Genomic DNA, 127,743 nt, shown 5'->3' on the forward strand with positions numbered 1-127,743 from the left:
GTTGGTCTACCCTGCTCTTTAATTTTAATTTTTTCCTCGAAAGGAAGACTGGCAAATGGCTTCGCCAAAATTAAATCAACAATGCTTGGCATCCATGCGCAGCTTTCTTGCTAGCTGACTAGCCCCCTCAAGTTCAAGTTCAGTCACTCAAATAAACGAAATTTCTGGAACTAAGATAGCAAACTTGACAACACTATATTTACACTTTATTTACAATGAAAATATATACAAACTAAAAAAGCTGGTAGAAACCGTATGTAATGAATGAAATCAAAATGTAAGCTGATCTCTTACAATACACCACAGCACTTGCGAATCCGCATGGGACTGAACTGAAATTCACCGCTGCCTGTCTATATTTGAAACGAGCTGTCAATCAAAGAAAATATCCAGCCGCTTTCACCAATCACCAGTCTCCTCGCGGAAACTGCCATGTCCCTCCCACTGTGAGGCTGGGAGTCCGTGGGGCGGGCGTTTTCGCAGTATTTGTCCAATAATCATCTTGCATTTTGATATTGAAAAGCGCATAGCTCCCAAATGCCATTGAAGCCCACTGAGGCTGGGAGTCCGTGGGCGGGCGTTTTCGCAGTATTTGTCCAATAATCGTCTTGCATTTTGAGATTGAAAAGCACATAGCTCCCAAATGCCACTGAAGTGCACTGAGGCTGGGCTGCATCGCGCTGTCACGAGGGGGAAAAACTCACGCACACATTAGGCGAACTGGGGAAAGTTATAAAGGAATGATTTCGCACTGTAGTTGGGTTGAGCACATACATTTCTATGATTCTGGATCTGAAATAGCAATGTTATAAGGTCGGCTATAACATAAGCCTAGCGCAATTCATCCTACATGATGTTCGTCATTTTTAGAGGAGGCTGAACCTCCCTCGTTGTCTTAGAGCAATCGCCCGTGCACAGCTCCCTTCTGACCCTGCGTAAACAGCCGTGTTCAAAACGGCTGATTTGAGTGCCTGTTCCTTTAAATGATAATGAGCTTGCTCTACCCCTCTTCCACCAACCAATCAGGTAGCACTTTCCAAATGAATGTTCATCCGCAAAGGCAATTCTCAAGCTATGAGTGGAGATACTCGGATGAGGGGGTGGGATCATTCTAATGAGCTCCACTTGTGACATAGGAACCACTTGTTGAAGCATGTTTTCTGAAATAGGCAGCCTAGAAGAAACTGATTGGGTGTCTTATTTCAGAGATTGGAGGTTGCTAGGCACATCACATACCCAAATGTAAGTGCACAAGGACTAAAAAAGTGAGTTTTTGTGGCTACTGCGTCATAGAAGCGAAGCAAGGCAGTAGCCACTATGTCATCGTGTTGTAAGAATTAGTGTAACAATAGTGCACTGCGCATACACATAAGCATTACAATCACCAGAATGGCGAATCGTGATCTCGCAATACGAACATTTGATCTCGCGTTATCAAAGGTACACAAGAACAAGTATAAGAATGTAAGAATGAGTGTGACAATAGCGAAACTTCGTAACCAATCAGCGTTTATCCTGATCAAGTTCGATTACCCATTCTACTTCTTGATAAACTTCGGAACCAATCAGAACCAGAAACGAAATAAGAGAAACCTCATTATAACTCCATAGTATTGGAAGATAATTGGCAAATAAAAAGATAAACGAAGTTCACCTCATGGTTCGCCATGGCTACTGATTCGATATCAAGCAAGTGGTGTTTATTTTAAGAAAATGTACCTTTTGATTATCACAGCTTTTGTTTGGTCCTTCTGAAAGGTTAAATGAAAGGTTTTGTAAGGTTTTTTGAGCTTTTTGGCAGATATTTACGCCAGGAATTCCAGCCATTCAACAAAAACTCGAGAAAGCAATGAAGACAATGTTGGAACCTTTTGAGCGAGCTGCTCAGTTTGCAATTACAAAAGTCCCATGTGGGAATAAATCAGCTCCTTCGGGGGAGAACTGAGCCCTTTGGAGGGATTATTTATTTTAGAGTCTTTACACTACACTTGTGAAACAAAAGGTGCTTATTAGTACTAAATAATGCTTCGAAGACAATTCATGAACAAGTGCTTTCTTACTATTTTGAAATAGATCTAGTTCACGGCACTGTATTTTGAACAAAACACGGTAACCAAAATACTACAAGCCCTGATGCTGCTCACAGCTTGGTGATGCTTGCAAGAGATGAGGAGAGTATAATAGATAACATGTATGTATGCTATATTTACTGTATGGACATAGGATCAGAAAACAATTTTATTTATAAGCAGTAGCCACGTGGGCAGCATGGTGGTGTAGTGGTTAGCACTGTCGCCTCACAGCAAGAAGGTCCAGGTTCGAGCCCCGTGGCCGGCGAGGGCCTTTCTGTGTGGAGTTTGCATGTTCTCCTCGTGTCCGTGTGGGTTTCCTCCGGGTGCTCCGGTTTCCCCCACAGTCCAAAGACATGCAGGTTAGGCTAATTGGTGGCTCTAAATTGACCGTAGGTGTGAATGTGAGTATGAATGGTTGTTTGTCTCTGTGTCAGCCCTGTGATGACCTGGCGACTTGTCCAGGGTGTACCCCGCCTCTCGCCCATAGTCAGCTGGGATAGGGTCCAGCTTGCCTGCGACCCTGTAGAACAGGATAAAGCGGCTACAGATAATGAGATGAGATGTCCCCTTTTAAAGGCTTCTTCATCGTGTAATCTCAAGGAGTTTTTCTTGTCAGTGCTGTCTCTGGTTTGCTCATTAAGGATATAACTCTGCAAAATCTGTTGATCACTGGAATAAAAATCTAACTCCTTTGCTGACCAGGCAATGAAAAGTAACAGGAGTGTCCTCTTTGGGTGGTCCGTCTTTTGATGACCTGAGAATGGACTGTTCTGAGCTCCTGTCCTTAATATAATATCAGACAGGCAGAAAAATATCTCAAAGGCACATGGACTTCTAGGATTAAGTGGCGTTTACCTACGTGTCCACAGAATTCCACTCTGTAATATCATTATAATGAGATTGTCATCTCACAATCACTAGACAGACCTCATACATTTTAAAGAGAGCAGATCAGCCCCTCCTTGTGGTGTTCTAACATCAGGGAACATGAGAACATGTGCCACTCCTCCTCGCCCTGCCCTTCCTCATCTCTCTCTCTCTCTCTCTCTCTCTGTTTTATGAATGGATGATCATGTAACCTTTAGAAACTCTGGCTACACCCTGACTACTGCAGGGCTTTTTAGGAAGTCCAAGTCATGTCATCTGATGTCTGAGCCTGTTTACATAACCTGCCTTCAGCTGTTTGGGATTCACAGCGATGAGATGTGCTCCAGAATTACAGTGGTGCTTGAAAGTTTGTGAACCCTTTAGAATTTTCTATATTTCTGCATAAATATGACCTAAAACTTCATCAGATTTTCACACAAGTCCTAAAAGCAGATAAAGAGAACCCAGTTAAACAAATGAGACAAAAATATTATACTTGGTCATTTATTTATTAAGGAAAATGATCCAGTATTACAAATCTGTGAGTGGCAAAAGTATGTGAACCTCTAGGATTTGCAGTTAATTTGAAGGTGAAATTAGAGTCAGGTGTGAGTGGGCACCCTGTTTTATTTAAAGAACAGGGATCTATCAAAGTCTGATCTTCACAACACATGTTTGTGGAAGTGTATCTTGGCACAAACAAAGGAGATTTCTGAGGACCTCAGAAAAAGCGTTGTTGATGCTCATCAGGCTGGAAAAGGTTATAAAACCATCTCTAAAGAGTTTGGACTCCACCAATCCACAGTCAGACAGATTGTGTACAAATGGAGGAAATTCAAGACCATTGTTACTCTCACCAGGAGTGGTCAACCAACAAAGATCACTCCAAGAGCAAGGCATGTAATAGTCAGTGAGGTCACAAAGGAACCCAGAGTAACTTCTAAGCAACTGAAGGCCTCTCTCACATTGGGTTAATGTTTCTGAGTCCACCATCAGGAGAACACTGAACAACAATGGTGTGCATGGCAGGGTTGCAAGGAGAAAGCCACTGATCTCCAAAAAGAACATTGCTGCTCATCTGCAGTTTGCTAAAGATCACATGGACAAGCCAGAAGGCTACTGGAAAAATGTTTCGTGGATGGATGAGACCAAAATAGAACTTTTTGGTTGAAATGAGAAGCGTTATGTTTAGAGAAAGGAAAACACTGCATTCCAGCATAAGAACCTTATCCTATCTGTGAAACATGGTGGTGGTAGTATCATGGTTTGGGCCTGTTTTGCTGCATCTGGGCCAGGACGGCTTGCCATCATTGATGGAACAATGAATTCTGAATTATACCAGCAAATTCTAAAGGAAAATGTCAGGACATCTTTCCATGAACTGAATCTCAAGAGAAGGTGGGTCATGCAGCAAGACAACAACCCTAAGCACACAAGTCGTTCTACCAAAGAATGGTTAAAGAAGAATAAAGTTAATGTTTTAGAATGGCCAAGTCAAAGTCCTGACCTTAATCCAACCAAACTGTTGTGGACGGACCCGAAGCGAGCAGTTCATATGAGGAAACCCACCAACATCCCAGAGTTGAAGCTGTTCTGTACGGAGGAATGGGCTAAAATTCCTCCAAGCCGGTGTGCAGGACTGATCAACAGTTACCGGAAACGTTTAGTTGCAGTTATTGCTGCACAAGGGGGTCACACCAGATACTGAAAGCAAAGGTTCACATACTTTTGCCACTCACAGAGACGTAATATTGGATCATTTTCCTCAATAAATAAATTACCAAGTATAATATTTTTGTCTCATTTGTTTAACTGGGTTCTCTTTATCTACTTTTAGGACTTGTGTGAAAATCTGATGATGTTTTAGGTCATATTTATGCAGAAATATAGAAAATTCTAAAGGGTTCACAAACTTTCAAGCACCACTGTAGCCCCATCGCACCTCTAGATAAGTATCAGTAGTCATCAATGCGCAACATACTGTAAATAGATACAAACAGTTTCCTATCTGTCTATAAAAATGACAACAATAAGAGAGTGCTGCTATATTTAAGTTATTCCACTCAATCTCGTCGTACATGAGCTGATAGTCAACGAGGTGCGTAGCACCTCGTCGGCTATCAGCCATGTAAAACGAGATTGAGTGGAATAACTGTTTTATTCTATCCACATTCACTGGATTTTGAGAAACGGAGCATTTTTATTTTTTGCAAATTCGATACAAAATGTCAGACAAAATAATTTCCACTTAGAATGTAAACAAATCGGCGAAATGACAGTAGCAATTTGTGGAAAATGCGACAATAACAATTCTTGAAAAAAAAAGATATGCCCTTACCATCAAATTCCATATTTTGTTGCTTTTTTATTTTTTGTATTTTTGGGGGGTTTGTTTTCAAGTGGAGTTTTTATTTCGTCCTTGGTTGGTTCAGCAAAATGCATCACCGGTTTCTTCTTCTGTAGGTTTTTTTTTTTTTTTTGTATTTGGCAAACCAACTTAAAGGTGCGTTACTGCCACCGACTGGGCTGGAGTGTGGAACAGGAGCTATTGGGGGGATTTTTTTTATTATCCTTTTATCTATTTCAGTTTCTTTTAAATACTTGATAGAGTGATATATCTGACTTGATTCACGCCGCCATTTTGTTTTTCTCTACTCCTAATGAAGCAGTCATCATCGCTAGCAATGGACAGCTGATGACAATGACTCACTGTATATGAGCTGATATCCTAGTAGTAGAGTAGCCAATTAGAGTGCGCGATTGCTCATATTCAGTGAATGTGGAGAGAATAATAATGTTTATCCTGACATTTTAATGATGTACTATAACTCAAAATGGAATAGAAGTGAATCTGACAATTCTCACAAGCCTGTAGTGATGCATATTATACTGATATCTCTCCTTCTGTCATACTTTCCCACAATCTAAATGACACCATCTCCGTCCAGCATGTTTGCGTCTCTAAATAAAAGCTTCCCATGATTATACACAGCTTCTCTGGCTTTACTCTTGACCTGTTACTGATTAGAGAACGGCGATGTCTTCTAAAGCACAAAGTCTCGCTCAGCCTCTATTATTAAGAATAATCCAACACTCATCTATTCTGTAATGTCTCTTTTGTTGGATGTACAGCTTATCCAGTACTCATAAACAGTACTTAATGTCTTAGCTCATCACAGGCATGGCTGATACCAAGCATAAGAAAAGAAAATGATTCGTTCTCCATTTTGCCTTGAATTATAATATTTTATTTTGCGGTGTCAGTGTATACGTCCTGTAGGCATAGCATAACATAATAATAATAATAATGGTATTAACTATTTCAGATTTTTCTTACTATGTTACGCCAGTCATATTGATACTTCATAAACAATTATTTTATTTTATTTTATTTTATTTTGAAATCTGTTGTATGAAAAAACCTTTGGCACCCGAAACCTTTAGGTTGATCATGGTCTAAATGTTATCATCATTGGTGAATGGGGATTATTCATCATGTTTAATCTAGTCTTAATCCTATATGCTACAACTATGTAACCAAGATTGTTGAAAAACAGCTTTTAAGGAAGGCTTCCTCAAACCAAACCTCTATACGGAGCTACACAACAGCACAGATTACCGTTTACATTTGCTGCTGTAATGTTTTTAGGGTAAACAGATTAGCTGTTAAATGACAACAGCTTCACAACCAACAGTGTTCGGAACCTGCCATTAAATGTCATGATGAACTTGAAATCCAGAGACATGACAAAAGATAGTGGGGAAATTTTAAGCAACAGACTACCACACAAGATTAGCGGGGTTGATTGCCACGATGAACATCAGGTAGCTTAATTTAAAGCAGGTAAGCTCTGTTACAGGCTTGAACTTGCAAGGATGACCATGGTGTCTGAACTGACTACTTGCTCAGCTTGGAACAAATCGATTCAAATCTAAAGAATTCACTGGTGTCCATTGGAGCTTCACTGCTATATTTTTTTTCTCAACTAAAAGTTGAATTACTGTATGATTTTTACTTTAGCTCGTCACTGCTAGTGTGTGATGCTAGAAGAAGAAGAAGAAGCCAAGAAGCCTTTAATTGTCACACATACACTCAAGCACAAACTTAAGCACACAGTGAAATTTAACCTCTGCATTTACAGTGGTGCTTGAAAGTTTGTGAACCCTTTAGAATGTTCTATATTTCTGCATAAATATGACCTAAAACATCATCAGATTTTCACACAAGTCCTAAAAGTAGATAAAGAGAACCCAGTTAAACAAATGAGACAAAAACTATTATACTTGGTCTTTTATTTATTAAGGAAAATGATCCAGTAGTACAAATCTGTGAGTGGCAAAAGTATGTGAACCTCTAAGATTAGCAGTTAATTTGAAGGTGAAATTAGAGTCAGGTGATTTCAATCAATGGGATGACAATCAGGTGTGAGTGGGCACCCTGTTTTATTTAAAGAACAAGGATTTATCAAAGTCCGATCTTCACAACACATGTTTGTGGAAGTGTATCATGGCACGAACAAAGGAGATTTCTGAGAACCTCAGAAAAAGCGTTGTTTATGCTCATCAGGCTGGAAAAGGTTACAAAACCATCTCTAAAGAGTTTGGACTCCACCAATCCACAGTCAGACAGATTGTGTACAAATGGAGGAAATTCAAGACCATTGTTACCCTCCCCAGGAGTGGTCGACCAACAAAGATCACTCCAAGAGCAAAGTGTGTAATAGTTGGCGAGGTCACAAAAGACCCCAGGGTAACTTCTAAGCAACTGAAGGCCTCTCTCACATTGGGCTAATGTTAATGTTCATGAGTCCACCATCAGGAGAACACTGAACAACAGTGGTGTGCATGGCAGGGTTGCAAGGGGAAAGCCACTGCTCTCCAAAAAAACCATTGCTTCTCGTCTGCAGTTTGCTAAAGATCACGTGGACAAGACAAAAGGCTACTGGAAAAATGTTTTGTGGACAGATGAGACCAAAATAGAACTTTTTGGTTGAAATGAGAAGCATTATGTTTGGAGAAAGGAAAACACTGCATTCCAGCATAAGAAACTTATCCTATCTGTGAAACATGGTGGTGGTAGTATCATGGTTTGGGCCTGTTTTGCTGCATCTGGGCCAGGACAGCAGCCATCATTGATGGAACAATGAATTCTGAATTATACCAGTGAATTCTAAAGGAAAATGTCAGGACATCTGTCCAAGAACTGAATCTCAAGACAAGGTGGGTCATGCAGCAAGACAATGACCCTAAGCATATAAGTCATTCTACCAAAGAATGGTTAAAGTAGAGTAAGGTTAATGTTTTGGAATGGCCAAGTCAAAGTCCTGACCTTAATCCAATCAAAATGTTGTGGAAGGACCTGAAGCGAGCAGTTCATATGAGGAAACCCACCAACATCCCAGAGTTGAAGCTGTTCTGTACGGAGGAATGGGCTAAAATTCCTCCAAGCTGGTGTGCAGGACTGATCAACAGTTACCGGAAATGTTTAGTTGCAGTTATTGCTGCACAAGGGGGTCACACCATACATAAAGCAAAGGTTCACATAATTTTGCTGCTCACAGATATGTAATATTGGATCATTTTCCTCAATAAATAAATGACCAAGTATAATATTTTTGTCTCATTTGTTTAATTGGGTTCTCTTTATCTACTTTTAGAACTTGTGTGAAAATCTGATGATATTTTAGGTCCTATTTATGCAGAAATATAGAAAATTCTAAAGGGTTCACAAACTTTCAAGCACCACTGTAACCCATCTGAAGCAGTGAACACATCAGATCAGTGGGCAACTATACTACAGAGCCTGGGGAGCAGTTGGGAGTTAGGTACCTTGCTCAAGATAGGTAGGAACCTATCTTGCTCAAGGGCACTTCAGCCCAATCTCAAGCCATGGCTGCCTCATGTTAACCTAACTGCATGAGGAAACCCACACAGACAGAACGTACAAACTCCACACAGAAAGGTTCCCATCAACCACTAGGCTCAAACTCAGAACCTGCTTGCTATGAGGCAACAGTGCTAACCACTACACCACCATGCCTCTTTTGTCTACACCTGACCATCACACTCGTGTGTTTCTTCCCCACACTGTTCCTAGAAAGCTGGAAGCACACAATTATATGGAATGCCTTTGTTTGTTGTTGCATCATAATGTCCCTTTACTGGAACTAAGAGGCCCAAACCTGTTCCAGCATGACAGTGCCCCTGTGCACAAAGCAAGCTCCATGAAGACATGGTGTGTTAAGGTTGGAGTGGAAGAACTCGAATGACCCACAGAGAGCCCTGACCACAACCCCACTGAACACCTCTGGGATGAACTGGAACACCGACTGCACCCCAGGCCTCCTCACCCAACACCAGTGCCTGATCTCACTAATGCTCTTATAGCTGAATGAATACAAATCCCCAAAGCTACACCTGAAATCTAGTGGAACGCCTTCCCAGAAGAATGGAGATTTTTATAAACGGAGAAAGGGAGACTAAATCTGGAATGGGTTGTTCAAACATTTGGTCAACCAGCATATCATCATTTGTCCCTCTTACCAAGTTCCCACTGTGTTGGTTCTGGTTCTGAGTGACGGGAAACCTTGGTAATTATTCTCTGTTCATAGAACCACAGTTACATATCTAACTAGCCTTTTGTGTTACTCCTGAATGGAAGAGGCAATGTTTAACACCTAGATAATCTATATCACAATGTCATAAGGAACTGACTCAAGGACTGATGAGAAGGGTGTTTGGATATGATTGCTGTACTCATCCTACTGAAAGGAACAGTGTTACCTCGCCCGGGACGGAGTCCACCAGGGGGCGAGGTATCGTTTTTGCTGGGGTTTGTTTGTTTGTTTGTTTGTTTGTTTGTTTGTTTGTTAGCAACATTACGGCTGGACCAATCTTCATGAAACTTTCAGGATAGATGGGCATTGGTCTCAAATAGAACCTCCAACATTTTGAGGGTCATCTGGTCAAGGTCACCAAAAAGGTCAACATCTTTTTTTCCCAATATCTTCCTTCATATTCATCATATTTACCTCAAACCAATTCCAAAATGTTCATCTTTCAATTCTGTTTCCATTGGTACGCTACATGATGGTGTATCTCTCATAGTTTTCTTAGCAGTTGGGGGGTCAAATGTCAGGGGGGTTAATGTCATTGGAAAATATGTGAATTTTAGCATTATAACTTGAAAACGGTTAGAGATAGAGAAATGTTTATCATTATCAACATATAGGAAGTCATATATGGGCTTTCATTTGGCACCATGACCTTTGACCTTGAGTGACCTTGAAAGGTCAAACTCAAGGTCACAGGTTTTCAGAGGCTCATACCTGGGAAACAGTTGAAGATAGAGAGCTACTTAATATTATCGACATATAGGAAGTCATATATGGGAGTTCATTTGGCACCATGACCTCTGACCTTGAAAGATCATATGCAGGGTCACGGATTTTCAGAAGCTCATAACTGAAACGGGTCAAGATAGACAGATACTTAATATTATTGACATATGGAAAGTCATATATGAGCTCTTATTTGGCACCATGACCATGAAAGGTCAAACTCAAGGTCACAGGTTTTGAGAGGCTCATAACTGGGAAACGGTTCAAGATAGAGAGATGCTTAATATTATTGACACATAGGAAGTCATATATGGGCTTTCATTTGGCACATGACCTTTTACCTTGAGTGACCTTGTTTATACCTAACATGAGTTTCATTGTGGGCGGCACGGTGGTGTAGTGGTTAGCGCTGTCGCCTCACAGCAAGAAGGTCCGGGTTTGAGCCCCATGGCCGGCGAGGGCCTTTCTGTGTGGAGTTTGCATGTTCTCCCCGTGTCCGCGTGGGTTTCCTCCGGGTGCTCCGGTTTCCCCCACAGTCCAAAGACATGCAGGTTAGGTTAACTGGTGACTCTAAATTGACCGTAGGTGTGAATGTGAGTGTGAATGGTTGTCTGTGTCTATGTGTCAGCCCTGTGATGACCTGGCGACTTGTCCAGGGTGTACCCCGCCTTTCGCCCGTAGTCAGCTGGGATAGGCTCCAGCTTGCCTGCGACCCTGTAGAACAGGATAAAGCGGCTAGAGATAATGAGATGAGATAAGATGAGATGAGTTTCATTGTGACTGAAGTAAAAAAAAGTTGAAGAAAAAAAGGTCAACAACGTTGTACTGACAAACTACATCAGTCCAACGTATTACTAACTTTTTTTTTCAACTTTTATATACTTCAGTAATACATTGTACTCATGTAGTAATACGTTGTACCATTTTTTCTTCAGCTTTCATGTACTTCAGTAATACGTTGTACTGATGTAATTTACTCCTTTTTCTTCAAGTTGAAGAAAAAAGGATAAACTATGTCACTACAAAGTATTACTACGTTTACTCTTTTTTTTTCTTCAACTTTTATATACTTCAGTAATACATTGTACTGACGTAGTAATACGTTGAACTGACATACTGTATAGGCTTTAATTTGGTATCATCACTTTTAAACTTAGTGACCTTGAAAGAACAGAGACCACACTTGTGAGATTGAATCAGTTGTTATAATACTAAAATAAGTGCTACCGGGCGAGGTTTGTTTTATACCTTGTAGAAGTGCATGGTGACACCCAGGTAGCTTGCAGTACAGATTTACTGGAGGAGCCTGCCTTGAAATACATTACATTACTTTAATGACATTTAGCAGACACACTTGTAACGACTCGATGCGAGTTGTCAACAAATTCTATAACTCGGTTCATGAAATGGGCTTCCAAAATACTTTCAATGTGAATATTTATTGTGTAATGGTGCAAAGTGAGAGAGAGAGAGAGAGAGAGAGAGAGAGTGAGAGAGAGAATAGCCCTTAGGGCAGAGTCTTTAGTCCAAACACTGCGTAAGCAGTATAACCAAAACCGCGCACCACCCGTGCGCTTTCCAAAAAACAAAAACAATCCCGCCAGCAAAAATAGGGGGAAAAAAAAGGAGCGATTTCTCCTCTTCAGATGACAGGGTGAATGACGGGGAAGAACCTTATAGACTTCTTAGGCTCATGCTCGCCCTGAATTTCTCTTAAAGTGAAGGCAGAAGAACATTCAGCGCCTGGTCAGGCTTTCTATGTATTAATTTACATAGACGTTTTAATATGAAATATAAATAAGTGTCTTAGACAATAGATACTATTTTACGCTACTGATTAATAATCAAAACTTTATGTGGCTGATGCTACACTCTTATCCAGAGCAATGTACAACATACCCAGAGAAGCCTGGGGAGCAGTTGGAGGTTAGGTACCTTGCTCAAGGGCACTTCAGCCATTCCTGCTGGTCCAGGGAATCAAATCAGCGACCTTTAGGTCCCAAAGCTGCTTCTCTAATCATTAGGTCATGGCTTCCCCCCATGAGGAAGAGATGCCCATGAGTACTACCCATGAGGAAGATATGCTTCTGGTGGAGTGACATGTCACTGCAGGGACCAGGTGTCTAGCCTGCTTGTAGTCTGAGGTGATGACATCCACCATCCAGCCTGCTTAGACAGGGTTGCTCATGGTGTCTTTCCTCTGTAACAGATAAGCAATTGCATCACATAGTACTGTACCTTTCAGAAAAGCAGCATGGCTGCCACATATACTCCCAATGTAAATGGAGATTTCCCACTCTCTAGAAGTCCCTGGAGAAAGGATTAGGGCCTCTTGAATTCAAGAGCATCTCTTGAAATGTCGACTCACAGTCCTATACTTGTGCTTCCCTCTGAGAGGATTTTGAGGGTACCAAATCATCCCATCTGATTAGGACAACAGATCTGATCAAGAGGGAAGTTGCCAAGGCACTCCATCCACTAATGAGATCAACAGTGGAAACAAGGACCTTGTAGGCCACTTTGGGGTCACAAGCAGGACTCTGTGGCTTGATTGCTGTGCAGCGTTCCAGTTTCTGGGCCAGTGTGTCTTGGTCTAGTTGGCTGTCTTACTCCACTAGGGATAACCATACCCAACAATAAGTATCTGTCATCGGAAAAGAGGTCTACATCTGAGACACCACTTCTGGGTGTTGATACCACTCTCCTGGGTGTATATACTGCCTGGGCAGTGTGTCCACTACACCATTGTACCATCACAGTACAAGAGTTGCTCTCAGTGAGGTGAACCCCACGAGAGCCTACTTGAGTAGCTTCTATAAAAGGCAAAGAGTATCACATTCAATCTTGTGCTGCCCTGTAATTGTATCTGACATTCACAAATTGTCCCAGAATTTTTGAAAAAAAGATGCCTCTATCTTATGATCAAAACAGACGGGGGATCATAATAGAACAAAAGTTTGCTCAGGTACTGTGGGGCAAGACCATTCCAAAATGACTACTATGTATCAATAAAGCTTTTAGTCTAGAGGCAGAGTGAAGGCATGAGTCAGTCGACTATGACACAAGTCCCTACCACGAATCTGCATCTCTGGTTAAAAGTGTGGCTCTTTTTGCTTGAAATGTGTCGCAGCATTTTTTTTTTTTTGTGTAGTCCACTTTTGTATAAAAAATAGATAACTAAAAACATACCAGATGCAGAGTGAGAGTGATACGAATGCATTTTTTTTTTCTACTTAGCATTCTTATTTAAGACTTTAGCAGTGTCTCTAAACAAATCATTTACTATTCACACTTGCTGGAGCAATAGGTCATTTAATGTCACCATTTTTAGAACTGAAGCGGTAACTAGATGCCGTTATACTGTAAACCAAGAATGAAGTCATGGTACTATCTTGCTTTATCACCAGTTATTTATGATCGTTGAGAATAATTGTGAGTAAGGCCTGCCATGAGTGTGCAGAGGGAGTTTCCATTTCTATATTTTCCTCTGATAGCAGTGGGATGAATTTATTAGGGAAAGACCTGGATGACGGTCCTGAGCCAATATAACATTGTAGATGTGTAATGAATAAATAGTAGGAGTAAGGTATTAGGCAGAGACCCGTCCACCCGTAAATTTGACGGGCGATTGCCGATTTCAACGGGCAAGTATACACACAGACGGATACTGAAACGGACGATAATGCCGAAAATTTTCGCACATGAATACTCCCACATGTCATCCGATAAATCCAGTTATGTTCCGCCCACACACGGACTGGCCATCGGGAGTAGCGGGAGTTTTCCCGGTGGGCCGGTGGTTCAGCGTGGGCCGGCGGAGAAAAAAAAAAAAAAAAACAGTTGCGCGCTGGCCTTTAATATGATAAGCAATGTTAACAGTTTCTTTAACAAACTGTTAACATTGCTTATTACAGTTGCGCGCTGGCCTTTAATATGATAAGCAATGTTAACAGTTTGTTAAAGAAACTGTTAACATTGCTTATCATATTAAAGGCCAGCGCGCAACTGTTTTTTTTTTTTTTTTTCTCCGCCGGCCCACACTGAACCACCGGCCCACTGGGAAAACTCCCGCTACTCCCGATGGCCAGTCCGTGTGTGGTTCCGCCATCATTTACAAATCGTAAGAAACACAGTTTAATACGAAAAATACTGAAAACTTGAAATGAAAAATCAGAATATTTCATCGTTTCCGCCATTTTGGCCCGCACTGAATCTTGTAACATGCGGACTGAATAAATCGCGAATTCTGATTGGTCGAAAATTGCCAAACACCCTGCGTTGTAGTTTCCTCTTTCTTGGCGGGAGAACCGCATTTTTTTTTGCTGACTCACTCTTCTGGATCAAGATGAATCCCAACAAACGCCCCAAATTGAATGTGACAAAAACTGATTCGTTTTTCCACAAAAAGACAGAAAAGGTATGTGTGATACATTGATTAACAAGGGGGTTTCATTGGGGTATGGTAAAATAGAATACTGTTGGGTTTTTTTTTTTATTAAATACTGTAACTAGATCAAAAGATTATATACAATTCATTGTTGTTTATTTTCTTTTCACTTTTGTTACCAAATCAGACACCATACATACATCTGATACATTCAGGAGTGAAACTGAAAAAAATACAAAGTAAAAATATGCAATATTTCTGATCAAAAATTACACGCCATTTCACCCTGAAAATGTCCTAGAATGCAGGAAATGAAGTCTAAATTTCAAAAATTTTCTGGGGGGGGCATGCCCCCAGACCCCCCTAGAGGGACTTCGCGCCTGCGGCGCTTATCAGGATTATATAAAATATTATTTTTGACTGGTAAATTTCTTTTTCTGCCTAATACCCTAAGTAGGAGACTCTGCAGCTGTTGTCCTAGTCTCTGTTGATGTATACGGACAGTTTTTGCTTACTAAAGAATCAGATCTGCCGCAAAGCTCAGTTAAGCAAAGGTATTATTTTGTATTGATAACATCAAATGTCATGACACTAATAGCGTGAGTTAAAATAAGGTCTGATTTTTAAACATGCTCATACAAGTTATGAATAATATGGTGTTAATTGGGGTAAGCTATCCAAAATATTCACTCTGATGTGACATCTTGGAAAATGGTTTTCGAGTGATTAAGATGAATACAAAATAACATTGAGCAACAAGCCTTGGCAGCGATCATCAAAATACAAAATGATCAAAACGTGGGCTATAAAAGGAAATCAGCAGTGCGATGAGGTTCAGAGAGACTGAGTGAAGTGAGGTCACTCTAGAAATCCTGGTAATCTTGTTAATGCTAATGAAAATTGCATTTGCATCACTTAATGGGTGATTCTCATGAAGCTGCAGTGAACATGTCCAGGACGCATTTTCCAAAATCAATACTTAATTCACATAAACTCTGATATTTTGTGTAAAGAAAATAGGGAGCACTGTATGGACAAATGTTTTTCATCATCATATAAACTAATTTTTATATCAATTAAACAAAAAATCTATGGAAATTCTCATTACCGTTATGTGTCCGCATCTCTTTTTTTAATGTTTACTTTAAATCATATAAAAATTCCTAATTATATAAAAAATAATACAGTGTAAAGTTATTTTAAAGCATCTGTATTTATGCATAATATTAATATTTTTTGTGTTGAACAAAAAAGGTACTTGATTTTAAACAAAATAACTGTGTCCGCACCAAATGTTTCTCATTACCGTTTCATGATTTCACCCCCCTATAAAAAGTACACCGTGCCTTTAAATTGATCAGCTATCCCATGATGCATCACTTCAGATACAAGATTCAAAATGGAGACAAGGTCAGTTGCTCACTCTTCTCTTACTTTGTGATATTTATGTTAATGTTGGGGCGGCATGGTGGTGTAGTGGTTAGCGCTGTCGCCTCACAGCAAGAAGGTCTGGGTTCGAGCCCCGTGGCCGGCGAGGGCCTTTCTGTGTGGAGTTTGCATGTTCTCCCCGTGTCCGCGTGGGTTTCCTCCGGGTGCTCCGGTTTCCCCCACAGTCCAAAGACATGCAGGTTAGGTTAACTGGTGACTCTAAATTGACCGTAGGTGTGAATGTGAGTGTGAATGGTTGTCTGTGTCTATGTGTCAGCCCTGTGATGACCTGGCGACTTGTCCAGGGTGTACCCCTCCTTTCGCCCGTAGTCAGCTGGGATAGGCTCCAGCTTGCCTGCGACCCTGTAGAACAGGATAAAGCGGCTAGAGATGATGAGATGTTAATGTTGCTAAATCTGTCCTCAGTTACACTGTCTATTATCATTACCGTTATGGTTTAATACTCATTACTTTTAAAAATAAAAAAATATATTATTTTATGATTATTATCACAATATAAGGCTTTAACATGTGGCAAAGTTGTAGGTTGCTAGCATGCTAGCATTTCAGGTTATTTGTGAAATTAGCCAAGAGTATCTCATTACCGTTACTCAATATTCTCATTACCAGGCACTGTGAGGGCAATAAATAAATGTCAAAAAAAAAAAGTAATTGTCATGGACTGTGCTGTTCATTTAATGGGATATTTTGTGGAAATATGAAATAAATTATCAAAAAATGTTTTTAACTCATGATCTAGCTTCATCATTTACTGTAACAGTGATGAGAATTATTCTGGATCATGTAAGCCTCAAATAAGAATAAAATTCTATTAAAATATTTTTCCATTAAAAAAAGATCAACATAGTAAAGTTCACACTCTATTTTAGGCTCTCAACTTGAAAAAATACTGAAATGAGGTGAAAAACTTTGTTAATGTGAAGGTCTTCATGAGAATCACCCTAATAGCGGTGCAGATAACCACAACAATTGCGCATCTTGTCCATCCATCCATTATCCATAAACGTTTATCCTGTGCAGGGTCGCGGGCAAGCTGGAGCCTATCCCAGCTGACTATGGGCGAGAGGCGGGGTACACCCTGGACAAGTCACCAGGTCATCACAGGGCTGATACACAGAGACACACAACCATTCACGGCCCCTGATTAGCCTAACCTGCATATCTTTGAACTGTGGGGGAAAAGAGACCGGAGGAGACCCATACAGACAACATGCAAACTCCACACAGAAAGGTCCCCATCGGCCACTGGGCTCAAACCCAGAACCTTCTTGCTGTGAGGCGAAAGTGCTAACCACTACACCACCATGCCACCCTTGTGCAGTTTGTGATGAATGCAAATAATTTGGTATATTATACCCAAAGGCATTCCAAAAAATTTGGATATTGAGCCATCTTGGAAAAAAAATTATGGCCATCTTGAATTGCGAAATACTGTAGAAGGAAGCTTCTGGGCAATTCTACACAAGTCTACACGACATTATTGCAGTTACAATTTTCATACCAGTCATAGCTATAATACATGACTTGCACGGATTATCCAAATGACAATTCTGAAGACTAGATGAGAAATAAATTTAACTATGCCCTCAATATCATATTATAGACAACGCTGATGAGAAAATTGATCAAAAAACAGTTGTCACTAGTAGGATGACATATTGAAAATTCATCATGGCTCAATATCCAATTTTTTTTGAATGCTTTTGACTAGAAGTGCAACAACCTATATGCTTTTATCACAAAATACACAATTGTTATGGATATTTACTTCAGCTAAGCTCCACCACTATCAGGCTAGTGAAGGGTACAAAGTTCTTGGTAGGCTCTGTTTCATTTACACTGATCTGTCTTGTGCACCAAAGCTGAAAAAGAATCAGCAGATACATTGAATACTCCAAATACCTAATTGATTGTTCTGCATTATGTTTCCTGATTAGTGATTGATCACCCCCTTTATCTGGAGATAGACTTTAGCCATTCTACAGATATAGTTGTTTGCATATGGCAAAGTATAACGACTGTCCTTCAGTGACGTGAAATGATGTCAAACGGGGGGAAAAGGATACACGCATTAAAGCTGAACTGCAGTCAGCTTTTCTGTTTCATCAATGATCCTCAGTAAAATGTTATAAGTGAGAATGCATCTTGACATTTCCACTATGCTCCTGAGGAAGTTGAGTTGAAAGCTTTTGCATACTAGTGGCAGTTTGACCTCACAACTTTGCCTGTATGTTCAGCTTCATAAAGCAGTGCTCCTCTGCACTCCAAAATCCTATCATCTTAGCAAGTGAAAATATCTTGAATGTAGTTAAATTTATCTTGTATTTCATAGTATAAGATTATGGTCAATCAAATATATGATTATTAAACATATTTCAAGGCATTTGGACTTATAAGCTTTATTATACTGGCTTAGTATACTGGTATTTTTACCTCCGTCCATCCGTCTGTATCTCTGTCCGTTTGAAACACTCTTTTTCTCAGCAACCACGAATCATAGCCATTTGGTATTTGGTACCCAACTTCAGCTTGGGGTTCTATACCATGTATACCGTTTTCAGGTCTGTCGTACATCAACTTACTGTTTACCAACTGAATGTATTTACAAAACATATAGGGTGGATTTACAAAATTTTCGTAACCCTTTTCTCAGCAACTACAAATCACAACTGCTTGATATTTGGTACCAAACTTCAGCTTGGGGTTCTATACCATGTATACCATTTTCAGGTCTGTCACACATCAACTTCCTGTTTACTGACCAAATGTATTTGCAAAATGTGTAGCGTGGATTTACAAAATTTTCATAACACTTTTTTTCAGCAACTACAAATCACAACTGCTTGATATTTGGTACCGAGCTTCAGCTTGGGGTTCTATACTGTGTATACCATTTTCAGGTCTGTCGCACATCAACTGCCTGTTTACCGTCTTAATGTATTTATGAAACATATAGCGTGAATTTACAAAATGTTCACAACGTTTTTCTTAGCAACTACAAATCACAACTGCTTGATATTTGGTACTGAGCTTCAGCTTGGGGTTCTATACCATGTATACCATTTTCAGGTCTGTCCCACATCGACTTCCTGTTTACCGACTGAATGTATTTGTGAAACATATAGGGTGGATTTTGACACTATTTCAAGAAGCAAAATGCTATTTCAAAATGACAGTCTACCAGGATGCTATTTGAAATCCCTGGGGAGAACACTGCTCTTTACTTACTTGTTTCAGGGTTAATTATTCGTTGAAGTCAACATTCATAATAAGTGTCCTATTCCTTCGATTGCTTGCATTCTGGTATAAGCAAGAGCGGGGGGAAATGTAAGTGAGCAGTAGCTCACAGTTGATCTTGTATTGTCTTATTCTGTTGGCAGATACTGTAGTTTTGCTTCTTTCTAGAAATAAATGAACAAAAATATCTTATTGTAAAACTATAATAGGAATTATTATACATACAGGATATTTTTCGATGGAATAAAAACGTGTTCTATTCCCTTCTAGTGGGTTTCATTCATTTGGTTTGATAGCATGCAACATTGTTAGCATATCACTTATCCTACGTGTATTACGTCACTCTACCCAGTGGAGAATGAGCGTTGAATATGGTTTACGATATTGCATCACTGTCAAGACAACACGACGTCACACGTTGGAGGTGTAAAACTTCCGCGCTAGCGAGCGACTGCGACAATTTGTAAGCAAACATGGCCGCTAGGTTTGCTTTGTTAAATATGGAAGATTTGGAGAGAATTTTGAAAGAGAAAGACGTTTTGAACACCTGAAAAGAGTGTGTTTGTATAATAATAATAATAATAATAATAATAATATTGGCTTCCCTTTTTTGTGGTATATCAGATATATTCCATTCAGCTAGCATGATATTGAATGAGTCAAAGATGAGTTCAATATCATGCTAGCTTAATGGAATATATCTGATATACCATGAAAAAACCCCAACCAATATTATTTAAATACTAAATAGATTTGAAAGTATATTCAAGATCTTTTCACTTTATATTTTGTGCAGTCTGAGGCTCACTGACATCACTGACACACAGCACAGGATCCATGATCATTTTTCTTATATCTCATCATTTCTCTGATAATTTTTCCAAAACACAGACATTTGTTGTTGTTTTATTCTGTGAATCCACCAGTTTTAATAAGTGCTCTATACCAGCAGCGTGTACTGTTTAGTCAATATAGGTTGAACACGCCAGCTACCATTGATTGTTTACCATCTTACACCACAGGAAAGATGCACAGTGATGAAACCACTCAATTGTGTAAACAAAGAAAAAGGTATAGACTACTCACAAAATCTCAATGAACTCCTCTGTATTTGTGTCTAGTACCTCTCATGACTCAGAACGTTTTGGTTATAGTTCAGTTCAAACTCCTTGACCTCGTTCAATCACAATGGCAGCCTTTTAGTTTTCTCAGAACCTGAATATCCAAAACATTTTGGATCCATGTCATGGAAAGGTTTGCATCATGTATACAATATGTATGCATGTTTCTATAAACACTGAAAGACCTAAGCAATAAGATATGAAGTAAACAATATTATTTAAAGTTGAATTAATTTGGATGGAGCTTGTGATTTCTCAGGTCAGGGTTTCGTTTAAAGATACCAGTTAAGGTAGCTTAGTGGCGAAGGTTTGACTTGTGGTGCCTGGAAAACTGAGTTCAGTTCAGCACCAGGAGACCCTGAGCAAGTTGTGTTTGTGTGTGCTTGTATTATATTCACTTCAGATAAAAGTGTCTATTGAATGAACAAACATAAAAATCATAAATATTTCTTAAGTCTGTTGTAGCAGTTTTCATTATCACTGAGCAGTTACTAACCTCAAACTCAATGCTTCATCTGTTATGTGGAAGATTTGTTCCAGCTGGCAAGTAAGGCCCTGCAAACTACAAGCCCAATTCCAAAAAGTTGGGATGCTGTGTAAAAATTAAATAAAAAGAATATAATGCTTTGTTAAGGTGGCACAGTGGTGTAGTGGTTAGCACTATTGCCTCACAGCAAGAAGGTTCTGGGTTCGAGCCCAGTGGCCAACAGGGGTCTTTTTGTGCAGAGTTTGCATGTTCTTCTCGTGCCTGTGTGGGTTTCCTCCGGGTGCTCTGGTTTCCCCCACAGTCCAAAGATATGCAGGTTAGACTAACTGGTGGCTCTAAATTGAATGTGTGTGAATGGTTGTTTGTCTCTATGTATCAGCCCAGCGATGACCTGGCAGCTTGTCCAGGGTGTACCCCGCCTCTCGCCCATAGTCAGCTGGGATAGGCTCCAGCTTGCCTGCAACCCTACACAGGATAAGTGGCTACAGATAATGGAAATGGATGATTTGCTAATCCTTTTCAACCAATATTCATTTGATTACAATACAAAGATAAGATATTTCATGATGAAAACATAAACTTTTTTTTTTTTTTTTTGTAAGTATACATTTATTCTGAATTTGATGCCTGCAACATGTTCCAAAAAAGTTGGCACAGGGGCAACAAAAGACTGGGAAGGTTGTGCAGTGTTTAGATAGATAGATAGATAGATAGATAGATAGATAGATAGATAGATAGATAGATAGATAGATAGATCTAAAAGTAGTATCCTCTAAATCAAAAGGCTCATTCGTTCACAAGCAAGGATGGAGCGAGGTTCACCACTTTGTGAAAAACTGCTTGGGAAAATAGTCCAACAGTTTAAGAACAACATTTCTCAATGTAGAATTGCAAGGAATTTAGGGATTTCACTATATCACCAAAAGATTCAGAGAATCCAGAGAAATCTCTGTATGTCAGGGGCAAGGCCAAAATCCAACACTGAACACCTGTGACGTTTGATCCCTCAGGCGGCACTGCATTAAAAATCAACATGATTGTATTAAGGATATCACTACATGGGCTCAGGAACACTTTGGAAAACTACTGTCGGTGAACACAGTTAGTTACTGCATCTAAAAATGCAAACCAAAAGCCATCTATCAACAACATCCAGAAACACTGCTGAATTCTCTGGGCCCAAGCTCATGTGAGATGGATTGACGCAAAGTGAGAAAAATGTGCTGAGATCTGACAAGTCCACATTTCAAATTGTTTGGAATCATGGACATTGTTTCCTCCAGACTAAAAAGGAAAAGTACTATCCAGGTTGTTACAAGCAAAAAGTTCAAAAGCCAGCATCTGTGATGGTATGGGGGTGTGTTAGTGCCCATGGCATGGGTAACTAGTGTTGCCACTTGTCCCGGTTTTTCCTGATTGTCCCGGATTTTCATGGTCTATCCCGGAAAAAAAAAAATCCGGGAGACTGAATGTCCCGGTTTTTTGTACATGATGGGCAAAATATGTATTTCAGTTTAATCAATACTAAATTGAAGCATGCCTACGTCCATAAACTTATGCACAGCCTTATTGGCTCTAGAAAAATGACGTAGTAGCATACTCATATGTGGTGGGGCTGGCAGCTCATTCGGAATGGTGAGGTGGAGAGTGTGTTGGGACAAGGACAACGAAAGGATCCGGTGACTAAAATCAGAGAAGTTTTAACGTGAAAATGGGCGGAGAGACCGAAGACGAGGGTGCTACAGGAGGCGATGACAGTGACAGGCCAGTAAAGAAAAAATGTAAAAGGTCGACATGCTTTAACAATGAGTGGTTAAAACAGGAGAAATATGCTATGTGGCTGACCATGGAGGATGCTTGGACTGATAAAAGAAACAGACTCTCTGTTGCAATGGTGAAGGCTGAGCTTCAAGTCAGGCTAAACTTTCAGTTGTCCTGTACTGAGTTCAAGACATTCATTGAAAATCAGCCAGGACTCATAGCAGCAGCAAAGAAAAACACCAAATATAAATGGAAGATTAGGTAAGGTTTTGGTGAATGAAATGAAATCCAAATAGTCTTATCTGCCTACTCCTGTATGTACTGTATGTGCCCAGTTATATCAGTTACATGTCCTCCTATGTATTTGTTTAGCCAAGAGCAGCAAGCAGCAGAGGCACAGGCAAGCACAAGTAAAGCACACACCACACTCTAAGCAATCAGGTAAGCTGTTTGACACTACACCCTACATTGTTACATTCAGGTATTCTTAGATACAATGAAAAATTAGATTATTTATTTTTATTCCACATAAGCAAACAAACAGAACTTATTTATTCCCCTTTTACCTGTGCTCACTACTGCCCCCAGGTGTCCACAACCAAAAACTGTTGGAAATAAACCAAAATAATGAAGACCTGCTATATTATGTAAAGCAATTAACTAAACAAATAACTAGCAAAAGTGTAATTTTTACTAATTAGAGCAATACAATTTCAGTGTAGAAGGGCGATTTTTGTCTTGGGTTAGATGTGCGAAGGGCGCTGTTGCTTACAAGCAAAAAGGTTGATTGGATGGTCGAAATGTCCAGGATTTTTGTCAGACACAGGTGGCAACCCTATGGGTAACTTGCACATCTGTGGAGGCTCCATTAATGCTGAAAGGTACATACAGGTTTTGGAGCAATGTGCTGCCATCCAGACAGCATCTCTTTAAGGGACATCTCTACTTATTCCAGCAAGACAATGCCAAGCTACATTCTGCACATGTTACAACAGTGTGGCTGAGTAGAAAAAGAGTGTGGGTGCTAAACTGGCCTGCCTGCCTCCCACTGAAAGTCAAAATACATCAGAGACCCTGGACTGTTGAGCAACTGAAGCTGTATATCAAGCAAAAATGGGAAAGAATTTCATGTTCAAAACTTCAACAGTTAGTGTCCTCAGTTCCCAAACACTTACTGAGTGTTGTTAAAAGAAAATGTGATGTAACACAGTAGTAAACATGCCCCTGTCCCAAGTTGTTGTTGTTTTTTTGGAACATGTTGCAGACATGAAATTCAGAATGAGTATATATTTACAAAAAATGATAAAGTTGATCAGTTTGAATATTAAATATCTTTGTATTGTATTCATTTGGATATAGGTCAAAAAGGATTTGCATTCTGTTCTATTTATGTTTTATACGGTGTCCCAACTTTTTTGGAATCAAGGTTGTATAACCTGAGCCTGAAATCTGCTTTTATTTTCTGACTACAGGCCACAGACATTTGACGTTTGCACTACAGTGAAATCAGGAAGCCCTAAATAGATTCTTCTGTGATTCTGTAGAGCAACTATAATTTTATGCAACTATCCAGCCATGTGATTTTGATAATCCTTGGATTGGGTAGATCGTGTATCTCAGGAATAGGCTAGCAAGAGCACCATGAATCTATTTTAAGGTTACAGCTCAAGTGTTTCTCAGTCACCATGTATGAGGTAATGATCAAACATTACATGTGTGTAACCTTATTACTTGGCTTCTAGTAATAGCTTCACTATTAGATTGTTACATGTAGGCTAGTATACATACAATGTTTGTGTATTTATAAATGCATACACAAAGTGTTCCTAGTGGAAAACAGGAAAGCTATCTTCAATAAAGTTACGTTGTGAGTCCCTTCCTGTATGCTTATAGATAAGACGTTTCAAAGTACTTTCTTGTTATAACATGGTCATCCTTATGTGTCCAGATCAATAGCTAACTTTAAAAGGTCCGGAGAGATATAAAGTCCACAGTTCCACATAAAGTGCTTTTTCAATGTATATATTGTGCTTCTAAACATGATATTTTTCTGTTTGTAGTCTCTTTAAGTCATAAAATGATTGTAACAGAAGACGAAGAAGAAGCCTTTATTTATAACATGCACACTCAAGCACAGTGAAATTCGTCCTCTTCATTTAATCCATCTGAAGCAGTGAACGCATGCATGTACGTACACACACAAGTGAGCGATGAGCACACACACACATACCCAAAGCAGGGGCAGCTATGCTACAGTGCCCGGGGAGCAGTTGGGAGTTAGGTGCCTTGCTCAAGGGCACCTCAGCCCCAGGCTGCCCATGTTAACCTAACCGCATGTCTTTGAACTGTGGGGGAAACCGGAGCACCCGGAGGAAACCCACGCAGACACAGGGAGAACATGCAAACTCCTTGTAATGAACTAACAAAACATACATATCTCAATGAAGTACATATTTCTTAGACATTTCCAGTAAGGATTTAATATAAGAATTTAGCGGGGTTTCATTATTTATTTATTTATTTATTTTTGCTGGTTTCATTTTTTTTCTATTCAGAAAATACACAAGTGATTTTAATTATTTTTAATTATTTTTTAACATAACCAACTATTCAAATATCAGGCATATTTAAATTAATTTGGAAAATTAATATTTTTGCCTATTTTATTAATCAACTAGACTTAAGTTGATCATATTTATATGCCTATGTGTGTATTTAAGTTATTGAGGTTTGGATTAAACCACATTTAATTCAAGTGAGCAGTTAATCAGATGATTAAGGGACCAATCACTTTGTCTCCACCCTTAGTGACAGAAGAAAAGACTAGAAGGAGACCATCAGTGCTTGCTCCCAAAGAGAGATGCTAAATTTGAAGGTAAAACATCAAGCCGTTGATGAGATATCGTCTCACGTCCTGTTTTCAGTAGTTAAAAATGAAGGCCAATCTTGTCTCTTAAGGTCATGTCGCGAAATATTTGTAAGAATTTTGAGGTCAATACATGAAGGCATAATTGAGATACCCTCTCATTTACTGTTTGGCAACTTGGTGTGTCAGATTCATTTGCCGATTACGGACTAAACATCATACGTATTAAAAATCCAGCAAATTAATTTTGTTTTGTTTTGTTTTTCAGACTGATCTGATGGTGTGATCCAAATTTCATAATGATCAGTCAAAATGTATTGGAGTAGAACCAAAACAAATCTGTTTTTATTCAATTTCAAAATGCATGACTTCCTGTTTGCTAAATTTAGTTACATTCATTTCAATTTTATTTGTATCGCACTTTTAACAATGGACATTGTCATAAATGAGCTCTAGGGCATAATTTTGGGTAGGGACACTAGGGACGTGTCCCTACCAATATTCAGCTGCTACTGTGTAATCACGATCAATAAAACCGATGTCCTAACCTGAGCAATGATTATATGGCACACAAAGGGTTAAATGTATGACACTGCTAATAATCCCCCCTCTAACGTAGATATCATTCTCTGATTAGCTACCTGTTTCTTGCTAACTTACATGGTTGGCTATCCCAGCTGTCACTCCATCTGCTGTAAAAGCAGCACACTTCCCACAGCAGCCGTGACTACCCGCCCATCAACCCCCCGTATCTCACACGTACACACCCGACCTACCCCACGCACCCCCCACTCTCCGTCAGCCTACAAATTGAGCTGGACTTCGATGTCCATGCATGCTTGCCCTACGACTCGCATGCTGACTTGAGTATCATGGATGACGGCCCCCCTCCCAAGAAACGAGACATTCGTTCATTCTTCTTCAAAGTCAAGAATGTAAGTGCAGGGTTTCCATCGAGTTTTAAAAAGTCAACAAAATCCTTTTGATGTATGGAAACCCTTCATAAAAGTATTGCTGCGGCTCCTTAGGCAGGTTTAGCAACGTGACAGGACGCATCAGAGCTAGGCTACTGCATAGCTGCAGAGAAAAGGAATGCTGGAGCAATGTAACTTGGTGTTAGATAATATCCTCGATGAATGAATGTTAAATTTATAGACCTAATGGTTTTACAGAATGTAAGTAGTCAGATGTAGGCTACTGCATGGCCATGCAGATGTGCGACTTGCATTTCAGAATCAACAGCGTGACAGCTGCTGAGTCTGCTGCGTTCACCGTTTTACAGAGACCTCTTTCTACTACTACTAGGCTAGGCTAGATACAACAAATCCATGGTCCTTTACTGCCACCTACAGACGAATATTGGTAACTGCCTTGGATCACTTTTGTGTCCCCACCAATGTAAAAATCAAAGTTACTCCCTTGAATGAGCTTAACAGAAATACGTAAATCCCATATATATATATATATATATATATATATATATATATATATATATATATATATATATATATATATATATATATATATATGTGTGTGTGTACATTTTATAAATTTTTTCCTAATAAGCAAGCCAGAGGTGATGGTGGCAAGGAAAAACTCCCTGAGACAACATGAGGAAACACTGAGACTCAAAATGGGACTCATCCTCATCTGGGTTACACTGGATAGTGTGAATATAAATAATTTCTCTTCTATAACAGTATACTAAAAAGTACAATTATGCAAACAGGAACTTATGAGCTTATGAGCAACTTAGGAGGATGAGAATATCAGAGTCATTTCTGAATTCATTACAGTTTTAACTTAAAGGGGACATATGATACCCCTTTTCCACTAGTTGACACAGTTCCCTGAGGTATTAATGAAATGTCTGTGTCATGCTTTGGTCAGAATACCACAAGGATAAAACACCACAGCTCCCTTCTGACCCTGTGTAAACAGCCTTGTTCAAAATGGCTGATTTGAGTGCCTGTTCCTTTAAATGATAATGAGCCACTGCTCACTCCACCCCCTATTCTGCTAGTCAATCAGGTAGCACTTTCCTCATGAATATTCATTTCCAAAGTCAGTTCTCAAGCCATGAGTGGAGATACTCAGATGATGGAATGGTGTAAGTCTAATGAGCTCCACTTGTGACATAGAAAGAGGAGACAAATATGAACGGCTTGTTGAAGCACATTTTCTGAAATAGGCAGCACAAAAGAAGTTGACTGGGTGTCTTATTTCAGAGTTTGTGGGTTGGTAGACACTCCACACACTGCAGCTGCTCAACACCCTCCCTCGTCAGCCGCCAACCAGGGGTGAGTGCACAGTTTCGGTGGCTAAGGCGGTACTGCCACCCCAGCACCACCAGCAGCATAATGCCACCGGGGAGTGTCTTATTAATAAGGCCATCAGCTTGACTTCTTTCTTCGAACCTTTGGCCATATCCAGCTCAAAGACTTTTCTGCTGCTCTTCGAAGTCCCTTAGAGGTAGCTTTTATGGCACAAGAACCCAGACCAAGTTGGGAAAGGAAAAATGTCATGGAACACCCTAGGAAACCACAACAGCCAACATCAACTGGCCAAACAGAGCACAACCAGCTATTATCTTCACACACTATACACAGTTGTTCAGACCGTGTCTGCTTTCGTTCAGATCCTCTTCCATATTATCTTCCCAAGGAACGGTCAACTCAATCAGGTGTATATGACTTAATGAGTCTGACCACACAATCAGATCTGGATGTTCGTTAGTAATGGCAATGTGTACCGGAAAAACCAGATTCTTACCAAGACCTGCTAGTCCCGAGCACCTTTAAGCAGTCTTGATTGTTTCAAATCTATGTGCACAAGCACTGAAAAAATGAGCTTTTAAGAATATGCCCCCTTTAAAATCTGTTGTAATAAACGGAAGTTATTAACTATTCAGTGACAGAAACTCAAGTGCAAATATTTTCCTAATTTGTCAGTTATAGCGCCCCCTAGGCAAGATTTACCCAAACCTCCTTTTACCCCATTCACACTCGCACTGAAAACAGTTTATTTATTTACTGCTATTATGCTGTAATGGCATTGTGTTGGAATGGAAGCAAAACGATAAAGTCAGAATAGTTAATCTATCCCCTGGCAACCTTAACATTTAATGCTTATCTTTTTTCCACAGCTCCAGTAGGAATTGGAACCATCAGATGAACAAAAACGGTTTGCTACACATGATTTCGGGTCACACTGGAATCTGCTCTGCTTGTTTATGATTTCATTATTTGACTTAGAAAGAAGGAAAACAAAAATAAATTAACAGTGTATGATATTTTTTGTTGGGGCGGCACGGTGGTGTAGTGGTTAGCGCTGTCGCCTCACAGCAAGAAGGTCCTGGGTTCGAGCCCCGGGGCCGGCGAGGGCCTTTCTGTGTGGAGTTTGCATGTTCTCCCCGTGTCCGTGTGGGTTTCCTCCGGGTGCTCTGGTTTCCCCCACAGTCCAAAGACATGCAGGTTAGGTTAACTGGTGACTCTAAATTGACCGTAGGTGTGAATGTGAGTGTGAATGGTTGTCTGTGTCTATGTGTCAGACTTGTGATGACCTGGCGACTTGTCCAGGGTGTACCCCGCCTTTCGCCCGTAGTCAGCTGGGATAGGCTCCAGCTTGCCTGCGACCCTGTAGTAGAAGGATAAAGCGGCTAGAGATAATGAGATGAGATATTTTTGTTTCGTTTGGGTTCTCTTTCTCTACTTTCAGGACTTGTGTGAAAATCTGATGATGATTTCGGTCATATTTATGTAGAAATATAGAAAATTCTGATGTACCCTACACTTTCAGAAACATTAGTGTAGATTGTACAATAGGAGTCCATTTCTGTCCCCTAAGGTACAGTCTACACTAATGTACCCCCTAGGCCTCATTATTGGACCTTAAGGTAACTATGTGTACCTTTTTAGGGCCAAAAACGTAGATATGTGTTCCCAAACAGTGTTTAAAGGGTACAGATAAGTACCTTAGAGGGTCCTGCTCCAGTGACAAACCATTGTACCCCTAAAGGCACAATAATGTACTTTATTTTCTGAGAGTGTAATGTACCGTATGACCTAGGGCTCATTATTGTTCCTCAAGGTAACTATTGCCGCTTTTCCACTACCAACGCGGCTGAGTTGGGCTGAGCCGTGCCGTGCTGTGCTGAGTTGGGCTGAGTCGAGCTGAGTGGGGCTGTTGGAGTTGCATTTCGACTACAACCGCGCTGAACCGTGCTGGCTGGAAGTGGGTGGACACATTGGGTGGAGTTAGCGAAAGTGGGTGGACGTCACGTGATGTCGTTAGGCGGCGCAAACAGTGACATCAGTGATCTTTTAAGCGGTAGTCTCACGACCCGGATAGTAAACAATAAACATGGAGTCGTTAGTGTTGCTGGTCTTGGTGCTGTGGCTTGTTGTCACCGACAACGCCAACAGATACTGGCAAGAGCGTATAGATGAGGCGAGGCGCATAAGGCTTCAGAAATTCTCGTAATTCGTAATTATTCTTCTTCCGGGTTTACGGTGTTTACAGATCCCAGCGTGCTCGCGGGGCGTGTGTGGGCATGTGAGGACACTCCTCCTCACCGATCAGTGCACAGGGGAGTGTCTGCTCACGCCCCTAGCCCCACTCGGCTCGGTTTGGCTCGCTTCAGCCCCACTCCAAAACCGTGCGAGTTTTGGGGGCTGAGCAGGGCTGAAGCGAGCTGAGTCGTGCTGCTCTAAGGTAGTCGAAACGCGAGCCGTGTCGGGCTGAAGTGAGCTGAAGCGAGCTGAAGTGAGCTGAAAAAGGGTAGTGGAAAAGGGCCATATGTGTATCTTTCTAGGGCCAAAAAAAGTACAGTAGAAGAAGAAGAACTTTATTCATCACACGCTTGTGAAATTCCTCTCTGCATTTAACCCATCTGAAGCAGTGAACACACACACATACCCAGAGCAGTGGGCAGCCATGCTAACAGCGCCCGGGGAGCAGTTGGGAGTTAGGGGCCTCGCTCAAGGGCACCTCAGCCCAAGGCCGTCCCATATTAATCTAACTATGCAAAAGTCTTAGGCACCCTATTTTTTTTATACAAACTTTGTTATATATTTCTATTTTACGACTTCCAAATTATCGAGTCAGTTCAAAAACATTTTAGAGTTCCAAATGTTTGTTTTCCAGCACAAAATTAAATGTTACAGAAAAAAAAAGTTTGTATCTGAGCAGCATATTGCATAAGAGAGCACTTTTCAGATTAAAAAAAGAAAACATAATGAAGGCTGCTGGGTTTTGGTGCAAAATTAAGAAGCGAGTATGACAAAGTGTCCAGAAGAACTGTGGCTGGTTCTGTAAGATGCTCAGTAAAACCTACAGCTCATTTCCTTATCAAACTGCACTCACTGTACCTGAGACTACAATTTTTTTTTTTTAAAGCAAAGGGTCGTCTCACACCAAATATTGCCTTTGTTTCATTTATTATGGCTTACTGCCATCCATCCATAACCACTTATCCTGTGCAGGGCTGACATATAGAGACAATCATTCACACTCACTGTCAATTTAGAGCCACCAATTAGCCTAACCTGCATGTCTTTGGACTGTAGGGGAAACTGGAGGAAACCCACACAGACACTGGAAGAACATGCAAATTCCACACAGAAAGGCCCCCATTGACCACTGGGCTCAAACCCAGGACCCTCTTGCTGTGAGGCGACAGTGCTAACCACTATGCCACCCATGGCTTACCGCTGTTTGTATTATTTTTTTAATGTTAAAACATTTCATGTCATTATTTTTAAGCCATTTTTGGTTGACAGTCAAAATTTATTTACATGTGCCTAAGACTTTTGCACAGTACCGTATATGTAATATATAAGCACCTTAGATACTGGATACTGTCTCAATGACAAGCTGCTGTAATCCTAAAGCTACAATAATGGACTTTACTGGATTGAGAGTGCACAGTTGGGTGGCACGGTGGTGTAGTGGTTAGCACTGTTGGCTTGCAGCAAGAAGGTTCTGGGTTCGAGCCCAGCGGCTGACGAAGGCCTTTCTGTGTGGAGTTTGCATGCTCTCCCTATGTCCGCATGGGTGTGCTCTGGTTTCCCCCACAGTCCAAAGACATGCAGGTTAGGTTAATTGGTGGCTCTAAATTGACCATGAATGGTTGTCTGTGTCTTGCCCAAATGAGGATGGGTTCCCTTTTGAGTCTGGTTCCTCTTGAGGTTTCTTCCTCAGGTTCTCGGAGGAAGTTTTTCCTTGCCACCATCGCCACAGGCTTGCTCATTGGGGATAGATTAGAGATAAAATTAGCTCATGTTTTAAGTCGTTCAAATTCTGTAAAGCTGCTTCGCGACAATGTTTATTGTTAAAAGCGCTATACAAATAAACTTGACTTGACTTGTGTCTATGTGTCAGCCCTGCAATGAACTGGCGACTTGTCCTGGGTGTACCCTGCCTGTGGTCGGCTGGGATAGGCCACAGGCAGAATAAGTAGGATAAGCGGCTACAGATGATGGATGGAGTGCACAGTCATTTGAAAGAGACCCGAGCTCGGAGTGTTTCTCCTTGTATCTTTATTCAGGAATGTCTTGCACATCATCTTCTCCAGAGAACTGAACTCATCTCATCTCTCATCTCATTATCTCTAGCCACTTTATCCTGTTCTACAGGGTCGCAGGCAAGCTGGAGCCTATCCCAGCTGACTATGGGTGAAAGGCGGGGTACACCCTGGACAAGTCGCCAGGTCATCACAGGGCTGACACATAGACACAGACAACCATTCACACTCACATTCACACCTACGGCCAATTTAGAGTCACCAGTTAACCTAACCTGCATGTCTTTGGACTGTGGGGGAGCACCCGGACACGGGGAGAACATGCAAACTCCGCACAGAAAGGCCCTCGTCAGCCATGGGGCTCGAAACCGGACCTTCTTGCTGTGAGGCGACAGCGCTAACCACTACACCACCGTGCCACCAGAACTGAAATTTTATGCTTTTACATTTGAAGACACATAGTCAGAGGCGATTCTAGAGTCTGTTGTGGCCCCAAGCAAAAATTTCCAGGGGGCCCTTCTGACCAGTGTTCATCACCAATATCTCATCTCATTATCTGTAGCCGCTTTATCCTGTTCTACAGGGTCGCAGGCAAGCTGGAGCCTATCCCAGCTGACTACGGGTGAAAGGGGGGGTACACCCTGGACAAGTCGCCAGGTCATCACAGGGCTGACACATAGACACAGACAACCATTCACACTCACATTCACACCTACGGTCAATTTAGAGTCACCAGTTAACCTAACCTGCATGTCTTTGGATTGTGGGGGAAACTGGAGCACCTGGACACGGGGAGAACATGCAAACTCCACACAGAAAGGCCCTCGTCGGCCATGGGGCTCGAACCCGGACCTTCTTGCTGTGAGGCGCCAGCGCTAACCACTACACCACCGTGCCACCAGAACTGAAATTTTATGCTTTTACATTTGAAGACACATAGAGGCGATTCTAGAGTCTGTTGTGGCCCCAAGCAAAAATTTCCAGGGGGCCCTTCTGACCAGTGTTCATCACCAATATCTCATCTCATTATCTGTAGCCGCTTTATCCTGTTCTACAGGGTCGCAGGCAAGCTGGAGCCTATCCCAGCTGACTACGGGCGAAAGGCGGGGTACACCCTGGACAAGTCGCCAGGTCATCACAGGGCTGACACACAGACAACCATTCACACTCACATTCACACCTACGCTCAATTTAGAGTCACCAGTTAACCTAACCTGCATGTCTTTGGACTGTGGGGGAAACCGGAGCACCCGGAGGAAACCCACGCGGACACGGGGAGAACATGCAAACTCCGCACAGAAAGGCCCTCGCCGGCCACGGGGCTCGAACCCGGACCTTAATTTTATGCTTTTACATTTGAAAACACATAGTCTGTCCTCTCCTCAGGCTCCCAAAGCCCATGGTACCGTACGACACTATACACTACAGCAATCCAGCACTCCGTGTGCTCATGTGGCATGACGTGATGGCGCACTCTGTAGTGCAGTAGTGCACGAGTGTGCGGATTGGGACGCGTCCTGAGTGAGTGTGCGCTCATGCGCGGAGCTGAGCTGAGGGGTGGGAGTGTCCAGCAGCAGCCCACACACACTCACACACTTAGACACTATATAAACCAGAGGCTCACGAATGAAATCCTGCGAAAAAGAATGGCCACTTTGGACAGCAGAAGGATAAATGGGTGATTTGTCACTTGAAGGACACCGTGCTGTTGGTGATCGAGTCCCTCTGTAGGTGTGTTGGAGGACCTTTTGCTTTTGACACACCGATGCGGGTTGTTCTCTGTCTCCTGCCTTAACACTCGATCCAGAGGACTCGTTTGTGCTCACTGTGCCTTTGGCGACTTTTGGGAGAGCTGGAGAACTCTAAAGCGACGCATACGCACACACAAGCGCGCGGCGTCATGAAGTTCAAACCCAACCAGACGAGAACATACGACGGTGAAGGGTTCAAGCAGCGAGCGGCGTGTCTGTGTTTCAGGAACGAGCGAGAGGACGAGGTACGACTCTCCGTCTCATCTCATCTCATCAATCCAATCTGGTCTGACATTTTCTCCAAAACAAGATCCCTGCACACAGCTCTGAAAACACAGCGAGGTGGTCAAATGCCATGCCATTTCATATCATATACCATACCATACCATACCATACCATGACATCATAGCACATCATATAATATAATATATCAGCCACGCCTACATCTAACCCCATAGATTCTGTTCACACACTGGTGGCATGCAGATGTTCCAGTTCAGTCTGGTTTAGTCTGGAGGTGAATGCAGTCCAGGTTAACAGGTTTTCAAAGTGGATGTTTCTAAAGCTTAACCCTTTTTTGTTTGTTTGTTTGTTTGAAAGCCAGATGAGATTTGTTCACTGCTCACACACCTCCATGTCTGCTCTGTTAAAAGTTCTGCTTTTCTGTATGCTTCAACAACAAACCCACCTTTTTCTCTTGGAGAGCAAAGATGGTACTTACAACAAGGCTGCACAATACATTGCGTGTGAATTATCGTGATATTACCATGATAGGGTGGCACGGTGGTGTAGTGGTTAGCGCTGTCGCTTCACAGCAGGAAGGTCCGGGTTCGAGCCCTGTGGCCGGCGAGGGCCTTTCTGTGCGGAGTTTGCATGTTCTCCCCGTGTCTGCGTGGGTTTCCTCCGGGTGCTCCGGTTTCCCCCACAGTCCAAAGACATGCAGGTTAGGTTAACTGGTGACTCTAAATTGACTGTAGGTGTGAATGTGAGTGTGAATGGTTGTCTGTGTCTATGTGTCAGCGCTGTGATGACCTGGCGACTTGTCCAGGGTGTACCCCGCCTTTCGCCCGTAGTCAGCTGGGATAGGCTCCAGCTTGCCTGCGACCCTGTAGAACAGGATAAAGCAGCTAGCGATAATGAGATGAGATTACCATGATAGGGTGGCACGGTGGTGTAGTGGTTAGCGCTGTCTCCTCACAGCAAGAAGGTCTGGGTTTGAGCCCCATGGCCGGCGAGGGCCTTTCTGTGTGGAGTTTGCATGTTCTCCCCGTGTCCGCGTGGGTTTCCTCCGGGTGCTCCGGTTTCCCCCACAGTCCAAAGACATGCAGGTTAGGTTAACTGGTGACTCTAAATTGACCGTAGGTGTGAATGTGAGTGTGAATGGTTGTCAGTGTCAGCCCTGTGATGACCTGGCGACTTGTCCAGGGTGTACCCCGCCTTTCACCCGTAGTCAGCTCGGATAGGCTCCAGCTTGCCTGTGACCTTGTAGAACAGGATAAAGCGGCTAGAGAGAATGAGATGAGATTACCATGATATTATATTATGATAATGTCAAGTCAAAGTCCCTTCCACACCAGGATCTGGTGTAGTGGTTAGCATGGTCGCCTCACAGCAAGAAGGTTCTGGGTTTGAACCCAGTGGCTGGCAATATGGGACGGCCTTGGACTGGGTGCCCTTGAGCGAGGCACCTAACTCCCACGTTAGCATGGCTGCCCGCTGCTCTGGGTATGTATGTGTGTGTTCATTGCTTCAGATGGGTTAAATGCAGAGAGGAAATTTCACAGGTGTGTGATGAATAAAGTCGTGCTTTCTTCTTTCCCAGGCAGTCTCCTGTCTCAGTACTAACCAGCTCTTTGAGGCGTATGGGTGCATCATCGATCTGTTTCGATCGCCCTTGGCCTCTCACCTATACAGCTAGGGTTACAGTGGGGGGCTAGTCCTCTGGTAACTGTGAGAGTTTAACTCCCCTACTCACATCTATATTGCAGCGTGCCTTGCCAGATGGTAGTAGGTACCATTTTTATTATGGTATCTACCCGACCATGAGTAGAACTCATTATCTCCCAGTCGAGAGGCGGACACGCTAACGGCTAGGCCAACTCGCGGGCGACATTATGATAAATTGAGATCAAATGAAATGGATCGTTTGTGACCATCCTGACCATTCTTTGATTTTCTTGCTGTTTATTTAATAACTTTGTTGTAATAATAATAATAATGAGGGTCAAATATTTCATCATGTTACATCAAATAACCAGGTAAGAATTAAAGGGGTTGAAAGTTAAAATCTTTGCTCAGAACCTTCTGATCCAGTGCCTTAACCTATTAGGAACACCTACACTACCGTTCAAAAGTTTGGGGTCACCCAGACAATTTTGTGTTTTCCATGAAAAGTCACACTTTTATTTCCCACCATAAGTTGTAAAATGAATAGAAAATATAGTCAAGACATTTTTCTGGCCATTTTGAGCATTTAATCGACCCCACAAATGTGATGCTCCAGAAACTCAATCTGCTCAAAGGAAGGTCAGTTTTATAGCTTCTCTAAAGAGCTCAACTGTTTTCAGCTGTGCTAACATGATTGTACAAGGGTTTTCTAATCATCCATTAGCCTTCTGAGGCAATGAGCAAACACATTGTACCATTAGAACACTGGAGTGAGAGTTGCTGGAAATGGGCCTCTATACACCTATGGAGATATTGCACCAAAAACCACACATTTGCAGCTAGAATAGTCATTTACCACATTAGCAATGTATACAGGGAGTGCAGAATTATTAGGCAAGTTGTATTTTTGAGGATTAGTTTTATTATTGAAAAACAACTATGTTCTTGATGAACCCAAAAGACTCATAAATATCAAAGCTGAGTATTTTTGGAAGTTGGAGTAGGGCTTTCTTAGTTTTAGCTATCTTAGGAGGATATCTGTGTGTGCAGGTGACTATAACTGTGCATAATTATTAGGCAACTTAACAAAAAACAAACATATACCCATTTCACTCATTTATTTTCACCAGGGAAACCAATATAACAACTCAACATTCACTAATATACATTGCTGGCATTCAAAAACAAAAAAAAACAAACCAGTGACTAATATAGCCGCCTTTCTTTACAAGGACACTCAAAAGCCTGCCATCCATGGATTTGGTCAGTGTTTTGATCTGTTTGCGATCAACATTGCGTGCAGCAGCAACCACAGCCTCCCAGACACTGTTCAGAGATGTGTACTGTTTCCCCTCCTTGTAGAGCTCACATTTGATGAGGGACCACAGGTTTTCTATGGGGTTCAGATCAGGTGAACAAGGAGGCCACGTCATTAATCTTTCTTCCTTTAGACCCTTTCTGGCCAGCCATGCTGTGGAGTACTTGGATGCGTGTGATGGAGCATTGTCCTGCATGAAAACCATGTTTTTCTTGAAGGATGCTGACTTCTTCCTGTACCACTGCTTGAAGAAGGTGTCTTCCAAAAACTGACAATAGGACTGGGAGTTGAGCTTGACGCCATCCTCAACCCGAAAAGGTCCCACAAGTTCATCTTTGATGATACCAGCCCATACCAGTACCCCACCTCCACCTTGCTGGCGTGTGAGTCGGACTGGAGCTCTCTGCCCTTTGCTGATCCAGCCACGAGCCCATCCATCTGGCCCATCAAGACTCACTCTCATTTCATCTGTCCATAAGACCTTAGAAAAATCAGTCTTGTGATACTTCTTGGCCCAGTCTTGACGTTTCATCTTGTGTGTCTTGTTCAGTGGTGGTCGTTTTTCAGCCTTTGTTACCTTGGCCGTGTCCCTGAGTATTGCACACCTTGTGCTTTTTGACACTCCAGTGATGTTGCAGCTCTGAAATATGGCAAAACTGGTGGCGAGTGGCATCTTGGCAGCTTCACGCTTGACTTTCCTCAGTTCACGGGCAGTTAGTTTGCGCCTTTTTTTTTTCAACGCGCTTCTTGCGACCCTGTTGACTATTTTGAATGAAGCGCTTGATTGTTCGATGGTCACGCTTCAAAAGCTGGGCAATTTTAAGAGTGCTCCATCCCTTTGCAATATATGTCACTATTTTTGACTTTTCTGAGTCCGTCAAATCCCTCTTCTGACCCATTTTGCCAAAGGAAAGGAAGTTGCCTAATAATTTTGCACACCTGATATAGGGTGTTGATGTCATTAGACCACACCCCTTTTCATTACAGAGATGCACATCACCTGGTATGCTTAATTGGTAGGAGGCTTTCAAGCCTATGCAGCTTGGAGTAGGCCAACATGCATAGAGAGGGTAATGTGGTCAACATACTCATTTGCCTAATAATTCTGCACTCCCTGTAGAGTGGATTTCTGATTAGTTTAAAGTGATCTTCATTGAAAAGAACAGTGCTTTTCTTTCAAAAATAAGGACATTTCAAAGTGACCCCAAACTTTTCAACGGTAGTGTATACACCTGCTGTCTTATGCAATTATGTAATCAGCCAATCCCTTGACAGCAGCACAATGCAGAAAATCATGCAGATACAACTCAAGAGCTTCAGTTAATGTTCACTTCAAACGTCAGAATGGGAAAAAATTGTGATCTCAAAGTGTGATTTTCACTGTGGCATGGGTGTTGGTTTGAGCCAGATGGACTGGTTTGAGTATTTCAGAAACTGCTGATCTCCTGAGGTTTTCACACACAACAGTCTCTAGAGTTTACACAGAACGGTGCGAAAAGCAAAAAACACAGAGTGAGTGAGTGACAGTTCTGTGGGTGGAAATGTCTTGTTGATAAGAGAAGTCAGAGGAAAATGGCCAGATTGGTTCAAGCTGCCAGGAAGGGTATAGTAACTCAGAGATGACTTCCAACCACGTGATCAAAATGTGCTACGTCATAAGTGTTCGCCATGATGGTGGAGATACAAAGCAACTAGGATGGCAGCCGCTGAAAACGTGTCTGAAAACGATGCTGAATTTTCTCAGTATTACCATGATTTGAACGGTCAAGCGAAGATTCGATACAAAGAAAAGATAGATATGTGTGATTTTTGACCCATATTATTTAAAAAAAGTCAGACTTTTCTGAAGATAAGACGCTTCTACTGACAATGGAGTACCCAGATATCGGATTCTATCTGGTTTGGCTGCCGAAGAATCAAGTCTGACCTTGGACGAAACATAGTCCATGTTCTGAGTGGGCGTCCAGTCTGGATTGTTTCTATCATATAATTTTGCTGGCGCTCCTAGAAGCGAAATGGTAATACACGTGTTAAAATTAGAACAACGACCAAGTGAACCACGACAAGAGAACACTAATTTTATAGCAGAATTCTAGCAACAGGAAATAAAATTCTTCCATGATATTATTGAGAGCTTTTTAATTTCACCGGAGATAAAATGATTACTGCGAACACGAGCTGTTTTGGTTTTAGCCTCTGTTAGATCAGCCCTGCCGATGTTGTTCATCTGTGCTCGTCTCCTCTCCGTACTAAGCCTCAGAGTTTCCTCGCCCTCTTTTCGAATCACGGACGCAATTCTAAAAAATTGGAACATGCCACGGTCACGAGTACTGTTATGACCACAACCATATACAGCACAAAGATATGGCATAGCTAAAAGAATGCTTAAAGCAGCGGAAAAACAAAGAGTCATGCATGCATGACTATGTTTCGTATGGAATGTCGCTTGACTGCGCATTTGTATATCCACCAACATGGCCGACATCCGGGTTTCTATTTTGCTTTGACGTCACTTGCAAGTCAGGGATAATTACTCTTTACAACTGTGGTGAGCAGAAAAGCATCTCAGCATGCAACAGCAGAAGACCACATTGGGTTCCACTCCTGCAGTCAAGAAAAGGAATCTTAGAATCAAGAACAAGTTCCTATTAAAGTGGCCGTTGAGTGTATGTATGTATGTATAACCTTATATCTGTATCAGTTCTGTTTTGCTTTTGGGAACCAAATCCATACATTAACCACTTTGACATGTTTGGTTCTCTTGCGTTTGGGTATCAGCACCTTTTTCCCGTCCACTAGTCAGGCTGCATGACTGATGAGGAAATCATCAACTGACTCGACTTCCAGTGCGAAACTCTTAAATTATGTCACATGATGATCTGCTGTCATCCTAAGTGAGGCTCTCAGGCCTGAGTGATGTTTCATATTATCTTATGACATTACTGATTGGAAGAACCCATGTGGAAGAAGTGCTGTGGGATCAACAGTGACTCATCAGGACCGGTGTGTGTGTGTGTGTGTGTGTGTGTATGTATCAGTTCAGATCTGGACTCCGGTCATTGCTGAATCACTCTGCTATGCTCGAACATAGAAGACATGGCTCCTTATTGCTCATGAATTCTCAGGTTACTCTTTCTGTTGTGAAGTGATCTGGGGCCAACTCTCTTTTCTCTTGATCATTCTGAGCTTAATTTCAACCCTGACCCAGAATCGTTTATCTGTGTATCTGTAGCTGTAGAACCAGAGAAGGCTAACAGTAGCTGCACTTTGTTTATAAGTGAAAAGAGAAAGCACAAGGGGTGAGGGATCAGTGGCAGCACTTAAACCTTGACGAGTACACAAAGGAGGTAAATAGCCGACTAATTGTATATCGGTTTACATTTACAGGCACTCAAAGCCTTATATATGCTTGTACATCTCAACAGAGTGATGCTTATTACACATCAGCTGAACTGAAAATCAGCTGTTATTATTATTATTTTTTTAGTGATTTATTTCACTACCTACAAGTGGTTTTAAAGCAGTGGGCATGTGCAGTCTTTGACTGCCGTGCAATGGAGTAGTAAGACATCTCCTTCCCTCCACAAGCCAAAGGTGGTGCCTTGACCAAGCACTAGCAACCCCTCGCTCCCTCGGTCAGGGTTACGACTGAAGACTGGACTCAGCAGACTGTGGGGAGCAGACCACCACCTAGTGGTTCAACGAGCAGGAAGGCGGATCCAGCAAAGCATTTGTGGAGCGCGATTAGGGCACAGGGCCACACGTAGAACACTGTTGGCCATCCACTGCATCCCAACCTAGCTCCAGCTGTCTTGATTCTGTCTTGTCCCTGGACCCAGTTAGATCGGGACGAGAGAGTGCACAACTCTCCCTCATTCTAATCCAAGCCACCCGCAAGTCCATCCATCCATCCATCCATTATCTGTAGCCGTTTATCCTATACAGGGTCGCAGGCAAGCTGGAGCCTATCCCAGCTGACTACAGGCGAAAGGCACCAGTTGACAAGTTGCCGGGTCATCGCAGGGCCAACACATAGAGACAAACAACCATTCACACTCTCATTCACACCTATGGTCAATTTAGGCCAAGTTTACATTAGACCGTATCTGTCTCGTTTTCTTCGCGGATGCACTGTCCGTTTACATTAAAACGCCGGGAAACGGGAATCCGCCAGGGTCCACGTATTCAATCCAGATCGTGTCTGGTCCGGTGCTGTGTAAACATTGAGAATACGCTGTGCTGAGCTCTAGCTGGTGTCGTCATTGGACAACGTCACTGTGACATCCACCTTCCTGATTCGCTGCCGTTGGTCATGTGACGCGACTGCTGAAAAACGGCGCGGACTTCCGCCTTGTATCACCTTTCATTAAAGAGTATAAAAGTATGAAAATACTGCAAATACTGATGCAAATACTGCCCATTGTGTAGTTATGATTGTCTTTAGGCTTGCCATCCTTCCACTTGCAAGTGGTAAGTGACACGCATGCCCGATATGCACTGAGATCACACACACAGCGGCTCAGTCCCGAATCACTGCTCGTGCACTTCACTCGCGCGCTCTGTGAGCTGCGCAGGGCCGGAGTGCGCACCCTCCAGAGGGCACTCGCTGTTCAGGGCGGAGTGATTTGGAGCGCAGGATGCCTGCGGAGCCGAGCGTATCCGTGTATTGGCGTTGCTGTGTGCACGCGAATCGTGTATTGGCATTGCTGTGTGCACGCTAATCGTTTTAAAAACGTTAATCTGATGATCCGCTGATACGGTCTAATGTAAACCCCACCTTAGAGCCACCAATTAGCCTAACCTGCATGTCTTTGGACTGCGGGGGGAAACCGGAACACCCAGAGGAAACCCACACAGACACAGGGAGAACATGCAAACTCCACAAAGAAAGGCCCTCGTCAGCCACTGGGCTCGAGCCCAGGACCTTCTTGCTGTGAAGCGACAGTGCTAACCACTACACCACGGTGCTGCCCCACCTGCAAGTCATGACTTCAAATTCAAGTCCTATGGCGATGGGCAAGTGGTGAAGCAGCAGGTGTGGAAACACTGGAAGCTGTAGTCATGAATCTGCACATGGGCAGCTCAGGGCATAGGGTCGCACTCTGCTGGATCGAAGCAGCAGGGGAGTCCCCTAGGTGTCTGAGCAGCCCTGTTTAGGATTTGCTCTACTCACCTCCATGGAGGAAGGGGCTAGAAAAGGTGCCCCAAACATAGCCTGCTTCACCTCACCCTGGCCAGCACACTGCAGCTGGTGGAGAGCCCACTCAGTGGTCAAAATACAACAAATAAGAAAATAAATAAGATAGTGAAGGTACTCAACCTTGACACGTGGAACGTGTGCACTCTACTGGGGACTGGACTTCCCAGCATTAACACTCTTCTGCAGAAAGCCCAAGCCAGATGGACCGGCTATGTTGTCAGAATATCTGTTGAGTGCCCAAACAGTTGTTGTATGAAGAGCTGTGCCAAGGCAAGCACTTATCTGGGGGGTAGAAGAAACGCTTCAAGGACAATCTCAAAGTGTCCCTCAAAACCTTAGAACTCGATCTCAACTCCTGGGAGTTGCTTGCTCAGGATCGTCCAGCATGGCGAGCAAAGCTCCCCGGTGGTGCACGTGTAGCAGAGATGAAATGCATCACTGAGGCCCAGAAGAAACGAGCTCCGCGGAAGGCTCGAACTATCGCCACCCCCCACTACGGCACATACTTGCACGTGCTCGACATATCAGCATACCTTCAAAGCCCGGATTGGCCTCTTCAGTCACCTCTGGACCCACAACCGCCGCCCATCAAATTGAAGTCATGGTCATCTTCAACCCCAAAGGACGAACATCACAAGTGGTTTAGATTCTCCCTGCACATCTGAATATTTTGCATATTGCATATCCATCCATTATCCATAACCGCTTATCCTGTGCAGGGTCGCGGGCAAGCTGGAGCCTATTCCAGCTGACTATGGGCGAGAGGCTGGGTACACCCTGGACAAGTCACCAGATCATCGCAGGATTGACACATAGAGAGAAACAACCATTCACATTCACACCTACGGTCAGTTTAGAGCCACCAATTAGCCTAACCTGCATGTCTTTGGACTGTGGGGGAAACTGGAGCACCCGGAGGAAACCCACACAGAAACTGGGAGAACATGCAAACTTCACACAGAAAGGCCCCTGTCGGCCATTGGGCTTGAACCCAGAACCTTCTTGCTGTGAGGCAACAGTGCTAACCACTACACCATGGTGACACCCCTGAGAGAATCTGTAAAGTAAAAACAAAAAACAAAAACATAGGCAAAGTATGTAGGCATCAGCTTGTCATCAGCTTCTTTACATGGATAAATAAATGTAGAAGGATTTGACTAAAATTGCAGAGTCCAGCATGTTCAGTGAAGGGTCACTTTGTATTCTGAATAGTGTGTGTGTGCTGATATGCAGATGTGCATGAGACAAAGTGGTGGAAAAACAGTCATTTACTGACACAGGGGCTAAAACATGTCGCCATACAAATCCTCCTATAATTAACATTATTGTTGTGGGTTTTTTAAATTTTTATTTATTTATTTAATTTATTTATATTTTTTACAATTCCACTGCTTGATGACTCTTTTTAGAACACAGAATAACTGCACATTATTCCTGTTTTGTAAACACTCATGGAAAAGTGAAGCACGATCTATCTCTCTCTCACACACACACACACACACACACACACACACACACACACACAGAGGCAGAAGTGTTTAGACACTCTCAGGCCTTGGCACGGCTTTCTTTGCTCCATTTACAGTTGGATTACATATACTCCCACTTTTTTCTTTAGCGTTTTCCTTTTATTCGAGCTTAATCACTACTTTTCAGCTGTATGCGTAGTTATCTGCGACTGCTCCACACTGGGAAAAGTCCTGAGGGTGAGGTACGGGGGGTGACGGGGGGCAGCGGAGGGCATCCAGGAATCATAGCAAGCATTTTGTGTGGTTTATTAGATTTTGTTACAGTGGAGGAAATCACAGACCAACATTATTCCAGCCCATGCTTGAAGGAATGCTAAAGTACTGTGAGCGTGAAAGGCATGTAAAAACTGATCCTAAAAATCTTACTGACATTTGCCACACAAAATGCCCTTGTCCTCACACATATATTTGATTCGGCTACGCCTGTAATGCCGCTTTTCCACTACCAACGCGGCTGAGCCGTGCCGTGCTGAGTCGGGCTGAGTCGAGCTGAGTCGAGCCGAGTGGGGCTGTTGGAGTTGCATTTCGACTACAACCGCGCTGAACCGTGCTGGCTGGAAGTGGGTGGACACATTGGGTGGAGTTAGCGAAAGTGGGTGGACGTCAGGTGATGTCGTTTGGCGGCGCAAACAGTGACATCAGTGAGCTTTTAAGCGGTAGTCTCACAACCCGGAGAGTAAACAATAAACATGGAGGACATGGAGTCGTTAGTGTTGCTGGTCTTGGTGCTGTGGCTTGTTGTCACCGACAACGCCAACAGATACTGGCAAGAGCGTATAGATGAGGCGAGGCGCATAAGGCTTCAGAAATTCTCGTAATTCGTAATTCTTCTTCTTCCGGGTTTGCGGTGTTTACAGATTCCAGCGTGCTCACGGGGCGTGTGTGGGCATGTGAGGACACTCCTCCTCACCAATCAGCGCGCAGGGGAGTGTCTCCTCACGCCCCTAGCCTCACTCGGCTCGGTTTGGCTCGCTTCAGCCCCACTCCAAAACCGTGCGAGTTTTGGGGGCTAAGCAGGGCTGAAGCGAGCTGAGTCGTGCTGCTTTTGGATAGTCGAAACGCGAGCCGTGTCCGGCTGAAGTGAGCTGAAGCGAGCTGAAAAAGGGTAGTGGAAAAGGGCCAGTACAGTACGTTCAACAGATCAGGGTTTTACATTAACTTTTTTGCTCACCGGCCACTGTGGCTAGTGGTTTTCCCGAGTCACTAGCCATTTAGCCTTTTCACTAGCCACAATTTTGTTGCCAGGAAATCGCAGTTTTTTCTTCACCATGATATGTTAAAATTTGGAAGGTCTAGATTTAATTATGAATGGCAGCGTATAATGTATCTCTACAGTAGCACTCGGTATTCAGTGCTGTTAAGGTAGCTCCCTATATGAAAACGTGCAACCAATTGAAACAAAAATATAAAGAGTATTCTGTTTATTGAACTCAAATTCAAGCCCCTTACAATATGAAATATCGTATAATATGAAAAATAACATTCAGTACAACTGAACTGAATCTAATATTAAAAGTCCAATTCAAAACATTTGATGTTTTGATTGCAAGTATTATGTGTATTATTATATATATTATGTATTATCTATTAATAGTGTGTGTGTGTGTGTGTGTGTGTGTGTGTGTGAGAACATGTGTAGAGAGAGACATTAAATGTCCTCATTACATTCATCATCAGATGAGTCTGAATGGTCCATGAAAAATGGTCTTCGTGACCTGAGGCTTCCAGCAGGCCACAAGTTGATAGCTGGGGTGGGATCAACTTCTTTACAATCGCGTTTCTAAACAGCAGCTCCATCCTCTCCAGCTCAGCTGACTTCATGACAGCCAGGGACTTGAAAGCAATGCTGTCCTGTAGTGACCAGCCGTCTTCGCCGGTTTTGATGTTATGCTACCGATGTGTGCATTTGACTTTTCATGGTCCTTTATAGTTCCGAGTTTAAAATTACTGGTGCCTGTCTTTGCCATACTTTCTACAGTCTTCGCAGTACAGGGTATTTTCAGTTTTGCTATGAACTAGCCAATCTCGCCCGAACTTCCATTTGCCATTGAACTGTCTTATCTTCCTATTAGCGTCTTGTTCATCTCCATGGCCGCAGCCAGCTCTGAGGCCCCCGCAGTCCGGACCTTGGTCATTTTTTAGGAGCTGAAAATACAACCCCGATTCCAAAAAAGTTGGGACAAAGTACAAATTGTAAATAAAAACGGAATGCAATAATTTACAAATCTCAAAAACTGATATTGTATTCTCAATAGAACATAGACAACATATCAAATGTCGAAAGTGAGACATTTTGAAATTTCATGCCAAATATTGGCTCATTTGAAATTTCATGACAGCAACACATCTCAAAGTTGGGACAGGGGCAATAAGAGGCTGGAAAAGTTCAAGGTACAAAAAAGGAACAGCTGGAGGACCAAATTGCAACTCATTAGGTCAATTGGCAATAGGTCATTAACATGACTGGATATAAAAAGAGCATCTTGGAGTGGCAGCGGCTCTCAGAAGTAAAGATGGGAAGAGGATCACCAATCCCCCTAATTCTGCACCGACAAATAGTGGAGCAATATCAGAAAGGAGTTTGACAGTGTAAAATTGCAAAGAGTTTGAACATATCATCATCTACAGTGCATAATATCATCAAAAGATTCAGAGAATCTGGAAGAATCTCTGTGCGTAAGGGTCAAGGCCAGAAAACCGTACTGGGTGCCCGTGATCTTCGGGCCCTTAGACGGCACTGCATCACATGCAGGAATGCTTCTGTATTGGAAATCTCAAAATGGGCTCAGGAATATTTCCAGAGAACATTATCTGTAAACACAATTCACCGTGCCATCCGCCGTTGCCAGCTAAAACTCTATAGTTCAAAGAAGAAGCCGTATCTAAACATGATCCAGAAGCGCAGACGTCTTCTCTGGGCCAAGGCTCATTTAAAATGGACTGTGGCAAAGTGGAAAACTGTTCTGTGGTCAGACGAATCAAAATTTGAAGTTCTTTATGGAAATCAGGGACGCCGTGTCATTCGGACTAAAGAGGAGAAGGACGACCCAAGTTGTTATCAGAGCTCAGTTCAGAAGCCTGCATCTCTGGTATGGGGTTGCATTCGTGCGTGTAGCATGGGCAGCTTACACATCTGGAAAGACACCATCAATGCTGAAAGGTATATCCAGGTTCTAGAGCAACATATGCTCCCATCCAGACGACGTCTCTTTCAGGGAAGACCTTGCATTTTCCAACATGACAATGCCAAACCACATACTGCATCAATTACAGCATCATGGCTGCGTAGAAGAAGGGTCCGGGTACTGAACTGGCCAGCCTGCAGTCCAGATCTTTCACCCATAGAAAACATTTGGCGCATCATAAAACGGAAGATACAACAAAAAGACCTAAGACAGTTGAGCAACTAGAATCCTACATTGGACAAGAATGAGTTAACATTCCTATCCCTAAACTTGAGCAACTTGTCTCCTCAGTCCCCAGACGTTTACAGACTGTTGTAAAGAGAAAAGGGGATGTCTCACAGTGGTAAACATGGCCTTGTCCCAACTTTTTTGAGATGTGTTGTCATGAAATTTAAAATCACCTAATTTTTCTCTTTAAATGATACATTTTCTCAGTTTAAACATTTGATATGTCATCTATGTTCTATTCTGAATAAAATATGGAATTTTGAAACTTCCACATCATTGCATTCCGTTTTCATTTACAATTTGTACTTTGTCCCAACTTTTTTGGAATCGGGGTTGTACATTTGTACGCTAAATATTCAACTGGATAAAAAATAAAGAATAACATTAAAATGTCTCCGTAAAAAGTGCATTGTTAATTATGTTAAATGCTGATTCTGTCGTGTGTGTGTGTGTGTGTGTGTGTGTGTGTGTGTTTGGTGCACACGGCTCTGAGACCAAGAACACAAAAACGAATGAGCGTGCGACTCGGGGGAGGAACGCAGTGCAGGAGACACGGGGTTTCCATGGTAACCATCAGCGCACTTTCATCAAGCTGTTCAATTTACATTTTCGAAGCAGCGCAGTTGTAGCCTACCTTGTTTGTCATTTTTAAAAATAAATCATTCGATAAGCCAAAGCAATAGAGTGGAAAGTTTCAACTTATGTTTGCCTTGGATAACTTTGCCTAAAACATGGTGTATTCTGATTTTTTTTTTTTTCCCCAGAATGTTTGTGTGTGTAGGTGTAACGGATGCCAGATTGTTAATGCATCTTAGTTCCATAGGCTACATGGTTCGGGTATCTTTTGTTCTCATTGCTTGGGCCAGATCAAACCATTAAACAAGCATAAATTATTCTTACTCTTGCCACATACATGATTTTTTTTCAAAACCGATGATATTCAGTTCAAACACCATTAAAAGTAATTTCAGGAATGGATCTCTTGTGTGACGTGTAATTCACCCCTCTCATTTAAATATGTAGAAAAATTTTCGGCGCGCGCTTTGCGCATCACGGACCTCGGTGATTTTAAAATGCTGCTCCGGCCCTGCTCATCTCTGCCCCTTTTTTCCTGAGCAGCAGGGTTTGAAACTCCAGCTATATGCCGCCACATAGTGCACTTGTCAGTCGTCAGCAACTTTGCTGCTTCGTTCATTAACCGCAGGTTACCGTATCATTGATTTTATCTGAGACGTTAACGAACGTTCTAAACAATTCTAACATGTTGTCAGAATGTTTATGCAGGTGCTCATGGGAGTTGTAGGCGCGTAATGTTACATTGCAATGCGTTTATTATATCAGATGCCTTCAGAGAAAACTACAATTAAAATATATTGTCATACCACAGAATAAACCACCCGCCAAAGTGGCTAGTGGGACTAAAGTTATTACCCGCCAAAGCCGAATTTTACCCACATTTGGCGGGTGGGCGGGTGCTAATGTAAAGCCCTGCAACAGACTGTATATAAAATACCACTTATGTGAGGTGTGTAACGATTCACTCTATTCTCAATTCATGATATTGGGTTCACAATACAATGTTCCCACAATATTTTTGAAAAAAAAAAAAAAGGAAGAAAGTTTTATTACCAAAAAAGGAACATTTATTTTCCTATTTGTCAACTTAATATTCCTTTTGTTAAATAAAAATTTTTCATTTTCTTAATAAACAACGGTAATTATTTACCCATATTTTATTAAAGGTTGGAGTAAAATATAATAACCTATTAACTAAAATATGCCTTTTATTAAACATGAAAAAAGATAATAGGCCTTTTCTTCATAAACTTTTATGAACATTTGTGCTACCTCTGTTTTTCTTCTCTTTTCTTTAGCTTTCAGCAGTTTGTAAAAATAGAGCTCTGATTTCTTATTAAATCTGTTTGTAGAATCAGTCACACAACAGCTCTTTCCCATTTTTAAATCTGATTTTTGTGTGTTTTTGCAGCATTAGAGCTGTGTTACTTCCTTCTTGGGTGAAGTCACGTGCATCCCCACGATTTAAATAATATTGGCTGGCTTTGAGTGGTCTATCAGATATATTCCATTCAGCTAGCATGATATTGAATGAGTTGAAGACGAGTATCATGCTAGCTGAATGGAATACATAAGGGCAATTCCATGTAAATGTCAACCTCACCATGCAAAAATAAAGCAACATGTAATACATCAAAACCACTCCCAGAGATATCACCTAGGCCTGTATTTTACAGATGTGAATAAGTTGAACCAATTTGTAACCAACCTAATGTGTCACTGTCAGTCTTTCTTTCTTATAATGTAAAACCCAAGCTAAAATCAACTTTGATCATGTACAATTCTATATTATTGCCACAAGCCACAGAAATGTATGCTAAAATCCACAAAACAGCAAAACAATAGCCATCCTAAATATTATTTAAGAACTTTGATAGTTTTAGCTGATATTTAGAGAGTTTTTCAAAGGGTTATGGTGGTTAAATTGCTGATTTTCTAAACATATGCCATGTCTATTTCAGACCTGCTCGACCACGAAAAAAGCCAGCCAATATTTTTTATTATTATTATTATAATACATACACACTCTTCATATCAGCATTCTCGATGGCTGACGCTAGCTTACCTATGACTCGGTGCTGTTAGCATGGCAGTCCAGTTAGCTTCTAGCTGGCGTGGCAATAGCATTAGCGAAGGCCGACGCTAACTTAGCTGCGACTTGGTGCTGTTAGCGTGGTAGTCCAGTTAGCTTTGACCCAGCATAGCAGTACCGTTAGCAAAGGCTGATGCTAGATTGCCCGCAACTCGGTGCTGTTAGTGTGGCAGTCTAATTACCTTCCAGCTGGTGTAGTGTTAGCGAAGGCCAATGCTAGCGCAGTCAAGCCGAATATTATTATTTATCCTGTGTACTTAGTTACTTTTAAAATCAATAACGGCATGACCTGGCAGACAAAATTCTCTCAAAGTCTTCCGTTTTTAACGAAGCAACCCTGGTGGCCATGTTTGTTTACAAATTGTCACTGTCACTCGCTGATGCAGAAGTTTTACATCTCCAAAGCGTGATCTTGTGTTGTCTTGACAACGTGCAGTATTATAACAATATTGCACACTCATTCTCCATTGGGGAGAGTGGTGTAATAGATGGAGGATAAGTGATATGATAACAATATTGCATGCCATCAATAAACACACTCGAAGGGAATAGCACACATTTTTTTATTCCATGGAAAAAGTGGCCCGTGTGTATAATAATGCACATTAATGGCACCCTCTGCTGTCTAAACAATGCAATTACAGTGAGGAAAAACTAAGATTACGATAAAAATTGCAATTAATTTTTTACGTCATCGATTCGAATCATCATAAACTTGTATCGCGATTTCTCGTTGCACAATACATTACATGCTTAATCAAGCCCACATTCCCTCCTCTGACAAAGAAGATTGTCAGATCATATGAGGTGACAGAGTTTTAAACAAAACAACAACAAAAAACATTTCTCCTAAACACACTGTTTATCACAAGCATTAGCATACTAGCTGGTGCTGATAACAAACTCGTACACACATACCTGTGTATGTAAGACAACATTTCTCATCTGATTTACTATGCGTTAAAGAAATCACCCCAGCGACTGGGAAGCTCATGTTTGGAAAGTGGGGAACGCAGGATTCAAGAACATGTGAGCTACGGAGAGCTGTGTGACTTTCACGGCACTAGCTAGCAGGAGAGTGTGAAATGGGCTCATTTTGTAATGACATATCAGCAGAGGTAGACAAAGTACCCAACTTCATTTCTTAAGTGAAAGTACAGATCCCACTGGTTAAATGTTACTCCGAAATAAGTGAAAGTTGTCCAGTCAAATTTTTACTTGAGTTAAAGTACTGAAGTACTCGCTTTTAACAATACTTAAGTATTAAAAGTACATTTTCTGTCAACGCATTGTTGTATTATTGCCACAATGCTTACAAAACCTAAATGCCTCTGAGCAACTGACTGGATTATTTTACGAATTCACAAAATGAACACATGCTGTGCCATCATAGTGTTTTAACATTAAGCTAGCTAGTCAGTGAAGCTCCACCTGACATGCTAGCAAACTCCCTTCAAACTCAAAATCATATTGGGTCGCTAACGTTACGAGAAAAGAAAGATTTCTACATTCTGTTTATTTGGCAAGATTATGCTAAAACATAAGTTAATGTTATTCATGTTAGCGTAACTGTTTTTATATGCTAACTAACAGTGTGCAAGTTAACTAGCTATGTGTTAATATTAGCTATGGACAAGGCTACGGTAACTTGGCGGGCAAATCCACAGAAAGTCATTTGATTAACCGGACTGCATAACCATGGGCGGATCTACCGGGGTGGCATAGGGTGGCAAATGCCACCCTAAACGAAAGCCTTGCCACCCCAGTTGGCAGCGACGAATTCAAAGAAAAATTACGGCCAATTTGGGGGCGGCACGGTGGTGTAGTGGTTAGCGCTGTCGCCTCACAGCAAGAAGGTCCTGGGTTCGAGCCCCGGGGCTGGCGAGGGCCTTTCTGTGCGGAGTTTGCATGTTCTCCCTGTGTCCGCGTGGGTTTCCTCCGGGTGCTCCGGTTTCCCCCACAGTCCAAAGACATGCAGGTTAAGTTAACTGGTGACTCTAAATTGAGCGTAGGTGTGAATGCGAGTGTGAATGGTTGTCTGTGTCTATGTGTCAGCCCTGTGATGACCTGGTGACTTGTCCAGGGTGTACCCCGCCTTTTGCCCGTAGTCAGCTGGGATAGGCTCCAGCTTGCCTGCGACCCTGTAGAAGGATAAAGCGGCTAGAGATAATGAGATGAGATGAGATTACGGCCAATTTACGTGCGCGAATTTCCAATGTCCGATTGCGGCGAATACAGCACGAGATAACGCCAGAGATTGGTTGTTTTGGAAAATTGAGAGGTGCGAAGCGAGGGAGCCAGGAGTCGCAAGGACAGGAGACACGGGAGGAACGAGGTAAAAGCTGATTAACTATCTATCAAGAAATTAAATTATAATGAATGAACAGTGCTAGCATAGTTAAACATGAGTTACATCAGACGAGGAGAGTACTAGACAGAAAAAAGGGGGAACAGGAGAGTCCTACCACACTCATGGAGTTCACTCAGTTTTTGGACCCATACCAAGATGATTTTTTTTTTTTTAAGTTGTTCAGGTTGTGTAAAATAGCGGTTGTCTTGCCTGTGAGCATCCTGTGAACGAAGTTTTTCATCTCTCAGGCTCATAAAGACTTATTTGCAGTCGACTATGACAGAAAGAGACTATCAAGTTTGGCTGTACTCAGCATTGAATCAAAGCGCACAAAAGCATTAGCTCTTGATAAATTTGTGAAGCGTTTTGCTGAGCAACATGGAAATCGCCGCATTCAGCTGTTGTAGGCATGACAAGTTCATGTTATGCTCACTGGTGAGCCTTTACAAAGCGTGAGAAAAAAAAAAACTATAAAATGTGACACTGGTGTAAATGGTTTAAATCATGCTGAACTTGAAGCAGTGTTGTTATTGTTGTTTTTTAGTGTCTGTTCTTTTGCATATACAGTATAAAACTGTCCAGAAACGGTATAGACCTCATCTGAGAATGTGTGTTCTTCGTGAACAATAAAAGCATGAGATTAAGTTTGTCTGTATGAGTTTGTAAATGGCAGCCCGTGCCCTTTTGTAGTGTGTACATACTATTTGTCATCAAACTGTGATAATTGTGATAAATTCAGTATATATACGTCTGTAATACGTTGCCACCCCTCAAAAATTCCTGCCCCCCTCTTGCCACCCCATAAATATTTTTCTAGATCCGCCCCTGTGCATAGCTGTTACAGCATTATCGCTAGCTCTAAAAGCACAGACAACTTGATTACAAGCTTTCTCTTGGAATAAAATGTTGAAATACCTCAATATGCTTCCGCAGGTTGGACAGCGAGTTTTTGTACAGCGTGATGTGGTTCGTTTTTAACAGACAAAGCAAACATTTAAAATCCAGGCATATTTCCAGTTGTTCATTTAGGTTGACACATGTGCTCCATGTGTGTGTCAGGTGCAAAAGGAAAATGACAAATTTGTATTTTAAATAATAGCTGTGTAGCACGGCATGACGAGGGGAAATTCTGGTCATGCAGGCTTTGGACAAATGGAAAATCCAAAACAAAAAAAAGTTTGTGGTGGGTTTTTTTTAACTACTGTGAGTTATAGGTAACAAACTAGCTAGAGGGAAAGAAAGGATGGTTTTGAAACCACTACCAGCTGTGAATGACTTGTGTGCATGTCTAAGTTATTCCATGAAATCGAGTAGTACATGAGCTGATAGCCGACGAGGTGCGTAGCTACTCACCTTGTCGGCTATCAGCTCATGTACCACTCGATTTCGTGGAATAGCTGTTTTATTCGGGCGGCACGGTGGTGTAGTGGTTAGCGCTGTCGCCTCACAGCAAGAAGGTCCGGGTTCGAGCCCCGTGGCCGGCGAGGGCCTTTCTGTGTGGAGTTTGCATGTTCTCCTTGTATCCACGTGGGTTTCCTCCGGGTGCTCCAGTTTCCCCCACAGTCCAAAGACATGCAGGTTAGGTTAACTGGTGACTCTAAATTGACCGTAGGTGTGAATGTGAGTGTGAATGGTTGTCTGTGTCTATGTGTCAGCCCTGTGATGACCTGGCGACTTGTCCAGGGTGTACCCCGCCTTTCGCCCGTAGTCAGCTGGGATAGGCTCCAGCTTGCCTGCGACCCTGTAGAACAGGATAAAGCGGCTAGAAATAATGAGATGAGAACTGTTTTATCCTATCCACATTCACTGGATTTTGAGAAATGGAGCATTTTTATTTTTTGCAAATTCGATCAATGAAAACTTGATACAAAATGTCCAACAAAATCATTTCCGCTTAGAATGTAAGCAACCCGGCGAAATGACAGTCGCAATTTGTGAAAAATGCCATCATAATGATTCTTGAAAAATTAAAAAAAGATGCATTCTAACCATCAAGTACTCCATATTTTGTAGATTTTTTTTTTTTGCATTTTTTTCGGGTTTACTACTTCTTCTTCAGGGTTTTTTGGCTGGCGGTTGGCAAACCAACCAACATGAAGGTGCATTACCGCCACCAACTGGGCTGGAGTATGGAACAGGAGATATTAAGGGGAGAAAAAAACTATTCTTTTAAATACTTCATAACAATTTTTGGGGATTTGTTTTCGAGTCAAGTTTTTATTTCATCCTCGGTTGGTTCAGCAAAACACTCTGCCATTTTGTTTTTCTCTACTCACGGTATATGAGCTGATAGCCTAGTAGTAGAGTAGCCAATCAGAGCGCGCAATTGCTCATCTTCAATGAATGTGGATAGAATAGTATAAATTATATTACCGTTCTGCTACATGTCAGGTTGGACGCTGTACTGTTCTTCAGAAACTGACCGAAACTGCAAACTTGGTTGGAAATTTCAGAAAAGTCACAGTTACAGTATTCGCTAAGCATGTGATGAGTTGGTCTTTCCCTAGTAACAAGCGCACTCCTTTGGCAGGTGTTGCTGGTGAGCAGCAGTCGTCATCCAGATCAGTGGATCGTTCCAGGGGGAGGAATGGAACCAGAGGAAGAGCCGTGCGGTGCAGCAGTGAGGGAGGTTTATGAAGAGGTGGGTTGTTATCATTTGAATACTAATCAGCTACAGCAAAAAGTATTCTTGGTTAGCAGCTTGTTATAAGGTCTTCTGTTTGTAAGAGTCAAACACAGGCTCAGTTTTGACCTTGGGCTCATTTCATTTAATTCGACTTTAATTATTACACTTCGGACACTTTTTACTGGTTAAATTCAGAACTGTATTTTTTAGCACTAACTAGGCTTTACTTTGGGGCATATACTTTCATTCACAATGGAACGATATTTAAGTGGAAGTTACCTTTTTTTTTTGCCTCCGACACAATCCTTTGCCCATCAAAAATGTCCTCTCCGGAAATTACACACCATACAATGAAGTTCTAAATTGTTTCTGAAGCAGAATGCTCTGTTGTTGCACAGTTAAAAAAAAAACAGGACTTGAAACAGATGTGAGACCTATTTTGCAGCAGAGCTTCACATGTGGTTGAAATGTGAATCTGTCAAAAAGTGTCCTCTCCAGAAAACCACAAGGATCGTCACCACTTCAGTTGTGATTACAATTACCAACATGTATAAACATCGCTGCACAGTACTCAAAAATTTTTACTTATCACATACATGAAGTTTTTCACTTTTGTATACCTTCCTCTTGTGGACTATAAGAAACGTGGTCAGTTTTAGAAATGCGCTGTATCCTGTCTTCTAACTACAAGTGACATGCCTAGTATATGACCTGTAGCACTGAAACTCTGCACAGTGAATTTCCATCTCAAAAGGTCATTTTTGGCAGTAGAAAAACACAAAAACCTGAGGTCTGATACTGTGGCCCTGAAAAGTAAAGTATCCCCTGATTGTGAAACAGCCCTGTTGATTTGATGTCACTTGCTGAACTCGGGGTTTGAACAGTGTTTGAGTGTTTTCTTTGGTTTTTCTTGGTTTTCTTTTAAACCATAGCCTGGCTTGAGTGTTCAAGCTAATCGGGAATTAGAGTTGAATTGAATGAATAATTCAATTTGTTAATCTGTTAAAGCTATACTGCCTTTCAGATTTTAAGTGTAGGTCATAAAAATTGTTTTCCCCAACACCCAATTATTTTTGTTTAGTGGACCAAAGACTACTGAATTCGAATCACAGACTCACAATTTTATTAGTTTTTTTTTTTTAATAGAACAATTAATGAATTTAGGGCCACATGGCCCTAAATTCTCTGCTATTTTTTTCCTGCTTCACCATGACCCAGTACAAGATACTATACTACTGTTCAAAAGTTTGGGGTCACTTTGAAATGTCCTTATTTTTGAAAGAAAAGCACTGTTCTTTTCAATGAAGATCACTTTAAACTAATCAGAAATCCACTCTATACATTGCTAATGTGGTAAATGACTATTCTAGCTGCAAATGTGTGGTTTTTGGTGCAATATCTCCATAGGTGTATAGAGGCCCATTTCCAGCAACTCTCACTCCAGTGTTCTAATGGTACAATGTGTTTGCTCATTGCCTCAGAAGGCTAATGGATGATTAGAAAACCCTTGTACAATCATGTTAGCACAGCTGAAAACAGTTTAGCTCTTTAGAGAAGCTATAAAACTGACCTTCCTTTGAGCAGATTGAGTTTCTGGAGCATCACATTTGTGGGGTCGATTAAATGCTCAAAATGGCCAGAAAAATGTCTCGACTATATTTTCTATTCATTTTACAACTTATGGTGGGAAATAAAAGTGTGACTTTTCATGGAAAACACAAAATTGTCTGGGTGACCCCAAACTTTTGAACGGTAGTGTACGTCATGCATCACATGGTGGGCTTTCCCTGTTTACGCAAGGCATTGTGGGATACAAATTTGAAACCAGAGAGAAAAATGCAGGATGTGTGTGTGTGTGTGTGAATGAAACGTGAAAGACCGACTACAGTAACGGAAAGTGAGAAGAAAAGACATTATGTTGCGAAGGAAAGGAAATGCAGGACCAAACTAATAAATATTGGCAGTCAGTGAGCACCTCGGTGTGATCAGCTGTTTGTTTAGCGACAGAATGATGTAACTGTCAATGCACGGTCACCAGTAAACCTGTAGATGGCATTAATGCAACACCTGGATGCCAGCTGCCGTAAAACCCAGAAGAAGTAAGAAAAGAAGGTAAACCTGCGCATACGGACTTCCTCTGTCTGCTTGACTGCACGAAGCGAGCAATTTCATGCACATTATTTGTTCGGGAATCCCCTCAAATTAAATAACTTCCCAGCCACAGAATGGCCCGATATTTTGTGAGATATTACAGAAATAAACGTGTATCACAATGACCAAATTTCCGAGGGAACTAAATTTCACCGATTTTGTGAAATCGAAAGGCCGTCTACTTTTAAGGGAGTACTGCTGATGAAATAATTTTGGAAATAGTGACCATGAAATTTGACACTGATATTTTAGTGATATTGACTCGGTAACTGTTTCAGACCATCCACCATTTAAACAAAAAAAAACATTAACCCTCTGGGGTCTGAGGGTATTTTCTGGCACTCTAATGATTTTGGCATGCTCTAGTGTTGTTGTCAATTTCAACAAATCTAAGCAGTATTTTCAAAGTCAGACTTTTTTGTATTCAGTACAAGTTCAGCTACAATAATATCTATGTACTGTGTATGTCATGATTATACTTTTTTTTTTTTTTTTTTTAAATGACAGATACATGAAGATGTTGTAATAAGCCGTTTTAGAACTGTGTTGGAATGTGCGAAAAAAACATGACCCTACTCACTGTGACAAGTCATATGACTGAAAATACTGCTTAGATTTGTTGAAATTGGCAACAGCATCAGAGCATGCCAAAATCATTAGAGTGCCAGAAAAAGACAAAGAAGAAAAGGGAGTAAACAAGTGACGGTGCGCGTTTTATTTACTCAGGAAGCATGCAAAGATTATGCACTACACCGCACGCATATCGACCGATATGCTCGTACGAAATGGAAGAAATATTTGCACTTACTCAAGTTGATCTTCGGCTGGATCGAGTCAAAGTTCAAAAAGGCGCCGCTTGTCATCAGTGTCACAGTTCTTAAAGTGCCATTCCACCATTGGATGTATTCTTTGGCATAAAATACAATATATTTTATGACAACATGACTAGACAGAGAAATCTTTTAGCTTCAAAATGATATATCAAACATTTTTTGACAACGACAAGTATATTAATTTTGCGACCAAAGTCACCTACCCTTTTAATTTCCGCGCGGTAGTGAAACGTGATGTCATCAGCAGGTTCCCCTTCTTGTGTACCACGTCACGTGTGACGTGGCACAGATTATCAGCAATGGCGGATAGAACGCGATTTCCACTTGTCGATTGCTGTGCCGATATTCACCATCGACCGTCTCCTTTGGGCATCACTTGCTATTTTCCTTCGCTTCTTTTCCGAAGCTGACAATCGCGTTCTATCCGCCATTGCTGATAATCTGTGCCAAGTCACACGTGACGTGGTACACAAGAAGGGGAACCTGCCGATGACATCACGTTTCACTACCGCGCGGAAATTAAAAGGGTAGGTGACTGGTTGCAAAATTAATATACTTGTCGTTGTCAAAAAATTATGTTTGATATATCATTTTGAAGCTAAAAGATTTCTCTGTCTAGTCATGTTGTCATAAAATATATTGTATTTTATGCCAAAAAAATACATCCAATGGTGGAATGGCACTTTAAGATTGAATTGAGTCGCTGTCCTGACATTGAATTGCTGTCCTGAATCATCTGAAGCACCTCTTGAGCATAAAATCCGCATGCCATCTCACAACAAGTTTTACCTCCGAACAGGTAGCCTAAACTGTGGCTGACAGATTTTATCCTGTTTACGGTGAGCGTTCCCACTGCGAAAGAGAAACCAATCGAAACTGAAAGAGTGAAAATGATTTTCATGCCGTTATCATGTGAACAGTCTTTTATGAATGCGTAAGTGTGCGCTCAGTGCTCCGACTCGTGTGACTGAGTAAGGTGATAAGTTTTATGTTTCATCTAATTTTGGTAATTTAAAAAACTATAATATTGTTTGGGAGTGGGCACATAGGAAAGTGTAAAGTATATACAGTAGTTTCTGTTAATATGTTTATCATGCTTGTATTATGATAAACTCACGAAGATCTTAATCTAAATACATGACCTACTCATTCTAAACCTGTCGAACTTCGCTGGTGAAGCTCTCGACCCCAGAGGGTTTAGATACATGGTGTTAGAAAGCGTTTAGATGTAGCATGTCATTCTTTTCATGTGACTTGTTTATAAATCTCAGAAGTGAACCTTTTTTTCATTCTAGGCTGGCGTGAAGGGGAAACTGGGTCGCCTTCTGGGTGTGTTTGAGGTGAGCCTCTACTCTATCAGTATTTGCAGTTTACTCAATGTTCTGACCTTTTATTACTTTCTTTTCCCACGAGCACATATGAAGTTTCATTATGAATGTATGTTCTGACAGCACAAATGATGCATTCTGCTCTGAGAACACATTTCGGTTTATAATAAGACGAATAACATTTCTGAAATGATGTCATGGTTTTGTGCAGCATAATCAGGACAGGAAGCATCGCACATACGTGTACGTCCTGACAGTGACTGAGACTCTGGAAGCATGGGAGGACTCGGTTAACATCGGTAAGTTTACACAACTCCATGGACAGTACAGTACAGAAGAGATTTGGCCTCTTTAATAGATTTGTATTCAGATTTCAGATGCTGTATTGCCCTAAATAATGAATAACACAAACAGTCCACCCTTTGCCAGAGATTTGAACACCAGTTGGTTATTATGCACCGAGAAAATAATTCTCCTGACATGACTGACGTCGGGGCGGCACGGTGGTGTAGTGGTTAGCGCTGTCGCCTCACAGCAAGAAGGTCCGGGTTCGAGCCCCATGGCCGGCGAGGGCCTTTCTGTGCGGAGTTTGCATGTTCTCCCCGTGTCCGCGTGGGTTTCCTCCGGGTGCTCCGGTTTCCCCCACAGTCCAAAGACATGCAGGTTAGGTTAACTGGTGACTCTAAATTGACCGTAGGTGTGAGTGTGAATGGTTGTCTGTGTCTATGTGTCAGCCCTGTGATGACCTGGCAACTTGTCCAGGGTGTACCCTGCCTTTCGCCCGTAGTCAGCTGGGATAGGCTCCAGCTTGCCTGCGACCCTGTAGAACAGGATAAAGCGGCTAGAGATAATGAGATGAGATGACTGACGTCGTCTCTGCCTGAGTGCAGCCTCTGATATGACGTGACAGGACCTGGAAGCCATTGATACTGATTGTTTTTGTTCTCTGTTGTTATATTGCAAGTGAAATGACATGAAATTAGTACTTTGGCTTTGCAATGGTCATGAAAATAGGACAGGTGTACATGTTTACTACATGCCTTACAAAACACAAGCAGTCTACAATGCAGAAGTCATTAAACTGGATTAAAAAAAATGGTTCAAGCTGGTCATAATTCTAAAAATGACTTTGTGCACTTTCCAAAGCAGTTAATTGACTGGTGTAGCAAAGTTACAATTTTTATTTTCAGAGGAATATCTTGGGGAAAGGTGTTCGATTGCTCTCAGTGAGAAACAGCAAAAGTTTTAGGTCATCATGTTTCTCAGAGAGAAAGGAAGCAGTTTTAGTGCGAAGCACAAAATGGGCCCCTGCTGCTCTGACAGTTTGGGTTACTGAATTTCTCCAGCATGCTTCATATTTCCACAGTGGTTCCAGTCACGTTGTGGTCAATTCCATGCCGTTCTCTTCGTCATATAATCTCGTTCCTCTCGCCACAGTTCTTTGTACCAGTGACATTTTACAATGCAACTGACTTGCCTCCAGAAGTCAGAACTTGGAATGATGCCGTGTACTACCTAGTAGCAAAGCTCCCCCCATGCGCAAGAAAGGAGCTCCATACTTAAGAGAATGTGGTAAAGAAGCATCAACCTGATTTTTGATGGCTTTTGACTATACATGAACCTGTACCACCACAGGGAACCTGATCATAAGCGCAAGGCAACGTATCTCAGAAACACTTGACCACCAGACGACAAAATTTGTATCTTTATTTACAGAAGATAGATGGGTTTTTATCCAGCGCTTATTTTTAATTAGCTTTTTATCCCCCACTGGCTGAAAGGCTCGAAAGAGGATTGTCGTGGTGATGTCCATCTTTCCGTCCGTCCATCCCGGGAAGGGTGCTCACTTTCTGAAATCAACACCTCTCACAATTTTTGGAGAAATTTCACGAAACTTGACAGGATTCTTTGTTGTATGTCAGTAATACGCATATTGTAATTTCGTTAAATTCGGTCACATTTTACCAGAGATACAGCCCTTGATTAACAAAATTATACTTTGACAATTTCGAGAGTGTGTTTTCCTTCTGACATCAACTCCTCTCATGAATTTCTCGAAGCTTGGCAAAAGGCCTTGTTACATGACGGTAATACGCATATTACGATTTAATTTCGTTTGTGAAAATTTTTCCAGAGTTTTGACCCTCGATTAAATAACTTGTACTTTGACAATTTCATGAAGGTGTATGTTCTTCCGAAATCAACTCCTCGCACAGTTTGTGAAGGAATTTCACCAAACTTGGCAAAAGGCTTTGTTATATGACAGTTATACGCATATTGAAATTTCGTTTAATTTGGGCAAATTTTACCAGTTATGCCCTTGATTATTAACACTCTTGTACTTTGGCAGTTTAGTCAAGGTGTGCTTGCTTTCTGAAATCAACTTCCCTCACGAGTTTTATCCCCCGCTGGCTGAAAGGCCCGAAGGGGGATTATGTCGTGGCGATATCCGTCCTAGGAAGGGTGCTCGCCTTCTGAAATCAACTCCTCTCACAATTTTTGGAGGAATTTCATGAAACTTGGCAGGATTCTTTGTTATATGTTGGTAATATGCATATTGCAATTTTGTTCAATTCAGTCGCATTTTACCAGAGTTATGGGATCGTTGCCAGCGGGGATATTGTTGAAAAAAATAACGTGGGATTATTTACTAACACATTTTACAGAAAATATTCCTGACAGTTTCATATAAAACTAGTTAAAACAGTTGTATTGGTCCACTAGCTTGTTGACAGTTTCTGTCATGTAATGGCAATAGAAGGATGTAAGTGCAGGAAGAGTTTTATTGAAAACACGCTAGCGAACAGATCCAAGACGGAGACATGGGCAGAGTCGAAAAACAGGCAGTGGTTGAGTGAAGCACAGACAGGATATCAGAGCTAATACAATGCTCCCAGTCCAAAAAGCACAAACAGGGTCAAAACCAGGAAACCGATACAAAATACAAGGCTTGGTAACATCAGACACAGGGTACAGCACGTTTGCTTAATAAAGTCTGTGTGTTACTGAGAGTCCTTAAATATATGCGCTGTGATTGAGCTCTAATCAGGAACAGGTGCATGGTGATTAGTCCTAATGGTGTGTGTGTGCATGCAGGGCCATATCAAGTTTGATATTCGGTCATAACTATACAGTAATGCTGTAAAGTGAAAGTGCTGGTTCACTGCTGTCTACCAGGCACCCAGCAGAGTCACACCATCATAAATGTCATGGTGGTGTTTTTGGCGCATGGCATGCAGTGTCACAGAAAGGAATAAACATGTATTCGTAACTGTGATCTATATCTCATTATTGGTATCACCATCACAGGTCTAAAGTCCTTCTTGTGCCATGCAATCAGGCACATTGGGCGGCACTGATCTCCGTTTCCATAGCCCTCGGCCTCTTACCCATACAGCTAGGGTTACAGTGGGGGGCTAGTCCTCTGGTAACCGTGAGAGTTTGACTCCTGACTCGCATCTGTATTGCAGTGTGCCTTACCAGATGGCAGTAGGTACCATTTTTATGATGGTCTTTGGTATGACCCGACCACGAGTAGAACTCACGATCTCCTGGTTGAGAGTTGGACACGCTAACCACTAGGCCAACTTGTGGTCACTGCTACAGGAAAGGCAACAATTTATTGATGTGAAATATATGACACTACACAATTTGATGGTTCATACACTATATTATTATTCTATTCAGGTTGATTTTGTGCCTTTACAAATATTTTGCTCATATGCTTATCAGGATCTCTGGTTTTAGACAGCGCCTAAATATATATTACACTAGAGTGTGGGGAAAAAACACAGATGCCTCCATGTTTGTCTTTTGTTAGCTAGCGAGCTAAGTGAAGTGTATTTTCCTTTTCGAAATGGTGAACTGTGGAGTCAGTGTTCTAGATCTAAGAAGTGAATGTCTGTATGTTGATGGATCTAATGATGATTATATTTAAAGGTAAGAAGTGCTGTTGTGATTACTGTTAAACAGCAGTGAGTTATGAACAGCCACGTCAATTGCTGAACTCAGGCTTGAGGAGACTAGAACAAGCTCACAATTAGGAGCTGAGGGGGCGTTAGCTTTGCTTTTTCTTCCTAGTTGGCGGTCAGAGTTATGAGCTTTAACCGTATCCAGTGTTCCACTTGTGGCTTGTATTTCCATTTTGTTGTGTGCTGTGTCTCCCTCTGCAGGTCGAAAGCGAGAGTGGTTCCCAGTGGAAGAGGCTATAAAGATCCTGCAGAGCCACAAGCCTGTCCATGCAGAGTACCTGAGACATCTTCAGCTCAGCTGCTCCACCAACAACAACGGCAACATCCTCCTGCCCCCTTCACCTCCTAACGACAACACAGCCCGAGCTGCAGCATGCAGATAGGACTGCTCGCTCGTTTTTTCTCTCACGTGCATTCCTTCCAGGCTCTAATCTCTGGATCTGTATACACACACACACACACACACACACACACACACGGAAGTGTTCCTGGACCCCTGAACTGTCTAGGATTTTATAAAGTGCTTTTGCCACAAGGACTTGTTTCAAAAATGCCTTAAAAACCTAATGTGTTTTTTTTAAATCTGGTTTGTTACTACATTTCTTTTTGGGTTTATCTGTCACTTGCTTTTCTTATTCTTATCACTACGCCTCTGAATCACGCTACATATCCGTCGGCTTTGCAAGCTGAATTAAAAACTGTACTCGTGTTACCTCAGCTCCCCAGATGATCCCTGGATATCCGGGGATTATTATAGAATTGTTCTTTGGAATTGGTGCCTGCTGTTTTAAAGGAGCCATTTGCAATTTTTAGCACCCTGTTTTGTCTGCAAGGCAGATTGCAATTTAAACAAAAACATTGCCAAACCTTTCTCTTCATCCAGACCAACCCCTAGTGCCATTTTGTTGAAAAGCCTTCTGAGTTTAAGGAAAAGGCGCACACAGCTAAGAAGCTCAATTCTGGGCCAGAAAAATATAAATGGAAGCCTGAAATGGAAAAAATAAACCAACCAAACAAAAAAACCCAAACTAATCAGGTCTATTGGAAAGCAATGTTGTGATTCAGTTTTTCCAACATATCTTTAATATGTTATGAGTATTCCATGTTCTAGAAACACATTTAAATTTTACAGACTGCACCTTTAAATGGGAGAGAAATGCAGCAGAGTTATATTTGGTACTTTTCTTGTTCTGTACCCTGAACTTTGCCAGTGTGAGTCTGAGGCCTGCTCTTTGTTTCAGTTGATTATTTGCAATGCGATATTAATCCAGTAAAGCATCCCTTTAATCGCTTGCCCTTTAACACTAGACTGGAGCTTGCACTGGGCCTGGACAGGGGCATCTAACAAATTGTACCTGACAGTGCTGCATGATCAGAGAGCGTGGAGTATTAAGTAAAAAAATGTAAAGGCATACTTCAGGGAACGATTATAATATGGCCTGAAATTTTCTCAAGCGTAGATCAGCCAAGAAATATTGAGAGTAAATTTTGCTCTGTTAGATTTGCACTAGCGCTGTAATAATAGTTTATGAGCATCTGTTAGCAAAGTGCTAAAATCGTCACCTGCTTGCCTCAAATGACAAAATTGTAACACTATCTGTAGCAAATTTGAAAAATGTAAATTACTGAAGTCCGATAATTCAATATACTATATGGACACGAGTGTTTGACTGGGAAATGCACCACTTGTATTTTTCATACGAGCGACATCTGGGACATGGAGAACCAAAACCGTGACATAAATCTCTATATATCACTCGTGAGGAAATTGATGAATTGTTTTGATAAATTTGGGTACTTTTTGTTTTTGAATGTGTCTGTATAATAAGAAAAATCACACGTTAGCTTGAAGATATGAAGTTTATCTTCTTGCGTTGAAAAACTCACATTTTTCATATGAGATACATTGCGGATCTGGGTGGCACATTTAAATAATATTGGCTGGCTTTTTTCATGGTATATAAGATGTACCATGCTAGCTGAATGGAATATATCTGATATACCATGAAAAAAAAATCTAGCCATTATTATTATACATACACATTCCTTTCGGGTGTTCAACGCATCTTTCTCTTTCAAAATCCTCTCAAAATCTTGCATATTTAATGAAGCAAACTTGGCGGCCATGTTTGTTTACAAATTGTCCCAGTCGCTCACTAGCTCAGAAGTTTTACGTCTCTGATGTGTGACGTCATGTTGTCTCGACAACCATGCAATATCGTAAACCATATTCAACGCTCACTGTCCATTGGGTAGAGTGATGTAATACATGTAGGATAAGCGATATACTAACAATATTGCATGCTATCAAACCAGATGAATGGAACACGCTTTTATTCCATGGAAAAAGTGGCCCGTATGTGTAATAATTCCTGATATTTCACTCCGATGACATCACTCCCAGTGTTTTCCCGCTGACGAGACGCGTGTTGTCAAAATGGCGAACAGATTCAAAATGAAAATTCTTTTGATACACTTGAGGTTTTTTTTTTGGTTGTGTGTGTATATAATATAAAGAATATTACATGGTGGTGTGAAGTTTATCTTTGTGCCACCATGTCATATCTTTTTATATATTCCTTTTTTCTTCCTCTGATCAAGGCCATTTGTAGTTACGAAATAGTCTTTTTTGTAAATATTCTGCAAAATTGAACATTCTTATCAAGGTTTTTAAGTAGAAACAGATGTATTAACTTTTGCTGAAATATTTTCTATCACCTTTTCCTCTATTTTTATGATTATGATCTTGATTTAAAAAAAGAACTGACCTGATTTAATCAAGTCCAGAACAAATGCTGGTCTCCACATGACTTCTCAGACACTGAAGAGTGATGTGTGTTAGTGAGGACGAGCTCGAATGTGTTTGGTGCACCACCTTTTGGTGTTTCTCATCTGCTGTACATCATCCATACTTTCAAATATCTATTTCATAACTGTCCGGATTTCTTTCTGATGCACCAAAATAAATGATTGGAACCTGTAACCATATATTACGACACCCTGAGATTTAAACCTTAATTTTTTTTTTTGGATCATTGTGTACATATTGTTAACTGATAACTTGTAATGATGATGATGTTCTGGTGCTGTTGGGCTTCATCTATAAAATATGTTGTGTACGAGTGAGAAAATGAGGCAAATCAGATCAGGTAATGATTTGCCTAAAATTTCTTGCGTTGTTTTTCCATCCGGGTAGCGGGTTAAAATTTGACCTCGGTTCACTGCAAACAAGCATTGAAGTTAAACAATTCCACCTCTAAGCCCAAGGCCATGTTTAATATTTAGTTCAAGGTCTTTAAAAATCCCAACCAAAGTCACCAAGTGTGATTCTTGATTGGTTCAAAAGAGCAAAAGGTTATGTTTTTTCCCCCAACAATGTTTCTATTTCTCATTATCATCTGTAATGTGTTTTATGAGGCTGTATTTAACTTAAAAAGGGACAGAACTTTGTCAGCTTTTCAGCATTTTTGTGACACACTTAGAGGAATCTTGGTGGATGAAATTTGCTGCATCCCATCCAGCCACCTGAATAATGCTGCTAAATCCAACATTCATCTTGATCAACTGGATGTTATATTTACATGAAGACTAAAAAGAAACTCTCACTCACTGAGAGTCGTATGTTGGGTAAATGGAAACTGTCATGTGTTTGAATATGCGTGTGTGTTTGTTTTATGAATCGGTCATGCTTGTGAATGTAAAAATGTGTCTCTAGTGCCAAACTTTCAGGGATATGAGAGATTATGATTGTTCTCTTAAACGCTGAAAGAACTTCCTGTCGTTCCAGACTGCCAGGGTGAATTTCCTAGTGGATTTTTCCCATTTCACATTTCCTTGCACGAATTGCACACCATGACCCTGTGTGGTTCTCAGAAGGAGATAGACCTGGTCCTCCTCCGCTCAGTCACAGATCCACACTTACATCCATAGACCGCGGAACAGATAATAATTATTCGCATTGGAAGAATAACATTATCATATCCGGGTTATACGGTCAGACACTTATGGTGTGGCAAAAACAAAACAAAAATATGTCGAGCATTATCACAGTGAACTCAGTGTTTCATGTTTATAGTGTAATTTACAAAATTTCTGATGAAAAACTGGACAAAGGCATTCGGTCCAGTTTGCTGTAAATGCAGTTTGCTGGAAATTTTTAGTTTACGTTTATGAAAGTAACTTTTTCTGACGTCTTGAGTCCAGTCACTCACTCATTCACTCACTCATCTTTCTCTAAACACAGCTTTGTTAACAATTTCTCTGTTCTTTTATGTGACTCTTTTATGTGTACTGAGGGATATTTTAACCTGCAGATTGTCTTGTATTTCAGAAGAACTCATAGGGAAGAACTTGAATAAAGGAATTAAATGCTCTGATTGATATAGTTTGTGTCATTGTACTGATATCTCTGGATCTCATCCACTGCTAGAACCTGATGTTCATTCAAAGACTATTAACAGCTGCAGGATTTTGGACGTGGTTGTGTTTGTGTTTACACTGAGGATTCGTACAACCTCAGGCTCGTTCTGGGAATTGTGCAGAAATGAATCAAATGGACAGACAAGTAAGTTTTAATTAGGCAGTAGAATGTGTGCCTAAAATTAATTTCTGTAGTGGAGAGTGGGGAGACTTGGGACAGTTTGTATTCCAATAAATTAATTTCAATCTATCAGGTTTTAGATGACATCAGAAGTTAGATGTTGCCCCTTAGGCCAAGTTTACATTAGACCGTATCTGTCTCGTTTTCTTCGCGGATGCACTGTCCGTTTACATTAAACCGCCTGGAAACGCCGGGAAACGGGAATCCGCCAGGGTCCACGTATTAAATCTAGATCGTGTCTGGTCCGGTGCTGTGTAAACATTGAGAATACGCGGATACGCTGTGCTGAGCTCTAGCTGGCGTCGTCATTGGACAACGTCACTGTGACATCCACCTTCCTGATTCGCTGGCGTTGGTCATGTGACGCGACTGCTGAAAAACGGCGCGGACTTCCGCCTTGTATCACCTTTCATTAAAGAGTATAAAAGTATGAAAATACTGCAAATACTGATGCAAATACTGCCCATTGTGTAGTTATGATTGTCTTTAGGCTTGCCATCCTTCCACTTGCAAGTGGTAAGTGATGTGCGCTGGGATCACACACACAGCGGCTCAGTCCCGAATCGTGGCTTGTGCACTTCACTCGCGCGCTCTGTGAGCTGCGCAGGGCCGGAGTGCACACCCTCCAGAGGGCACTCGCTGTTCAGGGCGGAGTGATTTGGAGCGCAGGATGCCTGCGGAGCCGAGCGTATCCGTGTATTGGTGTTGCTGTGTGCACGCGAATCGTGTATTGGTGTTGCTGTGTGCACACTAATCGTTTTAAAAACGTTAATCTGATGATCCGCTGATACGGTCTAATGTAAACCCCACCTTAGAGTAACCGACTTCCTTTGGCGCCATGAAGCTGGACACTGCAGTAAGGTTTGTGCAATTCAATATTTTTGTCAACCAAAACTTGAATTTTCTACTTCACAATCCACCTCCATTCTATGATGTATGCTGGTGAATTTGGGATTTGTTAGGAATTAAAAGTATGTAGCCTAGAAGCCATTTTTGTCAACCTGGAACGGCCATCACTGAACAGAGGTGGGGGTCTAAGACATCATTTATCAGCCACCTACAATGCAGTCCTTGGCACACTTCCCAGACAACTGAGGCCCTGTCCACACGGCAACGGATTCAGGTGAATCTGATAAAATTGATTATCGTTTCGGCCTGGCGTCCACATGGCACCGGCGTTTTGGGTGCCCCAAAATTAAATCTTTTGAGAATGGATTCCAGAGTGGAAAAATCTGGCAACGGCGCCGTTGCGAAGTCGTCTGGATGAGTAGAACGGATTTGTTTACAATGACATCACAACCACATGACTGTGAGTGCTTGGGTAGAAGTGTAACGAACTCGATGCGAGTTGTCAACAAATCCTGTAACTTGGTTCATGAAACGCGCTTACAAAATATTTTCACTGTGAATATTTAGTGTAATGGTGCAAAGTGAGAGAGAGAGAGAGAGAGAGAGAGAGAATAGCCCTTAGGGCAGAGTCTTTAGTCCAAACACTGCGGAAGCAGTATAACCAAAACCGTGCACCGCCCGTGCGCTTTCCAAAAACAATCCCGCCAGCAAAAATAGGGAAAAAAAGGAGCGATCTCACCTCTTCAGATGTTGGTTTAAGTCCGACAATACATTCCTCAAAAAGGGCGTAGAAGAACAAAGTAATCCATCAATGTGTAGCATTCAATTTATTCCGAACCATTAAAGAATTCTGGAGGATATCAGAATGTTGGCGTACCGGCTTCCATCTACCCCCATTCATTCCTCTTTCCGCGTCTCCATTCAAAAAACGAGCACGTGATTTAAAGGGACTATATCCATAGGATAGGGAGTGAGAAGGTGTGTGCATGTGACAGTGACAGGGTGAGTGACAGGGAAGAACCTAGGCTCATGCTTGCCCTGAATTTCTCTTAAAGTAAAGGCAGAAGAACGTTCAGTGCCTGGCCAGGCTTTCTATGTATTAATTTACATAGACGTTTTAATATGAAATATAAATGTGTCTTAGACAATAAATACTATTTTACGCTACTGATTAATAATCAAAACTATGTGGCGAATGCTACAGAAGAAGGGGTTTATGTGCATGCGTCTACTTCTATTGTTCTGGTGTCTCCGATGGGACCGTCTTACAGTGCATGTAGAGGTGTGGCATGTGTATTGCATCGTTTTCAGCAAGTGTTGCGTTGCCATATGTACCTGATATTTTACTGATCTGTTGCCCATGTGGACGCGATATTAAAAAAAAATCTCGTTGCCGTGTGGATGTAGCCTGAATGCACACCAAAACCCAGCTGTTTTGTGTTCTGTGTGGGTGGCTTTACATCTTCTCTCCCGGACCGAGAGCTCATAGGATCGTCAGAGTGAAGCCATCTGGCCGCCATCTTACCCCTCACATCGCGTGGATTTGGTTTGTGTGTTAAACCGTCATATCCGATCAAACTGGCCCTAAGACAAGTATCTCCTGACCCCCATCCCCATTACCTCCTCTTATTTTCTCACTTTACCCCCATTCCTTACATATCTTTATAGCGCTCCCCTTCACTGTTTTTTTTTCTTTTCCATTTCAGTCTCTGGTCATTTTATGAACAGCTCTTTTACTACTATAATTATTTTTACAGACATTATTTCAGTTTATCTTTTTCTTTTGTATAGTTCTTCCTTCCTTTCTATCTGTTTATTTAAATACCAACACAAAGGCTATCCTTCCTTTCTGTTTAGGACAGCTGTTGAAACAGGAATATTTTCTCATGTTATTTGCCATTTTCACTTCATTCTTACAGTCAGGTTTTAACAGTATTTATTGGTCAAAAGCTGCATGAATATTGTGACAGTGAATTATGTGACTTTGCAGCTTTGCTGAGATTTCGTCCATACAGTGGCGCTTGAAAGTTTGTGAACCCTTTAGAATTTTCTATATTTCTGCATAAATATGACCGAAAACATCATCAGATTTTCACACAAGTCCTAAAAGTAGATAAAGAGAACCCAGTTAAACAAATGAGACAAAAATATTATGCTTGGTCATTTATTTATTGAGGAAAATGATCCAATATTACATATCTGTGAGTGGCAAAAGTATGTGAACCTCTAGGATTAGCAGTTAATTTGAAGGTGAAATTCGAGTCAGGTGTTTTCAATCAATGGGATGACAATCAGGTGTGAGTGGGCATCCTTGTTTTATTTAAAGAACAGAGATCTATCAAAGTCTGATCTTCACAACACATGTTTGTGGAAGTGTATCATGGCACGAACAAAAGAGATTTCTGAGGACCTCAGAAAAAGCGTTGTTGATGCTCATCAGGCTGGAAAAGGTTACAAAACCATCTCTAAAGAGTTTGGACTCCACCAATCCACAATCAGACAGATTGTGTACAAATGGAGGAAATTCAAGACCATTGTTACCCTCCCCAGGAGTGGTTGACCAACAAAGATCACTCCAAGAGCAAGGCGTGTAATAGTTGGCAAGGTCACAAAGGACCGCACGGTAACTTCTAAGCAACTGAAGGCCTCTCTCACATTGGCTAATGTTCATAAGTCCACCATCAGGAGGACACTGAACAACAATGGTGTGCATGGCAGGGTTGCAAGGAGAAATCCAGTGCTCTCCAAAAAGAGCATTGCTGCTCATCTGGTTTGCTAAAGATCACATGGACAAGCCACAAGGCTATTGGAAAAATGTTTTGTGGATGGATGAGACCAAACTAGAACTTTTTGGTTTAAATGAGGAGTGTTATGTTTGGAGAAAGGAAAACACTGCATTCCAGCATAAGAACCTTATCCCATCTGTGAAACATGGTGGTGGGAGTATCATGGTTTGGACCTGTTTTGCTGCATCTGGGCCAGGGCAGCTTGCCATCATTGATGGAACAATGAATTCTGAATTATACCAGCAAATTCTAAAGGAAAATGTCAGGACATCTGTCCATGAACTGAATCTCAAGAAAAGGTGGGCCATGCAGCAAGACAATGACCCTAAGCACACAAGTCATTCTACCAAAAATGGTTAAAGAAGAATAAAGGTAATGTTTTGGAATGGCCAAGTCAAAGTCCTGACCTTAATCCAATGGAAATGTTGTGGAAGGACCTGAAGCGAGCAGTTCATGTGAGGAAACCCACCAACATCCCAGAGTTGAAGCTGTTCTGTACGGAGGAACGGGCTAAATTTCCTCCAAGCCGGTGTGCAGGACTGATCAACAGTTACCAAAAATGTGTAGCTGCAATTATTGCTGTACAAGGGGGTCACACCAGATATTGAAAGCAAAGGTTCACATACTTTTGCCACTCACAGATATGTAATATTGGATCATTTTCCTCAATAAATAAATGACCAAGTATAATATTTTTGTCTCATTTGTTTAACTGGGTTCTCTGTATCTACTTTTAGGCCTTGTGTGAAAATCTGATGATGTTTTAGGTCATATTTATGCAGAAATACAGAAAATTCTAAAGGGTTCACAAACTTTTAAGCACCACTGTATAGCGTTCCAATGCTCTCCCAACTGAGCTGCTTTACCTGAAAATCAGTAACATATGAGGCAAAAATCAGACGCTTGGTCCAGGAGCAAGGTGAATCCCATTTTGTCTGATGACCACGTTCGTAGAACAAGCCCGGCCATGCCACCATCAGAGCTCTGTTCTAATGCTCCCCGAGCCACCATGTTGCACCCAGTGCACACATTAACTGCATGGACCAAAATTCACAGCCATGACCCATTTTCATCTTTAACAAAAGTTATTTCTTTGTCCATCATTCAAAATGGGCAAAAGCTTTTAAAGGTTCCACCAAGAATTGGACTCGGATGACTGGATTCAAAGGCCAGAGTGCTAACCGTTACACCATGGAACCAAATTATGCTCCACTTTTAATTTTTAGAAGATGAATACAGACCCGGGGCATTGCTAGACATAAAGCTCTATTGGGTCACAGAAGCTGGGGAACAATAGTCTGTTAAGGGGGGGGGAAGAAAGGAGGGAAGGGGGAAGAAGGGAAAAAGAGGAAAAAAGAGAGGGAAAAAAAGGAAAAAAGAGGGAAAGGGAAGAGAAAAGATTATTAAGGGCTTAGCTTATAATTTTTATGATTTTTAAGTATTGAACCATGGTAAACATTAGTTGTGAATAATTTTTAAAAAATAATTTTTCTATTTTCCCATAAATATATTTGACTCTGGCATCGCCGGTTCGAATCCCACCTCCGGCGAAACAATTTGACATTCAGTACAATTGTAATATTTCATCAACTTTTATTAATATTGATATTAAACATGTTCCATCAAGTACTGTTGGCTTTTTTTTAAGGTTTTTGGTTGTTAAAGGTTTTTGATTGAGTGACAGCTAGTGTAAAGACTGACAAGTGTCTTTTGAATCACATCAGATTACGTTATATAACATGTTAACACTGATTAAAATAGACATTTGCCTCATATTTTCATCCAAAGCGTTTTTGCTATCCATGTGGTGTTAAAGGTATATTCTTCAAAGATTGTATTATATTAGCTTTTGTAGAATCCTTATTATAAAAACCTTAATTAAAAAAAAAAAATATATATATATATATATATATATATATATATATATATATGAAAGTGCTTAAGTCACAAAAAGACCCATTTTGATATATTTAAAAAAATTTATTTCACATTTATTCATAGAAACATATTTCACATTTATTCAAGATCACGCAAAGAGTTGGGGCAGCGTGTCCCCCCAAAAAATAACAGAACATATTTACACATTCAAAACAACAACAGCTCCTCTCTAGTGCAAACAAACAGTCTGCAGCCTGCCCCCAAACAAGAACAACAAATCACAGACTGTACCTTTAAGGAGGAGTCCTACACTTTTTTTAATTCATATAATTAAACAGTGAATTAATGGCACTGTAATATTCACAATTAATGAACAGCATTCACCAGCTTGCTTCAGCTTTACTCACTTGCGGGTCAGGATAAGCCTGAACATCTGGGCGTGCGGCAGGTCCAGCTGCTCCCGGACAGCTTGACTGGTTGACAAGTAATTCAGGGAACAGGCCGTGCACCTGAGGGTTTCGGTCAGCATCAGGTAATACCTGTCAATGTCCAGGACTTTACGGGCCCTTTTATGGACACCATATCCAGTCAGCTGCTTTCCACAGGAGGGGCAGAAAACTCTCACTTTCCACAGGTGGTAGGGCATCCACACCATCAGCCTGTGTGTGAAAAAGCGGTCTGGAGTCGGGGTCTGGTGGTAAATGAGTGCTGGGACTGGGGGCTCATACCACAACTTCAGATCCGCTCGTAGTCTGCCAGACTGGAATATGGTGTTGGCAATCCAGCACTGGTCCTGTGTGGGGATCGTCTTCCTCAACTCCCCTGGCAACCAAAATGAAGCTCCATCTCCTGCTTCATCCTGATAGGTTGAAGATAAAATAAGAATTAGTTTTATGCATGAATACAAGTTAAAACTCAGCAAATAAAATGCAGACACACACATATGCACGCACACATAAACACCCCCACACCCCCACACACAGACACACTCAAGTAATCTGTGTGACTTCTGTAGTGTGTTATTCCTACCAGGCTGCTGGTGTGGGTATCGCTATGTGGACATGCAGGAGGAGGAAGAGGAGCAGGGCTTGGGGTCCTCACGGAGGATGCAGCAGAGGGAGCAGGGCTTGGGGTCCTCACGGAGGATGCAGCAGAGGGAGCAGGGCTTGGGGTCCTCACGGAGGATGTAGCAGAGGGAGGAAGAGGAGTGGGGCTTGGGGTCCTTCTGGCCACTAGATGTGGCTTCAAAGAGGCTGACTGCACCCCGCCAAAACGTTGCTTGGTGAACTGAAAGCAGTTAACATTCAGTAAGACTTCAATGAAAACAGACACAGAACACTTAAAGCTCAAGTGGGACGGCATCATTCAAAGCAATCAGTATAAATCATATTCACCGCTGACAGGATTGGAGGAGGCCGCAAGAAAGTCTTCTGAGCAGCTGCAGGGGCCACAGATCCCTGACTGGCTGGCGTGTGGCAGGCTGCTAAAATGGAATTACAGAATGGGAAGAGATAGTTAACAGCAGATGAGCATGTTTTAGTACCACAAAAGCTTGAAGAATCAGTCAGCACATCACATAGCTCACCTTTGTGGTATGGAAACCACAAGTGCAGCCTGTGGGCCCACCAAAAAGTGTTGCCTGCCCACGTGTCTGGAGGGGGCATTTCTCTATCTACAATGACATCATTATCGCTCAGTCAAGAATGAGTTACTCAGTGTTCAACATACTAATCTCTGTTAAGCAGTCAGTACTGTCTTCCTACTTTACCTTTTGATAGAGGTCGTGCCATTTTTTTTGCCTTGGCGCCAGGGCCGTAACCAGGATTTTTCAAATACCGAGGTCAAACATGGCTGACAGCACCGAAGGCCCCCCACGGCACAACTTAAATAAATAAATAACAAACCAAGGATAGATTTGGTGGTGGACACATTCATTTTAACAATTCTACAACTGTGGCACCATAACTGTGGTGTTTTATCTGACATAAAAGTAGAAAGGTAGTGAACTCTTGAACTGAGTATCCATACCTAAAGTACCAGTTACCTAAAGTATTGGCATTATTTACATTTCAGCATACACATGACAGAAAGGGTGTGAACTGCTGAATTGTAAGCTTTAGTATTACACCTTATAATAAGTGTGTGTGTGTGTGAGAGAGAGAGAGAGAGAGAGAGAGAGAGAGAGAGAGAGTTTGTGTGTTATTTGTGGGTGTCTGTATGTGTAGAGACATTCTGAGCAGTAATGTAAAGGCATCAGTCTATCTGGCTGTCTTGAATTGAGATCCATTTGCATGCATTCTCTGAAGCAGAGTGTTCTCACCATTGCCTGTAATGTAAGTTTGGCTCATAACACATTTACTTCAACAATTCTAAAACTGTGCCATCATAACTGTGGAGTTTTGTCTGACATACAAGTCAAAACTGAACTGAACTGAGTGTATTGCTCAGGGTCCGTGTATCATCCGATCATTCAAGTATTCCACCAATCCCTCATTTTTTGGTCATACAGAAAAACAGGAAAACGAAATATTGAGTGGTTTTTTTTGTTTTTTCGTTTTCCAGATTGAATGGAATACAAACGAAAAAACAAAAAAACACTCAATATTTCATTTTCCTGTTTTTCTGTATGACCAAAAAATTAGGGATTGGTGTTTGTTTTCCTTTTTCCAACTCAAAACAGAACAAATAATAAACAGGGAAACCAAAACGAAATAATAACTCTAATTTACGATTATACGAGCAACTTAACTTTCATTTTAGATAAAACTAAATTCATTTGCATTCATGTCAGTCTCAAGAATTAGTTCTTATTCATACATTATAATTTTTTGCGCTCATTCAGGCTCCTTTTACTGGAAGCAAAACTCTAGGAAGATCATGGCTGTTCCCGAGTCTGACTTTCAAGCTGTCCAGCAAAAGAAGCAGAGAAGCTCGTAAGTTGGAGTGCCAGTGACTTGTTAGGTCCGTGTATCATCCGATCATTCAAGTATTCCATTCAATCTGGAAAACGAAAAACAAAAAAACCACTCAATATTTCGTTTTCCTGTTTTTCTGTATGACCAAAAAATGAGGGATTGGTGTTTGTTTTCCTTTTTCCAACTCAAAACAGAACAAATAATAAACAGGGAAACCAAAACGAAATAATAACTCTAATTTACGATTATTGATTTTCTCTATTCCCCACGCTACATTAGCCTTCCCATGATCCTCAGCGACAGTCCATCATCATCTCTGCGTCTATTAAGAAACAGAAAAATTGCATGTGCATGTATATATCAAGTAATTTATTCATACATCCTGTTCATTTAATATATTAAGCTGATGATCTCTTAATTATTATTATCTCAATATAATAGTAATCTGTACTCGAGTTGAGGGGGGATGGGGGGGATGCCATCCCCCCGGAATAAAAAATGGTCAAAATCATCCCCCCTCTAAAACGGGCATCCCCCCCTCCCTTCCCTTGAGCAATTTTATCAATAAATGTGGACATTACTTCTATTTAACATTGGAATTAGAAATGCCATTCCACGTAGCTTTGCTGAAACTGAGCATACAATAAGCTACCGCGAGAGAGGGCACGCGCAAGCGAAGCGTTTGAGGAGGTGACATTCAGTTGGGGTTCCGTTATTTTTGATTTCATTCGGCGTCAGTGACAGCAGCGGATTGCAGCATCATGGCCAAGCGGAGTGGACAGCAAGACCTAAGCAAGTTCGGATTTAAGATCGCAAGAAAAAACATTTCAGGATGTACCGTAAGTCAAGAGTTACGAATATCAGTCCCACTTTCTGTGAGCCCACTATCATGCTGTAAAGTTCCCGATATGGAGCCTAATTTGTGGGTGGCAGATAACAACACAGCTATCATAATGAATGTTAGTTTGGAGTCTAGCCAGCTATCGATAGCTTACTCAGGTCCATGTTAGCTTTGATTTCTTGTATAAGGCCATTAATTTAATCAGCCTGGACGTTCGCCGGCCCCGGGGCTCGAACCCAGGACCTTCTTGCTGTGAGACGACAGCGCTAACCACTACACCACCGTGCCGCCCGCAGGAGATATTAGTGGGGGGAAAAAAAACTATATTATTTTAGCTACTTCTGTTTCTTTTAAATACTTGATAATTTTTGTGGTTTTCTTTTCGAGTAGTTTTTATTTCATCCTCAGTTGATTCAGCTACATGTTCCGCCATTTTGTTTTTCTCTTCTCACAGTTTATGAGCTGATATCCTAGTAGTCGAGTAGCCAATCAGAGCGCACGATTGCTCATATCCAGTGAATGTGGATAGAATAATGTAAGCTATATCTTGAAGGTATAAAGATATGTGTGCAAATGTAGGAGTGGATCTCTATATTCGAAATGCGTGCACACTACAGTGACTTTGTTTTCCATGCGAAGGCTGAAAAAAGGAGGAAAAAGTGTCGTTTTTCAGGTCTTTTGGATGGTATTGTTGGCTGGAAATCTTGCTGAAGCCAGCAACCTGCAATGTGAAACTGGTTAATAATATTACCTCATCTTAGTGTGTCTTGCACATAGTGATGGAGAACACGCCCGGTGTACTGAACATTTTCAAACGATCCAAAACATATCATCGCCTAAAGGTTAGAGAAGCAGCTTTAGGACCAAAAGGTTGCTGCTTTGATTCCCTTGACCAGTAGGAATGACTGAAGTGCCCTTGAGCAAGGTATCTAACCCTCAACTGCTTCCTGTGCTGCCCACTGTGGGCATGTCAGGGTCCTGTTGGATAAGATCGTCTGCTAAATCCCTGTAATCTAAAGTATCTCCTCAAAACCAGCCGCTAGACTCAATCTTGGATGATTGTATGTTGTTATATCTCAACTGTCCATTATGGGGTTACTCTAAGAATTCCCTAGAGAGTGCTATAGTTCAACCCTATAGTTGAACCCAACTGCAACAGCTTCTCAACTTAATTTTATTTGAAACTACGTTCTTAGTAATGTTGTCCTACCCAAACAAAATCGAAGGTGTGCCATGCGACATTGCTGCAATATATCGTATGAATAAAGACAAAATGAATACACCTTTTATAAACATCTACTTTGAGGTTTATTCAGCAAAAAACCCCACAACCTTAAAGCGATTAACCAGGAAATTTTGAAATTACGGGGTTATGAAATGTCATCATTACACATTAATACAAGATGTTCTCGGACTTTAGCTTGAAAAACATATTGAAGTTGTAACATCAGTCCGCTGAACCATTTCCCCGGGCGTGGCCATACTGGATTAGCCAGATACATGGATGCATTAGGAGATGACAATGAGGGTGGTGCTGCATGATGTAGGATTCTACACGTCTTCTTCATTCCATCCTGGATCCAAGACGTTTAGCCGAGTGGCTTCATCAAGTAAAGCGAGAAAATTTTACTCCTGGAAAAGGGAGTAAATTGTGCAGCGAGCATTTTACAGAAGATTGCAGATTTGTGGAGGACTTGTATGGGAAGAAGTAAGACACGAGGCAGAAATGACAACTGAAGCCAGACACGATAACAACTTTGTTTCACCACAAAACACTGACACGGCAGCACGACAGCATACCGTGTCACACATCAAACGGATGGAAGATCTCATCTCATCTCATTATCTCTAGCCGCTTTATCCTTCTACAGGGTCGCAGGCAAGCTGGAGCCTATCCCAGCTGACTACGGGCGAAAGGCGGGATACACCCTGGACAAGTCGCCAGGTCATCACAGGGCTGACACATAGACACAGACAACCATTCACACTCACATTCACACCTACGCTCAATTTAGAGCCACCAATTAGCCTAACCTGCATGTCTTTGGACTGTGGGGGAAACTGGAGCACCCGGAGGAAACCCACGCGGACACGGGGAGAACATGCAAACTTCACACAGAAAGGCCCCTGTCGGCCATTGGGCTTGAACCCAGAACCTTCTTGCTGTGAGGCGACAGTGCTAACCACTACACCACCGTGCCGCCCCCCGGATGGAAGATAAGCAGGTAAATGTATATATATATATTTTTCAATAAACACGCAATAAACTAGCTACTACTTTATTTTGATTCATTTTCTAATCCTGCATTGCCATAATTTTTGTGCAGAAATGCAAATAATTGACCGAGAAGTCATGCTAGACCATAATATTATACTATCGTTTCGTATAGCATGTACTTGTACACCTCCGCTATGCTTGCGGAAAATGACATCACGCATGATGGAGTTATGGCGGCCTTCCTGACCAAAAAAACCCCCCAGTCTCAGCTATTTTCATCACTTTTCTGATTATATCGTGAAGAACAAGTTCAACATGCAGCTTTTTTTTTTAAAATAAGGGACAAACATAAGGACCGACTTTGAGCTCAGTTTCTTTATTTGTGAGATATTTTCTTTAATTAACCCCTTATATGTGGACCCAAAATGGTATGAATGGACAGATGATCCATTAAGACTTTTGTATTGTCATAAATAAAGGTGTCGAGGTGTTGATTTCAAATTAACAGTGCGTTAACCCTGAAGAAAGCTTATTTTCTTATGACAAATACTCCATGATAATCACATTTTCTTGAATGACATCAAGTCTCAGAGGACGAGGCCAATCATTCAGGAACCACATGCCTTTCAGGTCGCTTCATTACAAGATCAAAAGCCACACATTTGATGAATTACAGCAGAAGAAAGAAAAATCCCCTCCCTCCCCCCTGTTGTATTACCAAAGTGGTACCCTGTGGTGGAGGAGGTTACTGTGGCAATGCAGGCTGAGATATAATTGGCCGAGGATGACTGGATTATCAAGAGCATGCTAATTAGTTGAAATGCTAATTACACTCTTTAGCAAAGTGGCACAACAGATTAAGATTCTGTGTCACATTTTTAACTGATAATTGTGTTGAATATGTAGCGTGTCCCTGTACTATAATAATAATAATAATAATAATTATTATTATTATTATCCTTGTTTTTTCTTATTTGTAGCTTTTTTAAAAATAAAATATATATAAAAATCATAATATAATAAAATAATATATTTAAGCAAATATATATATATATATATATATATATATATATATATATATATATATATATATGTGTGTTAAAAAAAAACACAGACAATATATTCAGGGTTAGGGTTGGGGCATTGTACAGTTTTATTTAAAATTTGTTTTATTTAATTTTCATCTCTTTACACAATCAGCAGCTTTACAATTAATATTTTGATCTGGCGTGAAGATGGCGAGATCTTGATCCATTCATCAATGCGGAATATTTTAAGCTAAGGTTTTCGGTAGGTTTCAAATAAAAAGACTTCCACATTATCATTGTAAAACATTTCTCTGTGAAAGGTAGAATTTGTGTGAATTCGAATCACAGACTTCCAATTTGATTTTTTTTTTAATAGAACAATTAATGAATTTAGAGCCATGTGGCCCTAAATTCTCCGCTATTTTTTCCTGCTTCACCATGACCCAATACAAGATACTACGTTATGCATCACATGGTGGGCTTTCCCCGTTTGCACAAGGCATTGTGGGATACAAATTTGAAACAGGAGAGGGATATGGAGGACATGAGTGTGCGAATGAAATGTGAAAGACCGACTACAGTAACGGAAAGTGAGAAGAAAAAACGTTATGTTATATATGAAGGAAATGAAACGCAGGATCAAACTAATAAATATCGGCGGTCAGCGAGCACCTCGGTGTGATCAGCTGTTAGTTTAGCGACAGAATGATGAAACTGTCACTGCACGGTCAAAGAAACCTGTAGATGGCAGTAATGCAACACTGTGGATGTCAGCTGATGTGAAACCCAGAAGAAGAAGAAGAAGAAGGTAAACCTGCGCATGCACACACGGACTTCCTCTGTCTGCTTGACTGCGCGAAGTGAGCAATTTCATGCACATTATTTGCTTTAATCCCCTCAAATTAAATAACTTCCCAGCCACAGAATGGCCTGGTTTTTTTTTTAGATATTACAGAAATAGGGCGGCATGGTGGTGTAGTGGTTAGCGCTGTCGCCTCACAGCAAGAAGGTCTGGGTTCGAGCCCCGTGGCCAGCGAGGGCCTTTCTGTGCGGAGTTTGCATGTTCTCCCCGTGTCCGCGTGGGTTTCCTCCGGGTGCTCCGGTTTCCCCCACAGTCCAAAGACATGCAGGTTAGGTTAACTGGTGACTCTAAATTGACCGTAGGTGTGAATGTGAGTGTGAATGGTTGTCTGTGTCTATGTGTCAGCCCTGTGATGACCTGGCGACTTGTCCAGGGTGTACCCCGCCTTTCGCCCGTAGTCAGCTGGGATAGGCTCCAGCTTGCCTGCGACCCTGTAGAACAGGATAAAGCAGCTACAGATAATGAGATGAGATGAGATAAATCTGTGTTGTCCAGACACCACAAATGAGCTGCTGCAGTCAACTGAGCCTGGATGCATTGGAGAAAATGGTATTTATGTGTGTGCATGTGTGTGTGAAAGAGAGAAACTTGGAAGACAGATTTATTTGATCATAGTCTTGTGAAATGGGATTTCATCTGGGGTTTTGAATGTTGTAATATAATAGTGTAGCTTAGAATTTGTGTCTCTAAAGGAGAGCTATGTGAGTGAGAAATGATATCCATCCATTATCCGTAACCGCTTATCCCGTGCAGGGTCACGGGCAAGCTGGAGCCTATCCAACCTATCGTATGGTTTACAATATTGCATGGTTGTCAAGACAACATAATGTTACACGTTGGAGGCATAAAACTTCCGCGCTAGCGAGCGACTGTGACAATTTGTAAACAAACATGGCTGCCAGGTTTGCGTTGTTAAATACGGATGATTCTGAGAGAAATTTGAAAGAGAAAAACGCGTTAAACACCCGAAAGGAATGTATAATGATAATAATAATCCATCCATCCATGATCTATAGCTGCTTATCCTGTTCTACAGGGTCGCAGGCAAGCTGGAGCCTATCCCAGCTGACTACGGGCGAAAGGCGGGGTACACCCTGGACAAGTCGCCAGGTCATCACAGGGCTGACACATAGACACAGACAACCATTCACACTCACATTCACACCTACGGTCAATTTAGAGTTACCAGTTAACCTAACCTGCATGTCTTTGGACTGTGGAGGAAACCCACGCGGACATGGGGAGAACATGCAAACTCCACACAGAAAGGCCCTCGCCAGCCACTGGGCTCGAACCCGGACCTTCTTGCTGTGAGGCAACAGCGCTAACCACTACACCACAGTGCCACCCTATAGTGGGGCGGTTTAGCTCGAATATTCAAAAGGATTGTGCATTTTGTGATACAAGCATCAAATTTGGCACAAATGTACATTGATATATGGCAAACATTTTCAGATATTGAGCCACTCGGAATTCTCCCTTCATGTCCGCCATATTGGAATTCAAAATGGCCGCCATTTGAAATCTACATTTTCGATTATCTTTGGGTCTAATGCTGCTATTGACTCGATTCTGGTGTCCAAATGTATGTTTTGGGAGGAAAGGAATCCGATGGTTATAATCTGCATTGTGTATCTTTATAAATTAGCCAACATATTGGATTTCAAAATGGCCGCCACTTGAATTCTACATGTGCGATTACCTCTGGGTCAAATATTTTTATAGTACATGACAATATTTGCTGGTATCCATTTTTCAAAATGACATACTTTATTACAGTACTCCACTTAATTCATGAGAGATGAATATTCATCATCATGTATTTTTGACAAGACAACATTTTACTCAAAGTCTGTGAAGTAAAAATTGTTTTGACAAGTTTGAGTTATTGATTAGATTCTGTGTTGTTCTAGGTTTGATATGGAACCCGAAGGAGTTCCAACAGTTAAGCAATAGGCTAATTATCCTAAAGTAGGTGAAGGTGACGGGCAGCACGGTGGTGTAGTGGTTAGCACTGTCGCCTCACAGCAAGAAGGTCCTGGGTTCGAGCCCAGCGGCCGACGAGGGCCTTTCTGTGCGGAGTTTGCATGTTCTCCCCGTGTCCGCATGGGTTTCCTCCGGGTGCTCCGGTTTCCCCCACAGTCCAAAGACATGCAGGTTAGGTTAACTGGTGACTCTAAATTGACCGTAGGTGTGAATGTGAGTGTGAATGGTTGTCTGTGTCTATGTGTCAGCCCTGTGATGACCTGGCGACTTGTCCAGGGTGTACCCCGCCTTTCGCCCGTAGTCAGCTGGGATAGGCTCCAGCTTGCCTGCGACCCTGTTGGAGACGATAAGTGGCTACAGATAATGGATGGATGGATGGAAGGGTGAAGGTGACTGCATTGTCAAGCAGGAGAAGGTGTGTGTTCCTGAAAGTTTAACTGGAACAACTAGATAATGCTGATGAACAAGAATGAGCATCTATTCCATCCTCTGCCTCTTGGTTACTTACTCAGTCACTGACTTTTGGTGGATGACTTCCTCATGATTGTACCAAATTCTTTTTTTTTAAATGATGGATTTAATATTGCTCTGTGGGTGCTCCAAGTTTGGGATATTTTTTTAATAACCAAACCCTAATTGACACTTTTTCAGAACCTTGTCCTGCATGTGTTTTCATAGGTTATTGGTTTTCATGATGCTGTTTGCTTAAGTATGCTCTCTAATAAACCCTGGAGCTTTCTACAATCAAATCACTGTCTTTAGAATGGAAAGCACCTCATAGTTTCTGGAAACTTTCAGCTGATTTAACCATAACTAATTTAGGGGTTTTACACCAATGGAGGGTGAATAGTTGACAAATTAATTTTTTTATTTGTAAATAATTTTGCAAACTATACTGATCAATCCATTTCTCAATAATATGGGCTATTTTGTGTAGAGACATGACATACAGCTCTGGAAAAAAAAAAAGAAATAAGAGACCACTTAAATCTTTTCTTAAATCAGCATCTCTGTGTACAGCAGCCATTTCATTCCAGTGTCTGTGCTGGGATTCCAACACATCTCATTTTTCTTAATGAGGTATTGATTAGGTCATCACCTGCACCAAATATTATTTAATGAGGAAAAGTATAAAATCCACTGATGTGGTCATCACTATCCTCTTGCAATAGGACCAGTCTGGATGGCAAACACAGTGCTAGTATTACCTTAAATTTAATTGGAATATAAAAATATTTATTCTTCATGTAACAGTCCACAGAATGGAAACAACAGGGAAGTGAAGTTTAGGTCAGATAAGCACAAATGTAGATTTCAAATGGCGGCCATTTTGAATTCCAATATGGCGGACATGAAGAGAGAATTCCGAGTGGCTCAATATCTGAAAATGTTCGCCATATGTCAATGTACATTTGTGCCAAATTTGGTGCTTGTCTCACAAAATGCACAATAGGTTAGCTATGCTGCCCCACTACTATTTTTATTAAACTGCTGATAAATTTTACTAGTGGTATTTAATCATCGGTTGACACATACCTCATTTTCCTGAGCCATTATGGGTGTTGATGATAATAATAACTTAATAATGAGACAGAAACTGAAGTGAAGTACAGACCTTTAAAAAGAGCAGTGCAAAAATCACAAAGATATCATAATGTTTGAATGTGTGTAGGTGATAATATTTCTTCTAAAGTTAGGTATAACCTCGTCAACCTGTCTATGCCAATCTCCCTTAAACAATACAAGCCCCAGGAAAACATGACTTAGCCCTTGCTCTTTTCACGAGCTAGAAATGCCTCTGTTCAGACCTCTCTCACGTCTGAGTTACGTCAAACACACAGTAAAAGTATTTCGGCCTCAGTTCAGTGAAATGCGACAAATGGGTTCTACTGATTCAGGAGATCAGCAAGATACGTTGGTGCGAAACCATTCAGAACTTAAAAGGGATCCTCCAGCGGATTTAATCTTAAACTTATGTTCAGTAAAAGTATTTGTGGATTTCAACAGTCAAACATTCAGTGTCCCAATTTTTTTTAGAATTGGGGTTGTATTTAATGGAAGGTTTTTGGAAGGAGTCTCCAGTGTCAGTGCTTTATTACAGTCAGGTGTGTACTTTTCCTGACATTTGCGATTTTCAAACATTCGATTTCCAGCACAAAATTAAATGTAACTGAAATTTTTTTGTGTATGTCAAGAAAGAAAGCAGCATATTACATAAAGAGACACTTTTCAGATTAAAAAAAAAGAAGGCTGCTGGGTTTTGCTGCAAAAATAAGAAGCAATGTGATAGTCAAAGTCTCCACAAAAACTGAGTCTGGTTCTATAAGATAGTGAACAGTGTTGTGGTGCTTGAGATTGATCTTGATGATCCGGTTTTTATGACCGTTTCAGGTTCCTGAGAAAACTCGGGTGCTCATGATCTACTGGAGACGTTATTCTCAGATTTGTCAAGGCATTATTTGAAGAATATTCCCGAAGCCTCATCAATCACAAACAGTAAATGAGTCAAACAGTGTCGGTGAGGTTGTGTCTGTCTGAAGTAGAGCAGTTCATGTTAAAACCCCTGGAACAGCTGGACCTTTGTTCTTTATCGAACTCGGACATTTACAACTTAATCTCCTGAACAGAATGAGGTTTTCACTCTGTGGCTCCGTTAAAGTTCCCTCGTTCATGCAGATAAACCACAATCCGTTATTACTGTTCTTCTCAGTTAATACTTAAGGTTTGAACACTCGAGTGAACAAATTGACAGTTTATGCTGAAGTTTCTTTTTGAATTTTATTTAAAATGACAAATCTGAGCATTTGATAAGATTTGCAACATTGGGTGGAGTGTTTAATAATTCTTCCTCTTATTCATCTTTCTTTTCTTGTTCTTGTCATTGAACAGCATCTTGATGGTTTCCTGGAAGAGAAGTGCAGAAGTCAGAAACGACTTCTGAATGTTTTTGATCTCTGTGTAAACTGTGATGTGACGATACGTTTAAATACGAATCGAATACAAAATATTGTTGTGTATCTCATAAGTGAATATCAGTTTTTATTAAAGATCCTCACCGGCTTGAGACCAGCTTCCCTCGCCTTCAGGACAGCGTCCATTTTGTTCACCTACACACACGCACGAGGAATGAGGGATTGGTGGGTGGGGTTAAATTTTTTTAAGAGTCAGATATGAAACTCTTGGTATAGTGCTGGAGTGTGTATATTGAGGTATTTCACCTGACGTCACAGGGTCACGTGACGCCCCGGTGTCCGCCATTTTGAAGGTCAAGCTAGCTAATGTCAACAACATAGTAGCTGGTATGTTACTGTAGCAATGGTTACATTCAGTCATTTGGATGACTGTTAAAACCTTTCAGTCTCAAGTTTTTCCTTTACTGTATTTACTAGTTTACTGTAATTATGATCCGGCAGCTATTTACACCGGATCCAGTGTAAATAGCTGCCGGAGCACGCTCTGGCTTGCTCCCCCTCAAAATAAGCAGCGTGCTCCGGCTTGCTCCCGGAGTGCTCCGGCCGAGGTTCCAGAGTGGCCCCGGCAGCTATTTACACTGGATCCGGTGTAAATAGCTGCCGGATCATAATTACAGTAAACTAGTAAATACAGTAAAGGAAAAACTTGAGACTGAAAGGTTTTAACAGTCATCCAAATGACTGAACGTAAACATTGCTACAGTAACATACCAGCTACTATGTTGTTGACATTAGCTAGTGCTAACAGCTAGCTGCTAGTACACTGCTACAACACAGACACCGACCCTAATAATACAGTTCTTGGTCATTGCCTGGTAACAGCAAATTTATAACGGGCCATGTCTCAACAGACTAAGAAGTTATTTCAATGACATTTAATAACATTTTGTTTATCCTGAGGACCGAAAGTAAATGAAAATGTGAACAAACCTTAGCTGTAATAAGATGGCGACCACCGGCTCCAGGGACGACCCGCTGATGTAGGCATGTTACCCAGCCTGACACAAAATATTTGTAGGCATCCAAACTCTTATACGCATTCAGATCAATACCTGTGTATGGCGATGGGTTTTTAACGACATAGGTATACAGATCATGTGGGCCGAAGTCAGGTAAAGACGAGGGCTTCGTGTACTTCTGTACGTCAGTGAACAATCCTGGTGGAAGCAGGTAAACGTCGTTCTCTAAGCCTGCTAACCTCAATTTTTGCAAATACCTCTCCCTCTGCTCGCCCTGTAAATGCCCTACGTCGCTGGATAGTGAAGGTGTTTTCTGCATCTCACTCCTTTTTCTTTTATGTTTTTCGTTTGTCGCCTTCCTCGCATTCAAACCGATTCGAGCCGTGACGTCCAAAATGGCAGCCTAACGATGCATCACATGACTTGGTCACGTGGGTGAAAAACCTCAATTGGTCCAGTTGGTGTATTGTGTGTGCACTCACTCTGGCACGCAGGAGCTCAGGATCTCCAATCATATTCATGATTTCATAGTTGTTCTCGCTCTCCACAAGCATCCAGGTGATTTTATTAGCCAGGTTTGGGTGGATTTTCTGAACAAGGGGTAACATGGAATCATCTGCACAGAGAGAGAGAGAGAGAGAAAGAGAGAGAATACAATTAGAGTGAATGGTCCCAGCCATTCGGTTAGAGAACATGGGCGGGGCTCAGGCTCCAGACTCTTTCTACGCTCTATTACTGAGTAACAAAAGCAAGACGAGTTGAAAGCAGGTGCTTGTCGAAGTTTTCAGTCTCGACAAGGAAACACCGCAAACCGTAACGGGGAAGAAAAACACAGTGGATTAAAAGCTGAGCTGCAGAGCAGGAGTGTGTATGAGCCAGATGGATGTGTGTGTTTGGGTGTGTATGAGTGTGAAACTCACATGCCATCTTGACTTGTTCATGTACCGGAGACGACTCGAGCATGTAGATCGTCAGCCGTTTTCCAGCTGGTGGGTATGTGGACACATCCTGGACACACAGGAAATTATTATTATTATTATTATTATTACTATTATTATTATTATTCATTACTCATGTTTTGTTCTTACCGTTGTGTCCTTGTTCGGCTGAACTTCTCCCACAGGTGCCACAGCTGTAGAAGGCGCTGCATCAGTCGTGGCTGGAAGATCTTTCACTGGAACCAGAACCACAACTGGAGTACCGTTTACAGCTGGAGCTGTCTCAACAGCTGGCACGCTTTCCACAGACGACTCTCTTTGAACAGCTTGGGCACTTTCTTTAGGTGGGACTCTGGCTACAGCTGGAGATTTTTTGGTGCCACCGGTCTACACACACACACACACACACACACACACACACACACACACACGTTAACACACTTTATTTCATCAGAATCACAGGTGGCAGTTAGCGATGCTATCCAGCTAGCAGGAGCCTCTTGTGGTAATTTGGGAGAACATTTTAATGTGTACCTCAGGAATGGTGTTCGGGATGGAGCAGGGAGGCAGCACAGGTTGGTGGATGTTCAGTGCAGCGTTTGGCTCCACGCTCGCCACTCTCTGCTGAGGGGCAAGGTAAGTCTGGTGTTCCTGCTTCCTCTGAGCCACGCCCAAGTACACTGGATTCCCATCGTTCATCACCTCCCTGTCCTTCAGACCCTGGAGCCGAGAAGGCAGAGTCAGCATCCCGTGTGTGTGTGTGTGTGTGTGTGTGTGTGTGTGTGTGTGTGTGTGTGTGTGTGTTTTTACCTGCTCAGACTTCTGCCTGAGTTGAGCTTGTCTCTCTTCTTTAGTTTGTGCTCGGCTCACGTGCACCCGTCTACCGTTCAGCACCCTTCCGTTCATCACAGCCACAGCCTGCACACACACACACACCATTACCCAGAGGTTCTCCTGCTGTAAGGAAACTTTCTACAAGGACATACAGGAATACACTTGGCTGCAGTGTACACTCACCCTCTGTGCATCCTCGTGCCTCGCAAACCTCACAAAGCCGAAGCCTCTGGACTTCCCGCTCTCATCTTTCACTACGTGAACACTCAGCACAGATCCTGAACACACCGACAATTTTACGTCTCAGTCTGAACTCTAGAATACGTTCCTAGTCTTTATTTCCTGATCAAATGCAGAACTCGTCATGTTTATGTGAATGTGTCAACATCGTCACACTCTGTTAGCGATCCTCACCGAACTTGCTGAAGACGGTGTTCAGCTGCTTATTGTTCACGTCTTCACCCAGGTTTCTGATGTAAATTTTGGTGAACAGTTGAGACCAGGGGTCCGCCTCAGCCTCGTGCTGCTCGCTGACCTTAACGTGTTCGATGAAACTGTAACACAACAGAGACATGGCTCTTGATCTAAACCCTGCTGTTTGATGTTATGTCTACGCCAACAAAATTACAACTTCCTGTTGACTGAAATACCTTCAGAAGACCAAACACAACCTCTGTATCAACAACTTAAGGATTTTACTAAACATCAAGCACAAAAAAAAAAAAAAATGGAAAAAGAGCCCTGACATTTGAACCCAGGCTGGTAAAAATCTACTCATTTATACGCAGCTTACACTTGACGGTCGTTCAGCAGTTTTCCATCCAGCTTCTCTATCGCCAAATCCGCTGCGTCAGCAGACTGGTAGTGGACGTAGGCGTACCCTTTTGAGCCCTTCTCATCACCTACAACCTTCAGGAGAGACACATCATGTCAACACACAGAATTTACATCAAACTGAGCTAATACAGGACTTTAAAACGTGTTAAAATCATTCTAATCCTGCTACACAGATTCTATTCAGATCTGAACAGTTCAAAGCCCGAACCTTGCACGACAGGACCGTCCCGAAAATGGACAAAAGGTCAAACAGGGACATGCTGTCAATGGACTTATCCAAGTTCCTGATGATGAGGTTTCCAATGCCGGTGTTCTTTGCGGGTGGCTCCCTCTGAGACCACGCCATCTGTATGGGCCGCCCCATCAGGAGCTCAGAGTCAAAGCTTTCCAGCGCTCGCTCGGCTGAGGGGACGAAAATAAGTTACAGCTCAATCATTTCAACCAAAGAAAGAAAGAAATATCATATCATAGGTGTCTATTATACTATGTATATACAGTCCGATTCAAAAGTATTGGCACCCTTGGAAAAGAGAGGTTCAGGAAGGCTATGAAAATTTTTACTATTTATTTGACGCCAAAAAAGAGATTTTTATATCATTTTGTGTCTTGTAAAGGCACATATTTGACCTTTTCCATGAAACAAAGCAGCAAAATAAAACAAATGAGACATGTATCCTTAAGCAGGCTATAAACTGGTATTAAAATGCAGAAACAGTGTAGTGAACAGCGTTCTCCTGTCTTCTTTATGGTTTGTACTCTATTACCATCGGCTCGATACAGAAAATTGACGCAAGCGTAGCCGCGTGAGGAGCCAGTCTTCCTGTCCCTGCAGAGATGGATGGAGTGAACGGGTCCTGCAGCACTCAACATCTCCTCCAGCATCACCTCAGACACATCAGGGTGCAGATCACCTACATGCAGTGCAGTTGTCGTGGAGTTTGGGATCATTTTACCTAAAGAGTAAAAAATCAAACTCTCAGCGGTGGAGAAAAGCAACAACACCAACTGAACTACTAACTGAACAATTAGTCGGCCTATCAACACACTAACCTACTGTTTTAAACAGACAAACCTTAGTCGAAGTACACTGAAACTACTTTTCTCTACAGAAACTAGAGGAATCGTAAACCGTAAGGACCTAAAGGTTCTTAAACTTATCAGTATGATCATGAAGGTAAAGAAAAAGGAATGAGAATAGACAGTCATGCCGTTAGTGTGTGTAGTATTAAAACTAACAAAAACCCAAATCACTAAGGCCAAGTTTACATTAGACCGTATCTATCTCGTTTTCTTCGCGGATGCACTGTCCGTTTACATTAAACCGCCTGGAAACGCCAGGAAACGGGAATCCGCCAGCGTCCACGTATTCAATCCAGATCGTGTCAGCTCCGGTGCTGTGTAAACATTCAGAATACGCGGATACGCTGTGCTGAGCTCTAGCTGGCGTCTCATTGGACAACGTCACTGTGACATCCACCTTCCTGATTCGCTGGCGTTGGTCATGTGACGCGACTGCTGAAAAACGGCGCGGACTTCCGCCTTGCATCACCTTTCATTAAAGAGTATAAAAGTATGAAAATACTGCAAATACTGATGCAAATACTGCCCATTGTGTAGTTATGATTGTCTTTAGGCTTGCCATCCTTCCACTTGCAAGTAGTAAGTGATATGCGCTGGGATCACACACACAGCGGCTCAGTCCCGAATCGTGGCTTGTGCACTTCACTCGCGCGCTGTGTGAGCTGCGCAGGGCCGGAGTGCGCACCCTCCAGAGGGCACTCGCTGTTCAGGGCGGAGTGATTTGGAGCGCAGGATGCCTGCGGAGCCGAGCGTATCCGTGTATTGGCGTTGCTGTGTGCATGCAAATCGTATATTGGTGTTGCTGTGTGCACACTAATCGTTTCAAAAACGTTAATCTGATGATCCGCTGATGCGGTCTAATGTAAACATGGGCTAAGTTAGTACAAGGTGACTTACTATGAAGTACAAGACTAAATGGCTGATTAGTCGCCGCTGATCGCTGATAAAATGTTAAATGCTGTTAAATCACTGACAAATGGCTGTTAAATGTTGGTAAATCGCTGTAAAAGGCTGTGTTGTAAACGGATGTGCCGCTTTTAAAGGCTGTGCTGCTGTGCTGCAGATTCTGGAGCAGAATTTGATGAAATCACCGAAGTCTGTTCTAAATTCCATCATATGACCCAGGCACAGCAGGTCACATGAACTGAATAAATTAAGCACAAACTCACAAAAATAAACGTCTTTCAAAATGATTTAAAATATTAAAATAGAAAAAAAAACTACATTTAATCTGTCCACAAAACAGACCAAGGTGCCATTAGTCCCTTAAAAAAACCTCCAATACCCTTTAGTGACTTTACCTTCAGTGAATAGAAAGTGTTTCAGCAGTTTGTGACCTGCATGTTAACTGGCTGCACACAGGGCCGTAACCAGGATTTTTCAAATACCGAGGTCAAACATTGCGATACATCTTATTTGCCAAAAAAAAAAGTCCTAATATGGTGACTTTTCATACATTTTGGAAACGAGTCAAAATCACAAGCCCAACAAGATGAACATGTAGGTGAACATGTTTATTTCAACAATTTCAAAACTGCACGATCACAAAAGTATTTTGTGTGTGAGTGAGTGAGTGAGTGAGTGAGTGAGTGAGTGAGTGAGTGAGTGAGTGAGTGAGTGAGTGAGAATGAGAGTGTGAGTGAGTGAGTGAGTGAGAATGAGTGAGTGTGAGTGAGTGAGTGAGAATGAGTGAGTGAGTGAGTGAGTGAGTGAGTGAGTGAGTGAGTGAGTGAGAATGAGAGTGTGAGTGAGTGAGTGAGTGAGTGAGTGAGTGAGTGAGTGAGAATGAGAGTGTGAGTGAGTGAGTGAGTGAGAGAGAGAGTGTGTGAGTGTGAGAGAGAGTGTGAGTGAGTGAGAGTGAGAGAATGAGAGTGTGAGTGAGTTGTGAGTGAGAGTGTGAGTGAGTGAGAGTGAGAGAATGAGAGTGTGAGTGAATGAGTTAGTGTGAGTGAGTGTGAGTGAGTGAGAGTTTGAGTGAGTGATGGAGTGTTAATTAACAATGCACTTTTTACGGAGACATTTTAATGTTATTCTTTATTTTTTATCCAGTTGAATATTTAGCGTACAAATGTACAACCCCGATTCCAAAAAAGTTGGGACAAAGTACAAATTATAAATAAAATCGGAATGCAATGATGTGGAAGTTTCAAAATTCCATATTTTATTCAGAATAGAACATAGATGACATATCAAATGTTTAAACTGAGAAAATGTATCATTTAAAGAGAAAAATTAGGTGATTTTAAATTTCATGACAACAACACATCTCAAAAAAGTTGGGACAAGGCCATGTTTACCACTGTGAGACATCCCCTTTTCTCTTTACAACAGTCTGTAAACGTCTGGGGACTGAGGAGACAAGTTGCTCAAGTTTAGGGATAGGAATGTTAACCCATTCTTGTCTAATGTAGGATTCTAGCTGGTCAACTGTCTTAGGTCTTTTTTGTCGTATCTTCCGTTTTATGATGCGCCAAATGTTTTCTATGGGTGAAAGATCTGGACTGCAGGCTGGCCAGTTCAGTACCCGGACCCTTCTTCTACGCAGCCATGATGCTGTAATTGATGCAGTATGTGGTTTGGCATTGCCATGTTGGAAAATGCAAGGTCTTCCCTGAAAGAGACGTCGTCTGGATGGGAGCATATGTTGCTCTAGAACCTGGATATACCTTTCAGCATTGATGGTGTCTTTCCAGATGTGTAAGCTGCCCATGCCACATGCACTAATGCAACCCCATACCATCAGAGATGCAAGTTTCTGAACTGAGCGCTGATAACAACTTGGGTCGTCCTTCTCCTCTTTAGTCCAAATGACACGGCGTCCCTGATTTCCATAAAGAACTTCAAATTTTGATTCATCTGACCACAGAACAGTTTTCCACTTTGCCACAGTCCATTTTAAATGAGCCTTGGTCCAGAGAAGACATCTGCGCTTCTGGATCATGTTTACTGTAGATACGGCTTCTTCTTTGAACTATAGAGTTTTAGCTGGCAACGGCGGATGGCACAAATTGTGTTTACAGATAATGTTCTCTGGAAATATTCCTTAGCTCATTTTGTGATTTCCAATACAGAAGCATGCCTGTATGTGATGCAGTGCCGTCTAAGGGCCCGAAGATCACGGGCACCCAGTATGGTTTTCCGGCCTTGACCCTTACGCACAGAGATTCTTCCAGATTATCAGAATCTTTTGATGATATTATGCACTGTAGATGATGATATGTTCAAACTCTTTGCAATTTTACACTGTCGAACTCCTTTCTGATATTGCGCCGCTATTTGTCGGCGCAGAATTAGGGGGATTGGCGATCCTCTTCCCATCTTTACTTCCGAGAGCCACTGCCACTCCAAGATGCTCTTTTTATACCCAGTCATATTAATGACCTCTTGCCAATTGACCTAATGAGTTGCAATTTGGTCCTCCAGCTGTTCCTGTTTTGTACCTTTAACTTTTCCAGCCTCTTATTGCCCCTGTCCCAACTTTTTTGAGATGTGTTGCTGTCATGAAATTTCAAATGAGCCAATATTTGGCATGAAATTTCAAAATGTCTCACTTTCGACATTTGTTATGTTGTCTATGTTCTATTGTGAATACAATATCAGTTTTTGAGATTTGTAAATTATTGCATTCCGTTTTTATTTACAATTTGTACTTTGTCCCAACTTTTTTGGAATTGGGGTTGTACATTTTAGTTAGCATTTCGAGAAACATTCAAAACTACGTTGTCACAGGTAGCCCTGTGCAGGGCTGACTAAACGGGCTTGTTTGTTTGTTCTCTCATAACTCTCTCTTTCTCTCTCACTCACTCACACAGACACACACACACACACACACACACAAACAATACACTCTCACACACTCTCTCTAAACGAGTCTTCACACAGAACTAATAGCCCTACATTCTAATGTAATTTAAGATAATGAAATGTAAATAATGCCAATACTTCAGGTAGCTGAGGTGGGGTTTACATTAGACCGTATCAGCAGATCATCAGATTAACGTTTTTAAAACGATTAGTGTGCACACAGCAACGCCAATACACGATTCGCGTGCACACAGCAACGCCAATACACGGATACGCTCGGCTCCGCAGGCATCCTGCGCTCCAAATCACTCCGCCCTGAACAGCGAGTGCCCTCTGGAGGGTGCGCACTCCGGCCCTGCGCAGCTCACAGAGCGCTCGAGTATAGCGCACGAGCTGTGATTCGGGACTGAGCCGCTGTGTGTGTGATCCCAGCGCATATCACTTACCACTTGCAAGTGGAAGGATGGCAAGCCTAAAGACAATCATAACTACACAATGGGCAGTATTTGCATCAGTATTTGCATCAGTATTTGCAGTATTTTCATACTTTTATACTCTTTAATGAAAGGTGATACAAGGCGGAAGTCCGCGCCGTTTTTCAGCAGTCGCGTCATATGACCAACGCCAGCGAATCAGGAAGGTGGATGTCACAGTGACGTTGTCCAATGACGACGCCAGCTAGAGCTCAGCACAGCGTATCCGCGTATCTCAATGTTTACACAGCACCGGAGCTGACACGATCTGGATTGAATACGTGGACCCTGGCGGATTCCCGTTTCCCGGTGTTTCCAGGCATTTTAATGTAAACGGACAGTGCATCCACGAAGAAAACGAGACAGATACGGTCTAATGTAAACTTGGCCTGAGCGGTCTGTGTATCATCCGATCATTCAAGTATTCCATTCAATCTGGAAAATGAAAAAACAAATAAAACCTCAATATTTCGTTTTCCTGTTTTTCTGTATGACCAAAAAATGCGGGATTGGTGTTTGTTTTCCTTTTTTCAACTCAAAACAGAACAAATAATAAACAGGGAAACCAAAACGAAATAATAACTCTAATTTACGATTATTGATTTTCTCTATTCCCCACGCTACATTAGCCTTCCCATGATCCTCAGCGACAGTCCATCATCATCTCTGCGTCTATGAAACAGAAAAATTGCATGTGCATGTATATATCAAGTAATTTATTCATACATCCTATTCATTTAATATATTAAGCTGTTAATGTTAAGCTGATGATCTCTTAATTATTATTATCTCAATATAATAGTAATAATAATAAATAATGATAACAATAACAACATGGCATTCATTTTGTCGCTTTCAACATATTGTGTCAGACCAACTTTGCTTTTTATTAGAGGACATGCTTAGCATTTTACGATGACTCATGTCAGGAGGAAAATATGAGGAGGAGTAACAAGTCACTGGCACTCCAACTTACGAGATTCTCCGCTTCTTTTGCTGGACAGCTTGAAAGTCAGACTCGGGAACAGCCATGATCTTCCTAGAGTTTTGCTTCCAGTAAAAGGAGCCTGAATGAGCGCAAAAAATTATAATGTATGAATAAGAACTAATTCTTGAGACTGACATGAATACAAATGAATTTAGTTTTATCTAAAATGAAAGTTAAGTTGCTCGTATAATCGTAAATTAGAGTTATTATTTCGTTTTGGTTTCCCTGTTTATTATTTGTTCTGTTTTGAGTTGGAAAAAGGAAAACAAACACCAATCCCTCATTTTTTGGTCATACAGGAAAACGAAATATTGAGTGTTTTTTTGTTTTTTCGTTTGTATTCCATTCAATCTGGAAAACGAAAAAACAAAAAAAAACACTCAATATTTCGTTTTCCTGTTTTTCTGTATGACCAAAAAATGAGGGATTGGTGGAATACTTGAATGATCGGATGATACACGGACCCTGAGCAATACACTCAGTTCAGTTCAATTTTGACTTGTATGTCAGACAAAACTCCACAGTTATGATGGCACAGTTTTAGAATTGTTGAAGTAAATGTGTTATGAGCCAAACTTACATTACAGGCAATGGTGAGAACACTCTGCTTCAGAGAATGCATGCAAATGGATCTCAATTCAAGACAGCCAGATAGACTGATGCCTTTACATTACTGCTCAGAATGTCTCTACACATACAGACACCCACAAATAACACACAAACTCTCTCTCTCTCTCTCTCTCTCTCTCTCTCTCTCTCTCTCTCACACACACACACACACACACACACACACTTATTATAAGGTGTAATACTAAAGCTTACTGGGGGCTGTATTTGAACGGCCTCGAGAGTCGTTAGGGTGATCAGTGGATTGCCCATTAAGGTGATCAGTGGAATGCTGATTCTCTCTGTCCTCTTGTGAGTCATTCAGTGCGTTTACATGCACATAGAGAAAATCGAATTTCTGCCGTTGCTCGACTGAAATCGAAGCTCTAAATGGCATGTAAACACCTTAGCTCGGCTGAAATTGAACCGAACTTGATTTCTCGCAATTGAGCTACACGACCTAGATTATGCGATTGTAGCCGAGCTACTTGGTGCATGTAACCCTATCGAGCTACGGAGTCGAGCCGCTTACTTCAGCGCTGCCCCTTCCGGAAGTGACGAGAGACGAGACCAAAAGCCGGAAAAACAACAGCCTCGGTCGGCATGACAACGAATCATGACAACGGCATGAATCTTTTCTTTTTGTGGCATTGTTTGCACTGTTAAAATTTAGCTCACTTACTGTATCACCAAATACATCTGTACAGCTGTTGCATAGCTGTGAATTGTGTACATAAACAAGTCATTGTATGTGTGTGTGTGTGTGTGTGTGTGTGTGTGTGTGTGTATATATATGTCCAACATCTGAAGAATGTCAATAAAAACAAAACAATTGGTGAGGTGGACACAGAACATGTAGGATGTGTGCTTCAGTGCTCTGAGGCTATGTGACCTATTTGTAACTTATTTTGGCGGAATATTCGACTGTACAGCTATTTCTATCGTATTATTAACAAGTTTAGAGATCACTCGACTGAGTTATGGCTACTTCACGACAGAAAGATTCGGGGAAATCCAAAAAGAGCCCTTCACAAGTCTGCGAGGCGGATGCTAGCTCGCTACAGGAGATGATGAATGCTATCAGGGACGACATATGTGGTAAAATCGACTCGCTGTCCACTGAACTGAGATCGGAGACTGCAACAGTAAGAACCGAACTGAGAAGTGCGATAACACCATTGCAACAAAAAGTGGACACACACGAGGGCACTATCAGGGAGTTGGAACATGCTGCTTCAGACCAGGGTGATCGCTTAAGCGAGTTGGAGAATGTCGTGCAAACTCTGAAAACGCAAGTGTCGCAGCTGACTGCTAAATGCGAGGATCTGGAGGGGCGTTCGAGAAGAAATAATGTTAGACTGGTTGGAATACCGGAGAATGTGGAGGGCCCAAACCCGACCGAATTTGTCTCTGGACTGTTGCAGGATATTTTCAAACTCGACCATAAACCTATCGTGGACAGAGCGCACCGCAGTTTACGCCAGAAGCCCAAGAAAGATGATCCTCCCAGACCGTTCATCATTCATCTACACTACTATCAAGATCTGGACCGGATTCTACGCAGGGCCGAAGAGCTTTCCCCAGTCGTCTACCAAGACAGGAGAGTGTTGCTTTTCCCTGACTACACAGCTGCTGTGGCCAACAAACGCGGAGAGTTCAGGGAGGCAAAACGCCTGCTTCGTTCCATCAAGGAGGTGAAATTCAGGCTGGTGTTTCCAGCCCTGCTGAAAATAACGCTGCCTGATGGAACTTTGCACAAATTCGATGACCCCTCGGCCGCGGAGGAGTTTATCAAGTCCATTAAACCCCTTGGACTACCCGACACAGATAATACTGCCGATGGTGAGGAAATAACCGAGTGAACTATTTTCTTCTTCCAAAATATGCGACAGGTTAATTTATTTAAGTTATCTGGTTTATGTCATAACTCAGTCTATATACTGAAATGCTGTTATGGTTCTTGTTTGCCGCTTGTTTGAATTACCCATTTAAGTGAAGTCACTAGCCTCTACGGCACGTAGGCGGCCCTGGAATGAGCATGAGCAATTGTGCTACTTCAGTTTGTTCGTCGAGTTTCAGGGGGGGTAAGCGCGCGTCATGCTCAGTTGACGCTTTAGCAAGGGAGGGGTGTATTTTAACATTTTTTGTTTGTGTTTTCCTTTATTCTTTAATCTTGTGTGTTTTTGTTTTTCTTTATGCCTGCTTAAATATTTTTTCACTTGTGTTGACAACCTGCAGTAGCCTACTTTTCAATGCCTTATCAAACATGTCATATGCAACAGTTCAATAGGAATGAGCTTAATTTTGTCAGCTGGAATTGCAGGGGTCTAAATGCACCAATGAAACGTAACAAAGTTCTGGGTCATCTTCGTAAATTAGGGGCACATATAGTTTATTTACAAGAGACACATCTAAAAGTGGTGGACCATATTAGATTGAGAAAAAAATGAATAGGTCAAATATATCACTCAAAATTTCAGGCCAAGGCGAGGGGTACAGCTATTCTCATACACAAGTCAGTCCCTTTTATCTGTTCTAATGTTCTAGCAGATCCAAATGGGAGGTATGTTGTTGTCACTGGCAAAATACATAATACTCCACTTATCCTTGCAAATATTTATGGGCCTAATTGGGGCGATCATAATTTTTTCAAAACTTTTTTCTCTAAGCTCACAGATGTTGCAACACATTCTCTCATTCTTGGAGGGGACTTTAACTGCTGGATCAACCCAGACCTTGATAGATCCTCAACCAAAACACACTCCTCATCCAGATCTGCACAATTAATTAAATCCATTATGGAGGAACTTCACATATCTGATCCATGGCGCTTTCTGTATCCAAATAGTAAACAATATTCATTTTTCTCTCCTGTCCACCGGACATTTACACGTATTGACTACTTTTTAATACAAAATAATTTACTGCCCTCTGTCAAATCTGTAACCTACAATCCCATAGTAATATCAGACCATGCACCAATTTCTTTAACAATAGCCTTTCAGGGACTTAACTCTACTCGTCCTCCTTGGCGATTAAACACACGCTTGTTATCTAGTGAAAAATTTCTCCAGCTTATATCTGCACAGATTAAAATGTTTGTAGAAATTAATAAAACTCCTGATATCTCTGCATCCACTCTTTGGGAGACATTGAAAGCATATCTCAGAGGGAATATGATTTCATATACTGCATTTGAGAGGAGAACAAGACAGGACGAACTGTCTAAGCTGATAATGAAAATTGGGGTAACTGACAGGCTATATGCAGCCAATCCTTCCCCTGATTTATATAAAGAACGGTTAGTGAGAGTTTGAGTGAGTGATGGAGTGTGAGTGAGAGTGAGTGAGAGAGAGTGTGAGTGAGTGAGTGAGTGAGTGAGTGAGTGAGTGAGTGAGTGAGTGAGTGAGTGAGTGAGTGATGGAGTGTGAGTGAGAGAGTGTGAGTGAGTGAGTGAGTGAGTGAGTGAGTGAGTGAGTGAGTGTGAGTGAGTGAGTGAGTGAGTGAGTGAGTGAGTGAGTGAGTGAGTGAGTGAGAGTGAGTGAGTTAGTGTGAGTGAGAATGAGTGAGTTAGTGTGAGTGAGAATGAGTGAGAGAGAGTGTGAGTGAGTGAGTGAGTGAGTGAGTGAGTGAGTGAGTGAGTGAGTGAGTGAGTGAGAATGAGTGAGTTAGTGTGAGTGAGAATGAGTGAGAGAGAGTGTGAGTGAGTGAGTGAGTGAGTGAGTGAGTGAGTGAGTGAGTGAGTGAGTGAGAATGAGTGAGTGAGTGAGTGAGTGAGTGAGTGAGTGAGTGAGTGAGAATGAGTGTGAGTGAGTGAGTGAGTTAGTGTGAGAGAGAGTGAGTTAGTGTGAGTGAGAATGAGTGAGAATGAGTGAGTGAGAGAGAGTGAGAGAGAGAGTGAGAGAGAGAGTGTGAGTGAGAATGAGTGAGTGAGTGAGTGAGTGAGTGAGTGAGAATGAGAGTGTGAGTGAGTGAGTTAGTGTGAGAGAGAGTGAGAGAGAGAGTGAGTTAGTGTGAGTGAGAATGAGTGAGTGAGAGAGAGTGAGAGAGTGAGTTAGTGTGAGTGAGTGAGTGAGTGAGTGAGTGAGTGAGTGAGTGAGTGAGTGAGTGAGTGAGTGAGTGAGAAGGAGAGTGTGAGTGAGTGAGTTAGTGTGAGTGAGAATGAGTGAGTGAGAGAGTGTGAGTGAGTGAGAATGAGTGAGTGAGTGAGAGAGAGAGAGAAAGAGAGAGAGAGAGTGTGAGTGAGTGAGTGAGTGAGTGAGTGAGTGTGAGTGAGAATGAGTGAGTGAGTGTGAGTGAGAGTGACAACGCAATCTAGCCGAGCCTGAATGGACTTCAATTGCTTTTTAAAAAATATCTGCCCTTTTCAATAGCAAAATACTAGACGGTTATTGGACAAAACCGACTAAAACGCTCCATTCGGAGACTGAGCCTCACTGGAGATGGGAGTCAATAAGAGGGGCGGGACAAGACTTCCCGAGAGGAGGCTCATCTCCAGCTGCTGATTGGAGGAGGAGCTGTGAACGCGGCTGGGCTGCTCATGATTGACAGAAAGCAGTCAGAGGTGGTACATCATGTTGTAAATAAAATGTGAACATAATAAGTTTGCTACCCGTTTTCATTTCTGTTCGAAAATACAACCAATGATCAAAACAATAGTGTCTTGGGTTCATGTTAGCCTATAGTCTGGTAAGTTAGCAAAATAGCTCAAGTCTCGTCAGTAGCCAATAACTTCATAAACAACAGGTCACGACTGTCCAGCCTTTTCTGATCTGAAACGCACCAAATCAAATCGAGAGAGAGAATAAAAGAGTTTGTGCCGCCTGGAAAACGAAAATCCTATCTAGCTAAGTGGCTTCCACTGTTGTTGCTTGAAATGCTAATTAAAATTGCACTGTTAATGATCATAAGCATTCCGGCACATAACTGTCAGTGACTGGCAAAATTAACTCCCCTTCTTCCCTCTTTCTTTTTCTCTCACTTGTTGACTTTCCAAAGCTGAGTTTGGTTTGTTTTAGTGTAGTAGACTTCTTCATCTTATGTTAATTTTCAGATTCCACGACTAATTGACAAACTGCCTGGCTGCGGAGTCGGACCTTGATGAGAACACTTCTCAGCTCTTGTGTATCCCGCGGTGCTGAGCTGACTATCGCGAGGCTGCCGAATATGAAATGTTTCCAATGTCGGATATTTCAGCTTCGTTTAAAAATGATTATGTGGACTTTATTTTTAGACAAACAAATGAGAACAGCGGGATGCAAGCTGAATTTAGAATTTTCCACCGATCAAAGTCAGAACGATTTTCATCATATATTAATTTCACATTTCTGAGTGAAAAAAAAATACCGTGGGAAAAAAATGCCGAGGACATGACCTCGGGGTCCTCAATGGTAGTTACGGCCCTGCTGACAGGCTATATGCAGCCAATCCTTCCCCTGATTTATATAAAGAACGCCTTACCTTACAAGCAAACTTTGACATTTGTTCTACACAGAGGGAGGAAGAAATGCTATTTAGGTCTAAATGTAAGTATTATGAACAGGGTGATAAGGCGGGACGGCTGCTTGCGCACCAACTCAAAAAAGAAGCATCTTCCCACCAAATACTCCAAATTAGGACCCCTATAGGGCCAACAACGGACCCAAAAGAAATTAATGATTGCTTTAAGGATTACTACAGCTTGCTATATACTCCAGAGCACACACCAGATTCTTCTGAATTTGATCTCTTTTTTGATTCCTTGGACATTCCAAAGGTGGATGAGGTGGCGGCTAGTAGTTTGGACCAACCTCTATCTGTGGAAGAACTTAAGATTGCAATGGCTTCAATGCAGGGCGATAAATGTCCAGGGCCTGACGGCTACCCAGTAGAATTTTATAGAGCATTTTTTCCATTATTGGCCCCTTTGCTTCTCGATATGTACAATGAATCTTTTGAAAACCATACTCTCCCACCCACTCTCAATCATGCCACTATATCTTTGATTCTTAAAAAAAACAAAGACCCACTGGACTGTGCCTCATATCGGCCCATCAGCTTGTTGAATGTGGACCTAAAGCTACTTTCTAAACTGTTAGCACTTCGCTTAGACCCTATACTGCCGACCATCATATCCCCAGATCAGACAGGGTTCATTAGACATAGGCATTCATTTTACAATCTAAGGCGCCTTTATAATATTATTTATAGTCAACCCTCATCCACCACCACCGAAGCCCTGATTTCTCTTGATGCTCTGAAAGCATTCGACAGAGTGGGCTGGCCGTACCTGTTTCACACTTTGCAACAATTTGGTCTTGGACAAAAATTTACCACCTGGGTTCAGTTGTTATACTCTGCTCCAAAGGCCTCTGTCAGGACTAATAATAACTTCTCTGAATACTTCCGCCTACACCGTTCCACTCGACAAGCATGCCCTTTAAGCCCACTTTTGTTCGCTATAGCAATTGAACCTCTGGCTATCCTCCTTAGATCCAACCAAGATATTGCGGGCGTGTCTAGATCAGGTATAGAACATAAGGTGTCACTTTATGCTGACGATCTTCTGCTTTATGTGTCAAACATCTCCATATCCATACCTGCTGCACTTCAGTCCCTCACAGCATTCGGCTCTATATCAGGCTTCAAATTAAATCTTAGTAAGAGTGAGTTTTTCCCTATAAATGCTGCAGCTCGAGCATATCCTACTCACACTTTTCCATTTAAGATAGCAAATCACAGATTTACTTATCTGGGAGTGCAGGTCACAGAAAAGTTTCAGGACTTGTTTAAGTTTAATTTTGCAAGTTTGCTATCCCGTGTACAAAACGACTTTGAAAGGTGGTCAATTTTACCCCTATCACTGCCAGCTAGAATTCTCATCTCATTCTCATCTCATTATCTCTAGCCGCTTTATCCTTCTACAGGGTCGCAGGCAAGCTGGAGCCTATCCCAGCTGACTACGGGCGAAAGGCGGGGTACACCCTGGACAAGTCGCCAGGTCATCACAGGGCTGACGCATAGACACAGACAACCATTCACACTCACATTCACACCTACGGTCAATTTAGAGTCACCAGTTAACCTAACCTGCATGTCTTTGGACTGTGGGGGAAACCGGAACACCCGGAGGAAACCCACGCGGACACGGGGAGAACATGCAAACTCCACACAGAAAGGCCCTCGCCGGCCCCGGGGCTCGAACCCAGGACCTTCTTGCTGTGAGGCGACAGCGCTACCCACTACACCACCGTGCCGCCCTGCCAGCTAGAATTAATTCTGTTAAAATGAACACCCTACCTAAGTTCTCCTATCTTTTCCAGACCATCCCCATATTCCTCCCGCAAACATTTTTTCGTAAGATTGAGAACATACTAACAGAATTTATCTGGAACGGAAAAACACCCAGAATTCGTAAAGCGCTCCTCCAAAGGCCTAAGAGACTTGGAGGCATGGCATTGCCTAATTTACAGTACTATTATTGGGCTGCCAATATTAGAACCTTACACTTCTGGTTGCATTTAGACACTCTCAGTCCACAGCCTACCTGACTTCAGATGGAAGCTTTATCATGTAAACCCACTTCTTTGAAGGCCTTATTGTACTCCCCTCTCAGATTTTCTCTGTCTCCATACACTAAAAATATTTGTGTTAAAACCTCAATGAGAATTTGGAACCAGTTCAGAAAGCATTTCAATCTGTGTGATATTTCCATCCTCTCTCCTCTCACTTCAAATTTAGTTTTTCCACCTTCACTGATTGATGGAGCATGATCCTTATGGTCTAGGTTAAGTATCAAATCTTTAAAGGATCTGTATATAGATGGGGTATTTGCATCATTTCAACAGTTGTCTGAAAAATATTCCTTACCTGCATCACATTTCTTTAGATATTTACAGATACGCAGCTTTGTGAAATCCTTATATCCCAATTTCCCTAATGTGCCATCTGCTAACCCCATTGACTCCCTTGTAATACCTTTTCCTAATGTGAGGGGAATGATATCCTCTATTTATAATAGAATGTATGCCTTACGACCTGTCACTGTCAATCCAATTAAGACTCAATGGGAGGAGGATCTTGGAGAGGAGATCCCAGATGTCGAATGGGAATTAATCTTGCAACGAGTACATTCATCATCAATATGTGCTAAACATGGCGTCATTCAATGTAAGATTGTCCACCGGGTTCACTGGACTAGGGTTAAATTGAACCGTTTTTTTCCTGACATTGACCCCACATGTGAGCGGTGTCACTCAGCACCTGCGACACTGGCACATACACTCTGGTTCTGTCCCAAACTATTTGAATACTGGTCCAAGGTATTTGATATCCTGTCATACGTATTCGAACAAACAATTCCTCCTTCTCCATTTACTGCGTTGTTTGGTGTTCTTCCCTCTACAATCTCCCTATCCTCATATAAAGCTGATTTTGTTGCATTTATGACTCTAGTAGCAAGGCATCTAATTCTGCTGAGGTGGAAGTCTCCTAACACCCCTTCATTCAGTTCCCTGATTAAAGATATCCTTTATTTTATGAAAATAGAAAAAATAAGATGGAGCATGAAGGGCTCTACCCGCAAGTTCACTAAAACGTGGGGATATTTGTCTGACTACATTGACGAGTTGAACCTCCCCTCTGTGACAGACTAGAACTGTGAGTACACTTTACAGACAATAGACTACTGTGGTAATATATTTTCAAGGTTGCAGGCTTTGTGTATGTACTTGTTATTGCTGGGGTTTTTTTGTTTGTTTTGTGTTTTTTTTATTATTATTTATTTTATCTAGGTTTTATTATAGATTTATTATTAATTTATTTATTCATGTCATGTTTTGGTTATTTTGTGTTAAACTGTGTACCATATATGGTTGGTGGGTGGGGGGTGGTGGGGCAACGTAGGGTTTGTTCTTTTATCGTTGATCTGCTGCTTTATAATCAAGGTGTGGTATCATTCCTAATGTCAGCTCCACAAATTGCATCACTTATTGTGCTTTGGACATATCCTATACCTTTGTATTTACTCTTGGAAAAATCAATAAAGAAACCTTGGAAAAAAAATAAAAACAAAACAATTGAACTTTTTGTGTGTTTATTAAGACATAAGTTAAATTGTAAGCAAAAAAATATATATATTTTTTGTAAGCAAAAAATGGACTTTAGAAAAATATTATTGTGCAAAATAAGTTCCCCGATAGCAGAGGGTCGTTGAAACGACGTAGAGTTTTGGTCAGAATGGTCGGTTTCCGTCGTACGTCAGAAAATCAACGTTGAAACGGTGCCGTGAAACGTCGATTTCTCCGCCGTCTGAGAGGGTCGATTTATCACCGTTGAATCAACATGGGTAAAGGTTGATCTGTCGACCGTCAGAGAAGGTCGAATATACGACGTTGAACCATCGTCACTTTTGCCGGCCAGTTTTCAACATTGGTAGGATGAGCAACTAATTCTGGCCCGTAGCCAGGGGGGATCGGAGGGTTCGTTCGATCCCCCCCCCGTGACACCGCGCCCTGGACACACACGCCTCAAGATTACTCAAGATTTATTCATTTGTTCATGTCCGATGAATATACATTGATTCACATTTAAATTTACAATATCAAATCCAGACTAATCAAAAAAGAAAAGTAGACTAAGTGAGGACGAGTTAGAAAAACGGGTTCATTTCTCCTATGTTTATGTTTACACGTTTTGTTCAGACTGCTTTACACCCCAATCCAGTGGGTGGCGGTAATGCCCCCATTAGACCCCTTTCACTGACGTCACCCGAAACCGGAAGTAAACAAACCCTGCGCCACATTGGAAGACCAACAAACTCGTGATTAGGGGGAAATAAAGGCAGCGCGCGGTATGTGAACCCACGAGGCATTGGTTCATCATAAACCTACAATGGTAAACTTTTGTGCTGTGTTAGGGTGTTCTAACAAAGCTGATGGGAAAGGTGAAAAGAAGTCTTTCTACAGAATACCAGCTGTGATTGAGACACAAGCAAACCAAGGAGCTTTCTGCCGGGAGACAGAGAGAGGATTTAGCTGCTTTATGCAGAGCGGATCTGAATACTTCAAGTCTATTTTGTTACTGGTAAGTCACTAGGCTAGAGTGTTGTAGAACATTTTTTTTAAATGTTTACTGAATAAAAACATCCTTAATTTTATCAAATATTCTCTACTCTATATTTCATTTCTTTCTTTTGTTTTAATTTTCCTCCCTCCATCCCTCTTTGGATTTTAAATATAGTTTTTCCCCATGTCCAAATAATGAGGTAGGGTGGCATTTAGAAACCCATAGCCTACTGCTGACTTTCTTTATCAATGCTGCATCAAATTAATTTTGGTTATGTTTTTCTGTTTCCATGTACAGGTGTCTGCGCCGCAGGAGGAATAGGCCACAATTATAAATAAATCATAAAATGTTTCTAAGAACTTGTTCAAGTGTGTTCTGTTCCTTATAAATGTTAAAAGTTATGCCTCATTAGATAGCTTGACAAACATTAGGAGAGGTGCATTGTTGCATGCATTTTTATATCCTGTTGTACATTAAACAGGACGTAGCCTATGCACATTGATATAAATTAAGTTTCACTTTCATGGTTGAAGTATGCATGTGTGTGTTCATCCTAGGCAAGAGCCCCGATGCTTTATTGTTAGCTAGTTTAATTTAGCCTGTTTTGCTTAATTTGTAGCCTTCCTGTTGTACATAAAACAGGAAGTAAAGTTGGATGAATCATCGCTGAAAATTCAACTATAAATCGACCGAAATCCGTAGTTGAATAAAGGGTGAAAGGGGGTCTATTCTCTGTCGACCACCAGCCACTTTTCAACGTCGTTTCAACGGAAACTCGTATGAGCAAAGCGGTGTTGAATCAACGTCGGTGATCGACGGTGATTCGACGGCGTATAGGTCGAAGAACATGCCGATGATTCCACGTCGAATCAACGACCCTCTGCTATCTGGGTTGTCTTACAAAACAGTGGTCTGCGCCGGACAGTTTGTAGCCATACAGTCTGTTAGAGCAAGCCTAACACGGAACTGGCACCAGTGTTGCCAGATTGGGGGGTTTTAAGTGCATTTTGGCGGATTTGAACATGTTTTGGGCTGGAATACGTCAGCAGTATCTGGCAACACTATAGCTCGATAGGGTTTACATGCACTAAGTAGCTCGGCTACAATCGCATAATCTAGGTCGTGTAGCTCGATTCTGAGAAATCAAGTTCGGTTCAATTTCAGCCGAGCTAAGGTGTTTACATGCCATTTAAAGCTTCGATTTCAGTCGAGCCACGGCAGAAATTCGATTCTCTCTATTGGCCCTTTTCCACTACCCTTTTTCAGCTCACTTCAGCTCGCTTCAGCTCACTTCAGCCCGACACGGCTCGCGTTTCGACTACCAAAAACCAGCACGACTCAGCTCGTTTCAGCCCTGCTTAGCCCCTAAAACTCGCACCGTTTTGGAGTGGGGCTGAAGTGAGCCAAGCCGTGCCGAGTGAGGCTAGGGGCGTGAGCAGACACTCCCCTGTGCACTGATTGGTGAGGAGGAGTGTCCTCACATGCCCACACACGCCCCGCGAGCGTGCTGGGATCTGTAAACACCGTAAACCCGGAAGAAGAAGAATTACGAATTACGAGAATTTCTGAAGCCTTATGCGCCTCGCCTCATCTATACGCTCTTGCCAGTATCTGTCCGCGTTGTCGGTGACAACAAGCCACAGCACCAAGACCAGCAACACTAACGACTCCATGTCCTTTGTTTACTATTCGGGTCGTGAGACTACCGCTTAAAAGCTCACTGATATCACTGTTTGCGCTGCTTAACGACATCACCTGACGTCCACCCACTTTCGCTAACTCCACCCAATGTGTCCACCCACTTCCAGCCAGCACGGTTCAGCGCGGTTGTAGTCGAAATGCAACTCCAACAGCCCCACTCAGCTCGACTCAGCACGGCACGGCTCAGCCCGACTCAGCCGCGTTTGTAGTGGAAAAGCGGCATATGTGCATGTAAACGCACTGAATGACTCACAAGAGGACAGAGAGAATCAGCATTCCACTGATCACCTTAACGGGCAATCCATTGATCACCCTAACGACTCTCGAGGCCGTTCACATCCAGCCCCCAGTGACCCACACCAACAGGATGACTCAACGACACCTTAGATGAGCTTTTCATCCATGAGAGGATAAATACCTGAAACGTCTTCAAGAATCTTCAAGCAAGTCCAGCTGCTCTCTTTTACCACCCACAGTTACTATGACCTGGATGACTGAGAATCTTCACAGATATGTAGCCTAGAGTTACCAGATATAGTATTATTTATGAAACTTAAATTCAGAGGGGAAAAAATTAAGGATTTTTTTTTTCAAAATGGCCAGATTGGGAGACTTGGGACAGTTCATCATGTTACAGGTTTTTTCTTGTTGTTTACAAATATAAAATAGTTTACTTTTTTTTTTTTGCTAAAAATGTGGGCGTGTACCTGCATGAGGATTAAACTTATTTCATTGCTTCTTGAGAATGGACTTGTTTTGTTGAGTCAGGTTTTGTGTAAACTGACATTTTTCTATCGTTGTACCAGCATTGTGTTCATACAGTTCATATGTTACATGTTTTGATAAATAAGATTTAAATATGCAGGCCTAGGTATTTTTATTTTGTTCCATGTCTCCCCACTATGTCCCAAGTCTCCCAACATAATGTCCCATGTCTCCCTGCAAAAAATAATGACAGAAAAAGTGAAGCCTGAAGGCCAGCATATGTGCAAAACTGAGAAACTACAGGGAGTGCAGAATTATTAGGCAAGTTGTATTTTTGAGGATTAGTTTTATTATTGAAAAACAACTATGTTCTTGATGAACCCAAAAGACTCATAAATATCAAAGCTGAGTATTTTTGGAAGTTGGAGTAGGGCTTTCTTAGTTTTAGCTATCTTAGGAGGATATCGGTGTGTGCAGGTGACTATAACTGTGCATAATTATTAGGCAACTTAACAAAAAACAAACATATACCCATTTCACTCATTTATTTTCACCAGGGAAACCAATATAACAACTCAACATTCACTAATATACATTGCTGGCATTCAAAAAAATAAAAAAAAAAAACAAATCAGTGACTAATATAGCCGCCTTTCTTTACAAGGACACTCAAAAGCCTGCCATCCATGGATTCGGTCAGTGTTTTGATCTGTTTGCGATCAACATTGCGTGCAGCAGCAACCACAGCCTCCCAGACACTGTTCAGAGATGTGTACTGTTTCCCCTCCTTGTAGATCTCATATTTGATGAGGGACCACAGGTTTTCTATGGGGTTCAGATCAGGTGAACAAGGAGGCCACGTCATTAATCTTTCTTCCTTTAGACCCTTTCTGGCCAGCCATGCTGTGGAGTACTTGGATGCGTGTGATGGAGCATTGTCCTGCATGAAAATCATGTTTTTCTTGAAGGATGCTGACTTCTTCCTGTACCACTGCTTGAAGAAGGTGTCTTCCAAAAACTGACAATAGGACTGGGAGTTGAGCTTGACGCCATCCTCAACCCGAAAAGGTCCCACAAGCTCATCTTTGATGATACCAGCCCATACCAGTACCCCACCTCCACCTTGCTGGCGTCTGAGTCGGACTGGAGCTCTCTGCCCTTTGCTGATCCAGCCACGAGCCCATCCATCTGGCCCATCAAGACTCACTCTCATTTCATCTGTCCATAAGACCTTAGAAAAATCAGTCTTGTGATACTTCTTGGCCCAGTCTTGACGTTTCATCTTGTGTGTCTTGTTCAGTGGTGGTCGTTTTTCAGCCTTTGTTACCTTGGCCGTGTCCCTGAGTATTGCACACCTTGTGCTTTTTGACACTCCAGTGATGTTGCAGCTCTGAAATATGGCAAAACTGGTGGCGAGTGGCATCTTGGCAGCTTCACGCTTGACTTTCCTCAGTTCACGGGCAGTTAGTTTGCGCCTTTTTTTTTCAACGCGCTTCTTGCGACCCTGTTGACTATTTTGAATGAAGCGCTTGATTGTTCGATGGTCACGCTTCAAAAGCTGGGCAATTTTAAGAGTGCTCCATCCCTTTGCAATATATGTCACTATTTTTGACTTTTCTGAGTCCGTCAAATCCCTCTTCTGACCCATTTTGCCAAAGGAAAGGAAGTTGCCTAATAATTTTGCACACCTGATATAGGGTGTTGATGTCATTAGACCACACCCCTTTTCATTACAGAGATGCACATCACCTGGTATGCTTAATTGGTAGGAGGCTTTCAAGCCTATGCAGCTTGGAGTAGGCCAACGTGCATAGAGAGGGTAATGTGGTCAACATACTCATTTGCCTAATAATTCTGCACTCCCTGTAATGTTGTGGTAAGAGGGGATGGTAAATCCTCTCTAATGCAATATGAATGTGACACTACCTGCAAAGAATTTCACACAATCTACAAAAGCTGAAAACATGTCCCAAGTCTCCCTGCTCTCCCTTATACATTATGAGATAAAGCGTATAGCCCCCATACTCAAATAGCGGCCCCCGGGCCATTTTAGGCCCCCGGGGGGTCTATTTCTGGCCCGCGAGCTGTTCTGTGTGTTTTTTTTTTTTTTTTTTTTTTTAATCACGCTGTCCGCTCTTATTTTGAAAGAGCGCCCCTCGCGCTGCGACGAGATGTGAGGATTGCCTCCATGGCAACGATAAACAAATAGCAAGGCTAATCTAAGCCCTCGCAAAACTCCAGACAGTCAGTTTACCGGCCGTAGCCACAATGGCATGCTCGAAGTTTGCACCAAAAAGAAAACTGGACAGCGAGAACCGCCAATTCCAACCAGAATGGACAGAAAGGTTTGCGTTCTTTCTTCCACCGTCCAGCACTCGACCTTTGTGTTTAATCTGCCAAGAAAGTGTCGCGGCAATAAAAATGTAAAAAATAAAATAAAAATGCGGTATTGCAACCGGCTCACTAATGAACATACACATCAGTGTGTCCCCCTGGCTATCACACCATTCAAACCAAGGTTCCAAACATTGGCCAAAGACACACGAGGCCATTTCTCCCATTAAGCAATATTGAGAGTGTGAGTTAGTTCTTGAGTTTGTTAACCAAAGCACAGAAAATGGGCAGCTTGAAGGGTATTTGTTTTGGATTATTAACAGGGTAATGTTTTATTCAGTTATTTATTTGTTTTATTTATTTTATTCAGTTATTTATGCCCAAATGAAAAATATATTTTTATTTTAGGTAGGCCCTAATACTGTTGTGTTCATTCATTCATTCATTCATTCATTATCTCTAGCCGCTTTATCCTTCTACAGGGTCACAGGCAAGCTGGAGCCTATCCCAGCTGACTACGGGCGAAAGGCGGGGTACACCCTGGACAAGTCGCCAGGTCATCACAGGGCTGACACATAGACACAGACAACCATTCACACTCACATTCACACCTACGGTCAATTTAGAGTCACCAGTTAACCTAACCTGCATGTCTTTGGACTGTGGGGGAAACCGGAGCACCCGGAGGAAACCCACGCGGACACGGGGAGAACATGCAAACTCCGCACAGAAAGGCCCTCGCCGGCCCCGGGGCTCGAACCCAGGACCTTCTTGCTGTGAGGCGACAGCGCTAACCACTACACCACCGTGCCGCCCTGTTGTGTTCAATGACAAGGAAATGTTAAAATAAATGTGTTACATTATTATGGCATGTATCATACACATTCTCAATAAATGGCCCTTTGAGTAAATGGAAAAAAAAAATGTGGCCCCTCATCATTTCTATTTGAGTACCCCTGGCGTATAGCATGGGTCAAAATAAACGACCATCTAAGTCATAAGTGTCTATCAAACAATATGCAGATATTCCAAAGCACAGGGTTCTAGTGCTCAGCGATCATGACGGCTTGAAGTGCATTGAACTGAATTGAAATTTCAGTGTGAGTTAGTAGTCAAATTATACATTTACTCTACATATACTGTATGTAAATATATGAAATTGTTGACTTTCTCTCAGGAGCTGCTTGAGAGGAGAAGAATTTACACAGAACACTGTAAGGTAGATCCTGAAAGAAGACATGAATATCTAAAGACAGAAAAGAGACAGGAAGGAAGAGGACAGAGAGTGAACTTAGTGAGATAGAAATACTAAGGTAATGAAAGAAACAAGGGGCGGCACGGTGGTGTAGTGGTTAGCACTGTCGCCTCACAGCAAGAAGACCTGGGTTCGAGCCCCGGGGCCGGCGAGGGCCTTTCTGTGTGGAGTTTGCATGTTCTCCCCGTGTCCGCGTGGGTTTCCTCCGGGTGCTCCGGTTTCCTCCACAGTCCAAAGACATGCAGGTTAGGTTAAGTGGTGACTCTAAATTGAGCGTAGGTGTGAGTGTGAGTGTGAATGGTTGTCTGTGTCTATGCGTCAGCCCTGTGATGACCTGGCGACTTGTCCAGGGTGTACCCCGCCTTTCGCCCGTAGTCAGCTGGGATAGGCTCCAGCTTGCCTGCGACCCTGTAGAAGGATAAAGCGGCTAGAGATAATGAGACGAGATGAAAGAAACAGGAATGAGAGTAGCCTAATTCTCACACTGATCAACTCTGAAGTTTTCTCATTCTTATCTCATTATCTCTAGCCGCTTTATCCTTCTACAGGGTTGCAGGCAAGCTGGAGCCTATCCCAGCTGACTACGGGCGAAAGGCGGGGTACACCCTGGACAAGTCGCCAGGTCATCACAGGGCTGACACATAGACACAGACAACCATTCACACTCACAGACCCTGACAGACTTTGACAGACCCTGACAGACTTCAATAGACCTCAAAAGACTTCGACAGACCCTGACAGACTTCGACTGACCTTGACAGATTTGACAGACCCTGACAGACTTCGAAAGACCTCACCAGACTTCGACAGACCCCGACAGATTTCAACAGACCCCAACAGAATTCGACAGATCCTGACAGACTTCAACAGACCCTGACAGACTTTGACAGACATTGACAGACTTCGACAAAGCCTGACAGACCTTGACAGATCATGACAGAACTTGAAAGACTCTGAAAGACCTTGACAGAATCTGAGAGAACTTGACAGACCTTGACAGATTCTGGCAGACCTTGACAGACGTTGACAGACTCTGACAGACCTTGACAGACATTGACAGACTCTGACAGACCTTGACAGACATTGACAGATTCTGACAGATTCTGACTGTACTTGACAGACCTTGACAGATGTTGACAGACTCTGACAGACTTTGACAGACCTTGACAGACTTCGACAGACCCTGACAGACCTCAACAGACTTTGACAGATTTCGACAGACCTCAACAGACTTCAACAGACCCTGACAGACTTTGCCAGACCTCGACAGACCCCGATAGAATTCGACAGATCCTGACAGACCTCGACAGACCTCAACAGATTTTGACAGAGCCTGACAGACTTTGAAAGACTCTGACAGACTCTGGCAAACCTTGACAAACCTTGACAGAACTTGACAGACCTTGACAGACCTTGACAGGCCTTGACAGGCCTTGACAGACTTCGACAGACAACGAGAGACTTCGAGAGACTTCGACAAAACCTGACAGACTTCGACAGACCCCAAAAGACTTTGACAGACCCTGACAGACTTTGCCAGACCTCAACAGACTTCGACAGACCCCGATAGAATTCTACAGATCCTGACAGACCTCGACAGATTTTGACAGACCCTGACAGACTTTGACAGACTCTGACAGACCTTGACAGACCATGACAGAACTTGAAAGACTCTGAAAGACCTTGACAGAATCTGACAGAACTTGACAGACCTTGACAGACATTGACAGATTCTGACAAATTCTGACTGTACTTGACAGACATTGACAGACTGTGACAGAATTTGACAGACCTTGTCAGACCCTGATAGAACTTAACAGTCTCTGACAGAACTTAACAGACTGTGACAGACCTTGACAGACATTGAGAGACCTTTACAGACCTGGACAGACTCTGGCAAACCTTGACAAACCTTGACAGAACTTGACAGACTCTGACAGACCTTGACAGACCTTGACAGGCCTTGACAGACTTCGACAGACAACAAGAGACTTCGAAAGACTTCGACAGACTGCGACAGACTTCGAGAGACTTTGACAAACCCTGACAGACTTCGACAGACCCTGAAAGACTTCGACAGACCCTGACAGACTTCAACAGAAACTGACAGACTTTGACAGACCTCTACAGACTTCGACAGACCTAGACAGACTTCAGCAGAGCTCGACAGACTTCAAAAGACCCCGACAGACTTCGACGGACTTCAACAGACCTTGAGATACTTCGATCGACCAGAACAGACCTCGACAGACCCAGACAGATTTCGACAGAACCTGACAGATGTAGACAGACTCTGACAGACCTTGACAGACCATGACAGAACTTGAAAGACTCTGAAAGACCTTGACAGAATCTGACAGAACTTGACAGACCTTGACAGATTCTGACAGACCTTGACAGACATTGACAGATTCTGACAGATTCTGACTGTACTTGACAGACAATGACAGACATTGACAGACTCTGACAGAATTTGACAGACCTTGTCAGACCCTGATAGAACTTAACAGTCTCTGACAGAACTTAACAGACTGTGACAGACCTTGACAGACATTGAGAGACCTTTACAGACTTGGACAGACTCTAACAGACCTTGAAAGACCTTGAAAGACTCTGACAGACTCTGGGAAACCTTGACAAACCTTGACAGAACTTGACAGACTCTGACAGACCTTGACAGATCTTGACAGGCCTTGACAGACTTCGACAGACAACGAGAGACTTCAACAGACTTCGACAGACCGCGACAGACTTCGAGAGACTTCGACAAAGCCTGACAGACTTCGACAGACCCTGAAAGACTTCGACAGACCCTGACAGACTTTTACAGAACCTGACAGACTTTGACAGACCTCTCCAGACTTCGACAGACCTAGACAGACTTCGACAGACCTAGACAGACTTCCACAGAGCTCGACAGACTTCAACAGACCCTGACATACTTTAACAGACTTCGACCAACGTTGACAGACTTCGACAGATTCGACAGACCCCAAGTGACTTTGACAGACCCCGACAGACTTCGAAAGACCCCGACAGACTTCTAGAGACCTTGACAGACTTTGACAGAACCCGACAGACTTTGACAGACTTCAACAGACCTCGACAGACTTCGACAGACCCTGGCAGACTTTCAGAGATTCAGACAGATTCTGACTGTACTTGACAGACCTTGACAGATGTTGACAGACTCTGACAGAATTTGACAGACCTTGTCAGACCCTGCTAGAACTTAACAGACTCTGACAGAATTTAACAGACTCCGACAGACCTTTCCAGACCTTGAAAGACTCTGACAGACTCTGGCAGACCTTGACAAAACTTGACAGAACTTGACAGACTCTGACAGAGCTGGACAGACCTTGAGAGACCTTGCCAGACTCTGACAGAATCTGTCAGACCTTGCAAGATCTTGCCAGACTCTGACAGACCTTGACAGACATTGACAGACTCTGACAGACCTTGACAGACCATGACAGACTTTGACAGACTCTGACAGACCTTGTCAGACCTTGTCAGACCTTGACAGACCTTGACAGACTCTGACAGACCTTGACAGAATTCAACAGACCCTTAAAGACTTCGACAGACCCTGACAGACTTCAACAAATCCCGACAGACTTCGACAGACCCTGACAGACTTTGAAAGACCTCGACAGATGTTGACAGACTTAGACAGATTTCAACAGAGCTCAACATACTTCGACAGACCCCGACAGACTTCAACAGACCTTGACAGACCTTGAGATATTTCGATAGACCAGAACAGAACTCGACAGACCCCGACAGACTTCGACAGAACCTGACAGACTTCGACAGAGTCTGACAGACTTCGACAGACCCGGACAGACTTCGACAGACCTCGACAGATTTCGACAGACTTCGACAGACAATGACAGCGCTGGACAGACCTTGAGAGACCTTGACAGAATCTGACAGAATCGATCAGACCTTGCCAGATCTTGCCAGACTCTGACAGACCTTGACAGATGTTGACAGACTCTGACAGACCTTGACAGAATCTGTCAGACCTTGAAAGATCTTGCCAGACTCTGACAGACCTTGACAGACCATGACAGACTTTGAGAGACTCTGACAGACCTTGTCAGACCTTGACAGACCTTGACAGACTGTGAGAGACCTTGACAGACTTCGAAAGACCCCGACAGACTTCTAGAGACCTTGACAGACTTCGACAGACCCCGACAGATTTTGACAGACTACGACAGACCTCGACAGACTTCGACAGACCCTGACAGACTTTGACAGATTCAGACAGATTCTGACTGTACTTGACAGACGTTGACAGACTCTGACAGAACTTGACAGACCTTGACAGACTCTGACAGAATTTGACAGACCTTGGCAGACCCTGATAGAACTTAACAGACTCTAACAGACCTTTTCAGACCTTGAAAGACTCTGACAGACTCTGGCAGACCTTAACAGACCTTGAGAGACCTTGACAGAATCTGACAGAATCGATCAGACCTTGCCAGATCTTGCCAGACTCTGACAGACCTTGACAGATGTTGACAGACTCTGACAGACCTTGACAGAATCTGTCAGACCTTGCAAGATCTTGCCAGACTCTGACAGACCTTGACAGACCATGACAGACTTTGAGAGACTCTGACAGACCTTGTCAGACCTTGACAGACCTTGACAGACTGTGAGAGACCCTGACAGACTTCGACAGAACCCGATAGACTTCGACAGACTGCGACAGAATTTGACAGAGCCTGACAGACTTCAACAGACCCTGACAGACGTCAACAGACCTCGATAGACTTCGACAGACCTCGACAGACATTGAGAGACCCTGACAGACTTTGACAGCCCACGACAGAATTTGACTGACCTCGACAGACTTTGTCAGACATAGACAGACCTTGACAGACTTCGCCAATCCCCAACAGACTTTGACAGACCTCGACAGATTTCGACAGACCCCGATAGACTTCGAAATACCTCGACAGACTTCGACAGACTTCAGAAGACATACACAGACACCGACATATCTCGACAGACTTTGACAGACACTGACAGACTTCGACAGCACACAACAGATTTCGACAGAGCTCAACAGATTTTGACAGACCTTGACAGATCTTGACAGACTTCTTCAGACCTCGACAAACCTTGACAGACTTTGCCAGTCCCCAACAGACTTCGACAGATCTCGACTGACTTCGACAGACCCTGATAAACTTCGACAGAACCTGACAAACTTCAACAGACTCTGACAGACTTTGACAAACACTGACAGAGCTGGACAGACCTTGAGAGACCTTGACAGACTCTGACAGAATCTGTCAGACGTTGCCAGATCTTGCCAGACTCTGACAGACCTTGACAGACATTGACAGACTCTGACAGAACTTGACAGACATTGACAGACCTTGACAGACTTCGACAGACCCTGACAGACTTTGACAGACACTGACAGAGCTGGACAGACCTTGAGAGACCTTGACAGACTCTGACAGAATCTATCAGACCTTGCCAGAACTTGCCAGACTCTGACAGACCTTGATAGACTCTGACAGACTCTGACAGACCTTGACAAACGTTGACAGACTCTGACAGACCTTGACAGACGTTGACAGACTTTGACAGAACTTGTCAGACCTTGACAGACTCTGACAGACCTTCACAGACTTCGATAGACCCTGACAGACTTCTAGAGAGCTTGACAGACTTTGACAGACCCCGACAGATTTTGACAGACTTCAACAGACCTCGACGGACTTCGAGAGACCCTGACAGACCTTGTCAGACCCTGACAGAACTTAACAGACTCTGACAGAACTTAACAAACTCTGACAGACCTAGACAGACATTGAGAGACCTTTACAGACCTTGACAGACTCTAACAGACCTTTCCAGACCTTGAAAGACTCTGACAGACTCCGGCAGACCTTGACAGACATTGAGAGACCTTTACAGACCTAGTCAGTCTCTAACAGACATTTCCAGACCTTGAAAGACTCTGACAGACCCTGGCAGACCTTGACAAAACTTGACAGAACTTGACAGACTCTGACAGAGCTGGACAGACCTTGAGAGAACTTGACAGACTCTGACAGAATTTGTCAGACCTTGCCAGATCTTGCCAGATTCTGACAGACCTTGACAGATGTTGACAGACTCTGACAGACCTTGACAGACCTTGACAGAATCTGACAGATCTTGTCAGAATGTGACAGACCTTGACAGACTCTGACAGACCTTGACAGACTTCGACAGACCCTGAAAGACTTCGACAGAACCCGATAGATTTCGACGGACCGCGACAGATTTCGACAGAGCCTGACAGACCCTGACAGACTTTGACAGACCTTGACTGACTTCGACAGACTTCGACATACTTCACCAGACATTGACAGACTTTGACAGACACTGAAAGACTTTGACATTCCCTGATAGATTTCGACATATCTTGACAGATTTTGACAGACCTTGACAGACTTCGACAGAATTCAACAGACTTCAGCAGACTTCGACAGAGCTCGACAGACATTGACAGACTTCGTCAGACCTCGACAGAACTTGATAGACTTCACCAGACCTCTACAGACTTTGAAATACTGTGACAGACTTCAAGAGACATTGATAGACTTCAACAGAATTCGCCAGTCCCCGACAGACTTTGACAGAACTCGACAGACATCAACAGACTTCGAGAGACTTTGACAGACCTCGACAGACTTCGACAGGCCTTGATAGACTTTGTCAGACCTCGACAGACATTGAGAGACCCTGACAGACTTCGACAGCCCATGACAGACTTCAACTGACCTCGACAGACTTCGACAGACCTCGACAGACCTTGACAGACTTCGTCAGACTTAGACAGACCTTGACAGACTTCACCACACTTCCCCAGTCCCTGACAGACTTCGACAGACCTCGACAGAATTTGACAGACCGTGAAAGATGTTGACAGACTTTGACAGACCGCGACAGACGTTGACAGACTTGGAAAGACCCCGACAGATTTAAAGACACATCGACAGACTTCACCAGACTTCGCCAATCCCCGACAGACTTCGACAGACCTAGACAGACTTCAACATACCTCAGAAGACATACACAGACATCGATAGACCTCGACAGACTTTGACAGACCCTGACAGATTTCGACAGCGCACGACAGATTTCGACAGCGCACGACAGATTTCGACAGAGCTCGACAGACTTTGACAGAGCTTGACAGACTTCTTCAGACCTCGACAGACTTTGACAGACTTCAAAAGATGTTGGCAGTCCCCGACAGACTTCAATAGATCTCAACTGACTTCGACAGACCCTAATAGACTTCGACAGACCGCGAGAGACTTCAACAGACACCGACAGATTTCGACAGATCTCGCCAGACCTCGCCAGAATTCGACAGAGCCTGACAGACTTCGAGAGTCCCTGACAGACTTCGACAGTCCTCGACAGACTTTGACAGACCCTGACAGACTTTGACAGACCACGACAGACGTTGATAGACTTCGACAGAACCTGACAGACTTCACCAGACCTCGACAGACGTTGATAGACTTTGACAGACCTCGACAGATTACGACAGAGCCTGACAGATTTCGACAGTCCCTGACAGACTTCGACAGACCTCAACAGACTTCGACAGACTTCGATAGACCTGACAGACATTGACAGAATTCATCAGACTTCAACAGACCCTGATAGACTTCGACAGATCTTGCCAGACCTCGACAGACTTCGACAGAACCCGACAGATGTCAAGAGACATCGACAGACTTCAGCAGACTTCGCCAGACCCCGACAGACGCTGATAGACTTCGACAGACCTCAACAGACTTTGACAGACCCTGACAGATTTCGACAGACATCAACTGACTTCGACAGACATCGACATACTTCGACAGACTTCAACAGACTTCGACAGACCTCGATACACTTTGACAGACCCCGATAGACTTCAACAGACCTCGACAGACTTTGCCAGACCCTGACAGACTTTGACAGTCCCTGACAGACCTTGAAAGATTTTGCCAGACCCTGACAGACTTCGACAGACTTCAACAGACCTCGACAGTCTTCGACAGACCACAACAGACGTTGACAGACTTCGTCAGACCTCGACAGAACCTGATGGACTTCAACAGACCTCGACAGACTTCGACAGCCCCTGACGGACGTCAACAGACCTCGACTGACTTCGACGGACGTCAACAGACTTCGGCAGACCCCGACAGACTTCGAACGACCTCGGACGACTTTGACAGACCACGATAGACTTCGACATACCCCGACAGATTTCAACAGACCTCAACAGACTTTGACAGACCCTGACAGACGTCGACAGCACAGGACAGATTTTGACAGACCTCGACAGACTTTGAAAGACCTTGACAGACTTCGTCAGACATCGACAGACTTCGACACACCCTGATAGACGTCGACAGACCACGACAGACTTCGACAGACCCCGACAGATTTCGACAGATCTCGCCAGACCTCGACAGACTTCGACAGAACCCAACAGATGTCAAGAGACATCAGCAGACTTCAGCAGACTTCGCCAGACCCCGACAGATGGTGATAGACTTTGACAGGCCTCAACAGACTTTGACAGACCCTGACAGACTTCGACAGACATCGACTGACTTCGACAGATATCGACATACTTCGACAGACTTCAACAGACCCCAACAGACTTTGACAGATCTCGATAGACTTTGACAGACCCTGACAGACTTTGACAGACCCTGATAGACTTTGACAGACCTCGACAGACTTTCCCAGACCCTGACAGACTTCGACAGCCCTCGACAGACTTTGACAGACCCTGACAGATTTCGACAGACATCAATTGACTTCGACAGACATCGACATACTTCGACAGACTTCAACAGACTTCGACAGACCTCGATACACTTTGACAGACCCTGATAGACTTCAACAGACCTCGACAGACTTTGCCAGACCCTGACAGACTTTGACAGTCCCTGACAGACCTTGAAAGATTTTGCCAGACCCTGACAGACTTCGACAGACTTCAACAGACCTCGACAGTCTTCGACAGACCACAACAGACGTTGACAGACTTCGTCAGACCTCGACAGAACCTGATGGACTTCAACAGACCTCGACAGACTTCGACAGCCCCTGACGGACGTCAACAGATCTCGACTGACTTCGACGGACGTCAACAGACTTCGGCAGACCCCAACAGACTTCGGCAGACCCCGACAGACTTCGAACGACCTCGGACGACTTTGACAGACCACGATAGACTTCGACAGACCCCGACAGACTTCAACAGACCTCAACAGACTTTGACAGACCCTGACAGACGTCGACAGCACAGGACAGATTTTGACAGACCTCGACAGACTTTGAAAGACCTTGACAGACTTCGTCAGACATCGACAGACTTCGACACACCCTGATAGACGTCGACAGACCACGACAGACTTCGACAGACCCCGACAGATTTCGACAGATCTCGCCAGACCTCGACAGACTTCGACAGAACCCAACAGATGTCAAGAGACATCGGCAGACTTCAGCAGACTTCGCCAGACCCCGACAGATGGTGATAGACTTTGACAGGCCTCAACAGACTTTGACAGACCCTGACAGACTTCGACAGACATCGACTGACTTCGACAGACATCGACATACTTCGACAGACTTCAACAGACCCCAACAGACTTTGACAGATCTCGATAGACTTTGACAGACCCTGACAGACTTTGACAGACCCTGATAGACTTTGACAGACCTCGACAGACTTTCCCAGACCCTGACAGACTTCGACAGCCCTCGACAGACTTTGACAGTCCCTGACAGACCTCGAAAGACTTTGCCAAACCCTGACAGACCTCTGTCGACAGACAGATGTCGACAGACTTCGGCAGACCCCAACAGACTTCGAACGACCTCGGCCAACTTTGACAGACCACAATAGACTTCGACAGACCCCGACAGACTTCGACAGACCTCGACAGACTTTGACAGACCTCGACAGGCTTCAACAGACTAGGATAGACTTCGACAGACCCCAACAGACTTCGACAGACATCGACAGAATTCGACAGATGTCACCACACCCTGACAGACTTTGACCGACCTAGACAGACTTCGACAGAGCAGGATAGACTTCGACAGACCCCGACAGACTTCAACAGACCTCGACAGGCTTCAACAGACTAGGATAGACTTCGACAGACCCCGACAGACTTCGACAGACCTCGACAGAATTCGACAGATGTCACCACACCCTGACAGACTTCGACCGACCTAGACAGACTTCGACAGAGCAGGATAGACTTCGACAGACCCCGACAGACTTCGACAGACCTCAACAGGCTTCAACAGACTAGGATAGACTTCAACAGACCCCGACAGACTTCGACAGACCTCGACAGAATTCGACAGATGTCACCACACCCTGACAGACTTTGAACGACCTAGACAGACTTCGACAGAGCAGGATAGACTTCGACAGACCCCAACAGACTTTGACAGACCTCGACAGACCTCAACAGACTTCGAGAGAATTTGACAGACCTTGACAGATTTTGACAGACCCTGTCAGACTTCAACAGACCCCAACAGACTTCGACAGACTTTGCCAGACCCTGGCAGACTTCAACTGACATCAACAGACCCTGACAGACTTCTCCAGACTTAGCCAGTCCCTGACAGACTTCAACAGACCCCGATAGACTTTGACATACCTCGACAGATATCGACAGACCTCAACAAACTTTGACAGACCCTGACAGACTTCGACAGACCTCGACAGACTTTGACAGACCTCAACAGACTTTGACAGACCTCGACAAACCTTGACAGACTTCATCAGACCTCGACAGACCCTGATGGACTTCGACAGACCTCAACAGACTTCGACAGACCTCGACAGGTTTTGACAGAGCTCGACAGACTTCAAAAGACCTCGAGAGACCCTGACAGACTTCGACAGACCTCGAGAGACATCGACAGACTTTGACGGACTTCAACAGAATCCAACAAAATTCGACAGCCCTCGACAGACTTTGACAGTCCCTGACAGACCTCGAATGACTTTGCCAAACCCTGACAGACTTTGACAGCCCTCAACAGACTTCAACAGACCTCAACAGTCTTCGACAGACCACAACAGACCTTGACAGACTTCATCAGACCTCGACAGACCCTGATGGACTTCGACAGACCTCGACAGACTTCGACAGTCCCTGACAGACTTCGACAGACCTCGACTGACTTGGACGGACGTCGACAGACTTCGGCAGACCCCGACAGACTTCGAACGACCTCGGCCGACTTTGACAGACCACAATAGACTTCGACAGACCTCGACAGACTTCAACAGACTAGGATAGACTTCGACAGACCCTGACAGACTTCGACAGACCTCGAGAGACCTCAACAGACATCGACAGACATCGACAGAATTCGACAGATGTCATCACACCCTGACAGACTTCGACAGACCTCGAGAGACCTCAACAGACTTCGACAGACCTCGACAGACTTCGACAGACCCTGATGGACTTCAACAGACCCTGACAGACTTCGACAGACCCCGACAGATTTCGACAGATCTCAACAGACTTCGACAGACCTCGATAGTCTTTGACAGACTCTGAAAGACTTCAAGAGACATCGACAGACTTCAGCAGACTTCGCCAGACCCCGACAGACTTCGACAGACCCCGATACACTTCCACAGACCTCGACAGACCCCGACAGATTTCGACAGATCTCGACAGACCTTGACAGACTTCGATAGAACCCGACAGACTTCAAGAGACACCAACAGACTTCAGCAGACTTCGCCACACCCTGACAGACTTCGGCAGACCTTGACAGACTTCGACAGACCCTGATAGACTTCGACAGGCCTCGAGAGACTTCGACAGACCCCGTCAGATTTCGACAGATCTTGACAGACTTCGACAAACTTTGACAGACCTCGATAGACTTCGACAGACTTCAACAGACCTCGACAGACTTTGACAGACCCTGACAGACTTCGACAGCCTTAGACAGACTTCAACAGATGTTGACAGACATTGACAGACTTCATCAGAACTCGCCAAACCTTGATAGACTTCAACAGACCTCGACAGACTTCGACAGACCCTGACAGACTTCGATTGACTTCGACAGTCATTGACACACCTCGACAGTCTTGAACAGACCCCGACAGACTTCGACAGAATTTGACAGACCTTGACAGACTTCGTCAGATCTCGACAGACCCTGATAGACTTCGACAGAACTCAACAGACCCTGACAGACTTTGACAGACCACGACAGACTTCTACACACTTCGACTGACCTCGACAGACTTCAACAGAGCCTGATAGACTTCAACAGACTTCGACAGACCCCAAAAGACTTCCACCGACCTCGACAGACTTCTCCAGACACTGACAGACTTCGACAGACCTTGAAAGACCTCAACAGACTTCGACAGACCTCGACAGACTTTGGCAGACCCTAACAGACTTTGACAGCCCTCGACAGACTTTGACAGACCTCGACAGACTTCGACAGACCTCGACAGAGCTTGACAGACTTCCTTAGACCTCGACAGACCCTGATGAACTTCGACAGACCTTGACAGACTTCGACACTCACTGACAGACTTCGACAGACCTCAACTGACTTGCACAGCCATCAACAGACTTCGAAAGAACCCGACAGACTTCGATCGACCTCTACAGACTTCGACAGACCACAATAGACTTTGACATACCTTGACAGACTTTGACAGACATCAACAGACTTCAGCAGACCTCGACAGACTTCGACAGACCTCGACTGGCTTCAACAGACATCGACAGACGTCGACAGACTTCAACACACCCCGACAGACTTCGACCGACCTCGACAGACTTCGACAGACCAGGAAAGACTTTGAGAGACCTCAAAAGACTCCGATAGACCTCGACAGACTTCGAGAGGCTTCAACAGACCTTGACAGACTTTGACAGACCCTAACAGACTTTGACAGACCTCAACAGACTTCGAAAGACCCCGACAGACATCAAGAGACATGGGCAGACTTCACCAGACTTCGCCAGTCCCCGACAGACTTCTGCAGACCTCGACAGCACATGACAGATTTCAACAGACCTCGACAGACCTTGAAAGACTTCACCAGACTTCACCAGACTTCGCCAGTCCCTGACAGACCTCGACAGATTTTGACAGACCCTGATAGACTTCGAAAGACCGCGACAGACTTCGACAGACCCAGACAGATTTCAACAGACATCAACAGACTTCGACAGACCCTGATAGACTTCGACAGACCCAAACAGATTTAGACAGATCTCGACAGACTTCAGCAGACTTTGCAGACCCCGACAGACTTCGACAGACCTCGCCAGACTTTGACAGACCCCGATACACTTCGACAGACCTCGACTGACTTCCACAGACCCCAACAGATTTCAACAGATCTCGACAGTCCTCGACAGACTCCGATAGAACCTGACAGACTTCAAGAGACATCGACAGACTTCAGCAGACTTCGCCACACACCGACAGACTTTGATAGACCTCGACAGACTTCAACAGACCCTGATAGACTTCAACAGACCTCGAGAGATTCCGACAGACCCCGGCAGATTTCGACAGATCTCGACAGACCTCGACAGACCTCGACAGACCTTGATAGACTTCGACAGACTTCAACAGAACTCGACTATCTTTGACAGACCCTGAAAGACTTTGACAGCCTTAGACAGACTTCTACAGACCTCGACAGACTTTGTCAAACCTCGACAGACCCTGATAGACTTTGACAGACCTCGACATATTACGACAGACCCTGACAGATTTCGACAGTCCGACAGACTTCGACAGACCTCGATAGACTTCGACAGTCCCTGACAGACTTTGACAGACCTCGAAAGACTTCGACAGACTTCGTCAGACCTCAACTGACTTCCACAAACCTTGACAGACTTCGACAGACCTCGAGAGACTTCGACAGACCCTGATAGACATTGACAGGCCTCGAGAGACTTCGACAGACCCCGGCAGATTTCGACAGATCTCGACAGACCTCGACAGACTTCGACAATCTTCGACAGACCTTGATATACTTCGACAGACTTCAACAGACCTCGACAGACTTTGACAGACCCTGACAGACTTTGACAGATATTGACAGAGTTCTACAGATATCGACAGACTTCGACAGACCCTGATCAACTTCGACAGACGTCTACAGACTTTGACAGACGCTGACAGATTTCGACAGACCTCGACAGACTTCGACAGACCTTGACAGACTTCGACAGTCCCTCACAGACTTCGACAGACCTCGACAGACCCTGACAGACTTCGACAGACCTCGACAGACTTCGACAGACATCAACAGAACCTGACAGATTTCGACAGTCCCTCACAGACTTCGACAGACCTCAACAGACTTTGACAGACCCGGATAGACTTCGATAGACCCAGACCGTCTTTGACAGACCTCGACTGACCTCAATAGATTTTGACAGACCTCGACAGATTTTGAGAGACTTCGACAGACCTTGACAGACTTTGTCAGACCTCGACAGACTTCGACAGACCATGACAGACTTCAACAGTCCTCGACTGACTTCCACAGACATCGACAGACTTTGACAGACCTCGACAGATTTTGACAGACCCTGATAGACTTCGAAAGACCGCGACAGACTGCGACAGACCCAGACAGATTTCAACAGACATCAACAGACTTCGACAGACCCTGATAGACTTCGACAGACCCAGACAGATTTAGACAGATCTCGACAGACTTCAGCAGACTTTGCAGACCCCGACAGACTTCGACAGACCTCGCCAGATTTCGACAGACCCCGATACACTTCGACAGACCTCGACTGACTTCGATAGACCCCGACAGATTTCGACAGATCTCGACAGTCCTCGACAGACTTTGATAGAACCTGACAGACTTCAAGAGACATCGACAGACTTCAGCAGACTTCGCCACACACCGACAGACTTCGACAGACCTCGACAGACTTCAACAGACCCTGATAGACTTCAACAGACCTCGAGACACCCCGACAGACCCCGGCAGATTTCGACAGATCTCGACAGACCTCGACAGACT

General features: G+C 42.7%; 2 protein-coding genes across 3 annotated transcripts; one reads left to right on the plus strand and one right to left on the minus strand.

The window, feature by feature from the left end:
* The first annotated feature begins 33,654 nt into the window (after window positions 1-33,654).
* On the plus strand, window positions 33,655-67,503 carry nudt4b (nudix (nucleoside diphosphate linked moiety X)-type motif 4b). 2 transcript variants are annotated; one of them, XM_060914313.1, is made up of 5 exons: window positions 33,655-34,106; window positions 54,757-54,867; window positions 59,132-59,176; window positions 59,376-59,463; window positions 63,337-67,503. In XM_060914313.1, the coding sequence occupies exons 1-5, from the start codon at window positions 34,011-34,013 to the stop codon at window positions 63,516-63,518; spliced, it is 522 nt and encodes a 173-aa protein (XP_060770296.1). In that variant the 5' UTR covers window positions 33,655-34,010; the 3' UTR covers window positions 63,519-67,503. The 2 variants fall into 2 exon arrangements, with proteins under 2 accessions (XP_060770296.1, XP_060770298.1); XM_060914315.1 differs by lacking the exon at window positions 33,655-34,106 and adding an exon at window positions 47,754-47,774.
* An 18,417-nt stretch (window positions 67,504-85,920) lies between these two features.
* Window positions 85,921-90,545, minus strand: LOC132869478 (polyadenylate-binding protein 4-like). The gene is made up of 12 exons (XM_060902734.1): window positions 90,403-90,545; window positions 89,847-90,040; window positions 89,595-89,710; window positions 89,216-89,355; window positions 88,985-89,079; window positions 88,778-88,885; window positions 88,502-88,687; window positions 88,118-88,354; window positions 87,950-88,037; window positions 87,512-87,645; window positions 86,155-86,205; window positions 85,921-86,002 (listed from the first exon to the last, which is right to left on the minus strand). Exons 1-12 carry the CDS (start codon window positions 90,518-90,520, stop codon window positions 85,934-85,936), a joined length of 1,536 nt encoding a protein of 511 aa, XP_060758717.1. The 5' UTR covers window positions 90,521-90,545; the 3' UTR covers window positions 85,921-85,933.
* Window positions 90,546-127,743: the final 37,198 nt, after the last annotated feature.

Source organism: Neoarius graeffei, chromosome 2 (assembly GCF_027579695.1).
Source record: "Neoarius graeffei isolate fNeoGra1 chromosome 2, fNeoGra1.pri, whole genome shotgun sequence".
Classification (NCBI taxonomy): Eukaryota; Metazoa; Chordata; class Actinopteri; order Siluriformes; family Ariidae; genus Neoarius; species Neoarius graeffei.

Coding starts and splice junctions, on each gene's coding strand:
- LOC132869478 (XM_060902734.1), bottom strand. CDS start 90,520: ATGCTGGAGGAGATGTTGAGTGCTGCAGGACCCGTTCACTCCATCCAT. Junction 88,886..88,984: donor GGCACGAGGATGCACAGAGG/GTGAGTGTACAC, acceptor GTGTGTGTGCAG/GCTGTGGCTGTGATGAACGG. Junction 86,003..86,154: donor GGGAAGCTGGTCTCAAGCCG/GTGAGGATCTTT, acceptor CTTCTCTTCCAG/GAAACCATCAAGATGCTGTT.
- nudt4b (XM_060914313.1), top strand. CDS start 34,011: ATGAAGTTCAAACCCAACCAGACGAGAACATACGACGGTGAAGGGTTC. Junction 54,868..59,131: donor TGAGGGAGGTTTATGAAGAG/GTGGGTTGTTAT, acceptor TTTTCATTCTAG/GCTGGCGTGAAGGGGAAACT. Junction 59,177..59,375: donor GCCTTCTGGGTGTGTTTGAG/GTGAGCCTCTAC, acceptor GGTTTTGTGCAG/CATAATCAGGACAGGAAGCA.